General features: G+C 53.1%; 3 protein-coding genes across 5 annotated transcripts; 2 read left to right on the top strand and 1 right to left on the bottom strand.

Moving 5' to 3' along the window:
- Positions 1 to 27,062: 27,062 nt before the first annotated feature.
- ZAP70 (zeta chain of T cell receptor associated protein kinase 70) lies at positions 27,063 to 55,273 on the bottom strand. Its single transcript, XM_075444085.1, has 13 exons — positions 55,207 to 55,273; positions 37,633 to 38,089; positions 36,133 to 36,293; positions 35,340 to 35,478; positions 33,712 to 33,790; positions 33,274 to 33,314; positions 32,059 to 32,107; positions 31,270 to 31,459; positions 30,362 to 30,568; positions 29,904 to 30,096; positions 29,157 to 29,297; positions 28,511 to 28,623; positions 27,063 to 28,154 (listed from the first exon to the last, which is right to left on the bottom strand). The coding sequence occupies exons 2-13, from the start codon at positions 38,032 to 38,034 to the stop codon at positions 28,031 to 28,033; spliced, it is 1,839 nt and encodes a 612-aa protein (XP_075300200.1). The 5' UTR covers positions 38,035 to 38,089; positions 55,207 to 55,273; the 3' UTR covers positions 27,063 to 28,030.
- Positions 55,274 to 60,629: 5,356 nt separating this feature from the next.
- Positions 60,630 to 119,030, top strand: ADAMTS10 (ADAM metallopeptidase with thrombospondin type 1 motif 10). The gene is made up of 25 exons (XM_075444302.1): positions 60,630 to 60,646; positions 73,065 to 73,403; positions 79,039 to 79,403; positions 84,312 to 84,471; positions 86,502 to 86,719; positions 87,971 to 88,054; positions 88,437 to 88,582; positions 90,533 to 90,576; positions 91,778 to 91,883; positions 92,051 to 92,197; positions 93,983 to 94,124; positions 97,460 to 97,567; positions 100,767 to 100,912; positions 101,655 to 101,718; positions 102,565 to 102,667; positions 109,638 to 109,771; positions 110,622 to 110,745; positions 111,304 to 111,384; positions 112,832 to 112,995; positions 113,421 to 113,547; positions 114,522 to 114,651; positions 115,302 to 115,506; positions 115,738 to 115,914; positions 116,629 to 116,785; positions 117,177 to 119,030. The coding sequence occupies exons 2-25, from the start codon at positions 73,316 to 73,318 to the stop codon at positions 117,284 to 117,286; spliced, it is 3,330 nt and encodes a 1,109-aa protein (XP_075300417.1). The 5' UTR covers positions 60,630 to 60,646; positions 73,065 to 73,315; the 3' UTR covers positions 117,287 to 119,030.
- A 1,980-nt stretch (positions 119,031 to 121,010) lies between these two features.
- Positions 121,011 to 137,102, top strand: MYO1F (myosin IF). 3 transcript variants are annotated; one of them, XM_075444277.1, is made up of 28 exons: positions 121,011 to 121,097; positions 124,882 to 125,019; positions 126,919 to 127,008; positions 127,473 to 127,567; positions 128,167 to 128,254; positions 128,494 to 128,583; positions 128,747 to 128,878; positions 128,961 to 129,095; positions 129,171 to 129,303; positions 129,691 to 129,887; positions 130,020 to 130,100; positions 130,316 to 130,402; positions 130,547 to 130,633; positions 130,900 to 131,067; positions 131,143 to 131,228; positions 131,611 to 131,692; positions 131,815 to 131,921; positions 132,242 to 132,340; positions 132,414 to 132,558; positions 133,470 to 133,584; positions 134,260 to 134,429; positions 134,561 to 134,706; positions 135,022 to 135,168; positions 135,248 to 135,396; positions 135,680 to 135,763; positions 135,913 to 136,114; positions 136,435 to 136,601; positions 136,692 to 137,102. In XM_075444277.1, the coding sequence occupies exons 1-28, from the start codon at positions 121,095 to 121,097 to the stop codon at positions 136,766 to 136,768; spliced, it is 3,300 nt and encodes a 1,099-aa protein (XP_075300392.1). In that variant the 5' UTR covers positions 121,011 to 121,094; the 3' UTR covers positions 136,769 to 137,102. The 3 variants fall into 3 exon arrangements, with proteins under 3 accessions (XP_075300392.1, XP_075300393.1, XP_075300394.1); XM_075444278.1 differs by having other exon boundaries at positions 124,860 to 125,019; XM_075444279.1 differs by lacking the exon at positions 136,692 to 137,102 and having other exon boundaries at positions 135,248 to 135,362; positions 136,435 to 136,550.
- The last annotated feature ends 1,789 nt before the right edge of the window (positions 137,103 to 138,891 follow it).

The raw sequence follows: 138,891 nt of genomic DNA, 5'->3' as shown, positions 1-138,891 counted from the left end.
GAAATGTACTGCAAAACCCTTAAAACCGCGAAGTTACTAATGATTCTTTGCAAGTGACAGAGTTTTTCAGTTCTTGGTCTGCAAATGCCTCAGGGTTCTTCACTGCAGAACACAGGGTAGAACAGAGATACCTGAGCTACTTCATTTGGATGTAATGATACTGAGACAGACTGGAATTCCCCCAAGCTAACTAATGCCAAGAAGCTCAATTTGACAACGCTAGCATGACCAGACTACATTTACTACTGGAGCTGGCTTACTGAGAGCACGCTTAAGCACAATCATAGTGCACAGACTTGCAGCATCAGACCATACTGTACCAGATCTGTGTCACATCGTTCATAGAAAAGCAGTAAATAACACATAAAACCATTATGCCATGCAGCAGTGCTGAAGGCTGGTATGAACCTGTTAATTCTTGTGCCTGGATATTTTAAGTTACTTTAAGCTTTTGGTCTGCTGTGCTAAGAGGAACCGGCAAGGTGTGGCTGCATTTACCTTGGTGTTACTCAGCAGTATGCCTTTTCCAGTCACTAGATCTTCACTCACACAACTGATGGGAGAAGAACAGAACTAGCCCAGGAACTCACACGCCTGGCTCCAGTTGAATGAGCAGATGGATGCTCGTGCACAGCGTGCCACTGGCAGTACGTGCTGCCCTGCATCTGTTCTGCACCTCCCTCCGCCTACCCAGACGGATGGAAAATTCCATCAGGTTCATACTGAAGCTGACAAAACCTGCTGTCACCATAGTTTTTTTTTAAAAGTGAAGATCAATTCACAAAGATAAAGCTCATAATTATCTGAAAGTTACCCCAGATGTTACGGTGATGCCTCATCATGAGGAAGAAGTCAGACGGGGTCTAGACCCACAGGTAAGTACCTTCCCCTCTGTAGCACAAGAATGTCATTGCAGGCTATGAAATCAATGAGACTTAAGCACGTGTGTAAAATTACGTGGAGGTTAAGAGCTGAGACAAGGACAGAAATGCTGGCTTAAGCAGTGCTGCCATTGATGTTAGCAAGTCAGTGCCTTTCTGCCTTGGAAATTAGAAGTGAAGAACCACCAGGAAAGAACTGAACACATTTCTGACCTTTCCTAGATGCAATCATCCGTGGTTAGTAGGTCTCGAGGGCACACGAAATCCTTGTTTTAAAAATGGAGTGGAATCATTTGCAAATGACAGAATCCCCCACTCTGCAGAAGCTGCAAAGATACCACTGTCACAAAGTTCATAACAATACTTCAGCAGGAAAAGCAGAACCAATCCTGACAAAAACAAGGACCTCCCCTCCATTTTCAAAATGCATTCCCTAGCAAACACCAACCATCAGGAAAGACAACCTTCTCCTAGATTTAATATTCCCAATTCCTTTCTTCATTTTTTCACATATTTGTTTCAAAATGCACAACACAAAATATTTTGTTCAGCCAGTAAAATATCCAGGACCTGCTTCACTCTCCCCTCTCCTCCTTGCTGTGTGGTCACTTGCACCAGTACTGGCAATTTATTCCTTATTTAGAAAACTGAATTAGGCCCTCAGCTTCTTGCTGAGCCATAGAGACACACCTACACAGTAGAGCCCCATGGGGTTTTGCCAAAGCAGCAGTGCTGTCTTCCAGACTCCAGCCTAAGAAATTATTTTGCTTTAAGTAGGCAAACAAAACCCAAGCTCTCCCACTCTTTCTCTCAGTCTTTTCCTGCTCCTAGCTCCAGCACAAGCACTTCCAGAATGTAGGACTGGTCATAGTGTCCCATTTATAAAAGTTTTTGCAGAACCTAAGTAAAACTCATCTCATTGCTTACCCTCCTGTTTCAAAACGAGAAGCTGATGATCACAAAATAGCAACCATTCACACTAAGATGTACAGAAATATTTAGCAGATCAGGAGCGGAGCATATCAAGGACCACAAATCTCTGTGCACGGTGCTTTTTTGATTGTTTTCTGGCAGGAAGACTCCCATCCTTGTGTTCTTTTGCAGAAGTCCTCTCAAAGGATCCGATGCTCTCTAGAAGCTTTCTTTTTTCTTTTTAAAGGAAGTAAGCCATTGCTACTGGCTTGTCCTGAAGGCTGCCAGCCCTCCTCCGCTCATACGCACGTGCAAATGGCACTCACTGCAGAGTGTGACCACATCCCTCATTCATTAATTGTTAATATCAAGATTTTCTGTCAGAGGTTTCCCTTTCACTCTGCTATCAAAGGAAATAAATGAAACTTTTGAAGATATTGCAAGGCAGAGTCATGCATCAGCCACTTCTGCCAGAGTTTCTATAGTACGCAGAAATGGTGACAACCAACTTCTGCTAAAGATGAAACACCTGATTTCAGTCTCAGATCATTGAGTTTGTGCCCAAAGCAACAGGCTGTTTATCAGCACTTTATCAGCTTCAAAATACTTACTGCTGGGTACCTACAGTGAATTGCTTATGTAAATCCACATGGTCCAATCCCAGAAATAATTTTTCCAGATTCAAACTGGTTGCTGCAGTTTCCTTTTTAAATCACCAGAAAAGAAGATAAGGCTCTAAATCAGGATTTGGGTTTTGCCTGAAACTACACTAGAGTCAGATCTGGAGTGCCTCCACTAATGCTGTACAACTCATTCCAGATTTCTGCCGAAGTAGCAGAAATCAGCAGCCAGACTATAGAGTTTTTACAGAAACCAGCAAAAGACAATGAACTATCCCTTCCATTCCTTGGGTTATTCCTTGCAATATTAGTATTCTCGGTACACTTTCACTAAATGGAAGCAGTGGGAATTTCTGCCCAAACTGCTTGACAAGAAAATAAAGATACTCTTCCTTCTCAAAACACAAAGCCAAATTCTGCTGTTAACTGCATCTTATCTGACCTTCTGCTATTAATTGCATCTTATCCGACTTACTGCACAGGTTTGAAAAAGGAGGAAGCTGTGACCTTGGCACAGATTTCAGCTAGACACGTGTCAGATTACTCACCAAAGTGTTTCCATGTGCCAGATGTCTTAGGTGTGAGAGATCCCCAGGAGCATGGGGCCAGTCCTCGACTCCCCAAAGACCGAAACTCAGGGCACACTTCGCTTCCCCAGCTGCCATGGCCACATTGACATGGTAGCATGGTAAGAGCACACGTCAAACCAATACTACACAACAACCTAGCCAGGAAGCAGAGAACAACACTGCAGCCAGGGGAAACTCTGAGACAAATTACAATGAGTGAGAAAAGCTAAACAGCAAAAGCTGGATTGTGTTCTAGATGCTTGTGTTTCAGTGAAAAAGTCAGGGCAGGAATCACAAGCATGAGGCGAGGTCCTTGGGTCGTTGCTTGCAGGTGGACAGATGTTTTGGAGTCGCTCAGGCAAAAAATAAGACTTTCCTAATATCTGCTGTATTCCTGAAAGCCTCTGCTAGCTGAAGTAACCTCATTAAGTAGCAGTCTCAGCTTTTGATTATAGAAAAATGTGTTTAGCTCTTGTGGATGCAGAGGATTAAAAATATAACACCCAGGAGTCTTGAAAACAAGATAAACAGAAAGCTTCCCTGAAACAACAACACCACAAAAAGAACCCCACAAATAAACCAAATCAAACCCAAAAATTCTTCACATTTTGATTTTAGCACTCAACATTCCTTAAATTTAGCTTTTAAAAACATGCTGCAAAGAAGACATCTTTTAAAGTTATAACTGGAATGTTTTCTTAAAATAGTTCATGATTTAGAGTCTCTTTATTAAAGGACTGCAGTTCTGAGATATCTTAAAGGTTGCCTGAATTTAAAAAGTCATCATTTTAAGTGAAGCCTGTTACGTTTGGCAATCAGAAATGTCAGAGTCTGAAGTCATTCGCCTTTTCTGAAACACCGCCTGATGTCTGCAGATGATTCTGCTCATGCTGGCATGGAAGTCATCCTACAGTTATTGCAATAACCACTTCTCATAAGCAGAGGTGCTAGATACGGGACAATTGCCATGTAGTACACTTACGGACAGCATTTTCCTTCTCCCAACAAATCTTTGAATGTCCTCAAGAAATGTAGCCTGTCATAAGGCACAGCACACTTCAAGTTTAGAGTGGTAAAAAATTTACCATTCCTAGATATTTCAAAAATTTTAAGCCTTGTATTCTGTATGATACAGTAAGGGCATTCGTTGCATGTAGAAACAGCAGGTTCCAACCTGGTGGGCTCTCAGTGCTTGCTTCTTGGTCTGGGAGGACACAAGAAACATCCTTCTCACAGGTTTTTTTAATTAAGAAAATAGTTATTTACTGCCACATTCTTTTTAAATCAAAGCAATGCTGACTGCTAGTTATTTTCAATATTATACATGGAAGGGATTTAAAAACAATCCTCTTGTTTAAAATGTCCACATCTCATATATAAAGCAGCTCTGGGTAGCAGCTACTTTAAGACTTCAGCTACAGCGACATGACAAGACCAGCACCCTTCATTCAAAGCTTCATTCTCTCCCACCCCTCTAGAAAGAATGTAGCAAACTGGAATTTCACATTTTATACTGCTCAGACCTCTATACTCACAATCTACTAGATTTTGTAGGGGGGGTGCAAACCCTGCTCTCAAGCACCAGTCATTATCTTCTGATAGGAGAAACAAATCTGCTGCCTGTGTCCAAGTTCTGCTATGTAGGTAATAGCTATACAGAGCAGAAGAAACGGTTTTGCTGGGAATGTGAAAAATACACAAAATTGTGTTAATGTCTCTGAAGCTACAGTTCTGATCTCATTATACTCTATGCATGACTCCTGTCTCCTCTATTTATTTATGTACCTGAATTCCCTCTTCAGGAGCAAAGTGCAGCTGATGTTGGGATGCCCTGCAAGAGTTCTTTCCATGGCTGAATTGAACAGCTGCAGAACTGTTTCTACAGGATCAAGAGAAAGCATTTTGGTTTTATCTCAAATTAAGTGTTTGGGGACAGTTAACCATTTTCTTTACTAAGGAACTGATCAATTTCAACATGAAAATGCCTTTTTGAAATGACATTGTGCTTGGTAAATTTGAAGTGGAAATGTTTAGAAGCATTTGGAGTCTTCCTAAAAACAGCTTCCCTTTTTTTTGGTCAAAATTCTTTGCCAGTGGAACTCCTAGAGAAACAGTTTTAGGGTCACTAATATGTTGTTGTCTTTTGAATGTAGTCTCTTGCAAAAAAATCACTCAGTTGTAAACTATGAGGTCTAAAATACCCAAGGGCTAACCTTCTTTCGTGTCTTTGTAGTTCTTAATGCACTGTCCAACAATATGGATATGCACTGTCATATACATTATGTTAATTTGAATTTGCTTAAATAAAAAGTACCCCTTAGGAACTGGTTGCTTCTGCTACACAAATCTGCTGCCTAAAATCTGTATTGACAAAAAATACAACTTGCAAAAGCAATTGACATAATCTCACTCCCATTCTCAAAAATAACCTGTGAAATTCAGGAGCAAAATTTACAAAGAATGTAAATGGGATGTGGCATTGTAGCTGTAACAATTTCAGATATCTATAACCTATTTTCTAAAACTATGCATATCTAAATTGCACTGAAAATTTGTGCGCCTTCTAAATCTGGTGAGCTGAAAATGTGAACTGTTTTATGGCACAAGAAATCTCAGAGCCAAATGGGAATGAAGGTGAGCTGGACTATCAGGTGCAAGGGTTGGGTGGCTGGGAAGAGGAATAGATATCAGAAAAGTCTGGAGGCAATAGCACAAACTATTAATGAGAATTAGAAAAAGTTAGAGCTGGTGCTTTTAAATCGTTTTGTAAACCTCATCAAAGTGCCCTGCTAAGTGCTTAAATCCAAGGACATTTTGCAAATTTTACTTTTAACCAAAAAAAAAAAAAAAAAAATCTTTTCATTTCTCAGCTAAGTAAGTACATGCCACCGGCACTGAAAGTCAGTGAATGTGAAAGTTCCTCCCACGGTCTTAATTTATTTGTCTAATGACATAACTTTTCAGAGAATTTCACTTAAAATCTTCAGAAAGATTTTTTTTTGCATGCTTTTGGTATCAGCTTACTGTTAATATGTGTCTGTTAGCAATAAAAAGATTCTGTAGCTGGAACCGCATTTTATGTTGCTTATATAAATAACCAAGTGATTATGAACAGCAGATTGAGGTTTGGCAGATTATCAACATCCAGACAGATATGCATCTCTGTCATATGAGACTCGCTAGCTTTTTCAACAAATGTACACTGCTTCACTAACTTGCATTTTATATCTACAATCTTAACACTTATGTAGAAGGGGAAATTTGGTTAATTCCACAGAATTCAGGATGGTAGTTTCATTTTCTTTTGCATATCATCTTTTCTCTCTAGAGCTTTCTCTACTGTGTATTACTTGTAATGACTATAAAGTATACAAAGAATATTGGGTTTAACATTAGACCAAGAGCAAAGAAAGGGCTATTACTACCACAGCGACCTGAAAGAGCGTGAATGTACCATGATTTTTGTGTGTTAAGGGATGCACAGTGTGCCCTCCAAGGCAGCAGGACCTCTTTTCAGGAGTAATTTTCAAGGCCTATTGACAGCACATTCCCAATTCTCCTACATTTTAATTAATGGTAACAACATTAATGAGAAACTCTGGGGATACTTCTGCCCACAGAGGAGAACTGTTGTGTTTTGGAGTAGTAAGTAAATAAGAAAGCCAGTAGGAAGAGTGGCCTCAGGGCACAGCCTTTGGTTTTGTGCTTACAGACCACGCAGCAGCGCTCAGCCCTGGCTGCAGGTTCCGTGCCACTTTAAAGTGCTTCTAACACCAAAGACCCTGTGAAGTGAAGTTTATTGAATCCTCTAAGTTCATGACTATGATGTTTATCACTCTCCTCAACTAATATAATTAAAATATTCAATGTGTTATTTTCTTCACTGTAAAATTCACTGTTTTGCTGAAGCAAAATAAGGACAGTGAACCTAGGGTAGAAAAAGGGGGCTCAGGTACAAATTTTCTTTGTATAAAAATTTCATGGTGGCTGTCAGCTTTAAAAGTAAAAAGGAGAATTATTTCACCACAAGGTTCAGAAATAACACATAATAATTTTACACCTTCCTCCAGGTATAATGAATATGTATCAGCTGCCTTTATATAAATCCTGCGTGCCTTTGGAATAGTTTTCTCTCTGTCTTTCTCTCTCAAACTTGCTACAAAAGGGGAAGTCTGAGAGGGAGAGGGGCAAATGACAACAACTTCTCCCCATCTTTGAAATTAGGTTTTTCAAAGCAAGAGAAGAAAAGGCTTGTCCCTAGAAGCTTGGTGAACTGAAGAAACCATGTTACAAGCTAAGCAATGATAGAAAGAAACCAACAGTCCTACACAGTGTTAATAATTTTTTATCAGTTTTCAATGCCTGGATCATTTGTGTTTTCTGTCCTGGTTCTCTGTGCTTCTGATACTGTAAGGGACATACACATCAATATCTTCCCCATACAGAGCAAACAAAGGGAAAGACAATTTTTGAATGGTACATTTTTACACAGACTTTGACAAAGAGGATGAGGTTCTCAGAAGAGGTTTGCATCTAGTCATCCCAACACCGTGAAAAACTGTCCAAAAGTGTCATAGGAGAAACTTAGACCAGGGAAGGAGAGGATGAGGAGACAGGGAGATGGAAGCAAAAGGTTTGAAGCACCAGCTGGAACAAAACAGGTTGCACTCTCAGTGCAAGCTCGTTAGCTTAGGAAGTTCACAGCGGATTTTGCCGTGGTCAAAACATAAAGTTGAGCAAATGCTGACACCATACAGGGACCTCCGTGACAGGAGTTGTTCTTGGCCTTGGTAATCATTCACTCCATGCTAACCACTAGTATCACTAAGGCCAACTGCCTTTCCTGGCCTCATCATCTCTGCAGGTGAAGCTTTGTGCAGAGACATGCGAAGGGCTCCATCCGCTGAAAGGCAAGTCCTGCTGCTGGGGTGGGAGCCGCCAGCAGAAGGTCCTCTCCAAGTAAGCCACCTTTCTACTGTGGCTCCTCCATGGAGATGGTGCCAACTCCTCTCTTTAGGGCTGCGAATTGAGCACCTTACATCACTATGTTATTATCAAGCTCTGCTGTTGTGCTGGCTGCCAGAGACACCAGGAGATCCTCTAGAAACAGCAAAAATGTGCCCAACACAGGAAAGAAATTCTTCTTTAGTCTCACAGCCAGGCATGTGCAAGTGCATGAATGTTGGCATTTCTGATATGAAGAAGAGATTGAACGAAAATAAACACATAGAAAAGAACAGGGAATAAAAATGTCCAACTTTGACAACTAGGCAAACATAGTAGAAGCATACAACAAAATCTCAAATATAGCCAGCTCCACCACTCCCCCTGAGTATGGGAAATTAGGGAGGAAGATACCAGGCATTGCAATATGGTGAGTGTGTGCGTATCCATGTCTGTGTGCATACAGGTGTCGGTGCATTGGCAGGTGTGGCAGGGAAGAGTGCTGACTGCCAGAAGTTTAGAGAAAGAGATAAATTCAGGGAGAGTTGGGGGAAGGGACAGAGTGCATAGAGATAACATATAGCAGAGAGAGAGAGAAAGGAAGGAGAAAAAAGGAAAAATGGAAAGAAAAGGAAAAAAGGAGAAGAAAAAAGAAGTAAAAATATGAACTAAATAAAAGAGATGAAGAAATGAAAAAATATTTTTAAAATTTTAAAAAGAAAAAAGATTTAAAAAGGTGAAAGAAAGAAAAAAATATGCAAAAAAAAGAAATAAGAAAAAAAGATGAAAGAAGAAAGAAGCCAGCAATTTTCACACCAAAAGTCATTCACTTTTCAGGAAGGCTACCAGCGGTCTAGGGACAAGCACAGAAAAGGTTTTCTGGTAGGGTATTGCTGCTTTCTTTGCCCCACAACACCTGCAAAAGCCCCAACACTGTGAACTCCCTCTCAGCAACCTGTCCAGGACTTACCTTGAGGATCAGATGCGACACCAGGAGTCGTCCGGCATCGGCTCTTCACCCAAGAGCCACCCAGGCAGGGCGAGAGGGGGATGCCGAACTCCTCTTCTGCTGAACACTGCTTCACTGCACGCCCGCTTGTGACAGCCCTGCACTGAGAAACATGTCAGTGGGTCAGTGAGGATTTCTTTTTTTTTGCCCCCCTTTTTTTTTCTTTTCTTTTTTTGCATAACCAGGTCCCAGGAAAGCTAAAGTGATTACGTAAGAGGTGGTGACACACGGCGGCAGAGCAGGCAGCATAACCGGGGCAGGGGGTTCAGGTGGATCCCGCCAGCAACACAGCTGCTTTCGAGCTTCCCGTTAGCATTTACACCGAAAACACGCGTCAGCCCCGGTGGTGGCAGCGAGGGGGGTGGCCTCCCTGCTGAGCTTGAAGTTTGAAAAGCTGTTGTAGGTGTTGACTCACTCAGAAAGTTGGGCGACGAGCACCGTGCCCAGCCGAGCTGAGGGAGGCAGGAGCAGAGAGGGTGGCACAGGGCAGCAGGCACTGGCTTGACAGTGAGAGCAGGAGGAGGACTCGGTGGATGCAGCCAGATAGGTCTCACTTCAAGTAAGAGGCAGGGCAAGTCACAGAATCACAGAATGACACAATGATAAGGGTTGGCAGGGCCCTCTGTGGATCCCCCAGCCCAACCCCCTGCCCAAGCAGGGTCACCCAGAGCAGGCTGCACAGCACCGCGGCCAGGCGGGGCTGGAATATCTCCAGAGAAGGAGACTCCACAGCCTCCCTGGGCCAGGGCTCCGTCACCCTCAGAGGGAAGAAGTTCTTCCTCGGGTTCAGCTGGAGCTTCCTCTGCTTCAGTTTGTGCCCATTGCCCCTTGTCCTGTTGCTGGGCACCACTGAACAGAGTCTGGCCCCGTCCTCCTGACCCCCACCCTGCAGATATTTAGAAGCGTTTATAGATCCCCTCTCAGCCTTTTCTCCAGAGTAAACAAGCCCAGCTCCCTCAGCCTTTCCTCGTAGCAGAGTACAGTCAGCACAATACAAATAAACAGGGCATTCATGGCTGCGTCCCCTCCTTCTCAGGGCCGCCCTGGCAGAGCCCTCCTCCCGCCAGGCGCCCGCACCCAGGAGCCGCCCACTCCCACCCCCTCACCCCTTCCCCCACCGCGAGGTTTGCCCCGGGGAAGGGGCTCGCCCCGCCTCGGGCCCTGCCTGCCCGCAGGGACGCGGGTGCTGCTCACCCCGCTGCCTTAGGCCTCTGGGGCTGTGGGGTGCCGCGGCTCCATGGAGGCCTCAGCAAGGCGCCTTCCCTCAGGGCAGACGCGTTTCACGCCCTGATGCAGCCACGCTCGCGGCACCAGTCGGCTCCTGGGGGGGAGGGGGGGACGATCGCCGCCGAACTTGCTGACCCAGCTGCCTGGGCCCACCTCGGCATTTTCTGTCAGGAGCCAGGGCTGGGATTTGCCTTTAAATCCCCAGAGTCTGATCAGATCGGCCGCGCCGGGGCCTCCTGTTGTGGCCCTGCTGCTGCCTGCCCCGGCACCCGGCCCAGGGGACGAGGGGCTCCCTCGCCGAGGTGGCTGCGCCCTCGAGGTATGTGTCAAGTTTTTAATGTACCATTTTTAGAGGGTGTTGGGGTATTTATGGTACTCTTCCCTCACATAAGAACTAGTTTGCACAGCACAAAGGCAGCGGCTGAGGAGGCACTGAGGCTGTGGGGCCTGGTGGGTGGCAGAGTTGGCCCTGCTCCCTGCCTGGTCCTGGGCAGGCATAGGGATGGCGGGTGGCTCAGCAGGGGACAGCTTCAGGGGACACACTTCAGTCATGAGGGGAAAGTGGAGCCATTATTGTGACACTCACTGATGCCTCTTGTGCCTCTTCCGTGATGTGGGGGATGTTACATACTTCGGTGCCATGTAAAGTCCTCCAAGAGCTGATCTATAGGACCTGGAAACTGTTACTCCTCCAAATGCTGGGACAACTTACGAAGTTTTGTGCAGGAACTCTAAAATCCTTGTGCAGAATACAAGGAAAAGCTGTTATCTGGGGGCAGCAGTGGGTGTGACAGACCTGTGACTGTGGGCGATGCTGGAGACTTGCTGTTTCCTACGGGATATAGTGTTGATTCCATATCTCCCTCCATGGCCCCCCTTCACACCACTGCATTTGGAAATGTTTCATTATTGATGAGTGAAGTATCATCACACAGCAAAATACCGTGCTGAAGACAGCCACAGTTAATTAATTGATTCTAACCAGTTAAATTCTACCTCTGAATTCTTCAACGTAGCAGATTACAGCATCCTTCACTAATGTTTCTGCTAGTGTTTTAAGCAGGGGCTTTATCCTGTACTCCACAGTTCCTGAGAGGTTTGCTCACGGGTGGTAGTTTAGAATGAATCGGCTTCTTCCCTAGGTGAGGAAATCCAGATACAACGTAGGCAATAGTTCGCTTTGGATCAGGACTCACCCTGCAATGCATATCACAAAAAAGATGTAGATGATGGGCGCAGGTCTGAGACTTCAGGCAAGTCAGTGGTATCTCTCTATAGATTGAAATTCCAGAGCAGTAAAGTGAGGATAGTCATTGTTTAGATGGCAGATTTTATGGTGCATGTAAGGTGTGTGCTGCATCTGCCTTGGCAGCACTAGGATCTGATTTACGCTTTTGTGTTCTGGTGTAATACAGTGATGAAACTCTGTTGATAGAGGCGTGACACTTGGTGTGCAGACCCCGAGGACAGAAAACCAAGGAACTAGGTCTGTTGAGGAGCCAGTGCAGTCCAGAAAGGCAGAGATCACCTTTGTGGTCTGCTGTTACCTGTTTGTAAGCTTGCCAGGAGCCTGTGCCACCTGGTGGACACCGACGAGGGAACACTGAGCTGTGCTGGAGTGAAATAGTTTGCTGAAGGCACAAATACTGCCCTGGGTCCCAGCTGAGACAGACTGTAAGAGCACTGAGGGCTGAACCTCCCAGCTGGAGTGGTGCGGATAGGATTGGAGACATGCTGGTAGGAACTTTTAAAAGTAGTAGTGTGGTGGCCCTGTATGCCATCAGGGTGAACTGGTTTGTAGTAAAAATTAATGTGCCTCTTCGTGGACAAACGTGCCTGGTTGTACGCACAACACGTTTGCAGTGTGCAGTGCCTTAGCTACGAAAGGCCTCCAAGCCCAGGAAGGGACATGAGTCTTATCAAAAGTTCTGTATTTTGTGATTGGCTTTGAACCCTCCCAGATGCAGGGGAAGTTTTTATTCATTCCAGTTTCATTCGTAGGAGTGGGTGTTAGCTTTTGCAGAATCTTTCTTTTCAATCAAATGAAGTTAAAATTGCCAAAGTATAGCTTGTTTGCCTTTTTAACCCATATGAATTAAAATCTGAAAAAGCATTGAAGGAACCGAGAAACCTATATCTCACTCTTCTGGGTAGCACATTTTAAAGTCTCTCTGGATGTTTAGCTTTATTTTATCTTCAAACTGACTTTTCTTTAGCCTTCAGCAGTAAAATTTCAGCCTGAGGGACACAGGGACTTGTATATCTGAAGTGACCATTAAAGGTCTGTTTCCACAAGTTTGGGTTAATCCCCCCCTCCGCCCCCCCCCCCCCCCCCCCCCCCCCCCCCCCCCCTCGCCTGTTTTGGCAGCATTGGTGCGCGTAAGGGAGAGAGCGAATCCTTCCTCCCAGGACAGGAGGCCTGGGAAGGGGCTGAGCTGTAGAGGTCACTCTTCTCCCTCATTGCTCCCAAAAGTGGGAATCAGGATACTATTGGTCTCATTTAGCTTTAGATGTCTGCAAAAGCAGGGTTTCTACATATGGACCTATCCTCTAATGTTCCTCTTATAGTGTATGGAGAGAAACGGGCTTTTGTAGGGTGTGTGTGATCTGATCAGTTTTAGACTATTATCTTGCGAAGAAAAAAAACCATCTTGGCATCCTTCTCTGCATTAGTATAAAGGCAATGTAAAATGAGCAGTCTGGATGAGAGTTACAGTGCTACCAGAGCAGTCTGTGTTCCTGCTGTAAGACCAGAGCTAGGAGTGCCACTCAGAAACAGCATAATACCTTTTGTGAGCAGGCTGTTGTGGACGTGAAGCCCCTCAGATTGCCCCAGAATAGGAAAATAAACCCAGGACTCTTAGCATTTGCCAGGAATTAATTTCTAGGGTCTGAAGATGTAGACTGTATCCATTGCTATTCTGTTGTCACTCACAAAACTCTTTTTTGCCCAGACCCTCTAAATCGTGATCAACCTTGTCAGAGTCTTTTCAACACTAACATAGCACTCTTCAGGAGCATGTATTCTTGTGAGAAAACCATGAATCTGATCACAGAAGATCAGTAGTCACCTCCAATTCTTTTTTTTTTTTTTTAATTGCAACAACACACCAACATTGCCTCAGATCATTGGCAGTTCGTATCAGCTGCACACGTTCAACCCAAGCATGAACCAGTATAGGTGCTGAATGCTCCTCGTGCACTGCTGGATATGTAACATATAACACATCACTTCCTTTGAACATAACTGCAGATGAATTTTACTGTGCAGTTCCCAAGGCAACGTCCCATTCACAAGCGGGTTTTCCTGAAATAGCCTGTGGTGGGAATCTGGCGCCCTCACATCCGAGTGCACTGTGGGCTGGGTTCCCCAGCAGTCTCCATTCTTCGTTGTGCAATGTGATGTGGTGTGGTGGTTCAGCCAGAAAACACCACAGATGCAGGACTGCCAGCCCCCCAGGGAGCTGTGTCAAAAGGGGAACGAGGGCACAAGGCGTCTTCACCAGGACTTATTAATGAGCAATGGCCACTGCATGTGGATGCAGCTCAAAGCAGAGTGGAACTGAAAATTAATACTTCAGTCAGGGTTGACAGACCAAACAGTATTAACTTTAACCATGCTGAGAATAAAATATTTTGCTTCATTTTTTCCACTGGGAAATAATACTATGTTGTTGGGGGGCTTTTTTGTCTGGCAAGATAGCATTTTCTGAGGGAAAATATCTGATTTTGCGACAACTGTTTTTTATCTGTAAAGAAATGAGATTCTGACATAAAGGTCCTTACTATCTCTAGAAGTTAGAGTCAAAATGCTACACATTTTATAGTGGGTTGTTAGTTATGAAAAGAGATAGGAACAAAAAGCCTTTTTAAGGAAATGCATAGTGAACAGGCATTAGCCCATCATGTCGGGTTGTAAAGCCAGGCACTGTTTTTACAGCTGGTTGCCTACATTTCAGATTTTCAGAAATCGAGTAGTTTCATCCTACAGCTCCGCTGTCGCAGTCTGTTGTGCACTGTGAGCATGAAAAAAACTGTGAGAAATGTTCAAACTATTTTTTTCACAGAAATGTGTGGTTTCATCAAGTAGAAGTTTTCCACAGCAAATACCAATTTTCTCTTATTTCTTCTCCCTCTCCCCAGTGGTTTTCAGCTTGGACAATCAAAACTTTGCAGCCAAAAGATCTCCAAATAGTTTTTACTTTTCAGACATGTAGCTTTAAGAATGCCTCCAAAGGTTGTGAAGCAAAACTTCTCAAAAAAAAAAACAAAACCTTTTTTTTGTTTTCTGTTGTCAAAATCATTGCCAGGAACGCAAAATTTATAAACAACTCTAAATACATGGTCATGGGACTGCTAGACTTTTCACTGCAAGGACAAGCTTCCCTGGGTGCTCTTTTATGGCTCTTTTATTCCTCTCTGTTTCTCTTACTAACTCAAGGTAGAGCTGAGCACACTTCGTGCTGTTACCAGAACAGCAGGAAACCTGCAAATGCCACGTTAAGTCTCACCTCTCCTGGTGAGATGCTATATCTGAACCTCATCTTCAAAACCTCACCTCACCCATGTACCCACATGAGCAACCACAGGGTGTTCCTCCTTTGCACTCAAGACCATGGGCTTACCTCCCGTTCGGCTTCTTCGCGCTCTTCCCCTGAAGCCCAGCAAACAAGTCACTGCTCTGCCCCCACCTTTATTCCAGCTGAGCTGGGCTTTACCTGTACAGGCATATTACTGACTTCAAGAGGAATTACTTGCATCCTGGCGGTCAAGAGGGAGGGAGAGTAGAAAGTGCCACAACAGCATTTTTGGAGGATGGCTGCCTTCAGTGGTCATTCACCCCAGCTAACAAGAAGAATAGACTGTCTGCAGCTCCCCATCACATTCTGCCAGTTACTGAAGGGACTTAATAATGAGGCACTACACATTTTAGCCTAAATGAAGTAAAAACCTTCATAGAAGAGTAAGCTCTGGAACTCTCTGCCACATGAAACAGTTGGACTTGATGATCTTAGAGGTCTTTTCCAACTTTAATGATTCTATGACTATGATTCTATAAGGAAACTCAGAACTGGAGAAGGATGGACGGTGATTTGGATTCATACTGCAGGGATGATAACATTTAGCTGGGTTTCACTATTCTGGCCTTGGAGGCTTTTAGCATTGGGATGTATTTTGCTTCTATCACTGCGGTCCAGCCCATTCAGTCAAAGATTTTGGCAGGGCTCATCCCTGGGAAGTAGTTGGCCTGAGGGACTGGAAAGCTCCTTGGTCCTGTTATGCCTGAGCCATTGTTGAAGAGCTGGCAGGAGCTTCTGGTATTAAAACACTCTGACATCTGCAGTGTCAGCGCTCTCACTGCGGGACCAGGGCGTGCCAACATTTGACCATTTCATTGCTAGGCTAAAGGGTGATGCTATTCAAACAATTCAAGATGAAATGAGGGCAGCACAAGAGGTATCTGGTTTTCTGACTGCAGCAGGCAGCTCTTGGAGTGAGGCAGAGCAGAGGGAGGATTTGTCACTGGATTATTCATACCCCCAGGACACCCAAAGAGTCCCCTTTGCCATCTCCCAGCAGAGAGGATTTTGTGGGCTTGGTGAGACAGTAACAAAGGTTCTGCAGGAAGCTTGCAAACTACACGGAGAGGAACTGTAGCTGCTTCACGTGGGATCCATGTGTCAAACCCAAGCATAATGAGGAAGATTTCACTCTTATTATTATTCTTTTAGGAACCTCTTCTTCCATCCTCCCTGTACCTGTCCTCTCCTTCCTGGCCTTCACAGATGCAGACCAGCATCCTGCTCAGCAGCAATGCACTCTTTACACTGTATTCCAGTAGTGACCTGGGGCTGTACTAATAATCGACTCTTTTCATATACAGATGTCTATTGAGAGAGAGTCACATTCTCAAAAACCTACTTAAGGGTAGACGTTTAAAGGAACAGATACTTTAAGATCCTCTTGATGTGGGAGCTGAGGCATGAAGTTTCATTTATGGTTCTGCAATTCTTCCCTTGAAGTCAAAGCAAGAAATTATAGCATCCCATCTAAATAAATTAGCATTGCTGTGCTATTACTGAAGTTTGTATATGTGTGTGCTCATGCTGACATGGAGTAGGAATTTCATTTCGCTGCTTTATGGCCAGCGAAAATGAGAATCATCGGAACAGTTGCATAGAGAATGGTCAAAGATCCTAGGCAAGGGAGTTTGATGATAAACATCCAAATATCAGTATTTATGACACTTCTTACTAGGGGAAAATTAAAGCAGGCATTCATTGTAGTAATTCTCTATACATGGGATAAAAGCCCTCCAAAACTGCACAGATAAGCCCGAACAAGATTGGGGCAGGGAAAAAACTCAGGCAGATGAAGCAGTTCTTCAAGGTCACTTAGAAAACTGTGGAGTAAACCAGTCTTTCGCTTCCTTTCCTCTCTAATAGCAAAGGCTACATTTTCAAAGGAAGCCAACTGCCAAAATGAAATTAATAAACCTTTTGTTCATGACAAACAAAAATTGCACATGTGGGTGCAGAGCTGTTCTGCAAACTTTTTCCTATGTTTGTGGCTGAGAGCATTGCTGTTCTGAAAACTGGCCCCATCTGTGTAGGAGGTAATGCACAAAAAGCTGGCCCTGCGCACTTCCAATAAGACACCTATATGGGAGAAAGGATGCTGCTGTGGTTAAGGTATAAGCCTGGCACATAGAAATTTCGATGCATTATGCGATCTAAATCAAGTAAGTTAGTCTCTGTTTGACTTAGTTCCTGTCTTACTATTTTTTTGAGCTACCCGATTTCCCAGAATCTCTACTTGTTGCCTTGTGTATTTAGATTCATAAAACTGCAATAAAAATAAAAACAATAATCTTACAGACACTAAGTGTATTTGTTCTGGTCCTTGAGAAATACGGCTCTCATAGCCTGATGTTTAGGCATGTACATAAGGCTGTACTGGAGTCTATAAAATAAGAATCCAGGTGGATAAGAAGATTTTTTTTATGGTCACTTTGTGGATTTTTAAATGAAAATAGTGTAAATACTATTTCCAATCAGTGATATCTCCCCATGGTTCACTTAAATCTTTCCTGTGCTTCTCATTCAAATAGCCTATGGAAATTCTCGATTATTTTTCTGCATTGCTGGGGTGTTAGTGGTACAACACAGAGGCCAAATCCTGCTTCCACTTGCAGCAAAAAACCCCTAAGATTTTCTGGAGATTTTGAGATAGCTGGAGAATGGGGTCCTGGGCACAAACTGAAGCAGAGGAAGCTCCAGCTGAACCCGAGGAAGAACTTCTTCCCTCTGAGGGTGACGGAGCCCTGGCCCAGGCTGCCCAGGGAGGCTGTGGAGTCTCCTTCTCTGGAGATATTCCAGCCTGTGCTGTGCAGCCTGCTGTGGGTGACCCTGCTTGGGCAGGGGGTTGGGCTGGGTGACCCACAGAGGGCCCTGCCAACCCCAAACATTCTGTGATTCTGTGACCTGAACAAGGAGCTCTGACTGCTCTCTCAGACAGGGCTGTGGCAGAGTGCGTGACTGCATGAACATCCCCTCTGTATATTCACAAGTGTGTGACAACATTTGTCCACTTCTGACCTGTGATTTATATCATTTAGCACTTCTTTCAAGTGCTAGGCAGATGAGTTTACCCACTTGTATATTTTACTGCCACATCACCAATAATTGTATTTGAAATATGCTGCCTCGTTCTGTGCAGCGTATCAGTACAATAGACAGGGAAATCAGACTTTTTATTACTTGTATCAGGGCAGTTCATTCATCAGTTCTTGTAGCTCAATAAAGTAAACAGGGTTTGTAAAAATGAATAGGTTGGGAAGAGTACGGGTGTATGTGGGCAAACAAATGGGTTTTCTTGCAAAATTTAAATCACAGACACCAAGGAGAGCCCAGGATTTCACTTCCACTGCAGTTCTGAGGTTGAAAGGACTAGCAGGTTTCCGCTTTGGCTAGAGAGTAACTAGTGTATGAACAGTGCAAACAAAAGTGCAGCCTTTGTTTTTGTGTGTATGAAAACACAGACCTGCACATGGGAGTTCTTGTTTTTATGTGCCTATAGGCATACACACAAAACATTCTCTAGCATGTGCCAGGGCATAAACTTGCCTGACAATTTCTGCACATGCACAAAGTGCCACAGAGAAGTTATTCTGCAGTTTGAAGGGTCAAAACAAGGTGCAGAAAGGGAAAACAAAGATTAGACTTGTTCTGACTGTAAGTCATACTGTCCTTTGGAAACTGTTCAAAAGAAACGTTTACATCCTTCTTCCATTGACTCGCTGGGAAGAATGACCTCCACAAATTCCCATCACTTCATTCGCTCTTCATTTGAACTCTACCTATGAAATCTATTTTCCCTTACATTGGTCCTCTAGAGTCTGTGACTGTGCTAAGGCATCCTGATCCCAAGGACAGAGGGAGAACTCTGGCAGCTGTGTCCTTCTTCTCCATCAGTGTGAGCTCCCATTTCCATCTTGTCAAGCTGGCTTTCTCCATCATTTCTGGGCTCTGACCCCTGTGCAGAGGAGGGCAAAACAGGTCGAGTGTGGGAAGAAAATGGAGCCCCTTTCAGGATTGTGGCCTTTGCTTGCTCTACTGCCAGTATACAGAGAAGCAAGGTCAAAAATCCTTAAATCATAGTGAAAAGAGCAGAAGTTCTTGATTAGGGGAAGCTACAGTCAAGTAGGGTAATTGGTTTGGAAAACCTAGTTAAGAAAACCTAGAGGCAAGATTTTTATTAATTTGGAAGTGACATTAATGGAAACAAACCAGGTGATTTTACAGGAAATGGAGGACTAAAGATGGCAAAGTGGAATTTAATATCACCTTTAAAATGTGGTTCCTATAGTTTATACTCGCCTCAGGATCTGACCTGAAATTTTCATTGTGCCAATGTCTTAACTGTGTTTTGCTAGATTCCTAGCCCTCTCTGAGAGTTTTTTATATTATGTCATAAAAAGGCTTCCTTATCTTACACTTTCTGTATCTAAGCCCATGTAATTATTTTTGCTCCTACTTGGGTAACTTCTCTGACCCTTCTCCACCTTTGCTACATCTTTGCAGCTCCTCCCAGTGTAAGTTTATCTGTGATTTTTCCAAATATGCCGAAACAGCACCGGAGGTGTTAAAATAGGCTGCCCTAAATATCAAGTCTTCATCTTCTGTACAGTTTCTTTCCCTTTGCTGATTCTTTGCTGCTTTACATTTGGGAAGAATGGATGCTGTACTAGGTGAACTACTAGCATGATTTGGTATCTGTCTTCCTGTGTCTATTTTTTAACCCATTTACAGTCCATAAATCACTTTTTCCATCCTTGTTCTCTTCATATCAGTTCAAGCACAAACACATAAAACATACCACTTTCCCCTTTTCCACTGTGTGATATGATTTATCTTTTATTGTTGCAACCGTTGCAATTTTTTTTCATGTCAGTACTTTTATTTTGCTTTGTTAAAGTGTTTAAATATCTACTAGTTAAATTTTCTATTCAAATGGCTGGAGCAAGGCAGTATATTTTGTGATTTCCTTATTTATCACCACAAAGATCTTGACTTCTTGTTTGAATGTGTGGCTTGCATATGTGCAAAGCAGATCACTTTCTTGCTTTCATCATAGCATCTGTGTGACACAAGCACCTGCACAGAGGTGGGACTGAAACGTCCTGGTTTATGAAGCCTTTACACAAGGTAGTTGTATACACATTTGCAAGCACGCTGGTGAAAACTGTAACATAATCAAACAGTTGCACTGTTGCAAATATTACACTTAAACTTGGTGTCAGAGTTGATAAAGAACCAAATTTGTGATCCTTGCTTTAAAACATTAGTTAAGCCAGTTCGCTTATTAATCTTTCCTGTTAGAGGAGAAGGCAACAACACTGCTTCCCAGTCTGGAGATTAGAGCCTGCCCTTGCTAGCATTTCCAACATAGGTGCTTGCTGTGCTTCTTACTTGCAGATAAAACCATTGTTTTCTGTAAGATTTAGTACGGTAGAACATACTGTGTTAAAACTGCAAATGAGTAAGGCATTGCCATGTAGTGATGAAGCAGACTGGCAAAGGATTAGGTTAACTGTATATTTCTGGAAAGCACTGCTCTGGGGAACAAAAAAGGCAGAGAGATAGCTAAGCAGCAGGGATGGATGTCCACATACTTCTCCATGCCTAGACAGGATTTCCTATTCACTGTAGGTTCAGGGCTCTTGACTGTTTGTTATTCCAGCCTATTTCCCAAAATTCACTGGTGTGTGGCCAAAATCAATTTCTTGACCAGAATGACAGGGTAAACTGATGCTGTAGGTCTGGGGAGGGAGTTGGTTCTCCATCGCCTGTTACACCACATCCCTATTTACATCATGCCAAAGGATGTGGCAACAGCTACATCTCTGACATGACCCTGCTTTACACCCACATCGTACTCATTTGCCCCAGGAGTAAATGACTTGAGTTGGATGGAAATTTTCCTACAGAAGAGTTTTCCATCCGAAAATGCTGATTAGACTGAATTGAAATGTTCCATGGAAAGGTTTTGATTCCGTCAAAGCTTTCAGTGGAAACAAAGCAAGCCTTGGCCAGGCTGTCTGATGGGCAAGCCTGCCTCTAATCCTGCCAGCTCACCAATCTGCCTACTTGTCCCTGGACTTTACGACTCTGTGGCTACCAGATTTACTGGCTGATTGGTTCATGGAGTCCAAGACACCAGTTAGGTACCAGCTTTCACAGGTCACTCCCTGCATGGGGGCAGCTCTGTGAACGCCCTCTGAATTCCAGAGTCAGACTTTTTATTTTCAAAATCTCTTTTGATTCCTTCACAATGATTTTTCATGTCATTGAAATTGTCCATGGTTTATTTTGCCATTCATTTCAGAGTTACTATTATTATAGTTGTCAGTAGTGTGTGTTTTATGCAGCAAAAGGTGGTGCCTGTTCGTCTGTGTTGATAACACGATTTCCAGCTCTAGGCGCAAGCTCTGCAAATAAAGCAGAGGGAGGTGTGCTGTTCCCCATTCTACCCTGCCTGCTCACAACGGCCACTTACGGTATGGCCGCTAGTGCTTTGGTCCCTTCTGTCCTTCCTACATCGCCTCGCTCCCTGCTTCTGCTCTGTGGCCAGTGGAAGTTCAGATGTGCACAGGGAGGTTGGTGCTTCTCATCCTCAGTGGGAGGAATATTTGGACCTCACCACTATGCTGGGAAGTCTTCCCAAGAGATGAGCTGAGTTTCTGCAGATTAGTCAAATTCCAGCCCAAGAGGCAATAATGAAGAATTTGCCGTTCTGTGGCCCATCCATAACCAGTGAGGAGCACAAGGTGCTGACTCCTGCCAGCTTCTGACTATGAGTGGAGGCAGCTGCCTCTGCTGTGTTTCACCTGTGTTCAAACCTGATGAGACTACTGACCTGCTGCGGCCTCTCCAGGTGAGAAGGCAGCCCATAGGTCTTGGCTGTGAGAGGCATCAGACTCACAGAGAAGCAGCAATTGCTCGCCACCGGCAGTGGTTACTGTCTCTCTGTTCATACTGGTGAGTCCCAGCCACCTTGCTCACTCCTCCTTGCCACAGTCCATCTGCCACCTTCTGACAGCAGGATGCAGGTCCTGAGAAGAGCAGCCATGCCTGGCTCTGTCTCAGCTGGGAGAGGGCAGCCAGCAGCCTCTCAGCCAGGCTCCTCTCAGCTCCTGCAGGACTCGGCCCCAGCCTCCGCTCAGAGAGGTGCTGGTAGCTGCTTTACAGCCAGGGAGCCTTTGCTGGCCTGCACTCCAATCTGAACTGGGAATCACCACCCAGCACTTGAGGGATGGGTCTGAGTAACGTTGTCACTTGCCACTCCATCCTTCTGCACATCAGATGGACCACAACTGGTGCAGCATGCCAGCTAGGTCTCCCCTGACCAAGCTCAGAGCTCCGACAGTGAGGGCAAGGACCACAAGCCAAGCTCAGGCTCAGGCCAAACATGCTGCATTGTTGTGGCCTTGCCTTTCCTTCCCGCACCATGCCAAGCCCACCACTGTTTCTGAATCTGCAAATGATATATTCCTTTTTTGATGCAAGATGCAGGTGGGCTCCCAACAGCAAAAATCCACAGCCTTCAGACAGACTGCGAGACCATCGGCTGCCTTCTCTCAAGAACAATTGGCCTTAAAATTGCTCTGCAGAGAAGCACATGAATGCACAAGCGTTAGGAGGAGCACAGCCAAGCTCTGAACGATGGGAGTGTTTGGGAGGACACAAACCAACCACATTGATTAGCTTATTGGAAGAATGCTGTGAGTAATAGCAGTAGTGCAGCTGCTGGGCCCGCAGCGGGTGGTTTCGTTCTGGAGAAACAGTCACTGCGCAGCAACACACAAGCTGAGGTCCCTTGGGGAGCGAGGTGCAGAAGGACTCTGCTGGAGGTTGGACCTTGCGGGGCATGTACTCAAGCTTTGATCTGCAAGGGGAAGCACATATAAAGACCTCTCCAGCCCATGAAGGCCAGAACACAAGTTCCTTTAGCCACAGCAGGGCTCTCTGCAGCTACACTTTGCTGGTGGAAGAAAACTGCTCTCGTTTCTCTGCCAGCTGTGTCACCCTTCCTGGAGACCGCTGCCCTCACTGGCCTCTGCACAGCTGACATGTGCTGAGTGTACCTACAGAGAGTGTCCATACAACCCTATATTTTACCCGCTTTCAACATTTCTGACAAAATCTGCTTAACAAAAGGACAGAAACTGATGAAATGCCATTTTAGTTTTTAAAGTTTCTGTCTGGAGCTGTTTTTTCTTTTGCTGCGCAGACGATCCAGCAGACAGTCTAATGCCCCAGCCAGGCTACAAGAAGAAAAGCAGTCCCTTCACAGCAACAGCAACAACAAACTGGTTGGTTGCTTAATAGATTAATTTAATATTAAAATATATTTACCAAAGGAGTTGGTTATTTAACCTTTCAACACCCGGTTATTCTGGACCATGATTTCTTTGTTCTGTGAGAGGTTGCTTCACCCTGTCCCAGAGCTACAAGTGGAAGCACGGGCAGGGTCACAGGCAGGGAAGGCCCGTGAGTTGAGATAGGGAGGATGGGGCATAAGGGGACCTCAGATCAAGAGCCACATTGCTGGGTATCTGCAAATCCTCCAGGCTTTATGAACAAGGCTTTGAATCTGCCACCAGAGCAGAAGCCTTCAAGAGGCAGTGGGAACGCTGGCCACCGTACGCCGATTTGCCTGTGCACATGGAACAGAGCGACATCTTACATCGACCAAAGCTGATCGCTGAAGGCCACAAAAACCGACACAGAGAATTAGCTGCTGAAACCACCTGTCACTGCTTGTGCTGTTTGCTGGCAGTTAGGGACAAAAATAGCCTCTCTTCGTGACATGGCGTGTGTCTGATGGCTCTCTGCACCTCCTTGCTCGCTGCAGGGCCGGACTCTGTGCCGTGGCTCCGGCTGGTCAGGCAGGCAGGGTCCTGGTGCCAGTCCGCACACTTCAGGCATGCTCCTGCCCTCAGATGGGATCGTGTGAAGTCGGAAGAGATGAGCGATGCTGAATTTCCTACTACTTCCCAACAGCCTCTCAGCCAGTATCTTCTCTCTTATTTTCCTAGATTTCTGTTGCTGATCAAAAAAAAAAGCTTCTGAAGACACGTTTACAGTTTCCTCTGCCATCACAGAGATTTCTGTCTGACAGGCAAAGCCAAGTTAACATTAAAAAAACCAGAGACAAAAGAAGAAAAAGCCTTTTGGCTCAGTCCAAGTCTCACCTGCTCTACCAGATTTCTTAGTGGCAAAATAAGTAATTTCCTCCTGCTGTGAAAACAGAGTTTCTTTTCCTTAGGACTTGGATACTTGTCAATACCTAAACCAGCCCCATCACTTAGTCTCCTCTTGTCAGTGAAGAGCATCTACTTTTGCACCGAGGTTTGCATCTTCCATTGCCTTGCACATCGTTTTTTCTTCACGTGCAATGGGTTTGATGGTAAAAGCCTCTACAATAAGAACTGACTAATTCTGGGCCACTGCTGAGTGAGTATCGATGCATGTGATGGCACTCGTTGTGCTGGGGCATCATTTGGCTTGTCTGGCTTCTCTGAACCGTGAAGGCCTTTGAAAAAGAAGACGTCATCTGGAGATGATGTGAAAACAGACAAAGGTGGATGGGAGCTTTTCTTCCATGCACCTGTGCAATGACAGACAAGTCATATCCTTCCCACTGCTGTAATTCAAAACAAGCTGATCTCCTATCACAGAAAGAGAGAAGTGGGCAGTGTAGGATCAGTGATTCATCTGACTTTGACGAAGAAATCTGTGATTTTGAGATGTATTTTATCAGGGCAGGAGCAAAGCATTCTGTGACTTCACTTTTGCCAGACATTTCATAACACGCAGGGTGCCGATGGTGAGTAGGTCTGTGCCCTGCCCTTGCAGTGTCTCCAGATTGCCAACAGCTGGAGCCAGCCAGCAGGGCAGAGATCTTGAAAATGCAAACCTGCCCTTTCCCCAAACCCAGAGCAGCTCTGAGTGCTGCAGTAGCTCATTTCAGCAAGGGCTGCATAGAGATAGCTGCCGTGGAGCCTGCCAGTGCTCTTCTCTCGGGCTGGTCCCCTCTGTCTGCCTGGTGCTTCTAGTTCTGCCTTCTTTGCTATACAGAAATGCCTAAGGCCCAGAAAACAGACAAAACTGAGCAGCATAACTGCTGACCAGGCTCATGCGAGAGAGGACTACCCAGTAGCAAAGCAGGATTTCCCCTGGCAGCGCTGAGCCATGCCCTGAGGAGCATCACAGGCAGCAGTTCTTGGGGAGAAAGGGGAAAATACCCAGTGCTAGCTTTGAAAATACACTTTTGCATTGGTTTATTATATCACTTAAGGATATGATACAAAGGTCAGTGAGCACAGAGCTGTGTTAGTCACGTAGTTGCTGCGTTGCTGAACAAAATGAAAGCACCTAGATAGCTGAAAGAGATAGAAAGGACAGTATGTGCTTGTGATATCGCAGTGCAATTGATAAATAGGCATGCACTGGTGATAAGATAGGCTTATTGGTGATAAGATAGGTTGGAGTGAGATAGATCTGCATTGGTGATATGATAGAGTGTTAGAGTGTTGATCAGACCTGATTACTGATACTTTATCATGTCTCATGTTATCACTGTGGGTGCTTAGTTAGAAGTTGGTCTTTTCCCTTGCAAGACAAGAGAGTGCAAGAATCAGAAGAGCTTTAAAGAGTCGGGTAAAACAGAGGGAAATGGAGCTAGTGGAAAGGAGGAGGTAAGGAGAGGTCAACAAGAAAAGAGAGGATTTGAGGAAGTTTGTGGAGAGCAGAAGCAGCCATAGAGCACCGAGCTCTGAGTCTGTGCTAACTACAGCCTTTATCTTGTCAGTGACACAGCTCTTGCTTGAACACGCAGTGCCTCTGAGAACAGTCAGTGAAAGGACTGAAAGGTCCAGCGAAGTGTCTCAATATTTGGACCTGCCAGCAGTGGGCGAGGAGAGAGGACAGGGCTGAATACATCCATGCTGTGGGTGGGGAAGAAGAGAGGCTGTTCCAATCTGCAGGGCCACTGCACTGTAGCACCCGGAGACGCCTCGTACTGAGGGGGCTGAGCCCTTTCTGCAATTGCAGACGGGATGACCAGGAGGGAGGCAGTGCATGGAGTCAAAGGAGATTCCCCTCGGCAGTGACTGTCAGACCTCGCACATGTCAAAAGCAGGAGTCATAAAGATGGGTGAGTCACAGAGCCCTGTGACTTCAGGTCCTGGTTGTCTCACTCCCTTTTTCCCCCCACAGCAACTCCTCACATTTTGTGATGCTCTTGGAACAGCCAGAGCAGCATCCACAGCCTAGATGGCTTTCTGGAGGAGAAGCCCCTGCCCCTTACTCTTGTGGCATGAGCTTGAGGGATTTGCATTCTATCTGCTGGGGTGGGTGTACACGCACTCTCACTTGAAATTGTCTCCAACTAAACCAGAAGCTCCTCTGAGGATGTGACTTCTCTGGTACTTTCCTTGCCCATTTGAAAAAATACCAGCAATCAGTTAGCTGAAAATTTAATAAGAGAAATCATGTCAAACTGCAAAATAGATTTGTTTCAAAAGAAAAGTCTAAACAAAACATTTTTGCAGTGGTTTTCAAGCAGAAAGCACATCGAACCTTCTCTTTTCCAGCAAAATCTCTGCTTTCTCTGGGAGGAAAACGTGACACAGGAGAGAATTTTTTTCCTGTCACTGCCACTAACTCACCGAACAAATAGGAACAAGCCACTTTCTACTCTGATACCTCTGTTTTCCTCTCTACTGGCAGGGATAATATGTTTGTAGTGCCCAAGCATACAAGCTAATGGAACTGAGAGAGAAAATGCTTCGGCACATAAATAGTTGGTACCACTGGAGACTGTAGTCTAAGCAAGGAGAGAGGAACACTCCTGTTTTTCATCAGACTGGTTTCTCTGAGTGCTTAAACAGGCTGTACAGAGAGGGTAATGTAGGCCTCATACCTGAATGCTCCCCAGGAACCATTGTCTTCAGATCAAATCCATCTCCCATTAAGGTTTTAGACAAGGGCTGTGCCCTGGTCTGGGCTGTAGCTGTTTATTTTACCCCCGGGACAAGGTATTCTGTGTGAGCTACTATGTGGCTTTCGGATACCAGAAGATGGTGAGAGATAAGCTTTTCTATTCACTGTATCTCAGGGCTCTGATCTTCTGCTTCCCCAGCCTTCACAACCACTCTGCTCTCTGCAACAGTGCAGACCACAGTCCCCCCAACATGGGTAATCCACTGCATCTGGGGTTGGGGGTGGACCAGTACAAGCCTTGATAGGTGGGCTTCCACAGTGGACTCAGCTGAGCAGCTGTATATGCCATTAGCTGCAAGAAAGCTCCAGCTCTGCAGTGAAGCCAGCCCAAGGATGACCAGGTTGGTGACTCTGCCGGGTTACGGAGATCATCAAGGAAGGAAGCTCTGGCCTAGTAGAGGGAAATTACAGTGATTTGCTTGACAGCTTGAAGCAGTTGCAAGTATTTATGGTAGTTGAATAGTCTGAGCCACAGATATGTTAAAAAATATAGAATAGTTTATTTACAGGGAGACCAATTTTCAGGCTTGAAAAGCAAGATGCTGGTTTCAGTAGCACAGAGGGGCCAGGTGGGATCCAGGAGGTGAGCGATGGGTCCTGGGAGTTTAGTTGTTTCGGGAGCCGTAACCAGCTTGGAGGGCTGTGGCAGTGCAGGAGGGACATACCCCGTGCTCTGTGCTCTGTGCTGAGCAGGCACATGACAGTGCCCCGGCCTGAGAGCACTGGGGCTGGCAGACTGCGTGGAGGGCAAAGCAGTGGCACTGTGCAGCTCTGCCCTCCTGCTCCTCCCCATCTGTGCTGGGGGCGAGCAGCACACCCGCTGCTTCTTGCCCTAAGGCAAGGGAAAGGGGACTCGAGGGCTCCATGTCCTGTGTCCCACCCCATGCAAACCTCACCAGTAATGTGTACTTGGTGGTTTCCTGTGAAATAATTGGGTTTTAAAGGATCTGGAAAAATCCAGGTCTGCTGGAGCCAACATAGTTCATCCTTAGTGAGTCTGGTAGGCATTAATCTCTGAGGTCCTGGGATAGTTTTGGAAGTGGGTAAGAAGGAACTATAATACTGTCTGTACTGTCCTGTGCTGGGTCAGGCTGGAGATGTAAATCACGGCCGGCTGTTTGGAGACACGAGGCACAGCTGAGCGCCCTTGTCTGCTGTGACACCTTCATCTCCCAGGTTCTTACTTCTGGAACTACTTGAGAAACAAAACCGGTGTTTAAGAGGTTAAAGTATAAATTTGCAAAGAGCCTTTCCAGGTCCCATGCAGGAAGGGTGTGTGTTGAGGAGCAGAGAGGGAAACTCAAGGAAGAGTTGGTTTTGACTTGTTCTCTGTCTCTGGCCCATTTTCTGTCTTGGTAGCAATACTGTAGTAGTAGGAGCGGATTATGTTTTCCACAGAAATAAATCCTGGACGCTCTTCCCATCTGCAAGGGCAGAAAGGAACAAATAGAGTCAACAGAAAGGGCAAAAATGGACTGGTGCAATGAGATGATACCAAGCACAGAAGAACCTGGGGAAGAACAGCAGCCCAGTTGCACCAGGGCTTAGGAGGGCACCTGAGACTTTTCTGGGATGGAGAGGAGCAAAAGCACAGAGCCTCTGACATCTTCCAGGCAAACACAGGGGTATGATAATAAAGAAATAGCTGCATCATTCATCATAGACTGTGGAATGAGACCAAGGCAGGAAACACCATTTTGCTTTGTGTTGCCACCATCCAGTGCATGCTGTTCAGATGGAGCTGCTGCCCAGCAAAGACTTGAGCTAGTGAAAGCCTTACCTGTAGGTCCAGCATTGCTGCATGAGGGCGTACATCTCTGCGGGGCAGTCTGTGGGACAGTCCATGCGCTTCCCTTGCTCTATGAAGCTGATGACCTCTGGGCCTTTCATTTTCTAGGATAGGATGAAGTGAGAAAATACTTTTAATGTTTCTGGAGCTGGCAACAGGATTGGAAGAGGCAGATTAGAGCTGGGCATGGGGTAATGCTATGGATCCACGCACCACACACCCGGTACAGTCAATGTTTTCAACCCTGACACTCAGCGTGGTGTCTTGCGTTGTGGCCAGCCCAGTCTGCGGACCCCATCCAAGGCCTGAGCAGAGCAGTGGCTAAGCAACTGATTTCTCAGCTCTGCAAGTGAGCAGAAGGATCATAGAGAAGATCTGCTTTGATTCAAACCCAAATTAATTTGTTTTGTTCTCTGTTTCTTCTCCCTTAAATGAACACAAAGCTGCAGGATCCAAACAATCGAATTTGTGCCTTTCATAAAGTGAAAGTGAGCCTGTCTCCTTTCCCCTGTGTTCAACAGAGGGAAGAGCATCCACTCAAGGAAACAGAAATTGTAGTTTCAGTGTGTGTCAGCCTGTTATAGCGCAGGTGACCAGACTGTGGCATCCATCCGTGATAGACCCAGCTCTGCCTCACCTTGTACGGTTTCTGCCCGTAGCTGAAGGCCTCCCACATGGTCACGCCGTAGCTCCATACATCACTCTTGCTGGAGAACTTGTGATAGAGGATGCACTCTGGGGCATACCATTTCAAGGGCCACTTTCCTGCTGTCCTGGCCTGTAGCAAAGCAAAGAGGAGCATTTCCACACTGAGACACAGACTGCTCTGAGCTGAACCGCAATTCTGCTTTGCTAAATGTTTGTGTCAAATGCAATCCCATGCTGCTGGAAAAAGCCCCTTGCCCTGGGCTGGGAGCTCAAGGTCCTAAGCCTTGAGCCCCAAACCCCAGCCCAGGCCCTGCTGTCTCGCTGGCCCTGCTCAGCCATCCCTGGTGGCAGAATGCTGCCCAATGGTGCCGCTCTCCTCCCACACCCCAGCCCCAGAGCTCAGCATGGTTATGCACTGGTGCACACTGCTGGGAAGATCAGCCTTGGCTCACTCTGCATCACATTTTCTTCCCTACTCTCTGCTCTGGGTCCTCTCCTGTGTCCTCTCTCCTGCATCCCCCTTGCTGCCTCTGCATCCATCTGAATTTCCTCCTTGCCACACAGAGCTTTGCAAAGCCTCTTTCAATGCCACAGCAGTGAGGCCAGCCGGAGTGTGATGTGGCCATGCAGCAGGGGTCCTGGGTAGAGTCCTGACGCCCTGCTTGTGGGGCTCTCAGCCCCCCAGTTAGAAGGGCTCCTGCTAGCTATCTGGAACCTTCGCTGTGCTTACACTTACCTTGTAGTAGCTGTCATCAGCACCAAGAGCCTTGGAGAGTCCAAAGTCACTGATCTTGGCGTAGTGCTGGTTGACCAGCAGGACATTTCTGGCTGCCAGGTCTCTGTGGACAAAGTTTTTTTCCTCCAAGTACTTCATTCCCATGGATACTTGGTGCATTAGCTCCACAATATTGCTGACTGTAATTTCGTCTCTGGGGAAGATGAAAGGACAATGCAGTAATAAAGGGCCTGCCACTACTTTGTATACCACAGTCTCCTCCAAGTTTTCTAGCTGCAAGGGAGAATAAACGTGGACATCTCTGCTCCAGAAACATCAGTTGCGATTACATTGCATGAAAAGACATCTCTTCTGCTGTTATCACCTTCCCTCCACCTAGAAAGCCAGGTTCCCCTGGCAGCAGAGAATTTGATGAGAAGTGCAGAAAATCAGCCAGCCACGTTTTATTCAGTACTCACTTCTTGGAAGCCAAGAACTTGTTGAGTGGCCCTCCAGAAGCCATCTCCATCACGAGCATCAGGGACTCTGCCTCACAGACTCCAATCATGCGGACAATGTAGGGGTTGTCCAGCTGATGCATGATTTGGGCTTCCTTCATCATTTCATCCTTCACTGTTTTCTCATTGTTGCTCTTCAGCACCTTTATAGCCACATCGATCTGCTTCCTGCACAGGATGCAAGGGGAACACACATGGCATGAATTAAACAGCAGCTCGACTCCTGTGTCACAGCCAGGAATGCAAACCTCTTCTCATGTGATACTGTTTGATCTCTCAGCGGCCATCTCAGTAGCCTGTTTTGGCGGAGCCCTGCGCAATACTGGTGTCCCAGGCCTGCTAGAAGGCCAAAGAGAAAAGGATCACCTTACCCGTGCAAGTGTAGGCCAGTATTTGCTGTCTGTAGATCTGAAGGCGCATCACCTCACACGCCGAGATCTGCGTCATCACTGCCATTTTTCAAGGGGGAAACTCAGGCACAAAGTGGGCAAAGACCATCTTTATGGACTCGTAGATAACCAGAGACAGAGCCAAGGATCACACTTCTCCTCAGACTCACTGCTTTGCCCTGACATGGATCAAGATGACCTCAGAAGCATGGATTTGCTCCTCTGAGCCCAGCAGTGCCGTCAGAAGTGGCAATCTTACGCCCGGGAGGCTGCAGTGCAGGTTACGCTCTCAGGGCAACGAGGCTGCCACTGAAAGTCTGTGGAAAGTCATCACTGACCTTCCAGAGTATCTCTTCTACCTCCACCCCGTTATCACTTTAGGGTCCATCTAGCTAGAAACAGGATAGCTGGGGACACCTCTGAGCTCAGCCTGGAGCACCCTCCTCCTGCTTCCTCAGCATCCTTCAGGGCGGCACTCACTTTCTCATTTTGTAGACTCCTTTCTTCACGCAGCCAAAGTTTCCTGCCCCCAGTTCCACTTCATCGATCATCAGGTGGTCCCTCTTCAGGAAAAGCTTTTTATCCTTCAGTTCTTCAGGGTCACTGTATGGGCTCTCGTAGACACTGGTGTCCATGGGTAGCAGGCGAGACTTTCCTGCACCTTCCCCACCTTCCCAAGAGATACAGTTTTTTATAGCTGTAAACAATGTATTCTTCCCCATCCCTCTCTCCCTCACTGGCTGGGAATATGATCTCCTGACAAATTCTCCTTCAAGCTCCATCATTCAAGCGTCCCTCCTGGGTATCTCCCTTCCTTTCACAACCCATGGCCTCTCCTAGTTACAGCTGCTGAAGGAGCCAGGATGGGGAGAGGTGTTTGAGCATTCCCACTCCACACATCAGACCCTGAAGGAGCTGGGCACATGCATGACTTCACCCCACAGAAATGTAATTGAATACACTGAGTATTTAGTAGGCAGGATGGAAGATGGGGAACAGGGCAAGGCTTGATTTACTGGGTATGATGGGGAATGGGACAGGGCTTGATTTACTGGGTGCCGGGCATGGGCAAATAGTTTTGAAATGTTCTTGTCTCGGGGCTCTGAAGTGAGTGGGATGCTCCTGGGTGCCTTTGTAAGAAAGGGTTTTCGTAGCAGAGCTTTTTGACCACAAGCAGATATAGATGTGTCAGGTAAACCCCATAGTTCTGTGGCATCCCCAGGTCCTGTCTCCTCCTGTTAGGAGGAGAAGGCTTTCAAAGATACTCACCTACAGGGTCTGGTGTGTATCCGTCTGTGTTGAGAGGCCCAAGGTGTCTCTGGAAAACAAATGGGGATAAAGTGGGTAAAGCAGCCAGGGGAAACTGCTTCAGTTTGAAATGGGAGAGGAGAGGGACAGGGACCCTCTGCAGCCCACAAAGCCCCAGCTAGTGACTCCCTCTAAAAGGCTGGAGTGGTGTCGAGGGGAATTTTCTCTTCCAGTCCCAGCTGTCAGGTACCCCCACTGCAGCTGCACAGCAGGGATCAGGCCCTGGGGGGATTCACTGCCATGGAGCCTGGATGCAGGATTGCCCTCCAGTACCCCAGCCTGTGGGCTGTGCAGGGTGAGGTGCTGAGGGCTCTGCGTTCACCCGAGCAGTGAGGGGCACGCACACAGGGCTGCGTTTTGCTCTCTGCCCCCTTTGCTTTCCCCATCCCAAAGTGATGTGTCCTGCAGCAGCAAGGGTCATCCCAGCCAAGGCTCTGCAGCCTGTTTTGAGACAGGGAGCGAAGCTTGCAGCCAGCAGACCTACCTGCCCGTAGAGTGGCTCCCGTGAGCACACACGGACACTGTAAACAGGCACCGTCCCAAAAGCAGACAGCGACAAAGCTGTATGGTACACGTTGGTCCAGCACAGCCTTGAACGCCAGCGCTGCTTGCAGCAGCGTCACCACAACATGGGAGCCCACCGCAGATTGTGAAAGCTCTCTGAGAAGACGGGTGAATTCTCAGGCCTTAATTTAGCCTCTGCTGGGCTCTGGGATGGGTTGCTCATGTAGCCCAGACTAGCTGGTTTCAACACTGCTCAGCACTCAGAGCGGTGACTGAGCGCAGACGTACCCCGAGGCCAGGGACACAGAGGGAGCACAAAGACCTGGCCGGTGGCCAGCAGCCAGCAGCAAGGCTGAGCATTCCCAGAATCCGACCACATCTTCATCGCTCCTGCCTGGCAAGGAGGGCCGGGGGGAGAGGGCTCCCTGAGGACTGGCCCACATGTTGCAAGGAGCACAGTATGAATGGAAATCATTTTCAGCTCCAATGGTAGCTGTGCCCAGCTATTCCTGTCCCCATCCAAGCTGGAAAGGGGATAACATTGCAGCTGGACTTAATATTCCATTTGATTTATTGCCTTTTAGAGAAGAACAGAGTTTGATCAGCAAGCTTGAAATGCAATAACATTAAACCACTGAGGTACCAATAAAACAGACGCTCCCCAGAACTTACGCTGACGGAGGGGTGGGTTGGTGGAACCGGTGCTGCAGATGCTGTGAATCAGGAGAGAGAGAAGGTGTTCAGCTCAAGAGACCCATCAGGAGCCAGACTTGCAGAACATGTTGTTTCGTGCTGCCTAAAAGCAGGTCATTTTTCAGAAGCCATCTGTTTGGCACCAGAAGTCCCTAATCCATTTGGAGCACTGATTCCCCCATCTGCTCCCGTCTTTGGGCCACCCTAGGCCAAGCCTGAAGAGTAGCCACTTTCAGCAGATAACATGATGTGAGACTTGCCCAGTTTGCCAGAGGAGCAGAGACCTCACCCTTCCCTCACCGCCAGGGTCTGAGCAAGGTTGGACATGGTAAAGGAAACACAGGCTGGTGCTGCTCAAGTTGGTCCCACTCAGTGGTAAACCGAGGCCAGGGATCACACTGAGAGATGTTGGCTCACCTGGCATGTTGGGGTTGGGGCAGGTTTCCCTCAGGTAGAAAATCAGCCCGTCCGGTTTGAGTTTTAGGTACTCCACCAACTGGGAAAGGAATTGGAGGAAAAAGAGATTATTGTGAGGAGAAAATAATCTCTTCTTTTTTTTTTTTTTTTGCAGGCAACTTGTGTGGTGTATGGTAATGATTTCTCTCAGATTTATGGCAGAGAGGGACTCCACTATTTCCTTCTCTCCTCTCCTATCCATGAACTCAGGGATCTCCTAGAGCAAGCGTTTGCATACCTGGATATCTGCCAGAGCTGGGAAGAACTTGGGAAGTTAGATAAAGACTGAAGAAAGAAAAAGGAAAATCTCCAGTAGGAAAGCTGGGTAGGGCATTTTCAGTGTAATGTTATTATTGCCTCAGCCAGAAAGGTTTTTAAGCCATGTTGTATTTCATAAAGCATGAGAGAAACCTTTTGCCTTCCCAGAGGAACCCCCAGGGTTAGCTCTGTGGATCCCGGTTAGTTTTTCATTGCAGAAACCATCAGTTCAGACACAGTGGGGACTTAACTCCGGCTGGAGACGACCAGCCCAGCCCCTGACCACTGGACCACAGGGGAGAGGAGCCTTTCTCTTCCTTGCCTGTCTGGCTCAGATTTCATCTGCAGTTGGGAGCCCTGGCACTGTTCTGTGGCCATAAAAATGCCCCAAAGTCTTTGTTTTCAGTCAAATTCAGAGTGAAAACAGTCCTGGGAATTTAAAAAATTGAGCAAAACAGAGTTACTGTCCCCCCGACAGCCCTGCCTAGGAGGAAGCGCTGGTATCCATCCCTGGAGCAGGTCCGAGGTGTGTGCCACGGGGCAGAGCTGGGCTCTGGGGGGGCATGTGACTCCCCAGCAGTGCCGAGAGCTCTGGGGCCATACGTCATATTCCCTAAAAACCTTGCCCCATCCTTACGAGGACTCTGGGACATTACAGCCATCTTCACTTCCCAAAGCCCCTGACCCTCAGGGGTGCTAGGATGTGTCTCCTGGTAGTTGGATCTTCAGTCATGTAAAGATTTTGGCAGCTGGCTCAAGACTTCTGGCCTCCCCTACTCTTTGCACAGAAGTCAATCACTTGGAAAATAAAGTGGCAATCTGCACACAAAAGTTTTGCTGGTCCAGGAGCAGTGTGGGATGAGCAATCTCGTTGGGGCTTGCTGCAGGCAGAGGTCTGAGGTGCTCGCTGTGGCTGAATGTGTGATGTTTGCTGATGGGCTGCAAGTGTAATTAATATAACCATCTCAAGTATCCTGGCATAAAGCTAGAAATTAAAAGCACTAATCCTCTTGCTTCCCTGGAGAGGCAGCACGCTGGTGTAAGGCATGAAGGCGGTGGTAAAGCCAGCACTATTTCAGAGCTGCTGTGATAACCCAGACTTAGACCTACTCAGCTAGGAGTGCACAGAAATGAATGCAGTGAGGTGAGCTGACGGACAGCCAGAGCCAGGGAGCGTGAGGATTTTCTGGAAGGGGCTACAACCACCCGTCTTAGATCATTTAAAGCTCCACACGGCCTTTCCCGTCCCTCAAGACATGGGTAGCTGTAACAAGGGAAAAGTGCCTTCACTTTCTCAGGACACCAGTGGTCGGCATCCCACAGTACGGTACCTGCCAGAGCGTGTCAAACTTGGTCCCCTCGGGGATGGAGTACTTGCCGGACTTGTCCTGGTCTATCCGATAGTGATACACTGTTTTGCCATAGACGAGTGAGAGGGCATAGGCACCATTCTCCTTCCTTTCTCGCAGCCTGGTAGAAAAGAGAACTATTAAAAACAACTCTAGATTTTGCCCTGCAAATTATCGTGGCTGCAGTGGTGGTGGGTCACTGGGTGGACACTTGATAAGGCATCCCTGCACCCCACTGTTGGAATTGTCACCTTCCCAGCACCCCTCTGTGGAGGCTGACAAGGGACCCTTCACCTTCAGTCTCTTGCCCCTCTCCCCCACCCTCTCCAGCTATTTCTTTCTTTCCTGAACTCATTCAGGAGATAATTAAATTAAGGACTGTCTCACCTTAGCAGAGATGAAGAGTAAATGCTTTCTCCTGTATTTTATTTGCCATAAATTTTCTACGTGTCAGTATTCAATGTCTTTACCCACTGAACCCTGTATCTCATATCATCTGGTGCATTCACAAGCACGCTTCACAGAGATAACAAAACATGAGAAACAAATAAAGCTCAAGATTGGCTCTTCATGGAAGCCAGACATTGTCTGGACAATAGTAGGTTTGGGGTATCAGACCCTGTCTTAGAGAGATTTGTAACCACAGTCTGACCATATTCAGCTAAACCTCCTCTCAGGAACCGTCACATGAAACAAGTAACTGCAGGGTAGTGGAGGTGGGGCAGTGGTAAAGAGTACAGGGATCACAGCATCTGCCGGGATTCTGCATGCTCACAGGAATTTCCCGTCAGGTTGTGCCCCAGAGTAAAGCCTCCGTTCAGCTTCATCCCGGGCGATGTTGCTGTGGTACCAGGGCATCCTCTCATGGGCTGTGGTGGCGATGAGCTTCTCCACCTGCGGAGCCTGGCTTATGATGGCCTGTTCAAGTGCATCACCCTGGAAGAGAGTGAGAAATGAGACCTCCTGTCACTCTGCTGCACTGTTGCATGGCTTCAGCACAGTGCATTTTGCACCCTTTTGGGCAGATGACACAGGAAACTTGAAAGGTCTCGTAATTGAGGTGCCTGTGGCCTTAATCACGCCTATAGCAAGAGTAGGTTGAATTCTGTTCTGCTGCAGAGTGGAATTCCTTGCTTATCTAAATTGGTCCCATCCCTCGAATCCAGCTGAAGTCCACTGACTTGCTGGTGAGGGAAGAGAGAAGATATTCATATGGGGGATCTTGACGTCAGGCTTGCAATGTCTTTCAGCCTCGCATTCCCGGGAGAGCAGGACCTCTTTCTGGTGCCTTTGCCTTCCTGGCTGCTCGCTGTCTCCAGACACTATAACTTGTCAAGAGCAGTGCAGTCTGGAAATCATGTGTGAGACCCTAAATTAATTTTACTGGTGTGAGACCCTAAATTAATTTTACTGGCCCCACACATTTTATAAACAACTGTAGTTTTTCATTCGCCAGTAGGTGGCGATGTCCTTTGTGTTATCTGCCAGTGTTCACAGATCAGCTTCAAGGAGAAACTCTGTAGATGCCTCATTCTGTCAAGCACCTTTGGTCTAAAGTAGGCCAAATTTAGAGATCTTTTCTAGAAGTGTTCCATAAAGAGAATGCCTGAGCCATCTTTCTGCGAGGACTTGGAAGCGTCTCAGTAGCTACTCTCGAGGTGACAGCAGGTAGCAGGATATTAATTACGTGGCTGCCAGGGTGACCATTTACAGGCATTTGCCTTATACATATATCATATATATTCCAGTCTTTAATAAAATGCAGGAACCTGTCTGTAGCTATTTTTAAATTTAAGTAACAGACAGACCTGATCCAGTACCCAGTAGCTCAGTCTCATAGGTAAAACCTCCACTGACTTCAAAGAGCAAGGAAAACCTGAGCAAGAATTAAAGTCTGGTTTCATTGCATCTTCAGCACAGTGTTATGGAGGCACAGGCACCTCACGTGGAGGGTGATGCTCTAACTGCAGCGAGCATCCCATGTGCTGCAGAGGAGCAAATGGCACTGCAGAGCAGACGCAACATGAGCTCTTCAGAGGAAGAATCTGAAGGCTTGGGAAGATGTTTAGACCTGGTTCTGAAGAAGAAACTGGAAAAGAGAGAGACTTCAGACTGCTCTTACTGCCAGCAGCCTCCGAGGACCTTGCTTTACCATGCCGTAAGAGGGGGATGACAGCAACAGAGGAGGTCAGGGAGTTCAGGGTGGCAAGCAGCAGTAAGTACCCGGGGAGCACTCCTTGCGCGGTCCCACACCACCTTTGGCAATGGCCAGTACCTCTAGTTTCCACGTCTGCCGGACATATTCGCGCACCATATTGTCCCTCATGCTGTCGAAGACACCGGCCTGGGGCTCCACACCACTGGGGCGGTTGCAGGGCTTGCGGAGGGTGCAGCAGAGCCCATCGGCATCCTTGGAGTAAAACTCACAGAGCTCCTCCGGCCCACAATGCGCTTTTCCCCCCGCAATGGCGTAGGTACCATTCATCTGGCGCTCGATGGCGTAGTGGTAGAACTGCAGGTTGTAGACCATGGAGAGGACATAACCCCCCAGACTGCGCAGACATTGCCGCAGCAGGAACAGACCGTCCGACATCCCCGCCAGCTTGAGGTACTCCTCTGCTTCTGACCGGGCAATGCTGCCGTAGTAAAAGGGCAGGTGAGCAGCAGCATCTGGCATCTCCGCGTGCTTACCAGGACTGCTGGGGTCGACTCACGTGCTGCTGGTGTTCGATCTGGAAGAAAGAAGCAAAATTCTTCATTGACACATAATTTTGTGAAAAGGTTTAACAGGAATTCAGACTTGTCTGCCTAGAGGTTCTTCAGCCCTCAGCTGACTACCTGTAGCATCATTCCAAACATCGCATGGAGAGTAGCAGTGGGTGCATTTATATCCCCAGCCAGAGAATCTCACGGTGATTCCTCTATCCCACCCTGAATGCAGCTAGAAAGTGTAAGTAAAAATCCATCTGATTTTGATTTAAAGACTTCAAGCAACAGAGAATGCACCAAATCCTACAGTGAACTGTTCCAATGGTTAATTACCTTCACTATTAAAAACATGCTTCTTACATCCATCCCGAAGTTTTTAGCTTTGACTTCCTACCATTTTCTCTCCAGCCCTGTTCACAATAAAAGGAAATTCTTTTGCCTCTCTGAATAAGTTAGTTTTGTCATGAGGGTCTACAAGGCCAAAACCTTAAATGGAATAAGATTACAACACGAGATGGACATTAAATGTCTGAAAAACATTTAGATACACATCGCACCAAACACAGAAAAAGGAGATAAAAATGAGCCCAAGTGATTCTGGGCAGACATTAACCATCAGTTGACAGCACAAGAAAAAACCTTCCTGTAGTTGTATCTTGAAAAACTTGGGGGGTTTTTCCCACAGTACCTGACTCGGCCGGTTTCTGCATTAGGCCGATGCTCTGATCTGTGTGGCAGTTCCTATTTCTGCACCGTGCACACGGTCCAGAGAAGGCCGGAGCTCCGACGTGGCCAGCCATCACCGCAAAGTCAGTTTAATCCCACTGCCTCTGTTGAGCTGCAGTGTGCAAGCATTACTGGAGCCCCGTGTTCAGAACAGCCTAAACCCCGAAATGAACCTACCCCTGCGCTGCTGCAGCACCAGCTCGTGGTGGGAATCCAGCGAGAAATGGCAATTTGTTGACTGAGTCACGGCAGAGCCCCTTCTGTCAAAGAGCTGTAGGTCTTGTATCGAATCATTTAAGATCCCACCCACAAACAAGAGCCAATTTCCTGTGATTAATGGAAACATTCTCGTATTCAAAGGGTCTCATTTGTTCCCTGGAGCGAATCTTTGATTTTGTCATTGCGCAGATGCTGACCCCAAAAAGATCAGCGTGTTTGTCTCCATCCTCTTTTCCCGCAAATGCGTCACTCGTGTTCAGAGCAAAGAAAAGATCGGCTCTTTGGCCAGCGCGCTGGGTGTTTGCCCCAATTCTTCCCAGTGTAACTTTCATTTCTGAACGTGATGGAGACGTCGCTGCCTGGTGGGTTGGGCACACTGTGCTGTTCCAGAAGTGGCCTCTGCTCTCAGGCAGTGGCTTGAGCTGTGCCTGGGCTGGTGGTCAGCCCTGCTCCGTCTCACCCAGCCTGCCACAGCCCACCGAGCAACAGGGCTGCCTCCTGCCAGCCTCTGGGACTGCTGGAGCTGGGAAGGGGTTGGCTGGATACGCGATTTGTACGGGCAGGAACAGTATAGGGGTCTGGAGGAAACTGCTCAGGAGAAACCGTTCTGCTGGGTGCACCCTGCTCTGCTCAGCCTACAACAGCAAAGGCCCATGGGGAGCTGGATTTATGGCAACCAGACTCTTCTCTACCTGTTTGTTGACTTCATTAAGCCCAGAAATGGCCCTGATGAGAACAGGAAGGGAGAGCAGGCTCCGCCGAGGAGGCGTTTTAGCCGAGGCAGGAAACCACAACAGGAAGCCGTCAGTGGCGTTTGCAGCTTGGGTGCGGGACTAGCGTAAACCGTGTCAGGCGCAGCACAAATAAGCCTGAGCTGTGAAGCCCCTTTCATCAGATTCATCAAATGAGGCAAAGTGGGGTCTTGGCAGCCCTGCCAGTCTGGGACACAAAAGGCAAATGAAAACGCCCTGTAACTCAAACCCTAACTGGAGTCAGTGCTTGGAACCGAAGCAAACGTCCTAATCCATTGATGCCTCCAGGCATCAAAGCACCCGAGACACTGCACAGGCGTATCCCAGGTTCAGCTCCTGAGATGACTTCCAGGTCTTCCCAATCTCAGTCTGGTTCCGTGGGAGAGCAGGTCCCAGGAAGGTGAGTTGAAGGATGTGAGGAGCGAGGATTGCAGCTCTTGATTTTAACTGCAGAGTCAGGCTCGTGAGTCATGTTCACGAGTCAAGGAAGAGGAAGCGCTGAGTGGGCAGTGGAAGGTCCATGGCCTTCATGTGCTACTAATTTCCACTAGCTACCTGGGATAAACAGTGATTAGGTACAAGGACACGGCACCCAAACATGTTGATTCCTTTTTCTGAAAGTCCAGGACCAGAACATCACAGAAAATGGAACATGTTTGACAATTGTTCAGACAGGTGAAAATGAGATAGCAGAAGGCATTGATCACCACCGAGCTCCTACAAAGTTTCCAGCTGCCTACACAGGTGGTTCTGTTATAAACAGACTGGTTTTCTTCTCCAAGCACAGGGCTGTGAGTCAAGAAAGACTCACAGAGATATGAGAGTGAACCCAAGGATGAGAGGTTGGTTCAGGCTATGCCACCCATTTCATACAAGCCTTGTTACCACAAATTAATCCTGTTAGAGAATTACCCTTATTAGAAAAAACTTAAGTCCCCAGCCATGAGGGAAAGTCAACCCCTGAAGTTTCAGAGCAGATTTGAACAGGATGATACATAGCCCCTGTAAAGCTCTTGCTTTAAAAAAGTTTCTCCTACCATCCTGGCTCTTTCTCTTGCCCATGTAGCAGCCCAGGGTCTTCTGGGCTTAGCTAAGCTCCTCTTCCAAACTGCAGCTCTGCCCCTTAACTCTACCTCTGGGTGGACCTGAGCAACCCTCATACAACCTCAACACATGTACACAAACCTCGGATAACTTTGTTTACCCATGCTGTAAAGTGCAGATGAAAATGAGAACTGATTTCATGGATTTGCTTTGATGAACATAACAAATGAGTGCCTGGAAGAAGCTGTGCGAGGGACCCTCCACCACTGTTAATTTCAAGTAACAGGATCTGATTTTTCCAGCACCTGCTCAATCTCTGTCCCTTGGGCTGCAGCAACCCAGATGCCGGGTCTTGGCTTCGGGTGCTTCCCCCAGGTTAGAAACAGCACTCGGGGAGAACGGCCGTAAAACCAGGGCTTCTGGGATGATGGCCGTGTTTGCAAGCTGGCGTTATGACGTGAAGATGCACTGAAAAAAGCAACACCCACGTAAAAAGTAGTCCGATGCGTGCACTGTGACACACAGGAAAGCCAGGCAGGAAGCTATTGAGATGTCAGTCAATCAGATCTATATATAGCCGGCCACTTGCTTTTATTTAGATCAGACAAGAACTGTCAGGAACTGGTTTGATTTTATAATTTCTCAGAACAGCAGAACCACTTTGTGCGAATCCGGAGCCGGTCCCCGAGAGCAGCGGGGTGCGCTGATGCAACCGGAGGAGGCCCTGGCAGACTTTAGCATCCCGTTAGAGCCATGTTTTCTGTGTCATTGTCCTGGCAGCAATAATCCCTCATAACACAACCCTGGCTGGCTGGCTGGGCTGTCCCTTTAAGGTGGCTGGGTCAGCCTGGGGTGGGGGAGGGACCTTCCCGGGGGAGACCAGGGTGGGCTGGAGGATGGGTACCATGTGATGGGGAACCAGCCTGGAGGGGTATAAAGGGGGGTGTCCGAGGGGGTTTGTGTGCTTGGGAGGAGGTGGTAGGGGCTGTTGATGAGGTTCGTGTGGGCAGTGTGGGGAGGGGTGGTTTTAACGATTCTCTAAAAGGTGTTTAATTGGGGGGGGGACACTAGCTGAAAGTCAGGTCTGTCATGGTAAATGTGCCTGTGGCATTGCTGGCAGGCGAGGGCAGCCTGGCTGATGGGGGCTCTGAGCTCCTCCGCCCGTCACTTCTGCAGCCCCCCAGGGCTGGGGGGGTCTGAGCCGTGACCCGGGTGGGTTGCGGGTGGGCAGAGGGAGCAGCCCAGCCTGAGGGCTTGCGTGGGCGAGGGCAGCTGGGCGGGTGCGGGGCATCAGCTCTCTCCTGAGCTGCTGGCCGGCCTGTGCTGCCTCCGCGTCTCCTCCTGGGGCGAGCTGCCCTCTCTGACCGCCTCGGGGGGAGGAAAGAGGCTTCTCGTGGTGCCTTGCCTAGACCCGCCCGCACTTAATGCAAGAATCGATGTCCTTTCTTAGGGTGCTGTGTGCAGCCCCTTCTCAGTGGTGCTTCAGGAGAGCACTGAGTAAAAGGTTTGTACTCAAGAAACCCTTCTGTTTACCGAGCTCTCCGGGAGTGGCTGTGGTAGCTCTGCGGGTCCCCAGGGAGATGGGGCTCGGGGCTGAGCCCGCTGAGCGGAGGCTGCGGCTCAGCCAAGGTGCAGGCAGGGTTTAGAGGTGGGAGCAGGGTGTGGGGTGCAGAGAGGGATGGCAGAAAGCTGAGTGAGTCTCAAGCAACAGTTGCTTCCCTCTGTACCTGCAGAGGCGATGGGCATGTACGGGGACCTTCTGGCTTCCCCAGGGCTGTAGAGGAGCACCAGTCTCCCATCCCTTCCACTGGATTCCCTTCTGTTATTCCTGATTTGATCTGAGAAATAGATGTACGGTGGAGAGCCTGGTTGAAGATGTGAAAGGCTGAAAAGTGTCCGTAGTGTACAAGTTCCCTTTCTAAATCATTCTTCCCAGGAGCAGCTGGCACTGTGCAAGAGGATGAACTGAAGAGCTGATTCCTGGAGCTCAGACACATGGGGGTTTTTAAATCTTAAATAACAAAAGCCTTAAAATAACTTTGATTCAACTTGAAATGCTTCTGAGTTAAAAGAAAGACCTGAAAAACTTAAATTTGGATTGGCCTGACTGCATTCTTCTAATTGTTCTTGATTGTTTAATTTTTATTTATGTACTCCATGGCAGCTCTTCCCAAGATTTCCTCATGAGCACTTACATTCCTGGCTATAACTGCTTTCCTAACCTCCCTGCTGACTACTCATTAAAACCTCAGTTACTCAACCATTTATTAACACTTGAACTATGTATGAGTAGGAGTTTATGAAAGTGTGAGCCCATTTATGTTTGTACTCATAAACGGTGTGCCTTCTGCTTGCATGTGAAGATAATAATCTTTTCTACTTCTCAGTGAGTATTACTGACTCAGACCTGCCTGAAATGGTTGTGTTTGCAGAAACGCCACAGAAAAACCTGCCGGATTTCCTCTAAGGACCTTGTCTGCTCTTGCTGTCCTTGAAGCAAACAGGTAAGCTGAAACTGCCCCTCTGCTGCCTGTGGATCCCAGGCCAGGTGCAGAAATGCAAAAATCATATTCCTCCTCCCCCTTTGAAGTGGCACATGGGAGCTGTTTGGCCCCAGGGACAGTCCACAGTCCTTCTTGGAAGGAAAAATGTTAAACTCCACAGCAACACTTGCAAGGCCCTCAGAGGGACCTCGTGCTGCTGTGATGCACTCGGTGTGAAGGCTCCTAACAGGGACAGGACTGTCCCAAACACAGGCTTTGAGAAAAGCTGGTACCATGGAGATCACTACCTCTCTTGACCCTTCTAAATCCTTGGCCAGAGACCTAGTGCCACCCCATCACAGTACTACTGGTGGTCAAAAATAGAGAGGATGGTTCTGCTCAAATGCGTGTGGCCTTGGTCTCGTGGTACATGTGTGCTAGAACCAGCCAGTGCTGACCCAGTGGCAGGGCTAATGGGTGACTGGTTTTCTGTGCCTTCTTCCACTCAGGATATGAGCTAGGCAGGCTGCCTTGGGCCCCCTCAGCTCTGTTAAAGTGTGTATTCCCACAAGCCAGTGGTCTTGCTTGCAGTTTGTGTTTGAGGGGTCAATGCATGAGCATGCTGCTCACAGCCTGTCCTGCAGAGCCAGCCGGACACTCCTGTCTGGGCCCAGAGGCTCAGGAGTTGCCATGTCACCTCTGCTCCCATCTTGCAGCAGATGCTGCTCTGTTTTGACTTGGCCAGTCAACCTGCCCGAGCGGGCAAGGGTGCTCATCCTTCTCCAAAAGGGAGAAACGGTGCAATAGAGCATGGAAAATTGATGACATGCTTATTTGGTGCAGTCAGATGGCATTAGAGGCCTGAGCCCATTCATATCCTGCTGGGGACTTGTTTTCCTTCTGTGGTTATTTGTCAAATGCTAATGAGCGGAAGCAATTTGCTCCTCTAGCTTTGAGAGCAGGAGACGGGGAGGGGGCTGGGGAGGGAGAAGGCCACCTGCATGGGGCCTGGTGGGTATAACTATCTGCCTTTTTTGTTCAAGCTGTTGTTTTAACGGCTGGGATTGCCTTCTTCCCAGAAAGCAGTTTTCTGGTGTTACCCTGCTTCCTCTGAGTGTTTCACTGATGCTTGTGAGCCGGCAATGCAGCTGCCTCAGGGGTAGCATGAGATGGAGCAGATAGCCTGCAGTGCCATGGCAGGCAGTCGAACAGGCAGAGCGCAGTCCCCCGAGCCAAAGCGCAGTGAGAATATCGCAGTAGGAAGTACCAGCGGGTCTCTGAAACGTGCAGATGGTGCTTCACTACTTCTGGATTAACTCAGGGAATTGTATGCACAGCCTTGTTTCCTATTTACATGTGGTCATGCCCCTGGTGTATCACATGCTCTGTCTAGCAGAGTGCAACTGTCTCTGACTAAAACCTTGTTGTCTGGTTGTGCTCTGCTTGGGGAGTGTGGATGGGAAGACACAATCGAGCCCACGGATCTCTGCTCCTCGGCACCCAAGGAGTGCGGTATGGAGTGGTGCAAGCAAGTAGCTGCTCTTAGTCTGCTTTGCACTGGATGATCACAGGCTACAGAGTTGACTGAGTTCTGCCACCAGCTGTAGGAGTTTTGGCTAAATACTTGGCTCTTTCCCTAAAGAAAAGGGTATTGGTTCTTTATCTAGTGCTTATCCTTCATTAAAAGATCCCTGAGCAAGTGTTTATCCTAGGCAGGAGCCTGGCAGACCCTGATAAAAAAGTGTATAGAACCATATTTTTCCTAAAATGCTGCAATGAGGGGTACAGAAAACTTAACTGGATGTGGTTCTTTGTTTAAACTCAAGCTGACATTAGTATTTCAGGAACATCCAGTGATGTGGGCAGGTACGAGTACCCTGACCCCTGTGTCCTGCGCAGAAGAGAGCTTTGCCATAGGCTTCAGTGGCTGGGTTAGTGCAGGAACAGAAACCTGAGTGTTGGTGCCACACGCAGCTGCCCTTCGAGCTGCCCCTGCTACTGGTTTGTAGTAGTATCTTCTCACAAGCCAAACGTCCCTGGTGAGCAGCTTTGCTCTCGGGGCAGATCTGGAATAGGTGGGATGCTGGGGCCTGCGAGCAGGGTGCGCTGCTGGTAAAGCAAAGTCACTGTGTTCTCCTAAGGCAGCTTGTATGCATCTGTTGCATGTGGATTTAGTTTGGAAGGCTATGAAAACACCCTGCTGATCCTTTGTAGAGCCACTGAAAACACTCCTGGCTCCAGACCCATTGATCCTGAACAGCTTTTAATTAGTGTCTAATGTACGTAGTTAAACACAGTATATGCAGTTTCCTGCCTGGTATCCCCAGGTGCTCTTACGGTCTGATAACTCAGCTATGGGTCATCACGTCTAAACAAATGATGTCAAGATGTTTGTCCTGGGGATGAGTGAGCACAGAGCTTGTCCCTGCTACCAAGGTGGAGCTGGTGTTGACGACTAACCGGAGAGAAGAGTTGGTACTCAGCAGGATCCCCTGAGGTTTGGGTCTAGCAGATGGCTTCATGGAGTAAATGATGGAAAACCGCAGTAACTTGTGCGTAAGTTAGAGGAGAAGGGCTCCGGGTTTTTGCTTTCTGCTAGCTGGCCTCCCTGCATTACCTTGTGAGGGGTTTTTGCTGAAATAACAACTTGGCACACAACATCATGGCCCTAAAGATTGACTCCTGCCAGTACAGAGCATTTGGGAAGAGGCAAGCTGCGAAAAGATGAAATGAGATATTTTTGAGGGATTGATGGTGAGCCTGTGGCTTGAGTCCATTGCTTGGCACTACTACGAGTAGCGCAGCCTTGGCAGGGTGCAGTAAAGGTGACACGGAGGGCTTTGAGCTGCATCGGTGCAAGAGCACTGGCTGTGATGCATCTTACTGTAAACAAGTGTATTGTGTCCTGCGCTGGCTGGGGTCCTTCTGATGGTGCTGAGCGGGTGCCTTCTCTGGAAGGACTGAAACCTGATGAGCAGGTTTGATGCTGCTCTGAACAATGTTCCCTTCTCACCTCTGCCACCCTCTCTGCTCCGGCTGGTGAAGTGGCTGACAACTCTATTTCCAACCACAAAATGATGGTGTTCTTCTTGCATAAACATCTGCATTTATGTTTTGCCTTTGCCATTTAAAAATAAATGTAGTAGCTGAGCTTAAAGTTTAGCAGCATTTATTTTTTGCACTCCCTGGAAAATCACAGCCACTGCCTGTGCTGCATAGGAGTTTGCAGTCTTTGCCCTGAAAAGCCCAGGAAGAAAAAAAGAAGGGGGGGAGGAAGAGATAGAGGCAAATTGGGGAGAGGAGGACTGTTGTGTGCGCAGTTGCAACCAGGTCAGGTGTAGAGCTCCAAAATCTTGTTCCTTGGCCTGGTGCGCAGAGCTCTGCAGCCGCTATGATGCCTTCCTGACAGAGCACTGACTTCTTGTACCGTCCCTGGTAGGGTGCTGGGTTATCAGGTCTACCCAGGGGAGACAAGCTGTTGGGAGCTAACATGGGGGGGTTCTCCCACCTGCTGGCCAACCTTTGGTTAAGAGTTCCTCTTAAATACCTCATATGAATTAAAACCTGATTCAGTGAAAATACATTGTGTCTGAGGTGTAGGCTAGTGCCAAGCTGCTGGTGGGGTTTCAGTCCTTTCATCGTTCTGCCTCAATTTAGCCTTGAGAGGAAACATGTAATGGTGTCTCTGTCAGTAACATCTCCCTACTGAGCATAGGGTCTCTGCTTTGGTCATTGGGCTGTTTCATATGGTAGATACTGTCAGACATTGATTGGTCTGGCCAAAACTACCTGTCTTCTCCTCTGTCTACTATACCAGATGTATTTTTCAGATATTCTCACTCTACAATATTTCTATGCATGTGTGGCACTTCATAAACTTATTCTGGTTTATAATCCTCCTCTGAAGCCATCTCTGGAGTTCTGCAAGTCCCTTTTGGAGAGAAGGAAGAGGATGAGGACGGGGAAGCAGGCAGTTGCTATTCCAGCCAGTACTCAGCTGGGTTGTACTGGTGCTGTGTCAGTGCCATGTGTTGGTCACCTGAGCTTCAGCCTGGACAGAGGCTTCCACGTGCCCTGAGCTGCCCCAAAGCTGTACACAGCCACCGGAGAGGGGGTCCTGCCTGGGGCATGTCGGGTTTGTGTTACAGCCCACGCGTATGTAGCTGGCATTGCTGCAGGGGCTCTCTGAACATCTCTGAAGCAGATGTTGGAGATGGTTCATCTTCATCTTCCAATGCAGCTACCCCCAACATGGGACACGGCAGCTCTTGTGCTCTGCAGTGCTGGCACAGGAGTGCCTGAAATGGAGACAACCTTCCCTAGCCCTGCTAGAGGGGAAGCAGGCAGACAGGGTATGAATATCCAACTTGGAGGTTGGCTGAGACACCAAAGCAACTTCTCTGTGCTTGCAGTAAGTGCCATGGGCTCTACTAGTTGTGAGTCACAGGGTTTCTCAAGCTCACTTTGAAAGCCCAGGCTAAGGGGTCTAGCAGCAGATCCAGACATGACAAAATGAATGTGTTGGGCGTCTGGTGTTCGCCACTGACCCTGCAGCTGTAGCACTGACTTTTCTGAACAGAATATTATGGTAAGAAGAGTGGGTGAAAGCTGCTGCCAGGTGGGGAAGAGGCTGGGAGAACACTCATTGCTTCTCAGACATACAAAGATGAGTGTTTTGTTTACGTGGAATGATGAAGGGCCTGACTGGGCTAATTAACAAGTACAGCTCTTGGGGATGGAATCCGCACATTAGTTGACTGAGACTGACAGGGGAAAGTTTTAAAGCAAGGTAGAAGGTTCTGAAGAGCATGATCACCATTCAGAGAGGAAAAGCTGGTTTGGATGTGCCAACAAGATGATACGGGAATAAAGGAGAAGATATTAATCAGTGGAAAGCAAGTCTGGTTATCAAGAAACATTTCCTAATAAGAAGATTCATCAGGATGTGGAACAGGGGAAATAGTGGAAGTCCCATTGCTGGTCAGTTCAACACTGGATCAGAAAATATACTGCAGGGAATAATCCTGTGCAGGCAGGAAGAAACTGGGATGAGCTAATAGGACTTTCCCATATCTAATTTCTGCAATTCTGAGTTCCATTAGGGAAAATAATACTTTCAATTTCTTTCTCTGGCCAATGTAATTTCCAATTCAGCCAATGTTCTGTGGAAAACTGAAAAACACTGAATGCAGAAGCATTTTGCTTCCGCTGTTGACATTTTTGGTGGTCTTTTGTTGAACATCAGTGTCTGAAATGAGAATGAAGTCCTCTACTTGCTTGCAGGCTAGGGTTACATGCACAGCAGTAAATATTCTCCAACACATTTTTATAACATGGCTCAGTGATCAGCTATGTGATGACTAAGGTGAAAAATACTGAATTCCCTGTGGTCTGGTAGTTTCTTAGCGTTTGTCCTTTCTATGCTGTCAGCAAGAGGTTGCATTAATCAGTGTCTACCCATGCTCAATCTGTTCTTCTTACGTGGGCAAAATGCACTATCTCCCTTAACTTTTCCACCGAGCAAAACTAACTTTGAACTAACCTTGCAGCTGAACATCCTGTTGCAAGCCCCCATCCCCTTTTCCCTCTTGGACACAAGACACTAAAATGAGCAGCAGAGGGTTAAGGCTGTCTTGCAGAAAACCTTCTGGTCGCTTAGCTTCTGCTTCACCCTCCTGCAACATCCCCGTGTCGGCTGGACGTGTGGGATGCCAATAACCCATGAAAACAAATTCTCCAAGGAGAACATTGTGGCCCAAGGAAAGGGGCTTTGTGCTGAGAGCTCTTTAGGCTGCTGGATTGTGTCCAGCTGTGGTGGGAGAGGGTGCATGTTCCTGCCGGGCAGTTGTTGGGGCACTGCTGGCAGAATTGTTGTTCTCGCAGCCTGCTTCATAGCGGGTGTGTCTCGGCAGCAATAATTAGTTGCAAATAGGCTTTTCTTCATCATTCCCAGCAGAGATTGAGTAGAAATCCTTCCAGGTCCCAGGGAAGCCAGGGCACTGGCAGCTGTGCAGGGCATGTCCTGCCCTGCGTGGGCTCAGCTGAGTTCCCAGGAGTGCCCGGTGCTGGTTAACCCTGCACTTGTAATGTGATTTTGGAGAGATGCAGGCAGCGCTGAACACCCCTGAAAGCTTTGCCTATGCCTCCGGTACCGATCGTCACGTTTTGCTGTGTCTGTAAGGCTTTTCTCTAGATTGTTGTCCGTTCCTGCATCAAAATTATGTTCCTTGGGGCAGAGATTGCTGGCTCCTTTCCCAGCTCAGCCGCGGCACTGGAGTCTGTGCCATAGTACCCGCCTGCACAGTTTGAGTCTGGCAGGACCCTCACTGATACCCCTCTATCTTTTATCTGTTGATGTGATAATGGCTACAGGACCTTGAACATCTGCTGTAGGATTTGGTGAGGATGCTTCTTCCACTGGTTTGTAGAAAGGTGCATAGCCTCACACTCCTCCCTAGGGCTCTGTTAACTTAATAAAATAAGGCTCTTGTTGTCATGTAATAGTTAGGTGGGGTACTCCTGCCTCTGCACATGAAAGATTATAATCTCCTCAGATATGAAGTGAGGGGCAAACTGTACATGTATGTCTTCACCAGTAATCTTCAGCATCTGCACAAACATCTGATGGGGAAAGGGTCATGAATTTCACTCAAAAAAAAAAAACAAACAACCAAAAAAACCCACCACATTCTTGCTAAGCTTCCACCTGCCCTGCAGACCCTAACCACTTTTTAGATTCCAGTGTGATCTGCTCCAGAGCTGCACACTGCAAGTTTTCTAATGAGACGGAGAAGAGGCATGTAGGAGCAGGACAACAGATGGGCAAGGAAAAATTGAATAATCTGTTCTTCACTAGGCCAAACCTATAATAACTTTGCTACTTAGTAGACTTCTGCTGAGGATTTATTTAGAAGCTTTTTGAAGCACAAATAAGCTGTTTTTTAAAAAATACTTTAAGGGTTTAAAGCTGGCTTTAGTCTTCTGTTCTTTTTGGCCAAAATGAGAGAGAACCTGGGTAAAATGCATTTGTGTTAGGTGCCTCACATGCAGAAGGACTTTCTCTGAGATTTGAGCTTGGGATTTGAGTCAGTGGCTGATAGACGATGGTCTGGTATCTCTTCCGGTATGGTCTCTGTCATCTGCTTTTCTGTCCAGTTAATTGTTGACATGCAGCAACAGCTCCAGGTGCTAGGGGAGAGTGACATTTTTTTGTCAAATCCTCATAAAAGAAGGTCTGAGACTATATTCACTAATATTATCCAGGTGCATGAGTACTCCTAGTTAGTGGCTATCCTAACCCCAGAAACAGCAGCTCAGTTGTTTTGTTGCTCGGTTGTTTCTGCTTTGCAGCTTCGCAGTTCATCCCAGTGCTGCCCGACCTGGGGCCCTTCCAGCAGCCCCCGGCAGAAGCCAGCGTGTCCCATCGACTCCATCCTGCTGCAGCGCTTGTGGAGCTCTAAGCAGCCCTGCCAAGCCTCCCGGTGGAGGAACTGGAAGGCTCAATGTTCTGTTTCAGGCTTTTAACTCTTGCAGCAGAAGATTTTCTCAGTATGAGTCCAGGAAGGCTTTAAAACTGCTCGTCTGCTTTGTAACCTTGCTGTGGTTCAGTGCTCTCAGCTGGAAAACCTGGCAGGTAGCGAATGATCCTGCTAAGAGCCAGGACTGTGGCCTGTCCCTTCAAAGGCTTTACTCCAGGTTTTGGCCAGAGTGAGAAGAACTTTAGTCCTTGAAAATATGCTGATGGTGAATGTGCTCTGCACCAACGTGCCTCCTTTCAGTTGTTCTATATTTCTAGGCAGCTGAGGGATGACACTGATGATCCCTCTCCTGCAGGTGAGGAAGTTCAGGGGGACAGAAGAGCTCATGCCATGGTAATGCTGTGGGTTGGAGTTCTCCCAAATAACATGCTTGCTTTAGCATTATGCTGCCTGTCACGGTAAGCGTATTGCATGTGTAGATGATCTAGAATGGGCCTTGGAAAAATAATCAGTTTGTCATCTTTATGCATGCTTTAGTATGGTCAATGAGGCTCAGAGCTGAAGTTGCCTGTGCTGTTCGAAAATGCTGTGGAATTTTGAGAAAAATACAGCATTATCTGGAACCTTTTAGGCCGTTTATTGTGGCAGACCCCTAAAGCTGAGTTATTAACTTGCTGCAACAATTGTGTGTTGTTTTATCCCCTCAGGGGCACCCAGGAGATGAAGTGATTGCTTTCTCATGTACTTTAGGGTCATTTAGAATAAAGAGCTATGTGTATGTCCTAAGGTACAAGTGACAGGTCCTGCCTAAAGTTTAACTTCTCTATCATTTATACTGTGTGGCTTATGTGCATCTGTCTCTGCTGAAGTAATTCTGTCATCAGCTGAGAGCAGTTTATAAACCCTCCTGCCATCCCTTCAGGTCCAGGTTAGCTATGCAGTCGCTGATAGCTTCAGTCCTGCGAGGACTGCATGCTCAGGAGTAGTGTCCCAAGTGCTGCAGAGGATCCCTGTGTTCTGATGCACCTGCAGAAGGTCCTGGGTGAATCGGCTGCTGTGCTCATGCAGGGTCTGGCTGATGTCATGGCAAAGCGTTTAGTGGCTGTGGCTGCCGTTAACGGCTATTGCCCACCAAGATATTGCGTGTTAGTATTGCACTGGGTGACCCCAGCCAGACTTTTCCAGTCCCTAAGCCAGCTTGGATATCTCTGCGTGGTGAACACAGTGCAGAGGCAGGCATCGATCAGCAGAATTGCAGAAAATCAGGCACCCCGTTGCCGTTGGAAGCCAGATGCTGTTACACAGGCTGATTTAAGAGGCTTCAGTCCTCTGTGACTTGTGAAACTGGGTCTTTGGCTAAGCTGCCCTGGTATGAACTGGGAGGTGATGGGAATTAGCAGCCCTGTGCCTTTCAACAGTCAGAAGCTGTTTGAGGTCATGCTTCACCAGGGTCTCCTGAAAATGCTCTGTTAGATGATGAATTTAAGGTCCCCACACTTGCTCTGCGGCACTTGCTACTCACAAAAGTAGCCACAGGGAAGTGGCAGATGCTTCTTGTATTGCCAAGGGCATGTTTAATGTCCCAGGGAATATCTTCCCAGCTCTGTAGAAAAGGGCCAGAGCAGTTGGTAAACTGCACTGTGTCTGACTGGAGCCAAGGGCACCGCGCTGGCAGACCTGGCAGCTCCTGGCTTTAAGGTTATGAACTGGGCAAATCAAGTAGAAAGACAGCTCAGAGCCTAACAGTAATCTGCAACTCAACAGCAAAGTTTATTGCGCATCAGTTGTTCCGTTTGGAGTTTTAAAAGACAAAAGATGAATCTGAGCTTGAAATCTAATCTGCAACAGGGAGGGGAATGTTGCAAGATCATCTGAGCTTCCAAAACCGCAGGTGTAGAATATTATCCTGATGGTTAGGGACAGTCTTGGTAGGTCTTCATCAGAGTGGGAGAGCAAACTTTGCCTCATTGCTGCTGTTCAGGATTTCTTTGAACACTATTTCAAAGCGGGGTGAGACTGTTCCTTTACTGGTGTGTGTTATGAGGATTAAACAAACTTCAGACTGTGCAGGATTACATGGTGGTCGTAGTAAATTCCTGAAGAGGAAATTCTGAAGAGGAGAATGAATACAGCTGGAGGCTGGGGAAGCTAAAGACTTCTCCTCTGCTCTTCTTGCAGAAGCTTACTAGCTCTGAAGAGTAGTAAGTCTGTGTTTGCCTGTGACCGGCGTACTTTTGGGCAAAGCGTGCGGCTTGAGAGTGGTAGTGGAAGTTTGCATTCACAATCAGTCATTTCCTATGTGAAAAGGTCTGTTCTGAGTGTTGAAATGTTCCACTAACAGGCAGCTTGCTATCTCTATTTTCCAAGTATAGAACCGAGGCACAGAGAAATAATGGGGTAGATCTGCACAGGGCTTTTTGTTTATTTTAAATAATAATAGCAAAGGCTTTTTGTTCCAATTATTTGAACAGGATTTAGGGAAGTAGTTATCTGAGACCTTAGTTCATGCTTTACCCTGACTATCTCCCTTACAGTAGCTATAACTTTGTTTGCTGGCTCTGTATGGAGTCTGTAGAAAGCTGTCCATGTCCTCCACAGCCCCTGGTATCTGTCTTGTGTTCTGGGCTCTCTCCAGCCTGGCCCCGGTCTCTGCTGTGCCCACTCAACTCCATACCCAGCAGGGCCTTTCCTGGCACCTCTGGGGATATTACAAGACCAAGTGAGCACATTCAGTGATCAAAACCGTGTTTAGAAATGCATATTCTTGCCCTGGTGAGGAAAGGACTAAACAAGTATAATACTTTAAATCTGAACCTAGTCTGATACAGCTCATCTAATGCTATCATAGAAGTTAGCAGAGGTTCCTGGGAAAGCAAGTGCTAGACAAAGTGTGTGGTAAATTACTTGGTAAGAGCTATCTCTGCTTTCGTGTATTTCCAACCCTCCAGATTAATTTTCTGCATTGCCCCTTGACAGTGCCTGCCCTACTAACAGCTGCTTCACGCATCATTCTGTTCCCAGCCATGTCACTCCACTCAGACCCACACAATTGTTAGAGGCGATAAAAAAATCATCTTAGTGGCTCTTTTGCCATTGGCATCTCTGCTTTTGTGCTGCCGGTCCCACCTGCTTGGGGTTTGTGTGAGTCGAAGCTTGGCTTAACTGACATGTCTGTTATCCTTCCTGACCACATTGGCCCTCTCAGACTTCTGCTGCTCAAGCCAAGTTTTACGCAGCTGGCTGAGTGGGCTTAGATCATGCACGGAGCCTGGTGCTTCAAAGGTTTTCTGCTCTTTGTGAAGCCGGTTGCCTTACAGGGCAGTACAGAGACTGTGGCATAATCCTCGCTTAGAGTTCTCAGGAGACCCTCTTTCTGGTTAAGGTCTTAATGGGAATTAACTTTAGTCACTAAACACCCACATGCATATGTGTGGGGATTCCAAATACTGCTGTGGCATCATCCGTGTTTCTTTAGGAAATCCTATTCCTAGGAGCATCAGCAAGATTTTCAGAGACTTGGGCCCCTTTACTTCTCAAGAGGAAAAAGAGATGATAAAAGGTTGAAAACACAAAAATCATAAATATATCAGAAAGCATCACCTTGTAGATCAGCACATTCAGCCCCCTGCCAGTGAAGGAGCCTTCTGCCTGATCCCTTCTCCAGTCCCCTCTCCAGTTCTGCCCACGTGATGGATTTCCCTTGCGTCCCTGCGGCGTTTATTCCGCAGCCTAATAGATCTGCCCGTTAGGAAACGTTTTCTGAAGTTTAACCTCAACTTTCCTTTGTTCTAGTTTATTCCGTAACACCATGGACTGTGCTTGAATTGACGGGACTTGGGACTGTGCCTGTTTTCAGAGAAGTGCAGAGCAGTAACAGACAAGACGACACAGAAATTAAAGGACGTAAATGTGAGTTTGCCAGAGGCCTCTGTTTTTGAATATCCTTGCTGTTACATTTGTCAGGAGGAAATCTCTGAAGTCCTTCTCTACTGTTTGGAGCATTATTCAGCAGGTTCTGGGTATTCTAAGTCTTCCCATGTTGCCCGTGAGGCTCGCAGGCAGTTTAAAGAGAAACCTCCAGAGGAGAGAAGTTTTGATATCATGTTGAGAGGTAAAGGGAAGAGAATGGCTGACCCTGAATACTGGACTACAAGCCATCATTTCGGCATCTTCTGACCTATCTAAATCCCTCCCTGGCTGATGCCCCCTGACTTACACCAGGTTTTTTCCTGAACCAATAGAGTAATCGGTAGAAAAGCTGGAGCGGTCGTACGATGAATTAATCTGGGCCTGTTAACACCAATGTTTCATATGATCTCCGTTCCTGCCACTAAACCCCCGATGCTACCGGGCTGCGCAGGAAGGTACGAGACAAGGAACAAAGCAGCCATGTCGTGTAACAGCTACCGAAGATACTGACAGCAAAAAAGTCTCTTACCTGGTTTGCTGATGGGTGGGATGTCTTGTCAGGGCTTCGTTACAGCGATTTTGAAGAAAGAAAGGAAAGAAGGGGGAAAATGTTCCTCGGTGAGTGAGAAATGTGTCAATTTTGGAAGACAGGAGGGGAACGGGCAACACCATCCAGTGAGCTGTCTGGCATTCGCTAACCTCCGTTTGCTGGTTTCTTTGAAATGTGACCTATTTCCTTGTTGCACAGGAAAGAAAAGAAGAGAAAACAAAAGTTGTGTAGCTCTGAAGAGTGAAAGAGCTCTGAGACCTTCTCAGTGCCAGGGCAAGGGTCTTCTATGGAAAAAAACAAATCAGAGGAAAGTGGTGAAGAGCTGTCGTTGTTTAAACGAATGTGTTGGGGGAAGACGTTGCTTGGAGAGCAAAGCTCTCTTCCAGCCCGTTGAACAGATGTTCATGGGGAAGTGAGCCTTCTTGCACGAGTGTCACTGCCATGCCATGGTGTGTCCCTTGGAAGTCACAGGGATATAAGGAGAGCTTAGTTTCCTTGGGTTTTCCATATCCAGGCCAGAAGGCTACTGAGAAAGGCCCTCTGTGTAGAACTAGTTTGGAGTTATGGTTTGTGATGGTCAAGACCTAGTTCAGTAACCCAAGAAGCCTCTCCTAGCCTGCCCTGCTTTTTGATGAGTTTTGTAGTGTCAAAATGGCCACAGTGCTAACAGCTGGGCTGGGAACCATCCAACACCAGTCCCGCCAAGCAGTGCTTATTTTTGGCAGAGTTTTCAGCTGCTCTTCAGGGGCAGATCTCCCTTTCCAGAAGGGAAACGTTTCCATGTTCCATCACCAGTTATGGTAAATGGCTCACTGCCATCTGACAGCTCATTAGCTTGGAAGAGATGGGGAGAGGGTCAGTGTTCAGGGTTAGCTCTTGGTGATGGGGGAGAAAGGCTACAGCGCTGTGGTCTTTCTGCTGAGTGCAGAGAGGTGCCCCAACGAGATGGATGGGGAATCCAAGTGTCTCGCTGTCAGCGTGTACTGTAGAAGTTGGGATTAGGGCCCTGATCGTGGCAGGTTGAGCTTGCTGATGTTGAAGATTGATTGGAATAAAACCATACAGTAATAGGGTTAGATATGCAAAATGCAAGCTATCCTTGAGCATTACTCCATGGTATGGCATTTCATTGCCAAATCCCCGTCGAGGAGCCCTTTGTTTACGTTTTGACATGGAGCTGCACATGATGTTTACTCAGAAACCTGTATCAAAGATTTTTCCAAGCATGAGGTGAGATCCTGAGGTAGAAGGGATGAATCACAGGCAGCTTACGATGGTGGTGAAAATGCAACATCCCCACACACCTAACTTTGCAGTGCGAGCAGAGAGCTCTCAATCCTGAGCCCTCAGCGAGGCTCCCCTGCACATTTGTCCTTTGCCCAAAATCCCCGCAAAGCGTAGGCGATGTGCAGTGACCTGGAGAATTACTTTCCCATGGGTGTGCGTTCCAGGTTAGTGGTGCCTCTTGCAGGCTGGAGTTACAAATTTGGGAGACACCAGCCCAATTTCATCTAACACCTAGGATTAATTAAACTGACTTTTGCTGTTGGGCAGTTAATTTGCATGTCTCTACACTAGTGGGAAAAACAAACATTTGTTTACAGCTGGTTTCACTTGCAGGTTCTCAACCTGCAGTATTTGGGCTACAAACAAAGCAGAGTAATTAGTTTATTACAGCAGTAGCTGTAAGCCTGGATGGAGTGTTGTGTTAGGTACTGTACAACCATAAAAAGGGTTGGGCAGTGGCTAAGGAGCTAGTCCCAACATGGACTCGGGGCCAGGCTGTGATGTAAAGCCAGAGCTGGGAACTTTGCCCAGGCCCTGCAGTTTAGACATAGCAAGAGAGAGTTTCTTTTATCTTAATTTTATGTACAAAAGGGCTATACAAAATTACCCCATCAGGCCTCAGTATCATTCCCTATGTGTTTTAATGCAACCGGGACAGAGTTTGCAGCCTTACAAGCCTTAAAATGAGCACTGGGTCTGAGTGTCGTGCAAACTGGTGTGCAGCTGGGCATGCTGGATGCATTTGGGCATCGGCCAGCACCACTGAGAAGCGACGGCACCAAGTTTGCCTGGAAGCGTGGCTCTTTGTGCTTCCCCAGGGTTCGGTGCATCATCCCTGCAGGGTTTCTGCCAGCCTGGTGCTGAGCCTGGTCCGGGCAGGATCTGAGCGTGCAGCCTCTGCCACGTGTCGCCACAGGAGGGTGCAGTGTCACCGGGCTGCGGGGCTGGGGTCCGGGTGCTGTGATGGTCACAGGGCTCCCCTCCATCCCAGGGGTGAGTGGGGCTCCGGGCCTGGGGTCTGGGTGCTGTACGGAGCATAGGGCCCCCCTCCATCCCTGGGGTGAGTGGGGACACAGGGGAGTGGAGGGAGAGGATTTCAAGTGTCTCCTGGAAATGCACCATTGTCTCCTCATCCTAGAAAGAGAGGTACCAACCGGCTGGCACTGTGTGATGTTGGAGATGAATTGTAGTGGCAGTCTGTGAAACCTTTTTTTTTTTTCCAGACAGTCCAACGTCCTCTGCCTCTTGTCTTTGAGTATCTGGTCCCTTTACCTTTCTCCATTTTCTGGGCTTTTGTGTGAGTGATGGAGGCCTTGGCTTGGGAAGGTGCGTGCAACTCCATGGTGGCTCCATCACCCCTTCAGAGACAGGTCCAGACCTAGGTTTTGAGCTCAGAAGTTTGCGTGGTCTGGTAAGAGTATGAGAGGGTCCTCAGAGCAGTACTACTTTTGGGTACAGGGCTGGGAGGGGGAGAGTCCCAAGCACACCGATTGTGTGTCCTTGTATGTCAGGAGTCTCTACTTACTATCCAGGAGGGACTGGAGACCCTGCACGTCAGGGGAAAAGCAAGTTTCCCTGCGAAAGGAGAGGGACAGGCAGCACTGAGCCGCTCGCTGCTGGGCAGGGAAGATGGGCGTCTGCAGCCTCCGTCCCTCTTCATTACGCACCGAGCGTGCTTGGAGACAAGCTTCAGCAGACAGAAAGTCCCGGTGTGGCTCTGGGACACACTTTGAGCAATTAGTTTTTCCCTGGCCAGAAGCGGCATCACTCAATTAAACCCTAAATACTTTGTTTAGTTGCTCTTATGTATGTGCTTTGGGGCTCAGACAATGGCTAGCCCAGCTTGAGGAGGAAGGAAACCGCTCTTTCCACCCTGCCAGGGAACCAGCCAAAAATCCAGCCCAGCAATTGCAGCCCGTTTGAACTCGGTTTTCAAACAGAGAGCCAGGCCTTTCCAGTCTGAGCGCCTGTAAGGAAGAGTGGCCCTTGTGCTTACGTGGGGCTGGGGAATCCCACCGTCAGGCATCTGTTTCTGGGAGTGAAGGAGTGTTTTCCCTTGTTTTCTCAGGGCTGTTAGGATGAGCATGTCTGTCAGGTAATACTGAACGCTTTGAGGCCAGCGGAGGCTCAGGAGGTCCTTCCCGGGCATCCCCTGCTCGGGTCACACTGCTGTGCTAGCCGTGGAGTTCAGAGGGCTTCAATAAGGGTTTACACAAGTTCGTGGAAGAAAACTAATTATGGCTGTTAAATGGAAATATACAGCCTATGGCATATGTTCAGCCCTGCACTTAGTTTAGTGATAGCAGAGGATGTAGGAGGATATACTGCAAAAAGTACCATAGCTTCTTGCTTTTTTCTTAATCCTTTTTCTTAGACATGCCATGGCCGGCATCCGATTAGGACACAGGGCTGGCCAGGCCTTTGTGGCTTTTCCTTTCTCTGTTCCCATGTAATGGTCAGATGGTTACAGACTAGTGCTGGGTCAGCCTGGGTGGCACGCAGGACCGTCACCAAGAGCCCTGGCTGCTCAGGTCTGCCCCAGGGCTGGATCCTGTGGATTTGGCAATGCCAGCGCCTAGAAGGGCCGTGGCAGGACACGCAGGCTGCAGGGGCTGGCTGTCCTGCAGACCTGGCATCCACACTGCGCTTCCCAGGGCTGCAAAGCCCCTACCCCCCTCCCAGAGCCCCCCCTTGCAATCGGTTCCTGGGCGGAGGGATCTCATGCTCAGGGAGCTTCCTCTAAGACTTAGCTTCCATCTTCCCCCAGCAGCTTTTCACCCCTTTACTCTTCGTTCAAATCCTCTTGTACTAAACGGCTCCTTGAGGATGGTTTTGGGGTCCCTCGGTCCCCAGGGATGGGCTCAGGCTGGTGGTCTGCTGCTGGGCGCTGCCACCCTTTCCCTGTGTCCTTCCCCAGGGTCCCCCTCTGTGTCCAGAGCAAAGCAGGGCAGCGCATGGCAGTTTGGGAGGGCCCGTTTGTGTAATATTTGCAGAATTGCCAGGTAATTCTCTCTTTCCCGAGGCTTACTAGTCAGCATTCTAATCTCAAAGACGCCTTCAGAAGGAAGAAGGAAATGAGCTCCTGCCCTTTGTTGTTGCTTACTGTTTTATGTGTCCCAAGAGGGCTTTGTTTTTAAGTAAGCAATATTTTATTATTTGCAGTGTTTATTCTTTACTTTCGAAATGCATTGTCCTCTGTGGGACACTCCGTGGTGGCAGCAGAACAAGAGAAATCACGGCAGCACGAGAGCCAGCAGGGCGAAAATGATGTCACTCGGGAGGGAAGGGACCTCTTAAAACATTAGCAAATTCTTTTTTAAATTTAAAGCCAATACCTAACACTACTGTAGAGCACAGCTGCCTTTATTAAGGCCATTTCATCACACGACTGCTGGCTTTTAAAAAGCGTTTTGAAAGCTCCGGTTAAAATGAAGGATGACGGGTTAAAATGAAGAATGGCGGAATGTTCATTGTTGCGGAGAAAAAAACCCCAAATCCTGGCTTGCTTTATCTGTTCTGTCTGCCGCTGTCAGCATGACCTCCTTGCTTTATCGCTTTTATTGGGAGGTTTTATCGGCCAGGGAGCCGCCAGCATCGCCCCTGGGGCTCTGCCTGCAGCCGGGCTGCCCGGGGAAGATCGCTGCCTGCTCCTTTGCAGCAAGGCTTCGCTGATTAGTTTTATACTGTTGCAGGCAAGACCTGCCTTCTGCACTGATGTCAGCAGGCAGGGCGGGACTTACAGCCTTGCGGGTTTGGGGATTTTTTTTTTTTTTTTTTGGATAATCCTGGCAAAATTCCTGAGTAAAGTTTTTTTCTTTTTTTTTTTTTTTTTTTGTCGAAGCAGCCCCTATACATGCTGCCTCCAAGCCGCTCTCTTATTACTGCTCACTTCCTGAAAGGAGACTTTTTAGCAAAGGCTCTAGCTCCAGCGCTGCCTGGGTCTGACAGAAGAAGGTTATTGAGGAAGGCGACATAAACCCTCAGCCTGGAAACTTTCTGACACGCGCAGGACTGAGGACTGAGGGGGAGAGAGAAGCTTTTGGCTGCTGCTGGGAAAGAGAAAAAAAAAAAGGAAAGAAGCTCAAGGAATTAAAAGGGGAAAAAGAAGAAAGAAGGGAAAAAACTAGAAAAGGTAAAACACTCTTTAAAATAATTTTTCCAGAGAAGAGTCTTTGAGGTTGGAGTGGGGTGGTCTGGGGTGGAGGGAACGCGAATGTTCTTTGAAATCAGAACCGTCTCCCTGGAGAAGGAATGAGCCCGAAGAGCATTGCACGCTGGAAAAACATTTATGAGAATGAAAACCATGTTCACCCTTCTCCAACATTCAGAGTTTCCATAAAAACGCAGGGTTGTGTTTCAAAGTGTCTGCAGACAGCAGGAGTCAGGCATCTGCCCTCGCGCGCTGTCTCCCTCGCCTCCCCTGATCCCCACACCACTCCGCTTTCTTTTTATTGCCTTAAGCCATCTGATCGCATGTTTGCTGCTCTAAAATGTAATTCTCTTATGCAGAGCTGCTCTGTGCGAGGCTCTCAATTACAGAGAGCAACAGCTATAATCCCTGTTACAGAATTATACGTTCCTTGCTGCCTTCATTCCTGAGAATAAACACATACCGTGTTCCCTCTCCCCCTTTTGCTGTGTCTCTCCATCTTCAGGAGCTGCCAATGCCTCTTTCCCTCCCGTACGATGCGGTCAGAGGATTAGAAGCTGTCTGCCCTGAAAAAGCTGCAAGGTCACTAACTTCGTGTGCATCACCAGGCATTTGGCCTCGCGGTGCTAGTTGTGTATTTCTTTACTTTCATTATGTTTTAAAGGTTTTTTTTAAAAAGATCAGTCCCTCAGAACATGTTATTTTAAACATCAAAGTAAATATTAGTGATGGTGAAATGCCAGAAGATTATCTCATTAGAGCTGAAGGAGCTGTGCTATAAATAGAAAGGAGTTTATAAAATAACCTTGGCAAAGATCTTCCAGAGGGGAAGAATCAAACCAAGAGGGAGGCTGGCCGGAGCTCCCGGGCAGGTACCCTGCTTCAGCGCCAGCCGTGGCTGGGCGGCAAAATTTAAAATTGCAAATAGAGACTCATTTCTGGGGACTTTTCTGGTCAAGCATACGCAGGGATGTACACCTCAGGGGGTGTTTGTTTTCCCGTTCCAGTCCATGCCAATACCCATCCATATTGGCTGGAGATAGCTCAGCCTCACCAGAGATCTGTTTCTTCTGCTCGTTAATATTCTTGTTAGCAGAGCTCACGTGGTGACAGCGTGCGATCTGGTGTATGATGGGTGGCAGCAGGAAGACTTGTGAAGTCTTTGTTCATTTCTGATCTCCCCTGCTCTGTGGATGGTAGAAGGGGAAATGCTTTGTCGGGTGCCCAGGTAATTCCCCGGCCAGCGCAGGGGTGTTCCCTCTGCTCTGCTCACCATAGCCTTGCACGGACTAGGCTGAAATGCCTCCGTCAGTGAGGCTTTCTCCAGTTCTTGGGAGGTTGTTCCAGTGTCACAAAGTTTCTCCATATATGGAACGTGCCGAGTGTTCTGGTTGCTCGATCCTCAGCTTCCCGTTGTTCCTGCTTTGCCCCATGGCAGCACCCTCTCTTTTCCTTCCGCTCCTTAGATCCCTAAAACCTCCAGCGCTCATCAGTGTGTCTCCAGTTGCATTCCCCAAGCAGCTGCTTGTTGGGTGGAATGGGAAAGGTCCTGTCATCTCCTGTAAATCATGCTTTTCCCAGATAAGGCTTGGGGGCTGAACTGTTTCATTTGGCAGAGGAAGACACCGATAAGCCCCAACTGAGCGAGCAGTCGATGGGATGAAGCATAGCCCGAAGGAAAGGTGTTGCCTGCTCAACGTAAACAGTGTCTGCTAGTCATGCGAGAGGCCTTTTGAGTACCAGCATGCAAACCTGTAACATGAGAGGCTCTGTTATCACTGATGGCTCCAGGCCACCCAGAGACTGCTACGGGGAGGAGTAAGTGTGCTTATCATGATGTGAAGGCCTGGTCCAGAGACAGCACGGGCTCAGCTGCCCAGAGGAGCAGCTCCGTGGAGGGCTTTTCAGCGCAGGTTGCATCAGGCCCACCCAGGGGATGATTCTATTCAAGGACTTATCTAAAGCTTATCTGAAACCCCCAACTCCAAAAACCAGTTTTCTTGCCAAGTTTCCAGCATTCATTCTAAGCCAGAAACACCGCAGGATGTGTTTGTCACGTCCTGTCCTGCCTAGATCTCAAGTTAACACAAATGAACTTAAAACAAACAGAATTTGGACCAAATTTGTCAAGTTTTCAGAAACAATTCACTAGCGATTTGGATGATTTGGATGATGTCAGCTCAGATGTGCTGAAGATACGCAAGTCAAAAAGATCTTTGCTTGACCCCACCACTGTAGGAAATGTTTGCAGGGCGAGCAGTTACAGACACTTCCTGGGAATCTGTAAGCAGGTCGGATCTCGTGCCGCGACTGGGGAGTGAGAAACATGGAAAACAGCCAGCCTGGGTACAGACTCATTTTTCAACATTGAAGGAGTTTTTAAAGGGACACCATCAAAGCAAATTTTCCCATCCTGGTTACTGTGAGTGCCTGCAATGAAGTCTGCAACCAATTCAAGAATTGGGAGAGTCTCCACTGAGAAACTCTGCCCAAATATTTTAGCTCCATCTGACTTCAGTGGAGCGATGTCAGTGGCACGCGTTCAGTGCGGGGTCTCCATCCTGCTGCTCCATTGCTGCTGCTCTCTTACTTTCTGCGTTCTCCCAGGCTGAGGAAAGAATGCTTGGGGCAAGCCATGTCTGACTATTGAGTGTCTTTACACTTCTGTTTAGCATCCCAACCCACCGTTATTGCGATTGTGTTTCTTACTCTTCCATCATAGCTTAATTTCTAAAGGGAAAATGAGTTAAAATGAATCTATTCCTTGTGCAGTTCTGCAAATCCTTCTGAACTCAAACGTTGGTTGGTTCCAGCTGAGCTGAACTCACGGGTGAGATCCTGGCCTCCCACTGTGGGAGTTGTGCCACTGACCTCAGCAGGACTAAGACTTCACCCTGAAGTGGCTTCGGTCAAACCCACAGTGCAAACCATGAGTTCAGTCCTATCGGGGTTAGCAGCTCTTCATCCCTTGCCATGAATGAAGGCAGCTCTGCCACGGCCGGGCACAGAGGAATGTACTTGGTGGCCTCTGGTCTGCAGCTTCCTTGTTAGGAAGCCACACGTGCTTGTGAGTCGGCATATTTTCTGTTGCAGCCTGCCATACCCCATCAAATCCAAACCATCTGTGCCACATGTTTCCCTGAACAGAGAACCTGCAGGGAGGGAAACAGGGCGCATAAACTCTCTGCACAGATCTCACGGAGCTCGCTTAAGGGAGCCGGAGCCTGGGAATGATCTGCAGGTCTTCCAGATCTGTAAGGGCTGGAGGGAGTCCATAGCTCAATGTGGTCTGCAAGACTTCATCCCACTGCAGAGCACCCCTGGCACATTTCTCCCTGGTAACGTGTCTTGGGGTCTGTGGGTGCTCGCAGTCGTGGTCATGCTGCCTTGCACGAAGGGGGCCCGAGGGTGATTGCGTGGGGGGGGGGCCCATGCTTTTGCACAGAATGCCTGCTTCTCCGCTTGCATTGCTTCACCCTTCTGTGAAACAAAGCCAGTAGCATTCACCTGCTTGCGGGGAGGCTACGGGGATGGTGGCAGAAGCTAGGCTCTGCGTTCGCGGTATCGTGCTGTCAGTGCCCTGGGAGGCCGGGTGCTGCCTGCACCCCGAGGTCTGCGGAGGGGGAGTCTCGGTCCCGAGGCGCTGGAAGCACACGGCCAAGCAAGCAGTGGGGCAGGTAGGGCAGATCAGGATGAGCCACCTCTCTGGCCAGCAAGGGCTCGTCTCCCTTTCTCTGTCTCACCACGATGCAGCCGCTTCTCTGAAAGGATGTGTTTCTGATGTCCTGGGACAACGCAATCCAAACTGAGTTTGTTGCTTTAGGGTCCCGCTCCACAGCTCACTGCGTTTCCTTGCGACCCCCTGAGACAGCCTGGGGTTTGTGATCCAAACCTGGTCTGTTGTCAAAGTTAACCCTGTGCTAAGTGTGGGGTGGGACCAGAGGTCTCTTTGAGTCCCTTCCACCCTCAGTTATTCTTTGATTTGGGCTGGCAGGACCATATCAGCAGCGGGTGCTGGAGGCAGGCAGTGCCGGGATCCCTTCGCCTGTGGATGTTGCGGACTGTGCTGTTGCGGGGTGCAGCGTTAGGTACTGCTGTGGAAGGAGCTGCCGATGCCTGTGCTCGCTGCAGGTCCCACAGTGCTTCTCATAAACCATCTGGGTAACAGGAGCCTCCTCGGAAGATCTTGGGAACCTCAGTGGGGCTCTCTTGTCTCTCCAGCTTCAGCATATGAGACTGTGCTGCTCATACCACGGACACACGTGGCGTGGCAGGCAATGAGAGGGGCTGTAGTGGGGCTCTGCCATCTGGCATAGCGCTTCCAGTCTGATGACCAGACACATTGCTGTCGGAGGATCCCAGCACAGGTACAGCACTACAGATGTGTGGGGTATGGCTCTGCCCTAAGGCCAGGTTGATGGAGGAGTCAAATGTAGGGTGCCACACTTGGTGTGTGAGCGGTGACAGGCTGTTCTAAGGTACAACTGATAAAACGTGCTACTGCCTGAACTGGGACAAACAGCACATCCCTTTCTCAGATCTGATGCCCCTCTGGAGAGAGCTGGTGGTGGTTATGCAGGTGAGTGGAGCTCAGTTTTGGCACAGGAGGGTGTTTGTCTTTATGCAACCCCAGGGCGCCGTGCCTTGTGTTGCTGTGTTGTGTAAGCACAACGGCTGCTGCAGGGCTGCTGCGGGAGCCAGCTCTGCTGGGATGCAGATGGCCGCGCCGGGCTGTTGCAGTGGCTGCGTCTGCTTCCCTGCCTGCTCAGAGGTGTGAGAGCTCCTGGCCTTTTCCGAGAGCCTGGGGCAGTTTCCTGGCATCCTGAGCGCAGCAGAGCCGCGTTGCTCTGTGCTGGTGCGGAGAGAGCAGTGGGACCACGGGGATGGAGCCGCTTGTGTGGAGGCCCAGGAGATCTGGATTCCCTCCTGGCTGCGCTGAACCCCGCAGAGAGAAGGGGTGGTTTTATGAAGGCAGAAGGCGGTCACGCACACGTGGAGATGCCAGATATAAAGCCAGCATTTGTGCATGGCGTATCCAGAGGTATCGGCGGTGCATGGTGGCATGCAGAGGGACGTGTGGGTCCCGAAGACAGGCGTGCCTGCAGTGGTGTGTACCCTCGTACAGACAGCAGGCATCCTCGCACACAAACAGCTGCAGTGGTGGTCTGCAGGCATGTGGATGGCATGTGTGTGCTTACGTGCATGGTGCATGTGTGTAGTTGGCAGGGGCACCGTATGGTGGGTGAGATGCACCTTTTTCTTTTAATGACTGCTCGGTCGTCTTTTTAATTCTGCTGTTTTGTGCACGGCTGAAGCCAGCAAGGAGAGTGGTGGCAGGGGGCCAGCAAGTCTGGGTCACATGGAGCGGCTCCAAACTATTGCATAAGTCCCGTCTGAAAGTGGACCTGCTTGGTGGAGTCATCTCCTTAAAGCAAAAGAAGTCCAAGGCTGAGAGCGTTGCGTTGCTCCGTAGCCACCTTACCTCTGGCTGACGTTGGCTGGTCTAGCAGCGAGCTTTGTGCTCAGCCCTGGGGCTCGCGCTGCCCCGTGCCGAACACCCCTCCCTGATGATGGTAGGAGCTGGCACTTCTCTCATGCTTTCCTGTTGAGGACCTCCGAACATTTTACCACGCTTGGAGAAATGCAGTGACCCCAGCTTTCCAGATAGGGCCAGATCCTTATGTAACAGAGAGATAGTATTTCCAGAAAGCAAAGCAGTCGGTGTCAGCGAGAGGTCGGTGCTCCCAGCTCTCCACTCATATGCCCTCGCTTTGTTATGGGTTTCTTTTGCCCCCTTGCTGGTGAAATTAAAGATCCCGCTGGATTTTGGAGAGGAGCAAGGGGGTTATTCAGTCCTTTCCTCACTAAGATTGCACTGAATAGACTTGACTGTAAAACAATTCTCGTGTTTTTGAAAAAAAACTACTCCCACACAGTACTGGAGTGAGCCCAAGCCCCTGTGAAGCTTGCTTGTACAAAGGGAGGGAGGGTGTGCCCGGCTCGAGCACAGCAGGGCCCGGCGTGGAGCACAGCAGCGAGCCTGCAAGAGGGAGCTGGTGGTCTGAAGGGTGTTCCCCTGCTCGCCGGGCGGGACCAGGGTGCTGGCAGGGGGACGGAGACCCCGTCTCAGACCCCTCGCCTCTTGGGTTCTGACTGGCAGCATCAGCCTGAATTTCCCATGTTGGTGGTGAGCGCCTTTGGACGGGGTTGGATCTCACTTTAACAGTGCCAAAGGAGCATCTCTCCCCTGGGCAAACTCTAAATTTGTCCCCGCGGTCTCTGGGATGGGTGTCTGCAAAGAACCGCTCCTAGGGTGAGATGAAGCAGCCCTCACCAGCGCGGTGGGCTGCAGTGAGTGTCGCAGATCCCCTCTCAGCCCGCGTGCCAGCAGGATGGGGGAAGGCAGAAGCCCTCGTGCTTATCCCAGTGTGGGCTTGATAAGAGGAGCAGCCGGGGGGGTGGCGAGGGGATCCGAAAGGGCTGCTGTAGAGCAGTGTAGGCAGTAACCATCCCGTGGCTGGAGGCTGCTGTTTTCTGGTGAGCAGTGATAACTACGTGTTTTTAATTCTTTGCTTGCCGTGCCCCTAGAGAGGCCAGGCTTGGAGCAGCAAAGCAGATTAAGGTTCAAGCTCTTGTTTTCAGTTCTGCAAACCTGTGACTTTAACCCATTTTTCGCATTCTGCAGCCGATGCTCCTAGCAGTGAGATGCTGATTAGTTAATGCTGGTTTTTCTGGTTTTAACCCATAATGCTACTCTGGAGCTGAGAAGTTACTTCCCAGTGGAAGTCCTGTCATGCTGACAGGATGACTACAGAAAGACTTCTGCCATCTGCAACTCAGCATGTTTTCAACTTAGCAGTCCAGCCAAATACTTTGTCGGGAATACCAGGACGGTCTCTTGCTGAAAAACGGGGAGGCCTCGGGAAGCTTTGCATACCCCGCGTGCTCAGCGCCCACCCGGCCTCTCCCCCCCTGCCACAGGAGGTGCAGCGTGGCCGGGGGGAGCAATGCTGTTTGCTCTGTCCTCAGGAACGTGCAGGAACCTGCCAGGAGCTGGGGTGGGGACCGCGCATGCATGAAGCACCCGCTGCCCCGGGGAAACGCAGCGGGCCAGCAGCCCCCGGCCGGCACCCCGCTCAGGCCGGCATCGGCAACCCGGTGCCGGGAGGGAGGGAGCTGCCCTGGCCATACCCTGGGGTGCGCAGAGTCGAGGTGGTGAGCAGTGGTTTGGGAGCGGTTTCAAGGGGAGGAGGCAGGAGTGTCGGGTGGGTTTCCTTGTCCCCTGCTGCCCTTCCCTTCCCCTGCTTACACCGCAAGCAGCGAGGAGAGGCCAGAGGTGCTGGTGGAGATGGCAGAGCTGGCGGTACAGAGAGCAGCTGGGTGCAGCGGAGGGAAAGCAAGGTGTCCACTTTGGCCATGAACTGCAAACAGGCCTGTCCGTGCCTGGCTGTAAGGGCTGAGCTCTGATTTCTTGCTACGGTAGTGAGTGGCCAGTGTTGCCTGCTCCTCTGAACTGGCTCAAGCAGCCTGCTAAATTAGGCATGCAGATCAGCTGCTTGGAAGCTGGAGTTTGATGGGCTCATCTGAAAGTGCAAGGAAACAACTAATTTTTCTTGAAGACTCTGGTTTTGATGTGTGGGCTTTTATGTCTAGCTGGAGCCTGTGTGGGGGTTTTATGCCGAAAAGGCTGGCCTGGGTCACTGGAGGTGGCTTTCTGCTAGCTGCCTTCGGATGTCTGCTGGAGACCTTGGTGCTGGAGGTGGCCACCGGCACGTGCAGCTCGCTGCGAGGCTGACCACACACAGGTGCCAGTGAGTTGTCTCTGGAGACGGGAGCAGGGCTGCCTTCGGCTGCTGCCTGCCGGAGCTCACCAGGGCTGTTACTTTTAAGAAGTTCCAGTTCCCAGTTAAATGATTTCCTCAGCCCTCGCGCTTTTTGTGAGTCCCCCGTGTGCTCGCTCTCCCAGGGAGGTGGAGATGGGGCTGGTGGTCTCGGTGTCCCCTTGCTCTGACGGCACTCATCTCTGTGGGTCAGGCAGCAACAGGCACGTGGCAGTTTTCCGAGTGTCCCCGGAGCAGAGCAGCGTGGGCTGACACTGGGACAGTCCCTGGGGACCGCGCAGAGGGGTTGTCCTGCCTTGCGGCAGTATTTGGGAAATAGATTTCAGCCAAGGGTTTACAGCCAAAACTTGTGGGCCTCCATGAAGCAGCGACAGCAGGTGAGAAGGGGGCTGTTTTTTTCAGGAAACGTGGCAATTTTAGGATTGACATACATGAGCTATAAGCACTGTGAGATTTGCTGTGTGGCTGTGGTGGGCAGCTGTGATAACAGGCAGTAGGCAGCAGCCCACTGCACAGGGCAGGGGGTCTGTGCGGGTGGTGGGCAAGCCGGAGAAATGTGGTGATGCTGCTGCCAAGTGCCCAGGAGCCATGCATCCCAGCACCGTGCAGTCCCCGCCGTATTTAGCTTGGTTTGCCGAGAAAATAAGGCCTGTGGAACAAGTTGTGTGTTTGCAGCTCTTCCTTGCGATGGTAACTTTTGAACTGGTAGGACAATTTGAGGTTGGAGTGGATGAAGGAGCAGAAACCTCTATGGTGCTCTGTTTGCAGGGGCTGCGCCCGACAGCCACGTAGCTGCCCGCCCGTGGGGTCTGCAGTGCTGCTCAGCCCGTTGGCGGGGTCGGGAGGGAGCCGGGGCCGAAGCTGGCCAAGCTCGGGGCCGTGGCACCGCGATAACCCCGGCATGGTTAGGAAGTGCCGGTACCCCATTTTGCAGAAGAAAGATGTAGTAACCGTGAGGGCTGATGACTTTCCTTCGTTTACGGCCGTTGCTCGTGCGCAGCCCAGAAACGCGGTTTGCTGTTCGGGCTGCAGCGGTGCGGCGCGGGGATCTGCTCTCGCTGCTTGCAGACGCTGCACGTTGGGAAGATGTCGGTGGAAGGGCTGGGGACTAGGGGGTGCGCTGCAAGTATTTCCTCTCACCGGGGAAAGCTGGAAGCAGATATCTGTGTTTGTATTTATTTCGCTCTCAAAAAAGGGAAAAGGACACCTGAGCTCATAATTTGCAAAAGTTGGATGAGAAACCTGGAAGCCGCCGGGCCCTGCATCTTTAAAAGCAGTTAAATTCCTTTTCTCTGCACTAGGAGGCACCTTGAACCTTCCTCTTGGCCCCGAGCAGAGCCCATCTGCTTCCTATTACCTTCCCATAAAGCTGCCTCCCCAGCCAAAGAGCCGGGCTTTCAGGGAATTCTGTCTGCAGCCCCGCTGTTGAAATTAGTAACAGTTGTCATCTGTTTTTTCTTTTTTTCCTCTTCTCTTTGCTTTATTCCAGCTTGAATTTTAAACCCCCTCCCCAGCCCCCTCTGCTCGCGTGTTTTTGGTGTGGGAAGAGGCAACCTTGAAGCTGCCATCGGCCCCCTCGTCCCCTCGCGCGGGCAGCCCGGCCCACGGGTTCACGCGGCGAAAGCCACCTTGGCGTGGGGAGCGGGGAGCGTCAGCCGCTCGCGGGGCGCCTGCCAAGGACAGCGAATTCCTCGGAAAGGAGCAAATCGGAACCGGCCCAAGTGAGGGAGGCACGAGACTGGAGAGGTCACCCCGTGCCCCGGGCCTCCCCACGGCCCCTCCGTCCCAGCCCACGACCCCCCGGCGTCCAGCCACCCCCCGCGTGGGCCGGGGCTCCCCGGGTTCGTCTGTGCCTGCCGGTCGCTGCCGCTCAGAAAGCAAAATCTGAAAACTGAGATTATGGAAAACTGGACGTATTGAAGGAGCCGCGGAGCACATGTTCCTCCAGCGCTTTCCTCCTTGCTATGGGTCCTGCTCTTGCGGGAGATGGGCTCGTCGGGGTCTCGGAAGCGAAGCGCCGCTGGGATGGGGCCATGTTTTCCTTGCTGCGTGCGGGGAGGAATCGAAGCCGGGCCCTTCCCCCAGCTCGGCTTACGGGAATTTTGCGACTGTAATTCCTGACATGTGCTGCTCCAAACGCGCCTCCTTCCCCCAAGCTGGGGGCTGCGGGGTCCTGGGGGCTGCGGCTCCCTCCCAGCCGCTGCTCCGGGGGATGCCGAGGAGCGAGGACTGCAGGGCAAGGGCAGAGGGGAGACGAGGGCACCAGCTCGGGGTTGCGGAGAGGCGGAGGAAGGATGGGAAATAACAGCCTTGAGGAAGTGGGTTCAACAGCTGGAAAACAAGAAAAATTAGTAGTGTGAAGCCCAGGAGAAAATATACTTCAGCTGAGTGGCTTTCTGTCCACAGACCTTGGAGCCGTGACAGGATTTAAAAGCTGGAATCTCGAGCTTTAATAGATGCTGAAAAAATGCTGACTTAGGAGAGGGCCACAGCACGCCCGGCTTTCGTTTCGCCTTCTCCCTTTCCCAGTTCACTTCCCGCAGCCCTGCGGGGAGCAGGCACAGAGCAGCTCGCAGCATCCTCGGCGCTTGGCCGTGCGCTGCTGCGGCCCTGGCTCTGCAGCGGGGGGAGGAGGGGATGATGCTCCACAGGATGCTGTCACCGGGTGGACATGGCCTCATGGACACACGGTGCCGGTCTTGGCATCCTCGTGTTGTGGTGGGAGAGGGCAGAAGAATTCCTGCCCAACCCTCTTGCCTCTGCTGCCTGCTTTCTTTTACCTGTCACGGGAGAGCGGAGCAGCCCAGGATGAGACTTAAACAGTTTTTCCTTCGTTAGGCAGCTTATTCTCATGGTTGCTCATCGTGTGTGCTGTCTTCCAGGCTGCCATCGTGGGCATTGTGTCCAAGCTTTGCAGAAACCGACCTGGCAAGTGGCACCAGATGTGACTGGGGAGACCAGCCCGAGGCCTCACTGATGGTCTTTGGCCATTTTTAACTGTAAATAAACAGTTAAAAATCTTAACATTTAAAATATGGAACTTGAAATGTGATTTAAAGACACATGATTAATACTCCCAGCATTTCTGTCATGTATGGAAAAATCACTGACTTCTTTAATTATTGGGGCAGGAATCATCTCCCTGATTTCTTCTGGTACATCACCTATGTAGTCTCTGGTCTGTGGTGGGTGTTATTCCAAGCCTCTGCAGCATAAATAACATTACCAGGGTAGTAAAGATGGGAAAACAGAAGTAGAAATAAGTTGCAGGCTCCCCTGAGGACAGGAGTGAAGGGGAGCATGGCAGACCCGAGGAGGAACCGGGCTCTCCTGCCCTGCGCTCTAGCCGGTTGTTAGCCTTTGCTATTTAAAACACACAAGAGCAGGGTGCGGCAAGGGTTAATGACATTATTCCAAGTGTTTCCTTACTGGGATGAAGACCACACACATGCCATTGCTATTGACACCTTTGGAAAGAGAGCACCATCTTCCCAGCAGCTCAGGAGCACCGGTCCTGCCTTTCCCTGCGGGCTGCAGCACGGTTGGCTGCTGTGCGAGTCGTAGCTGCGTCGCTGGTCTGAAGTCAGGCTTCACCATGTATTTGTCTGTTGCCTTTGCAAGAAAGTTTGTGTTCTACTGCGGGGCTGCTCTCGAGCAGAGCATCGCTGTTCGGATATTTGGGATTCTCCGGGCGGTGGTTAGGTATGTGCCATATTCACTGCAGACGTCATCTAATCGCTGGATAGAAAGAAAAACCACAGGCTTAACGCAACTATCCAGCGCTATGTGAGTTTTGTGTAATTGCCTCAGACTGAGTGGAAATGATCTACAAGCCAAAAATCTTTCACTGAAGCAATTAGCAAATCATTTTAAATAACAAATACAATTGGAATCTCATGATCCACTTGCGGATAGAGCTGAGGGTAAGGGTGAGCTCACTGAATGGGTCTTTTGTTTTCAATCACTTTTTAGGTTTAGCCAGTACGCTCTTGAGAGCAAGTGCTCTGCTCTCAGTGCAGTGACAGTCATTAAAGTGTATTTTAAAGCCAGGGAAACTGGAGTAGAGAGGATTTCGAGGTTGCTGCTCGCTACCACCCTGCTAATGCTTTTATTTCGTGCTCTCCTTTAAGCGATCAGGTAACTGAGACCAGGTCACTCTTCTGTCTGCAATTCCTGGTGGATGTTGCCACAGGACAACGGGTTCCCGTCTATTCTGAGCTCCTTTCCGCAGGCGTAAGGTCTACACCAGCCCTTCAGTGCCGCTGCCAGAGTGGGGTGGGGGCTGCGCAGGGAGCAGAGTTTGTCCCTGGCAGAGCACCCAGGTGTGCAGTGTCCTCGTAGCAGGACAGCGCTGCTTTCCAATGCTCTGAACTGATGGGGTTAATTGCATTTACTTCCAGTCCTTTTCTTCCTTTTTCTTTCTTTCCATCCCATTCTTCCCTTCTCTAAGATCGGGTTTTTCAGCCTGCACACCGTTTTCTCCCTCGTGTGCTCCTCCATCCTTTGTTTCCCCTCTGCCCATCTCTCCCGTTCGTTCATCCCCACCCTCTCCTTCGCAGGGGCAATGACACCAAGAGCCTGCGCTTCCAATTAGCCCATGCTGACCCCGCTGTGCTGGCCCGGGCACAGCACGCTGCGAAGACACCGTCGGCCTCGCTGCTGGGGGGAGAGCACGGAGCGGCCGAGGATGCCTGCGGAGGGACCAAGGACTCCTGTCTCTACATAAGCGGTGGCCGAGGGAGAGACATGTTGGGACAGCGCCCTTTCGGCTGGCACAATACTCCCTGCACTGAGACGAGCGTCGCTAACCATGGCAATAGCTTGGAGGCTTCTCACATGGACTGTCATCTTCCCTGCAGCTGTGTGCAGCTTTCCCGGTTACACGTTCCAGTCGCAAGGTAGGGACCGCTGTGGGGAGGGGAGCTGGATCTGCTGGGCAGAAACCCGATGGCTGGCCCCGGGGGGGTGTATCAGGGTAATGTTGTGGTGGGGAGTCGGTGGAGACACCCTGAGCTCTGCTCTGCTCGCTGTGCTGCAGCAGAGCTCCCGGGCTGAATTTACAGGAGGTTTCCGTTGACCTCTGAAGAAAGGACGTGTTTCGCTCTCGGATGTTATGCTGCTTGACTTGTTGCAGAATTCAGAGCAGCAGGGTCTGTGTAAAATGAGCCACGTACAGGCTTAGAAAGCGAAGGAGATGTGGCAGCAGCAGAGGAAGCTCCCCTTCCACTCGGTGGAGTGGAGCATCCTCGGATGAATAGAGGCTTTGTTACGAGGAGGGCTGCGTGTGCGCAGCATCCGGTGCGCTTGCGAGCAGGCCTCTGCGCGTGCAGGGATGGAGGTCTTTGCTAGAGCATACAAATAGTCTGCACAGCTGAGGCTGGACAGACGTGTGCTGCTGGAGGAGCAGCTGTAGTTTGTACACACGTTGCTGTAAGTGCTACCATTAGTAAATGCTCAAACCTACTTGGGCGTGATGAGCACTTTGTGCCTGTCTTTTGTGCCTGTGTGTTTCTAATGGTCTTGTGTTTAAATACAGAGCCACACATGCAAGTGATTGCAAGGAAAGTAGAATCTGGGTCTCTTGTACATAGATTTGTGCCTTTATACACGATTTTATTCCAGGTTAGGAGTGAAGGGACTGGAAAGTGAGGTGGTCTGCCAGCCTAGAGTACAAATACAGCACGGGTAGGTAACACAGGGTAGATAAATTGCTTAATACTAATTTGCTTTTGTGACCATTTCTTAAGAGGCAATATGAAAACTCCCATTGAGCACCAGAGGTAAGAAGAGCGAGCTCTGAAGTTAGACATTTATCTGTGCGAGGTGTTAAAACACCAGCAGCGTACTTACGCAGCCATAATGCTGAAATACCACGGTGCCCAGTTTAATTGCAGCAGGACCAACGTGGGTGATACACCTGGGCTGCTGAGTAGTGCAGCACCATCGGGCTGTAGTTACGATGGCTGTGGGTTGTTTTGTGAAGCAGAACTGGAACGAGGAACAAAGGCAACCGCACGCCACGCGCCGTGCTGGGTCTGAGCACCGAGCGTCTCGTTGCTAAACGTGGGGCACTGCCATCCTGCAGCTTGCGCTGGGTGAAACAAGAGGCAGGCAGACACAGAGCTGCGTGCTGTGCAGGCTCTGTGCAACGTGCAAGGTTACACAGGCGGATTTTCTTGAATCTGAAACAAACACGGTTTCTGGTCCTTTTCGCCAAAGCCTCTGGCAGTGCACTGGGTGACTGTTCTGGGCCTCCTGTGTCCATCAGTTCACACCTCCCTCCATCTGCAGCACCGCGTCCGCAGCGCAGTGACGCTCTGACGGGGACTGCGCTGCCAGATCGCCTCCATCCTGACTCACAGCGGTTCAGATCCTCCCTCGCTCACGAGTCCCCCCACCGTCTGCTAATATACCTCAGTCTAAACCCTTAGGCTCACCGAAATTACACTTAATGCATTTGTGCTCTCCTAGATGCTGGCTTCCCCCAGACAGGTCTGGGGGATGAGTCTCAGACCGTGAAGTTGGTGGGAGCCCCAAGCTGAGGCCTGAAGCCTGTCCCCTCCCCAGTCCCTGCCCAGTCCCAGGGGTCAGGCTGCCCATGGGCCCCTCCTGCTGTCAGAGCGCTTTTTTAGGCTCCCTGCATCCAGAAAGGTTGGCGTCAGGCTATTGATGTTACTCAACACTTCTCTTCACCACACCGCCGAGATAGTAAGTACATAATCCTCACAACACCCTTTCAAGGGGGTGAAACGCTGTTATCTCCTCTTAGCAGTTGGAGGCACGGAGAATAAAGGCCAGTGTTTTCAACAAGCCGCTGATTTTGACCGAGTGACTTGCTCCAGTTAGCAATGGAGCAGGATTCACGTGCCCCGTGTGCACAGCTCCAGATCAGTGTATTTGTTTTATGCAGGAGAAAGATTAAGGTATCGTAGTCATAAGCTGTACTTCTCTCTGTGGGAAACAGCAGCCCAGCACTGAAGGCCGCTTCAACCCAGCAGAGACGTAAGGAGGTTCGGGTGTAACGCGTACGCTCGGGCTGCAGTCTTTAACAGTGCAGGCAGCAGCAGCTGAAGCAATTGACCAAGGATTCAGCACATGCTCACCATTGCTGAGTGGTTTTTAATCAAAAGGATATTTTCTGCTAGTACCCTCGTTTAACTGTAGTGATAGATTAGACATTGCCTCTTTCATAGAACATTCAGTGAAGCGAATCTCACTGCTCCCAGCTCCCAGGTAAACCAGTGGGCCCTTGGAGGATGTAGTGAGACTGCCACAATGCCAGGGCGGCCCAGAACCGTGGGATCCCATAGCATTTTCCACAGCCATCCCTTAGGATTCGTGTCTGGGCTGCAGCTGGGGCTCCTCTGCTCTGATGACAAGACCAGCACAAACATCTGCTTCCTTTTCATCCTTCAAGCAGCTCTGAAATGAGAAAGGCAATGATGAGCATACAAGAAGGGAGCAAAATCCTCCTTCTTCCACTTTCACCTTCCCTCTCTTCTTCTTTCTGGTCAGCTTACCCCCCTGCCTCCACTGTGCCCTTTCCCTTCCTCTGCCGTCCTTGCCCCTGCAGATGTGTGCTCCCTTTCCACCGAACGTGGGGCAGCGAGGTACCTGTCCCCACACCCCATCCCTCCTGCTTCCCAGCTTTCTCCCTTTCCCTGTCCTGGGGAGGTCTGTGGTCTTCCAAGGGCACCCAGTGTCCCGCACTGCCATGGGCAGGTTTTCCTGGAGAAAGGCTTTTTATAGCATCTCTTCTGAAGCAGTTTGACAGCTCTCTGGAAACACCAGGCTGCTTATCACCAGTGCAAACCCTGCTGATACAGTGGGTGCAGCACTGCACATTTCAGGCCAAGATCTATTAATACAGTGTGAAGTGGCTGAGAGGTCAGAGGGCACGTGATGACTTTTCTGAAAGGAAGGAAGGAAGGGTCAGACAGTGCTGCTCTGGATGTGGAGAGCTCCTAGTATGGCCTGTAATATGGAGAGCATGACCACGTGAAGGAATAAGGGAACATCACAGAATCACAGAATAGTAGGGGTTGGAAGGGACCTCTGTGGGTCATCTAATCCAACCCCCCTGCCGAAGCAGGGTAAACATCTGTGATGCTGAGTGGAATACACAGGGTTAGGGAGTAAAAGAGATCCCAATCTCTTAGAGCCTAATCTAATCTTTTACATTTTTAAAGGAGAGGAAGGAGCCAGCTGTAACACTGGACAAGGACACTGGCTTCATCCTTATGTTGAAAGTCTCTCTTCATTATATTTTTTTCCATTTGTCTCATCCCCACTCTAAAGCATCACTTCCTAAAACATTCATGTGATGCAGGGCACATGCTCCTCGATCATTCTTCCTGTGCCTCAGTCTCCAAAGTGACATCCCTGAGATGCACTACAGCAAAAGCCAGTTCTTACACGCAGCCTCACCCACGGGCTCTGGACACTCTTTTTCCTCCTGGACATAGCTTGCAGGTCAGGATCAGAGACTGCAGCCTGGGGTCCCAGGCCCTTTCTAGCCACTGCATGCACAAACCTCCTTCACAGTCATTATTTTGCAAGCCCACGTGGACTGCAGAGAGGGAAAAAGAAAAACAAGACACTTCCGATAGCAGATTTTTCCAAGCCTGAGGTCATTGCCTAAGTGCAAATAGTCACTTTGTTTGCCCGGCTGCATCACACGCGAGGCGGTGTGATGCAGGAGAAGCTGGAGCACAGGAAGTTAAAAAACTAATAATTATTTCTGGCTTATTGAGGCAAGGGAGAGGTGCCAGAAGTGCTTATGGTTTGGAAGGATGGGAGCTAACCCCTAAACCCAGCTGGTGGGAAGGACTGTCCCATTACTGATGGCCAAGGAAACCACTCTGTCAGGCTCCCACACTGGAAAACACACGAGAGGAAAAGGAAACTTTCCAGTGCTGCCATGTGGTAAGAGTGTAATTTGGAGTCCAAATTTATGATGCCTGGGAAGGCTTTGAAGATGGGTGCCGTGGAGCCAGGCGAAATGCAGCCACCCTGGAGCAGCCTGGCCTCTCCTGTTTTCTTAGGAAACAAGTACAAATAGGATGCAGAAAGTACAGTGAGAATCTTCCAGGGTGAAAAGAGGGAAAATCCTCTCCCACTCCACGAGCAAACCTCCGGCCGTGAGGGCTTCAGAAGAACACACTGTGATGGGGGGAGCTATGCTGTCCGGTGCGTGATTTTTTTACATCTTCTGCTGAAGCCTCCGGTGCTGAGGGCTGTCAGAGACAGCTAGACCTCCGCTCAGATCCAATCTGGCAGTCCCTGTGACGTTTTGCTTGGAAAATGAGAAATTTCTGACGAGGTTGTAGAGCGCCAATTTCTTTGACAGCCAAAAGTGTTGCGTTACCGTGTGAGTGCAGGCAGACGTTTTGGACGGTGACCTTGTCAGAGCACATTTCCGAAGTGGTACGAGACAGGCTCAGAACTCAAGTGCCCCAAGAGAAGCTGCAAAGCCAGGCTGATATGATAAAGAGCACCAAGCTGGTGAGCTGGGAAGGCAGGATGGTGTCATAGATAAGAGACTTGGCTGGGGAATCTTCTTTTCTTGCTGTCTTTTCAGCCCAGCTGGGGAATTCTGGTTACCCCCTTTCTTATTTTGATTGCAAGATTGGCATTGCAAGGACATTGTCTCCTCTTAGGAGGATGCCCAGTACCTAATGCACTAATGCAGCTGTGATCAGAGGGGCTGGCATGGTACTGTTATTCGATTTATCAAAGCAGAGTTAGCAGATCCACATGGCAGCTGTAGATCATAGAATCATAGAATAGTTTGCATTGGACGGGACCTTTAGAGGTCATCTAGCCCAACCCCACTGCAGTGAGGAGGGACATCTTCAACTAGATCACGTTGCTCAAAGCCTAGCCCAACCTGGCCTTGAATGTTTCTACGGAATGGGCCTCCACTACCTCTCTGGGCAACCTGTGCCAGTGCTTCACCACCCTCATTGTGAAAAAATTTCTGCCTTATATCTAGTCTAAATCTACCCTCCCTTAGTTTAAAGCCATTACTCCTTGTCCTGTCATAACAGATGTTCTGAAGGGCCCCACAGTTGCTTAGCAAAACTGTCTTCTGCTGAGGCATTGTTACCCCAAGGCTCCTTCTGGCTTGTTTTGAAGAGATGGTATTGCTAGCTTTGTTACTGAAAGGATCCAGGTTAAAAGAAACCTCCAAACCACAGAGTGTGACTCTACACAACCTGGAGTCCCCCTGCCTAGTGGAGATGGAGAGATAGGGGATGGTCCAGGTCCAGAGCCAGAATCTGGGTGTCCTGAATGGCCCCATGGACCAGTCTGTTCCTCTCCATCACCTGCAGAGGAAGAAGGTTACGCTCCATAGACTCAAGGCCTATTGGTACTGCGGTCCCTCTGTGTCAGGACCCGTCCCTCTGCCTTGCGCTGGCTGTGGCTCAGTTGTGCTGAGGCACACTCAGCTCCACGCTGAAGTCACTGGGTGCTTTACTCTGACTCTCTTTGCAGAATGTCATTCCTCCTCTGTTTGCTTTCCCTCCCCAGAGGAGTTCCTCTCCAGCCTCGATCACTATGAGATTGCGTTCCCCATCCAAGTGGACCAAAACGGGGACTTCCTCACCTTTGACGTGAGAAGCCAGCTGAAGCAACGCCCTCGCCGCAGTCTGGGCTCCTTGCCCTATGAGCCATCTGAGCAGCAGGTTTTCTACAAAGTCTCTGCCCACCGAACCCAGTTCCTCCTCAACCTGACACTGCACTCCAACCTGCTGGCTGAGCACTTCACTGTTGAATACTGGAAACGAGATGGTGTGGACTGGCAACACGATTTCCACGAAGACTGCCACTACGCGGGTCACTTGCAGGATCAGTACCTGAACTCAAAGGTCGCCATCAGCAACTGCAATGGACTGGTGAGTCTCTGTATTTTGTCAGGCCAAAGGCAATGCTAACAACTAGAGCTACACAAAAAGCAGAGCTGATTGCAACCACTTTGGTCTTTGCTGTCAAAGTGCAACCTGGTCTGGGTCCCAGCAGGTGGGCCCACGGCAGTGGGAAAGGCAGGGGGCTGGTGTCAGGCTAGAATATTGACATCAAAAGTCAGCTGAGGGTGAAGAAGGCTTCATTACATCTGTGGAGGTTCCTGGTCCGTGTTTCGCATGTAGTCCAGTTTCTACCAAAGCCAGTGGGTGTTTTTCCATTTATTTTAGTTGGAATGGGATAATTTCAGGCTCTAGACCGTTATTCTGGCTCTCACAGAGCTCTCCCCTCCACTTCCAATAGCAACAGCAAAAGATATGTTTCGCATGTGCTAGTGAGGAAGAAGTGCAGAAGGGCAGGAATTTCACAGCACAGCCAGGAATGCCCAAAGTGTGTTCAGATCCTTACAGTGGCAGATACATTCCTGGGGTTCCCAGTCACTTCTGTCCAGATTTCAGGAGCTAAAAGTGTGACTTCTGGGGGGAAAAAATGAAATAATCAGTTTTTAATGTGAAAAAGAGAACACCAGGAGGGGACAAGGTGACATTCCCCAAAAACAGCAAAGCTGCTGCAGAGAGGGTGGCAATGATTGCTTTTGCATGTCCTAGCAGCTAGGTCTAGACATCATGGTCTTCAATACTTGCAAAAAAACTTAATGGTCGACGTTAGTGGTAAGGATAGCAGAGTTCTGGACTAGATTGCTTGGAGAGTGCGTGGCCCCTACGTCGTTGGAGATCTTGAAGAACAGGCCAGACAAATGCCTCTCAAAATACTCCAGGTATGATTCATTAGCTCTTCCAGCATTGGGAATACTAAGGACTTCCATCCTATTTTTCTGTGATTTTCTGATATTTCTGGCTCACAGAGTGCATTTGATGACCTGCCAGATGGAGGGATGGAGCAAACATACCCTGTTAGCAAATCCCAAGGATGATGGCTCCCTTGGAGGGGTAACATGTAGAAAAAGACTCTAGGCCAGATTCCTATTTATGCTGCGGCCCCACCTCTTAGCAGTATTCTGGCGGTGTGGAAGAGCTTCCAAATGGGAATGAATTCACATTTGATTTATTGCTAAATTACACTGCCAGAACAGTGCTGTGGGTTATTAACAGAAATGAGAATCTGACTCATTATATCATAGAGTCTAATGTTTCTATCTCACAGCCAAAAATCAGAGCTGCATAAACTCTTGGTTCCCTCGTAGCCCTTTGTTTAGATATGGGAACTCTGCTGAAGTCCGAGACGATTTACTGGTGTTCACAAAAGCACTGAAGGGTGAGCTGGATGCTGCTGGCTCAGAAGGGGTCTGGCGTTAGCCTACCTCCTCACTTCGCAGGGGCAAGCAATGGCCCAACAGCACTTGTTCTGGGAGAATTTAGTCCACAGGCTGTGTTTAGCTCTGGAGAGATACCAGGGGCTGTCTGGAGGAAAATGCAGCCAGGCACAAAGAGGTACTGAGGGTCATCCAACAAATTCTCCTTTTCCTGAACTCTGTCCTCCTGCCCTGGAGAGCTACAGGCATCAGCAAGGAGGGGAGAGGAGGTCTTCTGGGTTAGCGAGGATAATAGGGTCAGGAATTTGGATGAGAGGAGGCTGGCGCCTTTTTAGCTGGTAGAGTTGGGGACGTACTTGCCACTGGAGAAGATCTGTTGCAGAGCTCTGGTTGATCAGTAACAGCTGATCCACTCGTGCCATCCCTCAGTCGCCACACGCTCCCCTCCAGGCAGGCATCAGTCTGCTTTGGAGGCCACACGCAGGGACAGAAGAGCGTCTCCAGTTGCCAGGGTCTCAGGGTTCAGGTACGTGCTGACGTGTGCCAAAGGGGGGCTGCACACAGTGACTCTCGTTTGCACAGATCTGACTCACAGGTGATGGAAAGGGGGCTGTGTGTTTTGTTGCTGAGTGGGCACAAGCAGGGACCAGGTGCCGATTACAGGGTGAGCTGTGCACGAGGAGGAGGGAAAGGGACAATTGCGTCCACAGAAGCGTCCAACACAAAGCTGTGAAAACAGGTAACGAACCCCAAGCCATCCTCCTGTCCTCAAAACTCCCACATCCCTGAGCAATTTCTGTGTCTGCAAGGTGTACCGGTGTAAACCGCTTTGTTTTCAAACACCCACGAGGTAACTCCCACCTTACAGCACCCCAGCTTTGAACTGCCAACATCAGGGCATGCTCCCGTTGACTTGTCTTCCCGGCCACACGCACCATCACCCCGGCTGGAGGGCAGGCAGGCAGCGTGGCTCACCCCACGTGTCTCCCGTGGAGGGCACGCCGTGCTGTGCTTCAGGCTCAGCAGGGGGAAAGTCACCTGGGCTTAAGCTGTCGAAAGCAAAGGGCAAAATGGTCCATTTTCCAAAACACACAGAGGTGTCAGCTGCCAGCGGGGCCAAGCACGAAGCAGCTGGAGCCTGCAAGAGTAGCCTGGGGAGCCTTGCCGCAGCCTGGCCAGGAGCTGAAATCCCTGTCTTAAGCAAAGCTATCTTTCATCCCAGTGGCTGCACAAGATCCCAAGGATCCCTGTCCTACCATCAAAAAAATCACAGCGAGGAGTAAACAACTTTAGGAGAGAAATGCCATTCTCTTACTTCTTGTGTGAGGGCTCATCAAAGGAAAGTTCAAAGGCCAGGTTTTCAACCCTGTGTGTCTGCTGAAATTGTGCTTTCATCTGAAAAGCCCTCGTGAACATTCAATGCTTGGAGCAAGGCATATGGCCCCGCAGCTGAGGCTAACGTCGAGCTGCTCGTGTGTGTGTACGAGGAGGTGGAAGAGCTGAATTGCACTATATGGCTGTGCTCTTCTTAAGTGTGGTTATAAGCTAATAGCATAAACCATCCTTGCTCTGCAGATGACCTGGGTGAATCATAGACAGGATATCCAGTTTAGCTCCCCCACAAACCACAGGGATCTCTCTAAGGGCTTCTCGCCACCCCCTTTCAACAGGCTTGTGTCACGTCCAGCACCTGGACCTCAGAGCTCGGTCTTTGGGGTCAGCGGTGGGGCAGTTTTCGGACTCCTGTGATGGCTGAGCTTCGTTGCTGAAGGATGCCAGGCAGGCAGTGGAGCCTCCTGCCTCTTGTGCTCTGTGGAGGCTCTGGGTTTAAATAAGAACAGCCCTTTTCTGGTAGTACATGGTTTTTGGGCAGGACGTGCTCTCCCCTCCTGCTGCTCTGCCCCAAGCCGACGGTGACCTCCTTCTCCCCGTCCCACAAAGCCGGCAGCCAGCTGGCTTCACAGGCCGACACTCGGCTTTCCGCCGGAGCCCTCGCCAGGCTAACCTCACAGTACCTCGCTTGTGTTTGAAAAGGTGGAGCCGAGCCAAGAGCAACAGAGCCTGGTGCAGGAGGAAATCCCCCGGCACTCTGGAGATGGGGACTTCGCTGTGCACACACTGCCCCGATTCAGCTTTCATGGCAGGGAGGGAGAGGGGAGAGACCTGTTACGGAGGCAGCATCCACCCCAGGGAGGCTGTCCCCCACCAACGCCCAGCAACAACCCTGTTATGTAGGTGGTGCCTTCCAGGCGAAGACCTCAAGTTGTTTTACAAGGACCTGCTTCCCTACTCCCTGTCCTCGCAGATCAGGGCTCCTGTCCCCCTTGCATAGAGGGGAGCTGCTGAAGTGCCGTGACATCCGAAGGACATCGCTGGTGCAGAGCTGATGGCAGGACGGGGGTATCTCTGCACCCAGAGCTATGCGTGCGCACAGGGAGTGGGAGGACAGCCAGGTAACATGGTTCTTGGACTTTTGGAATATTTCTTGTCCTGCTTGAGCAATGTCAGGGGTGTTTCTGTGCCTCATGTGCTTGGTGGTAAAGTTCAGCGGATGGCACACCCATATTTCATAGAGTCAGGTGAGATTCAATGCCAGGAGAGAGTTGTCACAGCAAAGGGGCTTCTGCTTGTGTCATGGTGGGCTGCCAGAAGCTTATTTGGTTGCTCAGATCTTTCAGGTAGAGGGAAGGCTTTCTGTGAGGATAGGACCAGCTGAAGAGCAGAGATCTTGCAAGCATCTGGTGAGTTTGGCTGCTCATCCTGCTGGGACCTGCTCCTGCCAGTCCTCACTGTCCCGTGAGGGGGACCACTTGCAGAGAGCAAAGTCTGGGCTTACTCATTCAGTCAAAGGATTAAAGAAGGGAGAACAACAAAAACCCCCAACTACTAAATCAACAAGTAAGCGAGCAGAAACAAGATCATCTGAGTGAGGTGGCCAGACAGAGGTGCAAAAGGGACAGCGATGCCTGCGGGGCACGACACAGGTTTCAGGCTGCAGAGAAAGGCTGTGGCTCCTGCTGGCTGCCTCACTGCAAATCAGACTTCAGATCTTAAAGATTCACTGCGTTTCTCAAAAGCCCCTGAACATCTACACCCTCTCTGCAGCTCTGTGCCTGAGTTTCCCAGCTGATGGTGGTGGTCCTGAGCTGCTTTTGAAAGTTCTTTGGTGAGGTTGGAAAGTATAGGAGGTAGATCTCACTGCTGAGTTGTGCTGCCTTTTAAAGGTATGGTATTTAGGATCCCACAGACAGCTCTCAATTAAACTGTGTGGGTGGAATAGGAAACAACTTATTCATAATTTTGCAAGGAAAGACTGTGATTTCCAAAGGACTTTAGTGAACACATGTCCCAAGGCATCCACGACCATCTGGCTCTGTTTTCTCTGGTCTGTAGGTTCATATAGTTCAGTGTTTGTGCATAAATGAAGAATTTCTTCACATTCTCACAAGTATTTGTCAGTCTCCAGAAATTCAGTGCCTAATCATCAGAGCGCTCATTGCGAGAAGCCGCCAGTCACCCAGTTCTCTGCCTACCTCTTTTATTGCCTTCTGTCTCTTTGCTTCCGCAGCATGGGGTGATCGTCGCAGATGAGGAGGAATATTTCATTGAACCGCTGAGCCCGGGAGCCAACGTCAGCGCAGGGGCCGAGGGCAGGGGCAGCCCCCACGTCGTGTACAAGCGATCATCTCTCCAGTACCCACACATGGATGCAGCCTGCGGCGTGCTAGGTATCCATACCCACCAACACATCCTCAGTCCATCCCGGTGCAGGCTGGGAAAGTCCCGGTAGACCAGGCTTTGAAGGTCCCCCCTGCTCTATATGGCAAAGAACCAAGTTTATCTCCTGCATTCAAGAAAGTTTTCTGTATTTACTTTTACCCATGTTAAGGATTTCTGGTGGCCTGGTTGTTGGAAAGCTTTTGTACTCTCTTCTTTGCAGCAGGGCTTTTAAATTTGTAAATAGAGCATGGGATAGAAGAAACTGCCTTTTATTGTTCTTAAGAAAAATCCTCCCAAATTTGGCCAATTTACAAAGTATTGAGAAATAGTAGCTTACACACGCTCAGCAGAGACTTGTCTTCTGGTTTTAGTCACTGAAGATTATGTCCACGTTGAGATGCATCTGCAGCTGTTAGAGACCAGGTGGAAAGATGCCTGGTGGGGTGGGATGGGGGCTCTGGTTTGTCACGGTGGGCTCTGGGAGATGTTTCTAGAGAATGGCAATTGCGCGTCTGTGCTATTTCTACGCTTACAGGCCTTTGACTTCCTAAAAGACTCACACGGGTCTGCCCTGGCCTCTCCCCACGCACCCATGCCCCTCTCGTCCTTGCTACCAGTTGTTCTGCGTCCCAGAGCCTCACCAAAATCCCCGGCCCTTGTAAATGGGCAAAGTTTCTCCATCTACCCAAAACGTCGCATGCACACAGCATGCTGCTCCCTGAGTTTACAGAGGCTTCCCCTGGCCCCGTAAGGAGGAGAGGAGATGCCATCCCTGCAGAGGGGCCAGCTCGCATTTTATAATTGGAGCTTGTGGACGCAGAAGCAGAGCTGTTCCCAGTTGCATCTGACATGTTTGTGTGTCACTTCAGGATGTTCATCCAGTGCCCGGTGGTGACACTTGACGAGATGAGGGGTCACTGGTGGAAGGTGTGGAGCCTCTGGAGACTGCAGGGCACTGCCAGCCTGCTCTGAGCAGGCTCTGAGTGTCCCCAGACCTGCTGGTGTCTCTGGAGACAACCTGTGCTTGTCTACCCTGGCTGCTCCCGTTACAGTTCCAGAAGTGACGTTGATAGAAGTGCCAGCAGACTCCCCTTCTGCTGACTCTTTGCCACATTCCCCGGCTTCCAGACGCCTGTTCCCAATTGCTTCTTGGAAAGCAAAGACCATGCAGTGGGAGCCACAGGCCAAATACAGTTCAGAACAACCACAGCCGCATCCCCTCATCTCACAGGCTGGACCTGTCCTGACCTGCCCAGCACAGCCAGTCCCTGAGCAACCCTGCGAGCTCTCTCTGATCAGCCGGAGGGTCTGGAGCTGGTGGGTTGTGGGGCCGCCTGTGATCTGCCCATCTTCCCAGTCTTGCTGGATGTTTGATGATCCAGCATCAGAACAGAGGAGGAGGATTCAGCCAGCTCTCCCAACAGGGTAGGAGAGTGGTTGTAATCTCTCAATCAGCTGTCCTGCCCTGTGGTGGTCTCCATGCCATGGGTTTGGAGCTGATGGTCCCACTGGGGACATCTCTAGCGTGGGGTCAGTAGCACTTGAAGCCTGGAGCAAAGTCCTACAAACCTGCTGCTGCTTTGGAGTCTGCAGCCATTTCTGTGGAGGAAAAGCCAAGTCCTAAATTCAGGTCCTGGCAGGAAAAGGAAAGAGGAAATGATCTGCAGTGGCATTATTTTCAGATTATGTCTGTGTAGTTTCTAAATCCACAGCGCCCTTCCCTGCTACACAGCCGAGGGCAGGGCCTTGCAGCACAGAGGCAGCGAAGCGTGGGGGGATGCCGCAGCAGGATGGGTGCCCACGTCCATGGGCAGCGCCGGGGCAGGAGGGCAGGCTGGAGGCCAGCAGGGCTGGCTGGAGCACGGAGCCAGCCCTGGGCTGCAGTAGGAAGGTCTCAATGGATCCAGCTGGTGGCACTGTGCGTGGTGCATAAAGAGCCTTGCAATGGCCTTTCCTTCCCAAAACCAAGCTCATACTGCGCGCCCCTCACCAATGTGTGCTGCTGAAGGGCAACAGAAAAATCTCTTTCCCTCCTCAGATGAGAAGCCCTGGAAGGGGAGACACTGGTGGCTGCGGACGCTGAAGCCCTCCCCTCTGAAGCCCTCGGGCAACCACAGCCAGCGAGGCCAGCTGCCCCTGAAGAGATCCGTCAGCACGGAGCGCTACGTGGAGACCCTGGTGGTGGCCGACAAAATGATGGTGGGGTACCACGGGCGGCGGGACATAGAGCAGTACATCCTGGCCATCATGAATATTGTAAGTGTTATAACCACACCATGAACCTTGGGGGACCCCGGGGGCTCTCCCACCTGGCAGCAGACAGCAAGCAGGAATAAATCCTGTACATCTCCCCGAATGTCTGGGTTTGGCAGAGGGTGCCCTGTGCCTTTCCCGTAAGAAGACAAGCAGGGTGGGAACACAGTGGTCAAATCAGATCTATTCCAGGATGGCAGTGGCTTCTCCCCATCCCCTGAGCAACATGTTTGGGTCAGAAATCCTGACACGCTGCTGCTGCTCATGAGCAGTGATAATCTGGAGCCTGCAGGGACTCTCTGTTGTATAGCAGAGGCACTGCAGGAGAGGTAAACTCTGGCCCATCAGACCATGCTACTGGCCAGATCTGGACTGGAAGAACAAAGCCCTTTCTTTGAACAGCATCTCTCATCTCAAATTAGCATTGCAAATAGGTCCAGCCAAGCTGAGAAACACATGGGAAAGCATAAGGACAGTGAGCTCTCACGCTTGGGGGCTGATCAGCGTGAGGGATAGGGAGAAATACCCTAGTCCTTCCATACCGCACTGCCCACATCTCTGGGTTACTGCAGAGGAGCTTCCTCTGCAGCATCAGATCTGGGTCATTGCTGTTGGCAGGAGACCGGGCTAGATGCATTAACAGCCTCAATTGGCCGTGCTGAGGCCTCCTGTGAGGTGAGATAGGTTTGGAAGTTATCCATCAGACTGCTGAAAGCCCCTCTGTGATGGTTCTTTGTCCTGTCCTCTGCAGGATCTCTTTTCATGGCTTGCTCTGTTTGCATTTCTAAAGCAGATGCCAGATTTTAAAACAATACAATTTCTAACTGTTTCATCTGCTGTAAAACAGCCATCGTGTGGCGGCAGATTTCTGAGAGATGCTGTGTCGTTCCCTGCCGATGGGCAGTCAGCAAAGCTTCGTCCCCGTGGCTGCGTAATGCCAGGACTGTGGGGCTTCCCCACCTGGGCTCCAGGCCAGGAGCAGGTGCTGTGGGATGTTTGAGTCTCCCCAGTAGAAGACACCACATTCTGACCATGGTTTGGGAGGCTCTGCAATCCAAGTGGCAACATAGAGTCCCATACCCATTTCTGCTTTCTAAAAAGATTGCATTCAGATCCTGCAGCCCACGCTGACCGGGCAGCCCTGTTTCCCTCCACCGGGTGCCCAGCACATGCCAGCTCACCCGTCGATGGCACTGTCACCCAGCCAGCGAGCTCATTTTTAAGACTCGTCTTTTCTTGTTTCTTGGAGGTCAGGTTGCCAAACTTTTCCAGGACTCGAGTCTGGGCAATATTGTCAATATCCTGGTGACCCGGCTGATTCTCCTCACCGAGGATCAGGTAAGGTGGGCTTTGCTGAGCCGCTTCCATCATGCGTCTGCACTTCCTTTGTGGGTCTCTGTGTTCCCCCTGGATGTCACCCTCGGGGGGGTCCCCCCAGTGCAGTCTGCTGGGTGCACCACATCCTCAGAATGGCAGCTGGGGACTGGGTTCAGGCTATGGGCTGAGGACAGCTCTGGGAATCTGAGGACTGTTTCTATGATAAGGCGGCTTTGGGGAGGTTTAACTAGCTTTAGTCCTCCTAAAGTCTTGCTTTCCTACGGCTTCCATGAAAAGGTAGGGGCATCTGGAATGGTGTCAGTGTTCTGCTGGCATGGAAATAGGCAGTGCCATCGTATCAGAGCTTTCCTGGGAACACGCTGTCATATCGCTTCCATTCCAGCCCACACTGGAGATTAACCACCACGCCGGGAAATCCCTGGACAGCTTCTGCAAGTGGCAGAAATCCATTGTGAACAGGAATGGCAATGGGAACGCTATCCCCGAGAACGGCATAGCCAACCACGACACCGCAGTGCTGATCACCAGGTAAGGCTGAGCCCAGCCCTGGCAGCGCTGTCCTCACGGGGGATGTCCTCTGTGCAGCTCTCTTCTGTCTCTGGCCAAGTGGTTCATCCGAGGCTTCCTTCCCATGCGCTCCTCTGGCAGCGGCTGTCCCTCAGGCTGGCCACGTGCCAGTCCCCTTGCAGCCATGCAGATTATTGTGGTTCAGATAGTTATCGTCCTCCAGTGTCTTCCCTCAGTCTTTGTTGTGCTCTCAAGGAGCTTAGTTTGCAGCCGTGTGTATCTGTGCACCAGAAGTCAATGGCACAGTGCGTACAGCAGTGCTGGGCATGTGTGGCAACCCACAGTGGTTGGAGTTGTGGAGCACTGGGCATGCTACTGAAATGGAGGGCCCCATCTGCCCCTGCTGTGAAAGATGGAGAAGAGGGTATAAGTGAGACCTGAGCATCATGACAGTGACAGATTGCCTCCAGCCAGTACAGGATTTGGCTCACCTCATCTCAGGTGCCTACATGTAGGGCTGAACTCTCTCCTTGGTGGACACCCTTGAAGTAGCGGCTTCATCCTAACTCCCTTAGCACAAGAGCAGTCCTGCCCTGCCTGTGTCTCTGTGGTCTTGTAATAACAGTCTAGTTCAGCAGCTTAACCTGGATGCTGAATTAGACCTCCAGAGCTGGATGAAGGGGTCTGAACTTTCACATGCAGGACAAATAACCACCATCAGAATAGATGGGTGCTTGAGCCTGGAGCAGTGGAGGGTACAGGAGGGATGGCTGGGAGGATGAACGGATGATTGGAAGGAAAGAAGATGCAGAGAGGATGACAGGGACAGTGGAAGGAAAAGAGGGGCTGCTGGGAGGACAGAGGATGCTGACAAGAGCTGAAAGGATGGAGGCGATGAAGAAGGCTGAGAGGCAACTCTCAGTGATGATGCCGGCTGCACCTGGGACACTGGCTCTCCAGTGCCCACATAACCCTGCGTGGGCAAAGGCACAGCTGCCTGGGGAGAAGCCAAAGGCAAACCCAAGATTCGTTTGTGCCTTTTTTTCCCCCTCTTGCGGAGTGGAAGAGAGTCATAAAATGAAAGCGCTGGGAACGGGAGCCTCCATGCAGGAGCCGGTTTCGTTGGCACCACGTGCCGCTCCCCTGCTCTGGTTTCTGCAGGAGCCCTGCACAGCCTGGTGCTGAGCTTGTGAGCTGACAGCCCGCGGGCACCAGGGAGGAGCGAGCGAAAGGCCCCTCGGCCCCAGCTTTTCACCCTCTCGCGGCTGCAGCATCTGCTTTTCCTTCCCTCCTGCCACACGTGTGGGACACAAACGCCAGCTCCGAGTTCTTCAGCCTCCCACCAGATGTTTGAGCTAACCTGAAGCGACACTCCGGGCCAGCTGTGCCGGGCTTGGACAGCACCAGCGTATCCAGCACCGTCTCTAATAAATTCCCCATCTCCCGATAATATCTTGCTGAGCTGGGGGCTTTTTTCTCTTTCAGGGATGTGTCAAACCAGAGCTTCTGAAGGGTTTAACAGTATTCGCTCAAAACAAAACAACAAATGTTTTTCACTCACTTGGTTTCCTGCCGGGGGATGAAAGGTTTGGACACTTCCAGGGAGCGCCAGGGGCCAAAGGGACAGGAGCCGTCACCAGGAGCATGTTAACCCATCGTGTGCTGTCAGCTTGCTTCCTCCCCACTCTCATCCCCAAAACTCTGACCCCACTCAGCTCTGCCCCATAGTTACAGGACAGGAGCTATCGTTAAAAATCCACAGTGAGTCTCAGCGTGAGGAAAGTGAGCGTTGTACGGTGCGGATCAGAGGTGTCTTACCTGTTGCAGTTGATGCTTTCCATTCCAGAAGTGTTGCATGAGCCGTGGGCTGGTTTGAAGTGGCTTGGATGTGAAAATGCATAAAATGGAGATGCGTTATTTGGAGCCACCGAAATCGGAAGTGTTGTTAACACTGCCTTCCCTTCTTCGCAGATATGACATTTGCATCTACAAGAACAAACCGTGCGGCACCCTGGGTAGGTAGGATTTCGCTGCCTCAGCAGCACTTCTCACCAGCACACGCGTCTTCAGGAGCATGGCGAGGGTGGGCTGTGCCATCCCCCTTTCCTAGGGAGCAGGCCGAGGGGAAGCGCTCGCCCAACGCTACTGCGAGCACTGGCAGCAGAACCAGGAACAGGCCAGTGGTTTCCAGCCTGCTTGACTGTGTAGCCTCCTTACTTCTGTAAACACCAAAAGCAGCAACCCAGATACGGATGGGCTCTGGAACGCTTCTCCATTATATCCCTGGGTCAGGTCCAGCCCGATGATTAAGAATCGCTCACATCTAGGGCTGGTCCATAGCCTGCTGGAGTATTCCTGGCTTAGCAGAGAGAAATAAGACTTTTTTTGTGATGACTGTAAAGGGAGTTCTTTATTTAAACTGCTAGATGCAGACAGACCCTGCAGCTCTCTCTGGCTGTAGCTCGTAATTTGTCTTGCACTGGTCTAGAATAAGCAGTCAGAGAAGGATTACTGCTCCGAATCACTGCAGCTGAGAAGAAAGAGTTGGTGGATCTCCAGCCTGATGCAGCTGCAGACGAGGTGCTTGGGATTCATTGCCGTAACAGGGGCTGTTCCTTCCCTGGCCCGGTGCAGCGGGCACAGCCTGTGGTGGTGGGACAGTGGGCAGAGGGTTGGAGGAATCTGCTGCCATGATTCGAGGGGGATTTCTGCATGATCTGGCCTTCCATTGGAGTCAGGCTGGATTCCTGATCATGGTGGGTGTCAACCAGAGCTAAGCATGGATGGTCAGCTTGGATCCTGGCTTACTCAGTTGTCCAGGCTGCCCTGGGCAAGTTCGGATGCCCAGGTGCTGGTGCAGCTGATCGCAGGTTTCCCCACCAGCAGTGCCAGTGTTATGACAAGGACTGCTCCCCCTGTGTACACAGTCCAGGGTCTGGATATGACATTCAGAGGGTTTTGACCCATTCTTAGCATTTCTGAGCCTGTCATTGTTAATTTAGTGGACAGAGCTGAGTGACCATGTGCCCACAGCCCAGAAGAAGCATGGGTCCATCCCAAAGCCCAGTGCAAGGTGAGAAGAAACTTGTTATTGACAGCAGGCTGTGCTCAGTGTTAGTGAGGGTGAAGCACATCAGTTAGTCCCTAGATACCACCCAGGTCCCCTACAGGTGCTTTGTGCTGACCCTGTGTGACAGCTCTGTCTGGCTTCCCTAGGTCTTGCACCCGTTGGTGGGATGTGCGAACGAGAACGAAGCTGCAGCATCAACGAGGACATTGGCCTGGCCACAGCCTTCACCATCGCCCACGAGATCGGCCACACGTGAGTACTGTGTCGGGAAGAGTGCCTGGGAATGGCCATCACAGGGAAGGGCTCCTGTTGGTTTGTTCCTGCCAACAGGAGCTCAGAAATCCTTCCTGCACATGATCCAGCTGTGTCGAAAATGCAGCAGCTGATCATCTGTCTGTTGCCTTGGTGATGCTGTCTAGGTTTGGCATGAATCATGATGGGGTCGGCAACAGCTGTGGCTCCCGTGGGCAAGAAACGGCCAAGCTCATGGCTGCTCACATCACCATGAAGACCAACCCGTTTGTATGGTCCACATGCAGCAGGGATTACATCACCAGCTTCCTGGAGTAAGGAATCCACCTCACCTTGCCATTCCTTCTACCTCGCAACCAGTACACGCCTCCAACCTCTCAGTCACTTGTGAGGCGCGGGTAAAGCCAAAGAAAAGCCCCCAAAGCACACAGCCCATGCACCTTCTGTCTTGTCTCCCAGCACCTCATCCTATCCCAAGAGGCATGTGCTTTCCTTTCTTCCTTTAGACTTTCCTGTGGTTTGCTTGCCTGCTGAAGATACTAACCCCATTTATCTCGCAGCTATGAGACCTTAATTTAGGTTCCTGTTCCCCACTTCTAGAAACTTCACAAAGAAATCAATAGTTTCTGGAGGCATTTGGATGTTTCTGAAGTTCAGCCAGGAATTGCAGAGAAGGGTTGGTGTGGAAGGAGGATCTGGAGACAGGACTGAGTCTGTGTGGTGTAGGCAGCTTCTCCAGACACTAAGGAGGAGAGTTTTCAGGTGTGAACAGGCAACATAGGAGAAAGGTTTTTGGTTTTTTTCCAAAGCATCTTTAGGGTTCAGGAGAAGGGTTTTAGGCTCCTAAGTCCCAGAGTTTCGATATCGTACCCTTGCCTGAGTCATGCTTCTGCAGCCTGAAGGAGCTTCTCATCCAGGGTTCAGGCAGTCCCCAGGGCTTCTTATCACAAAACGAGCAGTCAGGAGCAATGTTGGTGAGGTTTTTGGTAGGATATGGGCACTACCTAGCTGAGGGACTGGGTAGGACTTGAGTCATGATTGGAAGAAGCAAGTGTGTGGGATCACTGTGGAGGGAAGTCTCCAGGGAGTCTGAATGCCGGATCTCTGCCGGTGATGCTGCCGTTGTAACACTGCGAGAGGAGCAGCAAAGGCAAACCTCCCCGAGGGGCTGCCGCCTGCCCCACTGTCCCGCAAAGCCTGGCCAAACCGCAGGGCTCATCACCACATCCCACATCTGGCAGCTCACGTTTGGCCACAGCAAAACCTGTCCCTCTCGCTCGATCCCTGGACGTGCAGCGCAGCAAGGCACGTGGCACGGAGGGTGCTGCGAAAGCGCTGTGATGGAGGCTGCCTTGTCCTCAGGTAACCCCAAGGTCTCGACGGGGATGCGTGGAGGACGGCAAGTTCGTGTCAGTCCTCTCCGTGGTTCATGCTGGCCACCCCTGCCTGAGCGCAGCCCCAGTAGCCTCCGTCGGGACGGGGCCCTGCTGTGTGCAAGAGCCTGGGTTTTGGGGCTGGAAGAGTGGTGACAGGGGCCTTGATTTAGGGAGAGCTCAGAGAGCAGCAAGGAAGGGGGAAGGAAAGGCGTGTTTCTTGCAAAATTTGGATGCTTCTACAAAGCTGTGGCATGCAGAAAGACGGGCTTGGAGAACAGGGACCCTCCGCGCTTGGTACCTCTGGTTGCTCTCAGCTGGGGCTCTGCAGCCGTGGGGTGGGAGGGCAGCCCCTCCGCCTGCCCACCGTCCACGCGAGGGTCCTGGCGCATGCCTGCCTGCACGCTGCCACACGCTGTCTGCTGGCCCTGGAACCCGCTGGGACAGCCGGGGCTGGCAATAGCCTGCAAAACCCTGAGATTAAACTTCTAAAGTTACTTAGGAACCAGCATGTGCTTCCCAACCCTAAGGGCTCAGATAGAAAGACTGCAGAGGACTTGCTCGGCAGGATTTTTGCCCAGAGGAGGCCAGCAGAGTCATCTCCCAAAAAGCCAAGCATGTGAGAGCTCAGCCCCGTGCAGAGCCAGGAATGCCTGCTGCTGGTCCTCCACCGTGAAACTCTCCTACAAGCCTTTCTGAGCTCTGATTCCTCTCTCTTCTTTCCAGCTCCGGGATGGGATTATGCCTGAACAATGCTCCTCCCAAGCAAGACTTCATCTACCCCACGGTGGCTCCAGGACAGGCCTACGATGCAGACGAGCAGTGCCGTTTCCAGTACGGAGTTAAATCTCGCCAGTGTAAATACGGGGTAGAGAGCCTTCCTGCTTTACTATCGGTTCCCAGGGGGTGGAGAATGGGGTCTACAACGGCAAAGGGCCGTGGGGCCATTCCTCTTCTGCCCACATTGCTTTGCTGTCCTGCTTCAAACAAAGGGCACTAGCATGTTCCCTGTGAGCTTTTTGCCTTGCTTCCCTGTGAGAGGCTGGAGGAGGTTGTTTCCCACGGCAAAGGTTGAGCCCAGCTCAGTTTCGGTCAGATCAGTCCCAAGGGAAGAGATCTCTTGCCTCTGCCTGATACCTTGGCTACTGCTGGTCCCCAAGGGTTGCAGCTGAAAGCCAAGCTGCAGTCCCCTCATCTGGACACCCTTCTCAGCAGGGCTTTGTACACAGACATCTTTTTTGTAATCCTTACTAGAAGTCATTATGCTGCTCGCACAAACTTAGGAGGAGAAACGTCTTCCAGGTGAGGTGGATCGATGTTCTGTAGGTATGTCTGAGGGACAGCTGCCCACCTAAGCCACCCTGCCATCACACTGCCACCCCCTGATCTTTGAATCCGGGAAACCACTGAAAGGAAAGGCTGTTTCAGGAGAAAAGCCTTCCTGGATCTTAGCCTGACATTTTGCTGTTCTCGATGTACTGGATATTGCCAGCTATCTGAGCATAGTGGCGAGGGCAAGCACTGAAGGGTTAATGGAACTCCTTAACAAATCCACTTCCCTCTAGAGAACACAGAGGAAGCCAGCAGTGAGATACGCAGGGAGCTGTGTTGTCTGATGGACACACGTTATGTGTACCCGCCCCAGACCAAGCCCTGGAAAGCTGTGAAGGAGGAATCAGATCAGGGTTTAGTTTCTCTTGCGACCATGTAAATACGAGCTGAAAGCTGCCGTTGAAGTGACCCGATGTGAACTAGCTCATCGCTCTGAGTGTTCATCTGTTTATTATGGTTGAACACTAAACGACCTCCTGGTAGTCTCACCAGCTCAGCTTAGGGAACAAAGGGCAAAGTTTGTGCTCCTCCTCATCTGAGCAAGAGGCAGTGAAATGGAAACTTTCCACGTTTACATGCCTGTTTCCCAGCTAATTTTTAACTTGGGCAGACGCTTCCTGTGTATATACGCAGGTCACAAAAGCACAAGATGTCCTTGTGATGACCCTTCTAGCCCAGCCTGTCGTGCGTGCCGTTTGGGAGAAACCCAAAGGGCGTAAGGGCTCAAGTGCGTGCAGATAGATCTGGGTGAAACGTGTACGTCCACCCATCCTGTGCCCCATATAAACAAACTCCAGGGTGACGGCAGCATCCCTTCCTCCATGCCAGTACAGAGCGGGTGATTAATAGGTGTAATGAGGACAGAGCGAAGCAGACGTCACTGGTTGGAGCTGGGAAGTCCTCTCCCTTGGTGACACAGAGAGAAGAGGCCATACAGGAGCTCCTGCTTCCCGGTAGTCATGCTGGCTCTGCAAGAGCAGTATGGAGGGCTAGGTGCCTTTTGAAGATGGGAGAGACTTTCTCCTGCCACCAGTTAAAGACAGCTGCAGCTGAGCTTTAGCAAAGGAGTTGGGAACCAAAATCCTTTTGCATCTCAGAGCTGTGGTCCTTGGCGCAGACTCCGCAGTATTTTCCTTTGCCGGCTTGCCCTGTGGCACCCTGCTATCACAATCCCGGGCACAGGAGGGAGGCGGAGAAATCCCGAGCTCATCTTTTTGCCCCTCTTGGTACCAGCACAGAGGATTCCCAGTCGTTGAGTCAGTTTGTCCTGCGGGGATATCGGTTACTGTTTAGAGCCCAGCCCTTGGCGGGCGGAGGAATGCCTTGCTGGAAGGCTGAGCCGAGCCCGAGGCGTGATGAACAGGCTGCTACCTGACTGGAGGCAGGCGGCCCACGGGAGCTGCCTTGTAGGTCACGCTGCCGTGGGGCAGGCAGGAGGCCAGGCAGTCGCTGTGCCGGCACCGGAGCGTGCAGCGCAGAGCACGCCGGGTCCTTCAGCCCGTGCCGCGGCGTTGGTGTGCACCGACAGTGGCACCGGCGTGTGCTGGGAGCACGTTAGCAGCAGCCGTGGCTGTTCAGGCTCTGCCCTCACATCTCAAGACAGTTTCCTTCGTTGACGATGTGAACCTGTTTCGTACTTTGAAGTATAACCGAAGTCACGGCAAGCTGCTCTCTGAAAAGCAGCAAGCTTTCCGTAGGCTTGTTTCAGTAGGAATAGGAGCAGGATGGTGACCTGGCAGGAAGCTCAGCTCTGGATTTTAGGTGTTGCTTTGCAGTTTGCAGATGTTGAAGTCCAGCCTGGTTGATTTAGCATCAGAGCAGGTTTAAAAGACCTGGACTTTGTGATTTAGCAGCTGTGACAACTTTGCAGAGTGTCTGTCATGGACCTAGCTTCTGCGTGGGTTCCGGAACAGCCAAGGGAAGCTTTTTTTTTTACTGGCACACTTGAGAGATCAGGATAGGCTGAAGCTCAGGATCTGCAGCTTAGGAAACCTGCTGGAAAGAGGTCTGGAGTCCTCAGCCCGGTATCACTCAGTGGACCCAACTGCACCTGGCAGAGACAGAGGGCAGAGCTGCCCATTTCTGGAGCCGCTTAAGGGCTAGCTCAGTATCTAGCATTATTTTGATTGTTCTGAAAATGGCTCTAAATCATCCAGAGGAGTCTTCTCTTTAGGACTGTTAGGGTGGCTGGAGATTGCCAGTACCCAGGATAGTCACACTATGACCTGCAGTGCATCCCGGTAGCAGGAGATGACGGATGTGCCATGCTGATGCTCCCGGGGAGTCCCAGCTTTCCGCAGAGGCAGATCCGGACCCACATGGTGTAGGGATGTTCATGGAAGGTGCTGGGAAAGAGCCCTTGTGCTCAGCCTCCACTGCACAGACCCAAAAAAAAGAACATCCCTCAGCCCTGGGGAGAGGGGTCAGGTGGAGCAGAGCAGGATTAGCTTGGGACTCACCGGGATGTCCAAGGCGATGTGTCTTCAGTGGCACAAAGATCAGGTTTGGCTGCGTGGGCTGGCTGGGGAGCTGGCTCTAGTACCTGAGCTCAGTGGAAACTCCAAATCCAGAGAACCCCAGCCCCAGGAGAAGTGCTGAGGCTTAGTCCAGAGAAGGGGATGAGCTGTCAATGGGCTTGAGGTGACTGCAGCTGGCAACACCTTGCAAGATTTGATCTCATTTCCCCACCCCACCATGCTAAAAGCACTCCTGTCCCTGTGTCCCAGCCCAGCTGGTGCTTCTCAAGCGCACCGGCATGCTGCTGCCCCAGCCTCGCAGCCTCTAGCACAAGCGAATCCTAATCTCAGCTTTGTTTCTTTGTCTCTTTCTTCCTCCCTCCCCCTCTCTCCCCCAAAATCTCTCTCTTTCCAGGAAGTCTGCAGTGAGTTATGGTGTCTGAGTAAAAGCAACCGCTGCATAACCAACAGCATCCCTGCTGCCGAGGGGACCATATGCCAAACCAACACCATTGAAAAGGGGGTAAGGAAGCCCAGGGCACCGTAGCGAGTTGCCAGTGAGTGGCTGAATCCCTCTTCCAGCGATAACCGGGATTATTGTTTGCGTTGGTGAGTGTGGAGTTGATTTAAGAGCACCTACCAGTCAGTCCTCCCCTGCCTCCCAGAGCCTGGAGCCACCACCACCCTCCCCGCCGGCACAGAGGGAGGCTGGGATGTGCCAAGGAACCCATAATCACCCCCAAGTGCAGATCGTCTTGCAGATTGCTGGAAATGCAGAATATGAAGTCCCCGCTCCAGCAAGCTTCTTGCTCTCACCTAGGAGGCACAGGAAGTTGACCTCAAGCAATGCCGTGTGCTTTAGATGAACATCTTGTTCTCAAGTCTGCTGAGGTCTCCTGGCGGTCCTGAAAAAAGTGATTTTTGTCCCAGTTTCCCCAGCAGTGACAATGGGTTTGCAACAAGCTTTCAGAGGAACTTGTGAAAATCTGCCTTGCAAGGCTAGATGTGATGAAACCGCGGTTTTTCAGACTCAGCTGAGAGAGGAGGGTAGGATTTTTCATGGCGATATATTTTGAAAGTGAATTTTGACTTGATAGTACATATCATTTCGTTCCCTACATCTCGTACACGCATTTGTGCCAGTATAAAGCGAGTCTGTAGCACTGTTAAAACAAAGTGCCTTTGCAAGCTGAATAATAACCGGGACAATGGAGAATCAAGGCTGGGCCATTCTCTGTTCAGTGGCCACGTGGTTTTCCACTAGAGGAAAAATAATTCCCAAGAAATTCAAGAATAATTTCAAAACCTTAAGAAGCTGGAGAAGCTGATGTGCAGGAAAGAGGATGGCTTTGACAAATGCATTATTCTTTTCAATGAGTTGCTTTAGTTCTGCTGGAAATTAGATCAAAAAGGAGTAGAGAGCTTCTGGGGCTGCGCATCCCTGCTGCTGGAGATTCACTGTGTAGAATGGCAACTTTTTTCTACTAGTCATCCTTTTTTACCAGCTTTTCCTACTTTTAGATATCTCTTCCCCCCACCCCCTCCCCTTACTAGTTTGTTTAAGCAGGGTTCTTCAAAAGTCCTAAGAGAAGTGAAGTGCCAAGCACTCAGCCCCCAGGACTCACAGGAGCTATTCCCAGTGAAGATGCTGACTCAGTTTGAACCCCCGGTTACCTTCCTCTGCTTCTGTTCATCCCTTTGCATCAATTCGTGCACCAGAAGTGATTTGATGTTGTGTGAAAGAAGATGCACCTTTGTATTAAGTTTCTGTGCCTTCAGCAGCTGGAGCTGCTGGCTCCGGCCAGGTGAGCCCCCAGACCTCAACCCTCGGCTGGAGCAACTCTCTGAGCTCTGCCCTGGCTGCTCCCTTTCCACCTGGGGAGAGCAGAGAGAAGGATTAGGGAGCAGAAGCTATTTAAGGTATGCAAGATTAAAGGAGAGATAGGGTGAGTTTCTATGTTCGTCACCCAACTGGGGAAGCAGTGGAGGGTGAAGACGGAGCCACTCTCTGTTAAACGGTGGCTGTGCCCACATCCCAGACCTCTGGTTGTTTCCTCCTCCCAGGTTCTCTGTCTGGTGGTTGTTTTTTTTTTTCCAAACTGATCACCTGTGGTTGTTATGGCTTCACCTGGTATAGTCCCAAGAACCCACAGTGGGTGACTTCAGACCTGGACCTGGTGGTAGTTTCTGCTGCCTTAGGAGTGCCCCTGGCAGCCCGACAGTGGGTTCACTGTCCTGCTGGCTCCTTCCCTGCCTGTTTTGGTTTTCTATTCTTTTTTTTTTAATTTTCATTAATCAAGCACTGGTTGCACACATTATGGTCAGTGCACCCTGTGAGGATGCCTTTCATTACGCGTTCTCCCTCCCCACATGCCCCCACCTCATACCTGGTCTCAGCCGGCACATAGCCGTGCTTGCTGCAGGAGAGCGAGCCAGGGTCTGCTCCTGGCAGCCAGGATGCAAGGGCAGAGCCCGTCACCGCTGCTCTCAGGAGCCCTGAGTGCATGGGGGGTTTGCAGGGGTTGGGCAGGCTCCTGGGCCCTGCCTGCAGAAGCAGCAGCCCCAGTTCCTCCAGTCTGGAGCATCAGTAGGGACAGCAGAAAGGCTGTGCCTGCAGCGCATCTCCTCTGCATGGGCTCGCACCTTTGGAAGGGCGTTGGTGTGCAAGGGGGTCACTAGCTGAGTGTCCTGGGAGGCCATGGTTCATTTTTCCCTGCTGGCTGTGCTGCCCTTGGAGAGCCTGGCTCAGAAGGAGCTGGGAGAGGCCTTGCCAGGAGCTCCAGGGTGGGTTATCAGCCCCTGGAAGGAGCACACAGCGGTTTCTTCCTTCCTGGGATTATCTCGGCCCCTGAGGCATGGTGTCTGGCACCGTGCCCAGGGAACGGCAGCGGGTCTGGCAGTGTCCCGCTCCTTGCATCACTGTTGACTCCAGGGGGTGCAGGACGCTTTCCAGGTCCAAGGGAAATATTTCAGAAGTAAGTTTCCATGAGCATCTGTCACCCAATGGGATGGGCACAGGCAGATTCTATAATGATCCTCAGCAGAACAATAACACAACAACGTTGTTATTACAGTCAAAACTTTATTTTAACTTGGACCCTTTGCAGATCGGGTCATTTTAATACGTTAACTACAGCTTGAGCTTCCAGTACCCATGCAAAGCTCACTCCGTCCTGGGAAGGAGCAGATGACAGCGGAGGTGTCCGTGCCCCACAAGGATCCTGGCCCTGCTGCCCAGCAGCTGCAGCTCTGGTCCAAGTCCCACCTGGGACTCACTGCTGCGTGCTTTTGTAGGCAGTGAGGTGTGTGCTTTTACGTATCTCTGTCCTCAATGTGTGTCACCCAGATTGACCCACGTGCCCAGGACCCCTTTAGAGGAGAAGTGGGGATGTGACCGACTTGCCCGTGGCTGCCTTCCCCACAGGATGCTGCGCTGGGGGTTGGGAATGGGGGCACTGGTCCCAGCATCCATGTGAACCCCAAGTACTCAGTGTGCGCAAACGGTGACAGTGTGACTCGGAGGAGAGGGTGCCCCAGAGAGAAGGGAATGCCATCTGAAATGGAGAACTTGGCTCTGAGGCCAGCACAGCTCCGAGCTCAGATTTCATGGGATCAAACCAGATCCCAGCCTTGAACTGGGATGCTGTGTCCGATGGAAGCTGGGGAGTGCTGGGAGGAAAAAAATGTGTGCTCAGGGTGTTTAAAGCTCTGTCTTTCTGCAGTGGTGCTACAAGAGGGAGTGTGTGCCTTTCGGCACCCGACCGGAGGGCGTGGATGGTGCCTGGGGATCCTGGTCGTCCTGGGGAGAGTGTAGCAGGACATGCGGTGGAGGTGTATCGTCATCCATTCGCCAGTGTGACAGCCCGCGGTAGGTGGACATGTGCGTGCCTGTGTCAGCGTGGCCCTGCCTTGTCCTGGCTGCACAGCATCGCTGTTCGGGTCGGTGGGGAAGGCAGCAGCCAGGTGTCTGTGCAGCTCTGTGCTCGGACCCCAGGAGGGTCTTGGCTCCGGCATGCAAATCCCATCTCCTGCTTTCACAGCACCTAGGTGCTCTTGCTTTGGTGCTGAGTCTGCAGCCACAGACCTAAAGCCACTTGTGCAGCTCCACTGTGAGCTTGCAGCTGAGGTCTGCTGGGGGACTGCCCTGCTGCAACAGCCCCTCCGGGCAGGATCCGTCCTTGCAGCAGAGCAGGACTGGGAAAAGCCTTGGTGCTCTGGCAAACTCGCTGCCCTGTGCTGGCTCTCCCTTCTCCCATAAACACTTACAAATATCTGCAGGGTGGGTGTTGGGAGGATGGGGCCAGACTCTGTTCAGTGGTGCCCAGCGACAGGACAAGGGGCAATGGGCACAAACAGAAGCAGAGGAAGCTCCAGCTGAACATGAGGAAGAACTTCTTCCCTCTGAGGGTGACGGAGCCCTGGCCCAGGCTGCCCAGGGAGGCTGTGGAGTCTCCTTCTCTGGAGATATTCCAGCCCCGCCTGGCTGCGGTGCTGTGCAGCCTGCTCTGGGTGACCCTGCTTGGGCAGGGGGTTGGGCTGGGTGACCCACAGAGGGCCCTGCCAACCCCCTGATATTCTGTGATTCTGTCATCTCGTTCCTGGTTTGGCAGGCCCACGATCGGAGGAAAGTACTGCCTGGGAGAGCGGAAGCGGTACCGGTCCTGCAACACCGACGTGAGTACTGCCGGCCTCGGGGAGAGGAGCAGTGGTGGGCTAGCAGGGCTTTGTCGGTGGGGCAAGGATGAGCCCTCTCCACACGGATGTGGGGTGTTTGTGCGGCCGTGGGACCCACGGGACGAGGCGGCTGGGTGGGGACGAGCTGCGCTGTGCCGACAGCAACCCGGCAATGGGGAGAGCCGAGCAGGACGATGCACGCCTGCACCGGCTGCGAGCTGGCTCGGAGGGCGGGTGGGCGGTACGTACCTGCGGGGCTTCAGCACCAAAAAGGGGCCCGAAAAGATAACGAGGTGAAGGAGGCGAGATCAGAGGCTTCCAGCACAGACACGACAGCGATTGCCTCCTGCACACTGCGAGTGCAGGCCTGGTGGGTGAGAGCAGCTCACGAAATGCGGTGTAGCGCTCTGCCTCCCAGGGCTGAGGGTTAAACCTCGAGAGGAGCAGAGAAACAACCGTGCTTCAGGAAAGCTCGATGAAGCTTTGGACCTGGGAAATGGTAACTTTAACATCAACAGGCTGGTAGTGAGGAAAATAGGTGGCTCCCCATTGCTTCCCCTGGGCTTTGCACCTAGCTTTTAAAGGATTGCTCGAAAGAGCAAGCGCTGCATCTGCAGACAGACTAGCTGGGGCCCAAGGGCTCAGGCTGCTAGTCTGCACATAATGTCTAGATTTGCAGGAAGGGTGATCCTGCCATGCTGTAGCAACATCCAGTTGTCAGGGCTGGTGTCCATCTCCTCGAAGGGCTGGTGCTGGTCGCAGCTGGGAGCCCTGTAGCAGCTCCTGCCCTCCTAGCAGAGAAGGCAGGTCCCACCAACGCGCTGATTGCTGGCTGTGTGGCCACAGGACTGCCCGCCAGGCTCCCAGGACTTCCGAGAGCTGCAGTGTGCCGAATTCGATAACGTCCCCTTCCGAGGGAAGTACTACACCTGGAAGACGTACCGTGGAGGTGAGTACCAGGGCTGGGCTGAGCATCCCTGGGCTTGGGCAGATCTGGAGCAGGGCCGTGCAGCGCTTTGCTCTCCCCCACTCTCTGCAGGGACAGGTCTCGTGGTCTGAGTGGTCCGGTGGGCAGTTAGTCACCATCTCTGCTAGCCCAGGTCCCGCAGGCTGCCCACTCTGTGTTCCTGGGGCGTGCTGCCTGCCCCTCGCATGACTACGGATCGGCATCCCTCCAGGCAGCTGCCCCCGGCACTGGCCTACGGCCGTCCTGCCATGCTCCCCATCCTGGGTCACTTACCCCTGTGCCATTGCCCTTTAACTTCATTGCTCTGCCAGAAACAATTCCAGCAGCACTGGAGCTGTTTAGCTTCTTTCCTCAGGTCTGTTTCCTTAACTGCTGAGGGAGCAAAGAGGACGACAGACAAGAGAAGGGAGTTGTTAGTGTCTGGTACCTGGTGGGGAGAAAACAAGACGGCCCTCCCTGTGCAGGCAGGTAAAGCTTCCAGCTCCTGCATGAGTGGAAGGGATAGGTTGAACGGGGCTCTGAGCATCCTGGTCTAGTTGAAGATGTCCCTGCTCAGTGCAGGGCGTTGGGCTAGATGACCTCTAAAGGTCCCTTCCAACCCAAAGCATGATTCTACAGGATGCGAACTGGTGGATCCTCCAAAGAGCAGCGCTCCCCTCTTCCCGGGCTCAGTCCTCCTGTGTCCTGCAGAAGTGTCTAGCGAGCAGAGGGGGCGGGAAGAGGCCTTTGTGGCAGATATCTCTTAATAATGAGAAAGAACAGCGCGTCTCCTTCATGTAGTTAATGAACTTGACTGGGGAAATCCTTCGCAGCTGTGTAAATAAGCACGCTTCCCAGCGGGGCTCCTGCAGCTGGAGCAGATGTGCTGAGGCTGCAGGGGATGGATCAATACAAATGTAATAAAATTGCAAAGCGGTAAGTCACACAAAGACCCCAATGAATGCCAAGGGGGAAGACATTCCCGCAGGCTGGATCTGCCCTCACTGGGACCTCTCTCTTCCCCAGACATGGCCCAGTGGTCCGAGTCCAGGGGACAGCTGGCCGGTTGAACATTAGCCCTTGAAATGTAATCTGGCCCTGACATTGATTTTTTGCTTTGGCTTTCAAAAAAAGCCCGTTTCTCTCTCTATTTCAGCTTCCTCTCCCATAAAATAAGGTGATAAAACCTGTCCCCTTCCCAGGAGGCTGTGAGCGTTGGCACGGTCATGTCTTGAAGGGATCTGGGAGCTCCCTTGTCTCAGCTGTCCAAGTTGGCTATGGGTAGTGGTCACAAGGAGCCATGTTGTTTGGCAGTTACGTTTTGTTTATTCGATGTAAAAGAGTATCACCCTCTTCCTCTGCAGTGGCCCAGGTAGGGAAATTAAGGCACATTCACACGAGTAGAGAGGTGCTGGAAGCTGCGGCTCCCCAGCCCGTTCTGGGAGCCAAATCCTTGGCCAGGAGAGCACCTGACTCTCGAGAATTCGTGTGTGCTGGGACCCGTCAGCGAGTGACTCCTGCCGGGATTAGCAGGATTAGCTCTTCGTGGCATGGGCTGTCCACACTGGACCCTCAGACCAGTTGGGACCGTGGAGGTGCCTGTAGTGATAGGACAAGGAGCAACAGTCTTAAACTGAAAGAGGGTAGGTTCAGAGGGGACGTAAGGAAGACATGAGAGACGCTGGCACAGGTTGCCTTGTCGGTGCCCTATCCCTGGAAGTGTTCAAGGTCAGGTTGGATGGGGCTTTGAGCAACCTGACCTAGTGGAAGATGTCCTTGCCCACGGCAGGAGGAGTTGGACTGGATGGTGTTTGAAGGTCCCTTCCAACCCAAGCCCTTCTGTGATTCTGTCACTATGACTTCGGCAGCACAGGCGCTCACCTCTTCGCTTGCCTGTGAGATTTTGTGATACTTGGTGGTGTCTGGGCATCTGAGAGACATCTGGGGGGGAGACAGGGAGCACCCCTTGCCCCTCCACCCTGTCTTCCATGTCATAGATCAAACCCCTGGGGAATGGCCCCCTGTCTCCTTCCCCTTGCTGCTGGTGTTTCGCTCTCAGGACCCGTTTTTTCCCCTGCAGCCCCTGTGCTAGCAGACCCCCTCTACCCCAGCATCGGGGAGGCAATGAGGGCTGGCCGTCGTCTCTCTCGCTCCCTCCTGGGCTCTTCCAGTGGTGCCCAGGCAGCTCAGGGCTGGCAGATGTCACTCCCTCCCTCCCCACTGGCACAAGCAGCCCCCCAGGGTCCCTCCTTTTTGGCAGCCTCATCCCTGGGCAGTCTGCCCTCCAGCTGGCAACGTGTCTGCTCTTCAGGTTGCTTTTGGGAGCGTGTACCGGCTCTGGGAGCCGTTCACCCCCCTGGACCTCTGCAGAGCCGCTTCCCCTGCTCAGCTCAGCCGCTGCCTTCGACGCTGCACCCTTGAGCCTCCCCCTTGCCGAAAGGTGCGGGGTGCCTGTGCTGTTTGCCCATCAGATACCAGCCCCATGGCATCTTGGGGAAATAGCCCAGGCACTGAGCACCCCCACCCGAAGACAAGGAGTACCCCACTGGCTTGGCAGGGGAGGGCAGTGATTCCACGGGGAATTTGGGAAGGGAAGGAGCCACCCACTGAAAGCCTGACGCCAGCCACCGGGTCACTGGCGAGTTGAGGTCGGGTTCTGCGTGGGGCCGGTACGGCGTGTTTTCCTGACGGTGATTTATAATGGCCCTGGAGCCCAGACCCCAGGACTGCAAGACGCAGCCCCAGCGAGAAGCGCTGAGCTCAGCCTTTCAGAGCTCAACAGTCAGCAGATACCTCGTGGAATGCGGCTTTAATTGTTTGTTTATTTTGCTTTATTCGCTTAGTTATTCATTTTGCTCTTGGCGGATGCAAGAGCCAAGGGAGAGTGGAGCAGCTCACGGGGCTCGGGAGAGATGGGGAGGAGCAGGGGCTTGCAGAAAACAGGAGATTGCTCATGATAAATTGTAATGTGCTTTAATTCCTCTATGGAACAGGGCAGGCGTGGGGAGAAAAACATCCTCTGCAGCACCGCATAGCCAACCGAAAATATTCTATTCTATTTTAATAGCTATATTAAATATTAAAAGGAGTACCCATGGCAGACGTGGCTGTTGCTGACCTTGGACTGCTCAGCCCAACGCGAAGGGCGGGCAGCTCTGCGAGCCGATGCGTGGCCGGGGGGTTCGCCTCCTGTGGGGTGGGGGCCTGCATGGTGTTTATGGCAGACCCTGTGCTCTTTGGGGTTGTTTGGTCTTCTCTGCTGCTTGTTTCCCAGTCAGTTGGTAACACTCACCGGGCAGCGGGCAGGCTGAGGGCGTCCCACTCGTTCTGTGGAAGTGGGCTCTTCTCCTGTGGTGATGGACCCACCTTGCACGGGTGACAACGGGCACTGCAGAGCCTCTCCTGCCCCTCCGCTGCCACATGCCCAATGGGGCTTGCACTGAGGATCCCGCTCGTGCCCTGTGGATGCGGGGACCGCTGGGCAGCAGCGAGCTGGCCTGGGAGGATGCAGAGCACTGGCTTGCCCTGCCAGGGCTAAGGCTCCCACCCCAAAAAGCGCAGATCCCACCAAACTGTTCGCATGCTGGGACAGGGGAGGCTGGATCCCGGTTGCTGGTGAAAATATGGTCCTTAATTCTCATCTCCAGGGGTGTCAAGGTGTGTCATGCTGTTTCTGGGGTGCAAAACTCACCCTGGCTCTGTTGCTGCGGCCAGTGTTGCTGCTGTGGGGACACACAGTTGTCACTGGTCTAGGGCTTTGGAAAGGTGCCTTTTTAAGGAACCACCTTGCACGAGGGCCCTCAGGTAAAGCCCCAAACTGAGACTGCATTTTGCTGTTCAGCGTCTGTGCCCTAACATCCATAATGCAGTCTGTCCCCAGCTGGACACCAGTAAGGGCCTGCTGCCTCCAGTTCACCCTTTTTCTCCTCTCTAAGACACTTGCCTTCACAGCCTGCCTGGCCTACGGCACCAAAAAGCTCCCCAGGATGCCTCGGGCAGGGCTGGAGGACACAGCTGAGAGCCCCAAGATGGGGCAGCCCTTCGCTCCCTGCCGGCCTTCCACTGCCGCATTGCCCAGCATGACCTTCCATCCTTTGGATCACAGAACAGTTCGGGTTGGAAGGGACCTTAAAGATCACCTAGTTCCAGCCCCCTTGCCATGGGCAGGGCCCCCTTCCACCAGCCCAGGGTGCTCCCAGCCCCGTCCAGCCTGGCCTTGAGCACTGCCAGGGAGGGGGCAGCCACAGCTCCTCTGGACAGCCTGCGCCAGGGCCCCACCACCCTTGTGATAACAGATTTCTTACGTATATCTAGTCTAAATCTCCTCTCTTCCAGTCTAAAGCCCTCACCCCTTGTCCTGTCCCCCCAGGCCCTTGCACAAAGTCCCTCTCCAGCTCTCTCACAGCCCCTCCAGGCCCTGGCAGCTGCTCTAAGCTCTCCCCGCAGCCTTCTCCTCCCCAGGCTGAGCAGCCCCAGCTCTCCCAGCCTTTCCTCCCAGCAGAGGGGTTCCAGCCCTCGCATCATTGCTGGGGCCTCCTCCAGCCCCACTCCCACAGCTCCAGCTCTGCCCTGTGCTGAGGGCTCCAGAGCTGGACGCAGGACTCTCAGGGGGGTCTCAGCAGAGCGGGGCAGAGGGGCACAATCCCCCCCGTCGCCCGCTGCCCACACTGCTGGGGATGCAGCCCAGGGTATGGTTGGGGTTTTAGTCAGTGGAAGTGTGACGTGAGGACTTCAGCCTTTCGTGGCTTGACTAAATACCTGTCTATGCCATGGCCACACGCAGGGGTGGGACCTTCTGTCTGGCCAAGTGCCTCGGAAAATCCAGTTCCTGACACACGCTGGGCAGCGATGCCAGCCTCCCTTTCCTCTGAGCAGTGGGAGGGTGACCTGGCTGCCAGGGGCAAATCCTTTCTGGAAATTGTCACCAGGGAGGGTGTGTTGGCTTGTTACGTTTTTCATTCCAGTTTTTCCATGGGTTCCTCTTTCGAGGTGGTGACGATTATGCTCAGGGCTGCTTGCTGCTGGGGGATGCTGGGCACCAGCCTGGGCACAGGGCAGCAGCGGTGAGGAGTGATGATAGAAAGGAAGATCCTGCAGCTGAGTAGGAGCGACTAAAATGGAACCAGAGCTAGGAGAGAGGCAGAAACAGGCTGTGGCGGGGGTTAGCTGCCCACCAGGGAGCTGCAGCGAGGTGTATGCAGTGGATCTCACTTTTGCTTGTAGCTGGAGACAAGGAAGGGGATAGGGGGTGCATGGGAATAGTTTAGCAAACCTGTCTGAGAGCCCTGAAGTGAAAGCCCAGGTTTCTGGCTGTTTCTCAGCCCTGCTTCGTTGCAGTCTGCCCTGCACTCCCGTGACAGCAGGAGAGAGCGCGGCCTTAGAGAGCTGCCCGCAGGCAGGGGCGAAGGGTCCCGTGCAGCCGACTGAGCACACCGCTGCGCAGCCAGGAGCAAGGCCACCGGTAGCAGAGGTGCTCCCGAGCCAGCGAGCACTGGCTAAATCCCAGGTACATCTCAGGAAGGGCCAGGACAAGCCCCTCTGCCAGGCTGGTGGGACAGCTGCATGTGTGGGGTGTGTGGTTGCCGGTGGGGCTCGGAGGCACGGCCTCTCCGAGCTGGGTGATCCCGCAGCCAGCATGGGTCCCTCGTGACTTGTGTTTTCTTACCTTGCTGGTGATTTTTTGCAGCTGAGGTCTGGCTGGACAGACCTGGGCCGTGGCATGCCATGGTTAGATGGCTGTGAATTTTCAAGGTCGTGCCTCCGCTGTCCCCCTCAGTGGCCCTGGAGGTCCCTTACTGGGTCAGGGAGAGCCCGGGGTGCTGCAGAGGGGGTTGGCTGTCCAGAAGGAGGGTGGATCTAGAACCTTCTCCAGGGGCTTGCCCAGGCATCCTGCTTGACAGCATGCCTCCAAGCTGCTGAATTCCCCTCTCGTGTCTCCTCCTGTTCCTCCCTCTCCTGGCTTTGCTCTTTCTTCTCTCCAGCTGCGTTCGTGTGCTCCCAGGCACTGCTGGGCCACCCCTCCCCTCCGTCTGCCCCTTTGATGTCCTGTATTGGGTTGCAGGTTTTGCAGATTTCAGTTGCTCCTGACCTAGGTGCTTCCCAGCTCTGGCACGCAGCTTATGGCTGTTGCTGGTGCCTGCAGGAGTGAACTGCCACAGCTCTGGCATGTACCTCTCTGCCAGGGTCATGCAGGCTTTGAGTCTCCTTGGGATGCTCAGCAGAGGCAGCAAATGCTGTGATCTGCACCAGCATTTGATAAAAGCCAATGACAGGAGGTAGGAAACTGCTCTGCTAAAGTGTCTCCTTCCATAACCCACGTCCTGCTCCCAGGCACCAGAAGCCAATATCCAGATATCCAATCTCTGTTCCTTAGACCGTGCTTTGGCAAGGGGTGTTGGGAAGCAGGTGTTTCAGCTATAACTTCACCATCCTTCGCCTTCATCCTCACACTGCTGTCATTGTCTTTGCTGTGAAGGAGTCAGTATCTACTAGCCTTATACAGAAGGAAGTGTTGCTCTGGCCTAGTAACTGGTCTAGGAGCTGAAAAACTTGGTTGCTCTGGTCCAGTAGCTGAAAAACCTTAGACAAGTCACTTAAGGGCTGCAGCCTCAGTTTCGCTGTCTGTAAAATGGGCACAAGGGTGTCGCCAGCCCTTGTAAAGTACCAGGTGACCCAGGAATGACTGACACCAGATAAGAATAAGTCAGTTTATTTCCTTCCTTGTCACATATTCCCTGTGTTTCCCAGGCTGTGCAGAAGGGACAGTCTCTGACCATGTGTCAGTGTCCAGTTCAATGGTCTTGACTTGGTGCTGATCAATAAGGAGGGTGCCTGGGTCCCTCTGCTCGGCAGGGACATCCAGGATGGAGTCGTGGGGAGGCCAAGGATCAGGGAGCCGTGACCCAGCTCTAGCTCTCCATGTCCTTCCTCTCTCTCCTTGGTGGCATCGTATGAATCTCTGCTTCTTTGCCAGGGGGTGTGAAAGCCTGTTCCCTCAACTGCCTGGCCGAGGGTTTCAACTTCTACACAGAGCGAGCCGCGGCCGTGGTGGACGGGACCCCGTGTCGGCAGGACTCCAACGACATCTGCGTCAACGGGGAGTGCAAGGTGCTGCTGGGGTCTGGGACGGGCACAGGATGGGGAGGCAAGGGCAGACCCCCGGGCAGGGGGGTGCTGCCCGCCAACTGCCCTCACGGACACGGGCGTCCCTCTCCTGAACACCTGGTTTGCCTGGGGGAGCAGGAGCACATCTCCTTGGGGACTGTGCCCGTCCGCTCTCGTGCCACGTTGGCCTGCGTTAGCAATGGGTCTCTGCATTTACAGCCCGTGTAGTTCCAGGCACTTGGTATTTCCCTTGAAATGGGATCTGGAGGGCTATAAAAGTTTAATTATGAGAAAGCGCTGTGGGAGTGGCGAATGTCCCCCAGCAGGCAGGCAGACAGGCTCCCTCTGTCTGTCTCCCTTCCTGTGCCTCTGGGATCTCTCTGTCTCTGTGGGACTGAATACACTGTGGAACAAAATGGCGGTTGCACCATAGGTGGCCATAGCCGTGCCGGTGACCCACTTGCTAGCCCATATGATGTGGCAGCAGGGCAGAGCCGGAGGCTTCATGTGGGCTTGGTGCTGGTGCTGCGGGGACATGGCTGTCCTCAGGCCGCTGCAGCTGCACCAGCTCACACAGGCAGCCTAACCTCTGCCCGATCCCGCAGTCACGGGGTTTCTGCCTGCATGCCCCCAGCCTTGGAGACAGACCCCCACGGCAGTCCCTGGAGACGAGTGATGGAAAGGTGGGGCTGGGCAGAGGTCATGTTGCTGAGCACTCCCTGGTGTACACTGCAGTGGAAGCGAGTGAGGAAGAGCCCATGGGAGTTCCGCGCTCCCTGAGATGCTGCAGCTCAGGTGTGGGGAGGACAAGGCCCCACCAGGACGGCTAATTCCCTGCTGCTCCTTCCTCCAGCACGTGGGCTGCGACCGTGTCCTGGGCTCTGATGCAAAGGAGGACAAGTGTCGCGTGTGTGGGGGAGATGGCAGCTCCTGTGAGACCGTTGAGGGCGTCTTCAACCAGTCCCTGCCGGAGGGAGGTAAGGAGCAAGCGGCCTGGCCAGTGCAGCCAGCATCACCCACCCTCGAGTCCCTCCTCAGCTTCGCCTTCTGCTGGGGATGCGCAGGACAGGCAGGGACATATCCCAGGAAGCACCCCAAAGGGAAGGACCAGGCTGCAAGCAGGGAGCACGCCGCTCCCGTTCACCGACCAAGCCGTGCCCCAGCCACCGCTGGCACCCAGGTCCCTGGCACAGAGCACCAAGCTCCTGCCCTGCTCCCCAGCTCACGCTACCCTCAAGCCAGGCTGTGGAGATGCCCGTGGAGATCCCAGCTCCACAATGCCTCCAACCACAGCCGGGCCCATCGTGAGAGCCCACACTGCAAAGCAAGCAAGCCACTGTCCTGGCGGGCCATAGTGCTTTTTCCATCTGATTGCAGTGGGTGGCTGAACGAACACCTCTGCACTGCCAGCATCTCGTTTAGTGTTTAACCCATGGGTGACAGGGTGGCACACGCTCCCGTTCAGCCCAGGGCAGGGTTGGCTTCAGGCTCGGAGCCTGAGCATCACTGCTCACCAGCTCCGGGTTGTCTCACAGGTTACGAGGAGGTGATCCAGATTCCCAAGGGCTCCGTCCACATCGACATCCGGGAGCTGAACCTCTCCATCAACTACCTAGGTGAGCTGGGGCTGGGGGACACTGAAATCCCAGCCAGACCCCCCTTGGTCTGCCATTTCTCTGCGGTTAATAGGGCGTGGGAAAGGCCTAGCAAGGAAAAGTTCCCACTGCAGCAGAGGATGGGGCTGGGGGTCCCAGCTTGGGGCTGGGGGCAGAGGAAGGCAGCAGGGCCTGCTGGCAGGGCAGCGTGTCCTAGGCCAGCGTGGGCCACGGCACGGAGACGCACACAGCCCCTGTCTCGCTGCGGGGCTGCCTCCTGCACTCGCTGTTCAGCAGCGTAACCCTGCGCAAACCCCACGCCCCGCCGTTCCTGGCTCTGTCTGCAGCTCCTTGGCGTTCCCCCCTCCGCCAGCATGTTGGGCTGGGGATTAAAAATAGACCTGCTCACATTTTCCTTGGGCTTAATTTTCCAGCCAGACTCTGGCTGGTTTTTACAACAGGGTTTTTTCTTTCCCCTTGTCTTCTCTTTCTGTCCTCCAAGCGAGGGACAGTGATCGGGGAGGGATGGGCAGGGGTGCTTTCTGCTGGCTGGCTGCCGGGTACCTCCGCAGTGGCTCTTCGGGAGCAGGAGCCTGCCTGGGTGCTGGCACCGGTGCGATGTCGCAGTGGGGCTCTCCTGACAGCATCCCTCCAGGCCAGCAACCTTTGCTGGGTTCAGGGATGCCAACATCCCTCACTGCCCAGCCCAGGTACACTGGGGACTCCTCATGTCCATCCAAACTGGATTTCTGTGCACTTGGAGGCACGGCCCAAGCTCATATCTCTGTCGACTGCCGCCACCAGTCTCTCACACTCCAGGATCCGTCCCTGGAGGGAAGGGAGCATCCTCCATCCTCATCAGTACGAAGCATCCTCCCCAGCGTGAAGCATCATGGCAATGAGGTCACTGCCAGTAGCGAAGGCAGGAGTGATGCCGAGCTGGGTGCCGGCACGGTGTTGGTGGCAGAGAGCAAGCGGGGAGAGCGTGGGAACGCGAGCAGGAGCGAGCAAGAGAGCCGATCCCCCTCTAGTGACTCGCTTGGGCAACCACAGCCAGGCTCCTGGGGACCAGCCTCCTCCAGTAGCCCCAGCAGCCGAGACCCAGTCTGCACAGCTGGAGCTGAGCCTGGCTTCACGGCCACAGCGTGTCACACTGCCGGTGTCCCCGTCACCACCCCGGGCAGCTGGCTGAGCTCCCCACAGCAGTCCTTCCGCAGGGAGGTGGTGGGCAGGCCAAGACAAGACGATGGGTGTATCAGTCCCACCTCTGCTAGGGACTTTCTGTGTGACCCTGACCCAGGCACCTACTTTATTTGCCCCACCAGTTCCCTCCCTGTAAAATGCAACTGATGATATTTACCCTCCGTAGTAGCAGTGCTCCAGGCCTGGCAGATGAGGAGTGCCTGGCCAAAGCTGGATTCAGGTGCGTTCAACCTTTCTGCTAACCCTTGCTCCCCTGTCCTCGCAGCGCTGAGAGGGGAGGGCGGCGAGTATTACATCAACGGGAAGCTCTCCATCGATCCCCCGCGGCGCTTTGACATCGCAGGCACGACGTTCCACTACAGGAGATCCCCAGAGGAGCCTGAGTCCCTGGAGGCCTTGGGACCCACCAACGTCACCCTCTTTGTCATGGTTGGTAACACAGTTCCTTTGTACCTCCAACTGGTATGGGCCTGGTCTGGGCTAATAGAGACCTTGCCGTGACTACGTGGGTATTGGAGCTAGTCAGCCCATCCTTGCTGTCTGCAGTAAAGGGGCACAGACCTCACAGATAAATTGGGTTTAATTCTCAGGTCTCCCTCCCTATTCTGCCAGGCTTTGGAATGATTCAGTCTCTAAGTGCACGGGAGCTAGTTCTCTGATCGTGTCACCTTCCTGGCTGCACCACTGTCATCACTGGTGGCTGCCATGTCAGTGTTAGAAGGGACTGGAAAGAGAAGGGGGGGAGATTTCAGCTGCCCTGGATTTTAAAGAGCGTTCTGAGGTTGTGGGACGCCATCCGGATGGTCACGTGGACTTCGGTAGCACTGATGCCTCGGTGGTGCCTTTTTCCACAGGTCCTTGTGCGGACGGAGCTGCAGGGGATCCGGTACAAGTTCAACGCGCCCATCGGCAGGGATGCCTCAAACCAGTATTCCTGGCACTACACCCCATGGACCAAGTGCTCCGTGCTGTGTGCAGGGGGTGAGGTTTGACCCCGTGTTGGCTGGTGGGGGGACACGTGTCTGCACTCCTGTGACTCCCACGCGCTGTGTCTGGGCACGTCAGTCAGCGCACTGACGTTAGCATCTGCTTTGCCTAAAGGAACTCTCAGGTTTCTACATATTTCCACCTTGCACTCAGCCATGTGCAAGCTGGTGTCAGTCAGCATGATCTCGTGGGCAGAGTGCCAGGGCAGGCAACCTGGATGCCGTTCTTTGGCTGGAGCATGGGTGTAGGTGACTGAGGTGATGGAAGGTGGCATGATATGCTTGAAGTTCATTTACTTATGTGATGCAGGACAGGTTAGCCGATTGCAACAGCCCTTCTGCCCTTCAGACCTACGTGTCTGTGAACTGAAGCACTGCTGATGCTTCCCTAAATCCCTTGGGCTGGTTCCTGTGTGGATTGACACACAGCCTTGTGCCATGTCTCGTGGTTCTGGAGAACCTGGCTGCGAGTGACTGAGCCGGTGTTCAGAGAAGAGGGAGGCAGTTTCAAAAGCAAGGCTTAATCATGTTCCCTGTTTAAAGCTAAGGGGCCCTGATCTGGTCTTGTGCGTTAGGCCTCGACAAAGTGTTGCCCCCTCTTGTTCCAGCTATTCCCCTCAGTGCTGCCCAGAAAGTGTCACAGGACCAAGGTTAGAGCAGTTTTATTGGAGGACGAGATCCTTGGAAAGCTTTGATCCTCCTTCCTCTGCAGACTCTGCCGGGTCCTGCCCTGACTGACGAGCCTTCACCCCATCCATTTTTTTCTGGAGATGTTAGAGGCAAAGAAGGCCTTGGTTATGAACAGAGAAGTAGCTTCAGGCTTGACGGGGTGCAGTGACAAGTGACTGCCCTGTCACATTGCCCACGTGGGAGCAGAGCTGTGGGGCTCGTCCCTGCAGCCTGGCTCAGCGCTTGCCTCAGAGTCCTCCTTCTCTTTCTCTTTCACCTTTGCCCCTTTATTTTTCACAGGCAGCCAGATCCAATCTGTGGTATGCAAGAAACTTTCCGATGGTTCAACTGTCTTCAACCATTTCTGTAGCCCCGAAACCAAAATGCCAGAGCGGCAGAGGCCATGCAATACTGAACCGTGCCCCCCGGCGTGAGTACCATGGCTTGGAGGAGATCAAGGGAGCATGGGTGGAAAAAACAGTGTGGAGGAGGGTGAAATTCCCCCCTCTCTGCCATTCCCAAGTCAGAGGCCCCTGCCACAGTCCCCAGGGGTGACACCACCTGGCTGGAGTAGCTCTGCTGGGGAGGGGGGACAGTTTTCTCCTCCGTGCCCCTTCGTGAACACAAGACACCACGCAACCCACACAGCCCAAGTGCATCACTGCGGGGAAGGGGCCGTGGCGATGCAGGGAGCAGAAACCTGTCTCCACCGCAGTGCTCTGCGCGCGAGGCTGCGCCGTGCCTTGCTGGCTGAGAGATGTGCCGAGCACAGGGTGTGCTGGCCGAGGATGGTCCCTGTAGCGGGACCTCCTCGCTGTGCTGCCTGCAGAAAGGAGCCCTCCCCATCTGGTCCTCTGGTGCAGAGCGGATACTCAGCGCAGTCCCTTGGAAATTATCCCAGCCCCTCCTTGGCTGGCCCCTCTCTTGAAGGCGAAAGGGAGATGTGGAGGAACTCCGCGGTTCAACCAAAGCTGCCTGGGAGGCAGTGGCCAGAGTAGGAATAGGGCTCTGTACAGGAGTGTGGGGACAAGCACGGACCACCGTGCCCCTCGCAAGTTTTACTGTTTTGCCTGTCTCCAGCTGGGTGATTGGGAACTGGTCTGACTGCAGCCGAAGCTGCAATGAAGGCGTCCGCACACGCAGCATCTTCTGCAAGCGTAAGATCTCTGCCACTGAGGAGAAGACCTTGGATGATGCTTCTTGCACCCATCCACGGCCAAAGATGCTTGAGCCTTGCAATAACCAGACGTGCCCTCCAGAGTGGGTCGCCCTGGACTGGTCTGAGGTAAGTGCTTAACATCAGCCCTCACCTCTCTGATGGCACTGGTCCTTCAAGAACAGTGTCAATCACTAGTCCAGAGCGTTGGTGATAGCTGCTGGCCCTGGAGAGCGTGATGTGGGAAATGGTGGTGGAGCTCGGGAGACAGTCAAGGTGGGAGCACTGGTGGGGAGAGCCAGTGCTGCCTCTCTCCGCTCTTTGCCGTACGTCCTGACCGCGTGTGTCCTCTCCTTGCAGTGCACCCCAAGCTGCGGGCCGGGTTTCCGCCACCGCATTGTCCTCTGCAAGAGCGGTGACCACAGTGCGACGCTGCCCACCTCCCAGTGCCACGAAGGCTCCAAGCCCCCGACCAGCATGAGATGTAACCTGCGGCGCTGCCCGCCACCGCGCTGGGTGACTGGCGAGTGGGGAGAGGTAGGGACCATCCTTCCCACGGGGTTAGTGAAGGAGAAGACTCTGTGTCCCCAGCCCCTCGTCACCTAGTGTGCAGGAGGCTTTTAACTGCCAGCAGAACCTGATGTGGCCACCACAACTATCTGGGGGGCAGCAGGACTCCACGGCACCATTCTTTGCCCCACCGTGGCTCAGGAAGCCATTGTACTGGGTGGCCCAAGCACACGGCTGACCCAGGGACTCTCCTGAGCCTAGCAGGGCCCCAGGGAAGTCATCGGAGGGCCCCCAGGGTTATCTGGGGGGCAGAAGGGCAGCGCAGGATGGGGAGCAGTGCAGTGAGCTGCAGAGGTGGGCCGGGACTGCAAGCAAGGCCGCTGCTGGGCCACCTGCCACAGCCCAGTGCCTGCACTGGGGCGATGCTAACACCCCTCCGTTCCCTCTAACACCCCTCGAGCTGTGGGGTGACATCAGGGTGCAGGAGGCCAGGGAAAGGCTGGTGATTTAGGGCTGGATGGAGAGACCTTTGCTGAGTCCTGGAGATTCGAACCAAGCTTTTCGGGAAGTGGGGCTGCAGTGCTCAGCCGTGCCGGTGAGGTCCCTGCAGCTGCTGGGGAGGGAAGGGGCGACTGCATCCAGCACCCTTCACCCCTCCTAAGACCTGGCCGTGCCCTCTCCCCCTGCATTATTCAAGTCGTGGCGGCTGTCGCAGCTCCGTGCTGTGCTGTTTCCCGGCAGTGCTCCGCGCATTGTGGCCTTGGCCAGCAAAGAAGATCCGTCCAGTGCCTGGCTCACACCGGGCAGCCATCCAGCGACTGCGTGGAGACCCTGCAGCCGCCCGGCATGCAGCAGTGCGAGACCAAGTGCGAATCGGGACCTACGGACAACCCTGAAGGTGAGGGAGATGGGGGACTGGGGAGGGAAACGCGGAGCACTGCCAGCCTTCAGAGTCGTGCGGCACAGGGACACTGGAGCCAGCACAGCCCGTTGGGCTCTAGGTGCTGTGCTGTGGGGTGAGGCTCTCGTGGGGACACTTGATGGGTTCCCCTCTGGTCCCAGGCCAAACAGGCATGCCGTGACCTTGATAAATGAACTGCACCTTGGCAAAGAGAGGCTTTCAGCAGCTTCTTCAGCACGGCTGCATCTTGCTGCTTCCTGGCAAACAGCCTCCAGGAGCTGGGCATCGGGGGGCAAAAGGAGCTTGCAGAGGGCTGGTGACAAGTCCCGCCCTGGGGCTCCTCACCCCTCGAGGCAGCTGTAACCCTGCTTCCCTCTCACCCATCCAGAGTGCAAGGATGTGAACAAGGTGGCCTACTGTCCGCTCGTCCTGAAGTTCAAGTTCTGCAGCCGGACCTACTTCCGACAGATGTGCTGTAAAACATGCCAGGGGCACTAGGGACACAGCGTGACCCCCGTGGGAAAACTGGAAGGCAAAAGCTACGCCACAGGGCTGCCGAGCTGTGCCCTTCCTCTGCGCCCCAGGAACCTCCCCTGGGTCCAACACAGACACTGGTCGTGCTTCCAGTGGGAGCCGGCGTCACCCAAACCCGTCCCCCAAAGACACGCACCCTTTGCCCCCGAGCTTCACAAAGGCAGGTTCCCAGTTAAACCACTGCCAGCTGCTGCAGACACTGCCACGGCCCAGTGCGCCAGAAGCCGGCTGATGAGCAGTGGGAGAGGGAGAAGCTGGGCAGAGCGCGGCAGCAGGGACATTACTTGAAATTCTGACGTTGTTATTTATTAGTAGCGGACCCAGGGCCCGCAGGCGCCAAGACAGCCACCGAAGCGGCACCGCTCGCCCCGCTCCTGCCTCGTCCTGTTCCGCGCCTGTGTCCCGAGGGCATCGCGGGGCATCGCGCTCCGCAGTGGGGTGTCCCTGGGGAGGCTGAGCGCATGGGGGGCTGCTGCCAGTCCCTCGGGGGTCCCCGGGGAGGCAGGGAGGAGGTTTCAGGTGGCCTGGGTGACAAGCGTGGCTTGTGGCTTCTGGGCGATGGATGAAGGTGAGCTGCTGGGGGGGGCGGGGTCGGAGCAGGAGTGTTGTTTTCTCGGTTTGCATCCTGTCACCTTGGGACCTTGGGCAGGTCACTCAGCGAGCAGAGCAGTGACACCAGTTTAACTGGGAGAGGGGGTTGTTGAAACTCTCTAACCACCTACTTTGATGGGAGTGTCCCCCTACTTTTCCTTAAAGCCCATGTCACTATTAGGACCCGTTTTGTTCCAGAGACACCTTGAAGCACGAGCTGAGGTCACGTGCTCGGGGTTGCACTCACTTAACGGGCGTCAAGGACGTGCCGGGCTGCAGGAAGCAAAGCAAAGCGGAGGAGGATGCAGGACGAGAACTGTCTTGGTCACAGTGTCCCTGTTGCCAGGTTGTGACTCAGGAACAGTCTTTCTGGTCCTGGCAGGGCCCTCCCCAGCGAAGGCCACGGCCTCCGCAGCTGCTTTGCCTCCAGAGGTGCTTTACTTCCAAAGGTGCTTGGCCTCCAAAAGGTGCTTTCTCTCCAAAGGCAGCCTCGCCGCATGCCGCTGTGGCCTCAAGGTGCCGGTCCCAGTGCCACCTGCTCCTCTGCCCCCAGGAGACCTCCAGTGATGGGAGAAGAGCAGGCTTGAAATTCTGCCAGGTCACCTCCTGGCCAAATCTGGCCAACACACATCTCCACGGGCCACTGCAGCCTGCGGAGGAGACCTGAATTTCCAATCTACAAAGCAGGTGCTTTTTGTTTTCGTTATTGTTATTATTTTCAGGCCTTTCTGCATCACAAAGTTGGGAAGTCTTGTCCAAAGCCATGTTCTGTTCCCCTTGGGGGTCATCCGTAGGGTGCAGGGAGGTGGACAGCCCTCTTTCCCGAGAGCAAACCTCTCCGCCCCGCCAGCCCTCGCGTGTTACTCTACCGTCTGTATTTTCACCCACTCATCAGCCGATCCCAGCTTCTCTGGTGCTCAGCAACTCCCGTTTGGCTGTCGGGCGGGAATTGATTTGCCTTCCTTCCTGGTGCCATGCTCCGTACTGACAGTTTGGGAGGGGAGGGGGTGTTTTCACCTTTTTATATAGAGATATATATAATGAAAAATATTTAACATACTAATTCTGAGAAGGAGCGACATAACGCCATGATTTATAATAAAGGAGTAGCTACGATCCCGGGCGCAGCTTCTGGTCCCGCTCTTGTTTCTCAAGCGGCAAGCTTGGGGTCTGAGCAGCCTCACGCCACGATGCTCCTTGTTCCTACGCTGCAGGAGGGGTTTGGGTCGCAGAGGAGGGTTTTACCTGCAGCCTGCGTGACTGGAGCAGGTCAGAGAGGTGGAGATTCGCCCAGAGCTGCTGCGTGGCACATAGGAAGAGGCTTCCCCTTGGCAGACCCCTTGCAGGTTGGCTGTGCACCCCGGGGGCACACAGACCCCGTACTGGTAATGCTGGTTTGGGATTTTTTGCGGGGGTTGGTTGAAGAACTACGTGTCTGAAACAGCACTGATGCCTCCCAGAATCGCTTGGGCTGGTTCCTGTGGGGATGGACACAAAGGTTTGCACCACGTCTCGCGGCTCTGGAGGACCACAGGGCAGAGTGTTTGGTAGGGCAGCGATAGGACAAGGGGTAACGGTTATCAGCTGCAAGGGGAGATTCAGGCTAGAGATAAGGAGGAAGTTCTCTATGCGTAGGGTGAGGAAATGCTGGCACAGGTTGCTCAGAGAGGTGGGAGATGCCCTATCCCTGGAGACGTTCAGCGTCAGGTTGGACGGGGCTCTGAGCAGCCTCGTCGAGTTGATGTCCCTGCTCGTGGCAGGGTGTTGGACTAGAGGACCTCTGAAGGTCCCTCCCAGCCCAAACCACTCTGTGATTCTGAGTCTAAGCTGGCTGCAAGTGACTGAGCTGGTATTCTGCAGCAGAAAAAGACAGTTTCAAAAGCAGAGGGCCCTGACCTGGTCTGATGTGTTAGGCTTCGACAAAGCATTGCCCCCTCTTGTTCCAGCTATTCCCCCAGAAATGTTTCTGCCCAGAAAGTCGCCCAAGGCCGAGGTCAAAGAGATTCATTTGCAGAGGAGAGCTCTCAGGAACACTTTGATCCTCCACTTTCTGCAGACTCTGCTGGTGAGAGACGTGCCCAGCGCACGGTGCGTATTCGCCATGGATGGTCTCCGTAGCGTGACGCCCTCCCAGAGCTGCTGTGCCACCTGCACTGGGCCAGGGCAGCGGCGAGACCCGGGCTGGGCTCTGCAGCAGCGGAGCGCTCCCGGGCATGGCTGCCATCGCTCGGTGTGCGTGTGGAGCTGGGCGCCGGTTCCCGAGGCTGCGGGCTCTGCCACAGCCGTGCTGGGCGAGCGGAGGGGCCGTCGCAGGATGGCAGGTCTGCAGGGGGACACGGCGGTGGAGAACCCTCAGCTTCCCACCCCGCCATGACTGTTTCCTTTGTCCCCTCTGGGCTGCTTTCTGCTGGGGGGCTGACCACTGCCGGGACCGCTCAGCACGACGGGCTCTCCCCTTCAGGCACGGCCCAGGGTCAGCGGTGCGGTGCCGTCGCACGGAGCCGGGGGTTTGCAGAGGAGCTTTTCCACCCCAGGGCTGTTGGATGGAGACGGAACCGTGCGCACAGGGTTTGCAGGAGCACTGGCTCTGCAGTCCTGCTGGGACTCCAGCATGGCTGCTCCCTGCACAGCTCCAGCTATGGTCTCTTTGAGATGGCTTTGGCCCAACTGTAGCCAAAACACTTCCTCAAGTGTGGATTTTTTGGTTCAAAAGACCTGAAAAAGAAAAGCAGCACCCAAAAGCATCTTGATCCTAAAAGCACCTTAAAGCAGAGCATCCCCCAGCACTGACTGGTTGCCCCTGGAGTGGGGCACATCAAGCTGTCACCGGCGGGACTGGGAGAAGGGTTTTGTGGAGGCTCTGGGCATCCCTGCTGAGCTCTACCCAGCACCCACCACTTACCCAGGTCCGTGACCGCTGGCACCGGCAGCACCCGTCCGCAGCAGAGGTGGGGTCACCCTGGGCAGGGCCACCCCAAGGCCTCCTGCGCCAGCAGAGAGCCACCCTTGTCCTCCCCACCCCCAGCAATCCGGCATCGAATGAGGAAGTGGGAGGAGGAAAAAAAAATTTAGTTGCAGTTTGTAGTTGCAGCAGAAACACAAAAGCAAAGCACTTCAGGATGGCCCCCGGCCCTCGGTGACAGGAGCCCCTGGCTCCCCAGGGACAGGACGCAGGGACATCATGGTGAGTGCAAGTGGGGCCCTCGCTGGGCTCCCCCCACCCTGTCTCCCTCGGGCACCCTGGGGATGTCACCCCCTTCTCTGGCTACCTCAGCCCTGTCCTCTGCTGCACCCACCGCGGTCCCTTGCTGCTTTCCAGGAGGTGCCAGGAGCCCACCCCGTGTCCCCGCTGGAGAGGGGACGGTGCAGCGCAGGCTTGGGGACAGGGCTTGGAGCTGGGGCTGGGTGAGGCACCGGCGCAGGACATGGCGGTGGGGAGCAGGCGGGGATGGGTGCTGGGTGCGGGGTCAGTGCCCCCGGCAGCGCTGACCCGAGCAGGATGGAGGGCAGCAGGCGCTGAGGCCGGGCTGTCAAAAAGTGGTTTTGATTTTTGCCGTCGCGGTACCCACAGGAGAAGCCTTGTGTTCCTCTTGGCCCAGCTTCCCACCAGTGCTGCTGGTTTCAGTGCTCATGGTGTGGGCAGAGGTGCCGGGGGCAGCCATACCCCCGGCCAGCTCCAGCCGGGAAGGACCCTCTGGGTGTCAGCGCCCGGGGTCAGACCTCACACCCTGACACCTGCAGGGGCTGCGGGCAGGACGTGGGGCTGCGGGCAGGACGTGGGGCTGCTGCCAGGGCAGCGGCCGGGGCTGGAAGTGGATCTGGAGGCAGGAGAGGGAGGCAAAAGCTCTGAAGGAGATGCTCAGGCATTGAGTGAGGGTCTGCACGGCGTGGCCGCAGCTGTGTCCTTCAGCCCATGGCTCTGCTCACTCCATGTCTCGCAGTGATGCTGTCCCCGGGGGTTTCCGCTCAGCCAGGAAGGGGACAGTGACCAGACTGCAGCAGAGCCTTCTCCCACCTGTGGTCGTGGTTGTCACCTCGGAGAAGCTGCTCAAGTGCTGTCTGCCACAAGACACTGTCCCCTCTGCACTGTCACCCAAGACCTGAAGATGTTTTGTGGCTTCCCGAAGGGCCAGGGAGCTGCGCGGCCGCAACTTCGACCCCTTCTGGGGCCCAGCTCCGGGGCCACCCCCATCCCCAAAACACCGGGTAAAAAGCCCCCTCCCCGAACCCTGCCAGTGGCGGGGAGCTGGTGGGGTTGTGACGGCCGTGCAACACCCTGTGCTGCTCTGCCCAAGGCTTCCGGTGGTTTGAAGGTGTTGGCTGCATCTGGGCTTGCCCTATCTCGAGATGAAAGGTGCCACCTCGGGCTGCGTCCCCTCCTTGCGTGAGGCTTGCAGGGTTTTTTTGGTGGCTCAGACCTGAGCTTTGAAGAAAAACAGATGATGTTTTGCAATTGCTGTCATGGGGCTTCTCCCCTCCCTGCCTCAGTGATCCTATCTTGAGCATCGGGTGCATCCGCGGGCACAGGCGGTGGCTGTGGTGGTGACAGTCCCTGTCCTGCAGCCCCAGGCTGGGATGCTCCTGGGGGTCCCGACGTGGATCCCCCCGCATGCGCCCGTCATGCGTGGGACCACCATCAGAGCAAAGTCCCTTGTGCAAAGCAGCTGCAGACGGCACCTGGAAGCCCAGGCCAAGGACTGCCGAAAGCCTGAGGATGAAGTGGCCTCGTGGAGGTGTTTGGCCCAGACCCCCCAGCCATCGCCGTCTCTGGGGACCCCTGTGGCGGCGGCTGTCGAGCTGCTGCTCTCTGACTCATCCTGGGACAGAGGAGGGGACCGAGGATCCGCCGCCCCGAACCTCTGAAAGCAAATTCAGCTTGTGACCCCGCTCGCCGCAGGGATGCTGCCGGCAGCCCCCCTCCCGCGAGGCCTCGCTGGGCGCTGAGCTTGGGCGATGCCACGTGTTTTGAGGGAGCATCGTTCCTCTTCATCCTCCCCACGAGGCTTTTACCCAGCTTAGGGAGCCCTGGCCCCGCGGACCTCCCCATGCTGCCTCTCGGGACGTGCTGAGGAAAGCCAGCAGACTTTGTGCTGCCAGAAACAGGGTGGAAACACCCACGGTTGTGCAGATGTTGGGGACAAAACCTTCATTTAGAGCGAGACAGTGCCCCAGCTGAGCCAGGAAAGCACCTAACCTGTGCCCGGAGGAAGAGGGGGTGTCGCGAAGGCATGCGCTCGTCGCTGACGGCTCTGAGCAGTCCTTTGACTGAACGAGAAGCTCCGGGTGTCAGCTCGAAAGCACCAAGCTTGCAATGCAGGAAATGCTCATATTTGCCTTAATTTGGTGCCGTAACGAGCCCTGCGAGCCCAGGGTGCCTGCGCCGGAGCACTCAGGGCAACGGAGGCAGGGGAGGGGGGACCGAGGTGTTGGGCTCCCCGCGGGCTCCTTCCGACCCGCTCCTCTCCACCTGGAGCATGAGGGTCTGGCCAGGCTGGGTTGAAGCTGGGCAGCTCCTGGGGTCACCGACAGCTCCCTGGGTGACAGCACAGTGACCTGGAGCAGGTGACTGAGCCCGCCTGCATTTTTCCAGGTGGCTTTTCTAGGGGCTTGTTAGGAAGGAGGGGAGGAAGAGGAGGGGAAGGCAAGAAAAAGACCCATAAGCAACAAACAGGAGGAAGATGAGAAGTTCCCTACGTGGTTTCAGGCTGCGTGAGCAGCCCTGGTGCCCCTGAGCTGCCCCAGGTCCACGCGTCCCAAGGGAAGGTGGTGGGACAACGAAGCCGAAAGCCCCTCCGCCGGCTGTGGGGGCTGGGGTTCTGGAGTCGCACTGGGGCTTTGGGGGGGCATGGACGGTATTTTGGGTTGCAAAGCCCGGCAGCCCAGCAGGGAGGGAGGCGGCTGGGGGGAGCAGCACGATGCTGCCGAGCTCCTCCACGCTCCGTGACAGTCCCTCTGTCCCCCGTCGCGACGGTGCCGGGTTGTGCTGAGCATCCGAGGGTGGGTGCAGACGGCTGCAAGCAGGCTGTGAAAATCAGGTGCAGACAGAAGTGTGCAAAGACGTCAGGGTCCGGAGGCCTGAAATCTTCAGAGCCAGCAGGAAAATGAAGCAAAAGGGGAAGAGAAGAAAAGGGAAATGGAAAGAGTAAGAGGCCGGGGGCGATGGGGGGGAGGAGAAGTGAAATCGGTGCTGGGAGCGCTGGGTGAAAGCGGAACCGCGGGGGCCATGCGATGGGCACAGAGGAGCCGTGGGCAGGTCCAGGTGGGGTGTCCCCTCCAGGACAAGGGGCCTTCAAGTAGTTTTTGCACGGTGAAATCTCACCCTCCGCTAACAGCCCAGGGCTGTGTTCAGCCCCACAAGGGGCTTCAGTCGCATCCCACGGCTTTCTGCTGCCCCACAGCCCCCGGGGGACAGAGCCAGGAGAGCTGGGGGGCGGATGGAAACCAGGTGCTGGCTTCTCCCTGGGCAGGGAGGAAAAGGTGATGGGGACACAGCCACATCTCTGCCCTGGTGCACGGGGACCAGAGGGTGCACAGCGCCGGGGGTGCCCCCACCAGCTGCAATTTCTGCCCTTCCCCTGGGTTATTTTTGCTCCCCCTTTGACTCATAAGCAGAGCCTGTGTGGCAGTTACTTCATTAGTCCTTCGTTACCCCGTAACGAGCAGGGGTGATGTTACAAACTGTCAGTGCCCCATCTCCCCTCCCAATTGCCAGACCTGGGGTGAGGCAGGACCTGGCCAGAGGGACGGGGCAAGCCCAGGCACAGCAGCACTGGGATTCTGAGCTTTGCAAGGTCCCAGCGTGGCCAAAACACCCCTCTTTGCAGCACCCAAGGGTGCCTGCTCCGGAGCCACAGCTGGGGCCAGTTACAGCTCCCAGCAGCGCAGGGGGAGCGGGGGCAGCCCCAGGCCGGGAGCCCCGCTGCCATCGGTGCCGGCCCCGGCGCAGTCGCTGTGGCCCTCTCCCCCAGGGCAGCAAGGAGCGCTTCCACTGGCAGAGCCACAATGTCAAGCAGAGCGGCGTGGACGACATGGTCCTGCTCTCCAAGATCTCCGAGGAGGCCATCGTGGAGAACCTCAAGAAGCGTTTCATGGACGATTACATCTTTGTATCCTTCCCGGGGCAGCGGGACGAGGCTGGGGAGCAGGAGGGCTCTGTTCCAAGGCTTTGCCAGGGCATGGGCCAAACTGGGGCTGCCCCGATGCTTGCAGAGTGTCCCATCCCCACACTGTGGTGGGACAAGATTGGGGTCGGCTGGGGGAATGCTGCCATTCCCAAGCTGAGTTGCAATCGGCAGAGACGCTGCAGCCGTGACCCCCATCCTGCCAAGCCCCGGGATCCGCTTTGGTCCTTCCTTTGCAGCCACAACGCCCTAAGCAAAGAGCACTGAGCAAAGAGCACCGAGCAAAGCCCCTCGTCTGCTGTCCTCCACTGCTCCTGCACCCTGGAGACCCGCCTACCCGTGCTGAGGGCACCCGACCCCCGCGGCAGTGGTGGCCATCGTCCCCTGTCGCTGTCACCCAAGCCTCCGACGCCCATAGCACCCTGCTCTGCACCCCCAGCAAACCCAGGCAAACCCTGGATGGAGCGGGAGCATCCCTGCAGACACGGGGAGGAGGTGCGACCCAGCACAGGGTGCGCAGCTCCCACCCTGCCCAGTGTTGCCCCCCCCATGCCATCCCCCAGCCCAGAGGCTTTAGCGGCCGCTGGCTCCCACCCCAGAGCTGACACTGCCAAATGCCGTGCATGGGGGGCTCGGCGGCTCTCGTGCTCCGCGGTGCCGATGGGGACGTGTCCCCGCGCCCACGATTCGAGGCGCTGAGCCCTCGCCTTGCTCGCCCCACGCCTGCTCGGGGATGCAGCCGGCTCAGCACCCCGGCACCATGGCACACTCCTCGCCTGCACCCCGGCTCTGGGCTGGCTGGCTGCCGTGGGGACGAGGACAAAATCCCCACCACACAGAGCAGGGCACGGCGGGGCTGAGCGCGGGGCTGGGCGCGGGGCTGAGCCGCTTGCTCACCCCGCTGCGAGCGGCTGTGGTTTCCCTGAAGATGCGGCTCTGTCCTTACAAGGCGATGCTCTGTCCCCGGCCGGCGGTGACGCAGCCGTCCTCCCCGCTCTTTCGGCAGCCCTGGGGCTTTAAATGTGTTCAGGGGTTGGCTTTTACTTTTCTTTCGGAGGCAAAAAATACCCCACTCGGCCTCTTTCTTCCTTTTTTTTTTGTTGTGCCGCTGCACGCAGGGCTTCTGCCTAGCCGTGACTCAAAGCCCCGAGCTTCTGCATTTCCCAGAAAAGCCCCTCTCTTCCTGCTCCTCTGCTGCTCTTCCCCTTCCCCTGCTGTCAGGTGGGCCGAAAACAGGACATTGGGGGCTCGGGGTCACCCCACTCCGTCCCCAGCCTCCATGTCCCCAACACCTTCCCCGGGGCGCTGGGGGCTCGTCCCCATCCTGCCGTTGTCTCTTCTCCAGCAGCAATTCCCCGCTTTTCCATTCCTGCCCGCACCCGGGTGACTCGGGGATGCCACGGGCAGGGGCCGAGGCCGGCGGAGTAGCTGGGTGGCCAGGGAAAGGCAGGAGCCGGTGGTTTCTCTGCTTCCCGTGCCTCAGTTTCCCTGGTTATAAAATTGAGGCAAAAGCTGCAGAGGGAGCACGAGCAGCTGAGCAGAGGGCGAATTCCAGGAGGCTGCGGGGTGCTGGAAATGCCACTTTTGGAGCCGATTCTCAGCCAGAGGCCAGGGAGCAGAGGGGATGCTCCTGCTGTACCCTGCGCCGGATGCCCCGGGGTCGAGGGAGCAAAGCGCTGGGCCCCGTGGCCGGGAGAGCACCAGGTCATGGCAGCAGCTCTGCCTGCACCCGAGCTCAAAACCCTCGTGTTATTCCTGGTGCCACTTCCAGCATGAGGCAGGGACCCCCCCAGCCACCTTCCTGCCATTGCTCTCGGGGCAGGGAGGGACAGCGGGAAGGGGGGGACGTGGGGAAGGACGCACGGACCTTAACCTGCCACGCAGACCTACATCGGGCCGGTGCTCATCTCCGTCAACCCCTTCAAGCAGATGCCGTACTTCACCGACCTGGAGATCGAGCTGTACCAGGGAGCGGTGAGGCTGCTGCGTGCCGGCTGGCGGGGTCGGCCGAGGGCTCCTCGGGTTTAATTGGGTGCGAAATACTTGGGGGGGGGGGTCCCATGAGTGTCCCCAGCCCTTTGGGTGCTGCAGGGGTCAGTGCTCCCAAACACACGGGTGGGGAGTCAGTCATGAGACTCGGGAGCAAATCCACATTCCTGGGAAACTCAGCTCATAAATACACGCCAAAGCAACCCAAAGATGGTAAAATTGAGCCCGAGCGACGAGCTCTGCCGCAGCCAGCTTCCCAGGGAGGAGGGGGGGAGTCGAAAAAACATCTGACCTGCCGCTGATTAGCTCGGGTTTGTGGCAAGAGACCCATTCCCCGTCCCTGCTGCCTGCCCCTGCCTGGTGCAGTGCATGGGCAGAGCCAAGGGGGTTTGGGGAGGGGGCTCAGGGCGGGGGGCTGATGGCTGCTCTGTCCTTGTCCCCCTTTTTAGGCTCAGTATGAAAATCCCCCCCATATCTACGCCCTGAGCGACAACATGTACCGCAACATGCTGATCGACGGGGAGAACCAGTGCGTCATCATCAGGTGCGGGGTACAGCTGGGGACGCCGTGCCACCGCTCCGGGCCCGGCTGCTCCCGTCACCCCTTCCCCCCACGCCGCGGGGACACCCCGGTGCAGTGGCAAGAGGCGGCTGAAGCCCCGTGGTGGGTCCCCGGGTCAGGGAGCCTGGAGGGACCCCGGCGTCCAGGGCCACGAGCACCAGCCGGGGCTGCGACCGGGCTGTCCCAGGCAGGGACCGAGCCTTGTGCAACGCACCTTTCCGGCTGGGTGTTGCAAGGGAGACGGTCAGGATGTGGGGCAAGGCCGGAGACTTCCCCCCGAGGTTCCCAAGTCTCCCTCCTCCCCTCCAAAATCCATCAACAACAAACCCAGCATCTCCTCCCCGAGCAGCTCCTCGCCCAGCCTTTCTCTGGCCCCGGTTACATCCCAGAGCGCCTGGGCAGCCCCGTCCCCGGCGTCAGAGCTGCCACGCGCCCCGAGTACACGGCAGGAGGGAGGCCACAGCCGCTGTCACCCACCATCAGCCCCTGGCCCTGCCCCGGAATCCCACCCCGAAGCACCCTTAGGACGGGCGGCTCCGGTGGGGTTGTTTCATGTCTCCTCTGCTTTGACATTCGCACAGCGGAGAAAGCGGGGCCGGGAAAACGGTGGCAGCGAAATACATCATGGGCTACATCTCCAAAGTGTCTGGGGGTGGTGAGAAAGTGCAGGTATGGCTGTGTGTCCCCCCCCCCGGCTGCCGCGCATCGCTTCACCTCCCAACCTGATCGCTCCCCACCGCCTCGGCCCCCCGATCCCCCCAGCTGATGGTGGCACACGGAGCAGCCCTGGCTCCAGGGCTGGGGACACGCACAGCTCCGGGTCTGTCCCCAGCCCCAGGCAGTGCTGCTGCAGTGGGGAGTGGGCATGCGGCCCCCCGGCTCAGCCCCGTCCCCTGCTCTGTCCCCAGCACGTGAAGGACATCATCCTGCAGTCCAACCCGCTGCTGGAAGCCTTCGGGAACGCCAAAACCGTCCGGAACAACAACTCCAGCCGCTTCGTAAGTCACTGGGGCGGGTGCGGAGGATCAGCGCCGCGGCCAGGATCCGTCCCAGCGACGCGCCAGGCGTGGTGGGAGCAGGGGGAGAGCAGCCGGGGCTGGGGCGAGTGAGGAGTCGCGGTGGCCGGGGCCGCGGCGCTGAGCGGGAGCTGTGCTGGGGCAGGGCAAGTACTTCGAGATCCAGTTCAGCCGGGGCGGCGAACCCGACGGGGGAAAGATCTCCAACTTTCTGCTGGAGAAGTCGCGGGTGGTGAGCCAGAACGAGTGCGAGAGGAATTTCCACATCTACTACCAGGTACGGGGTGGGGGGGTGTGCAGCCAGCTGGGCGGCCGCGGGGGCTGGGGGCTGGGTAACGCAGCCCCCGTTTCTCTCCCAGCTCATCGAAGGGGCGTCCCAAGAGCAGCGGCAGAACCTGGGGATCATGAGCCCGGATTATTACTACTACCTGAACCAGTCGGACACGTACCGGGTGGAGGGCACGGACGACCGCAGCGACTTCCATGAGACCATGGTGAGTGCCTGGGAGGGGGAGTCCCCAAAGCTGGCGGCGGCCGGGCAGGGGCTGACGGGCTCCCCGCACCCCCAGAACGCCATGCAGGTCATCGGCATCCGCGGCGAGGACCAGCAGCTGGTGCTGCAGATCGTGGCGGGGATCCTGCACCTGGGAAACATCAGCTTTCGGGAGGAAGGCAACTACGCTTGGGTGGAGAATTCCGACTGTGAGTAGCTGACCCCCTCCCTGCTCCGGGGGCGCAAGCGGGGACGCTCTCATCAGGGACCCGTGGCAATGAATTGCAAACTCTTTATAGCACAAATCCCCCGGGCAGAGGAGAGAGGCAGCATCAGCATCTTCCCCATGTTAGACACGGAGAAACTGAGGCAGCGAGGAAATGGCACAGCCAGAGCTTAATTAGCAAAGGGACAGATCCCTGGAGTCACTTGCTGTGATTTAGCAGAGGGAGGACCACATCCCACGTCCCTGGTTGCTGCACCACCGCTCTCCTTTGCGCTTGGATGGGGTCGGGGGGTCTGGCAGCGGCTGTGGGCACCGTGCGGGGGGGCAAAAGGGGAGCGGGCAGCCCTGATCGTCCCCCTCCTCTGCCCAGCCCTGGCCTTCCCTGCCTACCTGCTGGGGATCGACCAGGACCGCCTCAACGAGAAGGTCACCAGCAGGAAAATGGACAGCAAGTGGGGCGGCCGCTCCGAGTCCATCACCGTCACCCTCAACGTGGAGCAGGCGGCCTACACCCGGGACGCCCTGGCCAAGGGGCTCTACGCTCGCGTCTTCGACTTCCTCGTGGAGGTGCGAGGTCCCTGCGGGCCGGGCCGAGAGTGGCCGCGGTGCGGAGGGGATGCTCGCCGTCCGCTCCTGCGCGCAGCCACCCCGCTGCCGTACGGCCCCGATGGAGGTGACCGCTCCCATCTCTCCCTGCAGTCTGTCAACCGGGAGATGCAGAAGCCGCATGAGGAGTACAGCATCGGGGTGCTGGACATCTACGGCTTCGAAATATTCCAGGCATGTGTTGCTTTGGTGTAGCTGGGGAATGTCCTTCCCTGCTCCCGCAGCAAGGAGGTTGGCCAGAGCAGGGGGCTGTCAGCAGTCAATGGCTCTGGGAGGGGTCCCTGGAGAAGCACCCGAAGGCTCTGCTGTTTGGGGTCCCCCCCGATGTGGTGAGAGGAGCAGAAGCCAACTCAACCCCATCTTCTTTTTCGTCTTTTTTCCTTTTGCAGAAAAACGGCTTTGAGCAATTCTGCATTAACTTTGTGAACGAGAAGCTGCAGCAGATCTTCATAGAGCTGACCCTGAAGGCAGAGCAGGTACGGGAGGGCTGGGGGGCTGCGTCAGCACCCTGGTTCCTGCACCCCCACCACCGACAGGTCCCAGCACCGCAGCCGGAGCCGGGGGGGCTGTGACATATCCCGCAGGTCGGAGCCCACCCGGCTCTCCCTGCGCTTCCCCAGGAGGAATACGTGCAGGAGGGGATCAAGTGGACGCAGATCCAGTACTTCAACAACAAGGTGGTGTGCGACCTGATAGAGAACAAGCTGGTGAGTGGGGTCCCCTCCTCCGGCGGAGGGTCTCTCGCGGAGCCAAGGCACCTGGGGAGGGGGGTGTTGCATGGGCCGGTGCTGTTGGGGACGGGTGGCAGAAGCTGGTCCTGCCGAGGAGCAGCCCTGGGAGAGCAGCAGCTCTGCATCCTTAAGCCAAGCTGTGGTTCAGCGTGAAGCAGCTTTGACCAGTGCAGGGTGTTTGAGCGCAGCCAGATGCAGGATTGGACCTTTGGACACGCACGGCTTTGCTGTCCCTCCCCCAGAACCCCCCCGGGATCATGAGCGTCCTGGACGACGTCTGTGCCACCATGCACGCCACCGGCGAGGGGGCAGATCAGACCCTGCTGCAGAAGCTGCAGGCGGCCGTGGGCACCCACGAGCACTTCAACAGCTGGAGCTCAGGCTTTGTCATCCACCACTACGCAGGCAAGGTACAGCACCCCGCACCCAGCACCCCGCGGCCCCGGCCGCAGCGGCGCGGGGCTGAGCTCCCCTCCTGCCCCCAGGTCTCCTACGACGTGAACGGCTTCTGTGAGCGCAACCGGGACGTGCTCTTCACCGACTTGATCGAGCTCATGCAGAGCAGCGAATAGTGAGTCCCGGCAGCGCCGCGGCCCCCCGGGACCAGCCCCACAGGGCTGGGGCAGAGGGCAGCATCCGCAACGCCCGGAGCATGAAGCTTTGCCGGTCCTGCCTCTGCCCAAGCCACAGCTCGGGGTGCTCAGCATCACCCCGCAGGCACCAGCAGCATCCCCGCGTCGCGAGCAGCGGCACCCAGGGGCTGCGGGGCTGGGCAGAGGGGTGCTCACCCACCAGCACCCATCGGCCTGGGGGCAGCTGGGGGTGGACGGGTTCAGCCACGGTGCAGGTTGTCCCAGCAGCAGAAAGCAGAGCTGGAGCTGGTTCCAGCTCGGCACCTGCTGAGCTTGGGGAGCTTGGCGGCGCTCACCTGGGGACTGTCACCTGCCTTGCAGTGGTTTCATCCGGATGCTTTTCCCAGAAAAGCTGGATTCTGACAAAAAGGGACGACCGACCACTGCGGGCTCCAAAATCAAGGTACGTCTCGGAGGCTGCAGGGCAGAAGCTGCTTCTGGGGCAGTAGCTGCCTCTGGGGCAGCAGCGGGGTGATGGGCTCCCACCAATGCCTTCAACGCTACAGAGGTCGCTCCTTGCAACAGAAACAGGCTAACGACCTGGTGAACACGCTAATGAAGTGCACGCCACACTACATCCGCTGCATCAAACCCAACGAGACCAAGAAACCCCGGGACTGGGAGGAGAGCAGGTAACAGAGGCCCCTCGGGCTGTATCAGAGAGCCCACAGAGCCTGGGGAACAGGACCTGGCCATGGAGATGTGGCCAGGACCCACTTTTCTCCAAGAACTGCACCCCCGGGCTGGTCCGTCTGTGCCCACAGACCCAGAGGTGGGTGCTGAGGAGGTGGGGGGACACACTTGCATCACCCAGAGGTTCTGAGCTCTGAGAAGCTCTCACACGTGCACAGTTGAGGGCATCCCCGTGCAAAGCGGTGGCCGAGGGGTCTGGGCATGTCCCCCCCCACTGACCTGTCATCCCACGCCGCGCGGGTCCCTCCCGGCTCCACAGGGTGAAGCACCAAGTCGAGTACCTGGGGCTGAAGGAGAACATCCGAGTGCGCCGGGCGGGTTTCGCCTACCGCCGCCTCTTCCACAAGTTCCTGCAACGGTGAGCGGCCACCGGGACCGGGGGTGGCGGGTCCCCGCAGCCTGACCGCTACTCACGTCCCCTGTCCCGGCAGCTACGCCATCCTCACCCCCGAGACGTGGCCATCGTGGCGTGGGGACGAGCGGCAAGGGGTGCAGCACTTGCTGCGCTCTGTCAACATGGACCCAGACCAGTACCAGATGGGGCGGAGCAAGGTGTTTGTCAAGAACCCCGAATCGGTAGGTCGCCCGGCTCTGCCCCTCGCCCCGCAGCCCGGCGTCCCCGGCGTCCCGCTGCACGCAGCTGAGCATCGCAGGTTTCAACAAGGCCAAGTGCCAGGTCCTGCACCTGGGTCACAACAACCCCACGCAACGCTCCAGGCTTGGGGCAGAGAGGCCGGAGAGCTGCCCAGTAGAAAAGGGCCTGGGGGTGCTGGTCGAGAGCCGGCTGCCATGAGCCAGCAGTGTGCCCAGGTGGCCAAGAAGGCCAGCGGCATCCTGGCTTGGATCAGGAATGGTGTGGCCAGCAGGACCAGAGCAGCGATCGTGCTGCTGTACTGGGCACCGGTGAGGCCGCACCTCGAGTGCTGTGTTCAGTTTTGGGCCCCTCACCACAAGCAGGAGGACATGGAGGGGCTGGAGCGTGTCCAGAGAAGGCAGCGAGGCTGGGGAGGGGTCTGGAGAACAAGTCTGATGGGGAGCGGCTGAGGGAGCTGGGGCTGTGCAGTCTGGAGAAGAGAAGGCTGAGGGGAGACCTTCTCGCTCTCTACAGCTCCCTGCCAGGAGGGGGGAGTGAGGGGGGGTTGGTCTCTTCTCCCAAGTAACCAGCAGTAGGACAAGAGGAAATGGCCTCAAGGTGCATCAGGGGAGGTTTAGATTGGACATTAGGAAAAACGTCTTTATTGAAAAAGCGGTCCGGCATTGGACCAGGCTGCCCAGGGCAGTGGTGGAGTCCCCATCCCTGAAGATGCTCAGAAATTGTGTAGACGTGGCACTTGAGGACATGGTTTAGCAGGCGCGGTGGTGACGGGGTGATGGTTGGACTTGATGAGCTTGGAGGTCTTTTCCAACCTTAATCATTCTATGTTTGCTTTGGGCAATGCTGGGGAGGGTTTGGGGTGCCAATGCTCAGCACCCCGTGTCCCTCCCAGCTCTTCCTCCTCGAAGAGATGCGGGAGCGGAAATTCGACGGCTTCGCTCGGGTGATCCAGAAGGCCTGGCGCCGGCACGTCGCCATCCGGAAGTACGAGCAGATGCGAGAGGAGGGTAAGACCAGGCAAGGACAGGGACACCGGCACCAGGGCACCCCTTTGAGGGTGTCCTTTGCTGGGGACAGCCCAGCTGCCAGAGTGGCAGGAGAGCGGCAGCCTGGCCCCTAATTGTGGCGCTGACGAGGAGCGGGGTGAGGAGGGACCAGATCGTGAGATGCCCGGGGTCTTTTCCTGCACCTAAAAGCAGGGCACAGATTTCTTGCTCCTGCTTCCAGCCCTGGGAGAGGCCCTGACAGACGCCAGATCCTCGCGCTGTCTCGCTCTGCATTTCCCTGCTTGCAAGGGGACAGAAGAGTAGCTGAGTCAGCGTTTGCAGAGGGATGGGAAAGGCCAGTGGTCACCATCTGACCCCATCGCCAGCATTTTCCCACCCTCCCAAGCGTGTAGGGAAAAAATAAGGGGGAAAACCCAGAAAGCAGCTGGGTCCTTCCCCCCCTCCCTCAGCACAAGGGGTTTTGAGGGCTGTTAACGGGTTTCGAAGCCAGCCGAACTCGAGCAGCTCGGATTCCTCCTGCGGCATCGAACGAGCCCCACTTCTTGCTGCCGCAGTCCGTGCGATGGCTCCCACGGCTCCCGCAGCCGGTTCGGGAGGGCGGGCGGGCAGGAGCCGAGGGCTGAGCCACCGGCGCAGAGCCCTGGCCCACCGGCATCGCTTCGGGGTCCCTCGCAGCCTCCAACATCCTCTACAACTTCAAAGAGCGGCGGAGGAACAGCATTAACAGGAATTTCGTGGGCGATTACCTGGGCATGGAGGAGCGGCCGGAGCTGCGCCAGTTCCTGGCCAAGCGGGAGCGGGTAGACTTCGCCGACTCCATCACCAAGTACGACCGGAGATTCAAGGTACGTGCACCCGCCCGGGGCTTGGGACGGGCCAAGCCATAGCTGACGGTGGCTGGCCTTGGGTGGGATGTGGGTGAGGGTCTTGTGCCCCCCAGAACACCCCTGCACTCCCTGCTTCTTCCCTTTCCCAGCCCATCAAGCGGGACTTCATCCTCACCCCGAAGTATTTCTACCTGATCGGGCGGGAGAAGGTGAAGAAAGGTCCCGAGAAGGGGCAGATCAAGGAGGTGCTCAAGAAGAAGGTGGAGCTCCAGGCGGTGAGCGGCGTCTCGCTGAGGTGCGTCCCTTCGCGTGGGCTCCGCGGGGGGAAGCCGCGTGGCCAGGCTTCACCCAGCAGCTCCAGCAGCCCGCCCGTGCCCCGGTGCCCCGGGCCGTGCCCCGGCCCCTCGCCGTGGAGGCAGCAGGCAGCGGGCCGGGGGAGGAGGCTCCCCGCAGACGTGGCTTTGGAGACCGGGGGGGTTTCCAGCTAAATCACCCTCCAAATTGACTCGGGGTGAACCCAAGCCCAGTGGGGCTCCCAGGTCCCACCCAGCACTGGTCGGCACCAGCCTTGTCCCCCGCTAATGCCCCCATGCCGGGGTTGCTCCCCCAGCACCAGGCAGGATGATTTCTTCATCCTCCATGAGAACGATGCCGACAATTTCTTGGAGTCCATCTTCAAGACGGAGCTGATCAGCCTGCTGTGCAAGCGCTACGAGGAGCTCACCCGCACCAAGCTGCGCCTCTCCTTCAAGGACACGTAAGGACAGGGGCTGGGAGAGGTGACAAAGCAGGACGGGGTCCTGTCACCGCAGCCTCATGGCCTCTCTCTCCCCTAGACTACAGTTTCGGGTGAAGAAGGAGGGCTGGGGCGGTGGCGGCACCCGCAACGTCACCTTCGTCAGAGGACAGGGCGACGTGGCCGCCCTCAAAGCCGGAGGCAAAACCCTTACGGTCAGCATCGGGGATGGGCTCCCCAGGAATGCCAGTGAGTGCCAGGGTGCTCGGGGGGGTGGTGGGAGGAGGGGGGGACAGGCAGGACCCTCGGGGCCGCAGGGCACAGCTGGAGACCTGGGGACATTGGGGTGAGCAGGCACGTGCCCCAGTGCCCCAAATGCCTTTCCCCCGGGGGGACCCACTTCTGCTGGGGCGATGGGGCCGAACAGGGCGTTTTGGGGAAAAAGGGCAGCTGGGTGCAAATTGTGGGGGCAGCCTCCCCCCCCAGCCAGCTCCGAGGACCAACACCTAACGGGGGGCTCGTGTCCCCCCAGAGCCCACGAGGAAGGGAGCGACGCAGAGCAGGGCTGGCAGCCGGTGCCCGGCACCCTCCCGAAACGCCCCGCCGGCACCCAGAGGTGAGGAGGGCACTGCCGAGGGGGGGTGCCAGGGAGGGGGGACCCCAGCCTGGATCCAGCCAGCGCTGTGCTCCCGGAGGGGGGGTGCAAGCCTGAGCGTGGGCTCCCCCGTAACGCCCCATCCCCGGGGCGGGGCGGGGGTCTTCCAGGCACCTGCAGGAACGGGGCACCCCAGTTCCCGCGCGGTGACGGCCGGGCTCAGCGGGACGCCCACGCGGCACCCCAGAAGCAGGCGCGGGGGCCACCGGCCGCGGCGCTGCCCACCCGAAACGCCAGCCGCCAGCCACGGACGCGGCCCCCCTCCGAGCAGAACATGGATTTCCTCAACGTGCCCGACCAGGGGGTGGCCGGGTAGGTCCTGCGCCAGCGCCTGCGTGTCCCCCCCCACCCCCAGCCCCATCCTCCCCTCCCACCACTGCCAGCCCCGGGAGATGCTCTGAGCAGCTCGGCTGCCCGACCCAACAACAGCCCGACCACCTTGCTGGCAGGACGGCATCTCCCAGGTTGTTGCGCGTCCCAGTTCTCCCAGTCCCCGCACTGGGAGGACCCATCTGAGCTGCAGGCGCAGAGCATCCCACGGGTGGGGCAGAGCAGGATGAGGCAGAGGGCGCAGAGCGTCCCGCTCCTTCCCGCTGGCCCCGCTGTGAACCCCGTGTCTCCCGGTCCCGCAGCATGCAGCGCCGGCGAAGCCTGAGCCAGCGGCCGCCGCCGGCCGGGCGCCCCAAGCCGCAGCCCAAGGCGGCCGTGCCGCGCTGCCGGGCTCTCTACCAGTACATCGGGCAGGACGTGGACGAGCTCAGCTTCAACGTCGGGGACATCATCGACGTCCTGCTGGAAGGTACTGCCGGGCTCCTGCCCTGCCCAGCTTCTCGCCGCCGTGCCCTGCGGCGGCACCGAGCCTGACCCGGCTTTTTTCCCACCTTCCCAGATATCTCCGGCTGGTGGAAAGGCCGGCTGCACGGCAAGGAAGGGCTTTTCCCCGGGAACTACGTGCAGAAGATCTAAGTTGGGTGTCGCGGCAGCACGGCCAGAGGCAAGGAGGGGTTCGCCGTCCTCCCGCCCCAGCTCCGCCGCGGCCGTGCCGAAGGGGCCCGGTTCTCCACCGACGCGGGCGCTGAGCGAGCTCTCCCTCGCCAGCCCGCGCTGGCTGCGGGGCTGCGCCGGTGCCGAGCGCCGCGTCCCGCCACCGCTTCACGCCGCGGTCTCCCTGCAGCGAGGACCGGCTCTTTGCTGCTTGTTCGTACCCTGGGAGTGGAACTGCCCCGGTGATTCCGGGGTATAAATAGGATTATTGGTAATAATTATGGTAAATAATCAGACTTAGCGAATCTGAGTCTGACGCGGAAATGGAGCCCAGAGTTTGTATTTCCCCCTGGTGCTGGCCCGCGGCTCCGTGACAAGAGCCCTGCACCCGCGTGGGGACGTGGACGGGCGCACGTCGGCGGCAGCCCTGTCCCCTCCGGAAGATGCTGAGCCCACGAAACCCGCCGTCCCCTGGAGCTCGGCTCAGGCGTGACCGGACTGCTCCGCACGGCCGGGAGCTGCCGAGGCGAAGCGGCGCGACGGGGCACAGCGGGACCGGGGTGCCATCGCCGTTCCCTGATTTCCCACCGGCAGAGCTCGAGGGTCGCTCAGCCACAGCCCACCGAGCTGTGGGCAGGGGGCTGCTGGGACCCCCCCATCCCAGTTTGGAGGGCAGAGGAGGTCTCGCCCGTGGGGTGCCGTGGTGGGAACCGCCGTCCTCAGCCGCACCAGCTCCGGGGTTCAGGGGACCCTCCCTCCCCTGGCCCCCCGGGACAGGGGTGCAGCCAGGGCTGGGGGGTGGGCTCTTTGTGGGGGGAGCTGAGCCCCTCCCGGGGTTGTTCCGGGAGGTTTGCAGTGGGGAGAGGGACGAACGGTGCCGACATGCTGGGGCTCGTCCCCGGCTGCCCCCCGCTCCCCCCGCCAGGCCCTGCGCGGGGCGGCCGGAGGAAGTGACGACAGCTCGCTGCCGCGCGGCTCGGCCTCGCGTCCCAGCCCTCCTCTTCCTCCCTCCCGCAGCTCTCGCCGGGGCTGCCCTCCCAGCAGGCAGAACCCCCTGCCCCAGAGATGGGGGGCTGCAGAGGGGCTCAGGGGACCCCCGTTCCTCCAGGGTGGGGGTGGCACACGGCAGGAGGCCGCGGGGGGTGCGACGTCCGCCATGGCCCCACGCTGCGAAGGGTGGCTGGGCCTCCCCGTCTGGGGTTTTTACAAGTCCTGTGGTCCTTGGGGTGATTTTTTTGCTGTAAATCCCGGGTTTTTGGAGTCCCTACACTGCGGAGCTTGGGGGTGGGAGAAAACACACCAAGTCTCTGTTGTTATTTTAATGGAAAAAAATTGTCTCTGAAAACTCTGGGGGTTTAGGAAACTCCTTTCTGCGTCTTCCAGCCCTTCCCCAGGGCTGGGGGGGGGGGGGGGGGGCAGCACCCCGGCAGTGGGTGCTGTGCAGGTGGGATGCTCCCTGTCAGCCCTGCCAGCAGGCAGGGGCTGGGCCAGCTCAGGCGCTCGCTGGGGTGCTCCGAGGGACTCCGGGTGCTCCGAGGGGCTCCAGGGTCTCTGAGGGGCTCCAGTAGCTCTGAGGGTCCTGGGAGGCTCCAAGGGGCTTGGGCTGCTCTGAGGGGCCATGCACAATCTGTTGGGCTCGGGATGCTCCGAGGAATCCAGGGTGCTCCAAGGAACTTGGGGTGTTCAGAGGGCCCCGGGATGCTCTAAGGGGTCCAGGGCTTCCCGATGGGCTCAGGATGCTCTGCGGTGCTCAGGATGCTCCGACGATTCTGGGGTGCTCCAAAGTCCTGGGATCCTTTGAGGATCCCGGGATGCTCTGCCGACCCTGGGATGCTCCAAGGCCCCAGGGTGCTCTGAGGATCCTGGGATGCTCCAAGGCCCTGGGGTGCTCCAAGGATCTCGGGATGCTCCAAGGCTCTGGGATGCTTTGAGGATCCCAGGATGCTCCAAGGACCCCGGGGATGCTCCAAGGCTCCGGGTTGCTTTGGGGATCCCGGGATGCTCTGCTGACCCCTGGATGCTCCAAGGCCTCAGGATGCTCCAAGGATCCCGGGATGCTCCAAGGCCCCCGGGGATGCTCCAAGGCTCTGGAATGCTTTGAGGAT

The sequence above is a fragment of the Opisthocomus hoazin genome, chromosome 27, assembly GCF_030867145.1.
Source record: "Opisthocomus hoazin isolate bOpiHoa1 chromosome 27, bOpiHoa1.hap1, whole genome shotgun sequence".
Taxonomy (NCBI): domain Eukaryota; kingdom Metazoa; phylum Chordata; class Aves; order Opisthocomiformes; family Opisthocomidae; genus Opisthocomus; species Opisthocomus hoazin.
This window is presented reverse-complemented; position numbering and strand designations above follow the sequence as displayed.

What these genes read in the sequence shown, in the direction of transcription:
- MYO1F (XM_075444277.1), top strand. An exon ending in ACCTGATAGAGAACAAGCTG is followed by an intron (nt 130,634 to 130,899) that starts GTGAGTGGGGTC and finishes TCCCTCCCCCAG; the next exon opens with AACCCCCCCGGGATCATGAG. An exon ending in TTCCACAAGTTCCTGCAACG is followed by an intron (nt 132,341 to 132,413) that starts GTGAGCGGCCAC and finishes CTGTCCCGGCAG; the next exon opens with CTACGCCATCCTCACCCCCG.
- ADAMTS10 (XM_075444302.1), top strand. Translation starts at nt 73,316, where the DNA reads ATGGCAATAGCTTGGAGGCTTCTCACATGGACTGTCATCTTCCCTGCA. An exon ending in TCAGCAACTGCAATGGACTG is followed by an intron (nt 79,404 to 84,311) that starts GTGAGTCTCTGT and finishes TTGCTTCCGCAG; the next exon opens with CATGGGGTGATCGTCGCAGA. An exon ending in CCAACACCATTGAAAAGGGG is followed by an intron (nt 97,568 to 100,766) that starts GTAAGGAAGCCC and finishes GTCTTTCTGCAG; the next exon opens with TGGTGCTACAAGAGGGAGTG.
- ZAP70 (XM_075444085.1), bottom strand. Translation starts at nt 38,034, where the DNA reads ATGCCAGATGCTGCTGCTCACCTGCCCTTTTACTACGGCAGCATTGCC. An exon ending in AGTTTGACACGCTCTGGCAG is followed by an intron (nt 33,791 to 35,339) that starts GTACCGTACTGT and finishes TTCCTTTCCCAG; the next exon opens with TTGGTGGAGTACCTAAAACT. An exon ending in ATACACACCAGACCCTGTAG is followed by an intron (nt 31,460 to 32,058) that starts GTGAGTATCTTT and finishes TCTCTTGGGAAG; the next exon opens with GTGGGGAAGGTGCAGGAAAG.